The sequence below is a fragment of the Semicossyphus pulcher genome, unplaced genomic scaffold (assembly GCF_022749685.1).
Source record: "Semicossyphus pulcher isolate SPU_LCO1_2020_fin unplaced genomic scaffold, fSemPul1.0.p SCAF_21, whole genome shotgun sequence".
In the NCBI taxonomy this organism is placed as follows: domain Eukaryota; kingdom Metazoa; phylum Chordata; class Actinopteri; order Labriformes; family Labridae; genus Semicossyphus; species Semicossyphus pulcher.
The window spans coordinates 11,055,846-11,195,161 of NW_027211695.1; the positions used below are offsets into that span (position 1 = coordinate 11,055,846).

The 139,316-nt window shown below is 39.6% G+C and overlaps 14 protein-coding genes and 1 gene segment (V, D, J or C); 6 read left to right on the forward strand and 9 right to left on the reverse strand.

Annotated features, from left to right (window-relative positions):
* The window catches only part of LOC138600403 (dynactin subunit 1-like), an 18,716-nt gene extending 9,443 nt beyond the window's left edge, over positions 1-9,273 (forward strand). For 5 of the 6 annotated variants that reach the window (XM_069671818.1, XM_069671820.1, XM_069671822.1 and 2 more), the window contains 17 exons: positions 1,011-1,202; positions 1,327-1,443; positions 1,530-1,682; positions 2,033-2,193; positions 2,409-2,577; positions 4,409-4,477; positions 5,881-6,093; positions 6,303-6,464; positions 6,693-6,824; positions 6,959-7,084; positions 7,221-7,363; positions 7,510-7,676; positions 7,887-8,008; positions 8,098-8,293; positions 8,397-8,470; positions 8,560-8,649; positions 8,748-9,273. In XM_069671818.1, coding sequence (XP_069527919.1) covers positions 1,011-1,202; positions 1,327-1,443; positions 1,530-1,682; positions 2,033-2,193; positions 2,409-2,577; positions 4,409-4,477; positions 5,881-6,093; positions 6,303-6,464; positions 6,693-6,824; positions 6,959-7,084; positions 7,221-7,363; positions 7,510-7,676; positions 7,887-8,008; positions 8,098-8,293; positions 8,397-8,470; positions 8,560-8,649; positions 8,748-8,885 — 2,424 coding nt within the window. In that variant the 3' untranslated portion in view covers positions 8,886-9,273. The remainder of the gene's footprint in view (positions 1-1,010; positions 1,203-1,326; positions 1,444-1,529; positions 1,683-2,032; positions 2,194-2,408; positions 2,578-4,408; positions 4,478-5,880; positions 6,094-6,302; positions 6,465-6,692; positions 6,825-6,958; positions 7,085-7,220; positions 7,364-7,509; positions 7,677-7,886; positions 8,009-8,097; positions 8,294-8,396; positions 8,471-8,559; positions 8,650-8,747) is intronic. The other variant, XM_069671819.1, reaches the window with a different exon arrangement.
* Positions 9,274-16,087: 6,814 nt separating this feature from the next.
* rpgrip1 (RPGR interacting protein 1) lies at positions 16,088-33,269 on the reverse strand. The gene is made up of 30 exons (XM_069672681.1): positions 33,179-33,269; positions 31,792-31,845; positions 31,548-31,665; positions 31,197-31,402; positions 30,987-31,089; positions 25,738-25,878; positions 25,547-25,652; positions 25,426-25,449; positions 25,144-25,290; positions 24,973-25,046; positions 23,890-24,110; positions 23,555-23,661; positions 23,418-23,468; positions 23,131-23,310; positions 22,921-23,038; positions 22,629-22,783; positions 21,639-21,987; positions 21,317-21,474; positions 20,939-21,171; positions 20,614-20,729; positions 18,819-19,027; positions 18,506-18,562; positions 18,218-18,402; positions 17,904-17,967; positions 17,664-17,715; positions 17,463-17,557; positions 17,052-17,241; positions 16,877-16,961; positions 16,610-16,737; positions 16,088-16,326 (listed from the first exon to the last, which is right to left on the reverse strand). The coding sequence occupies exons 1-30, from the start codon at positions 33,267-33,269 to the stop codon at positions 16,088-16,090; spliced, it is 4,056 nt and encodes a 1,351-aa protein (XP_069528782.1).
* A 12,314-nt stretch (positions 33,270-45,583) lies between these two features.
* LOC138600937 (uncharacterized) lies at positions 45,584-54,939 on the forward strand. 2 transcript variants are annotated; one of them, XM_069672492.1, is made up of 13 exons: positions 45,584-45,657; positions 46,083-46,544; positions 47,793-47,904; positions 48,495-48,566; positions 50,793-50,923; positions 51,028-51,136; positions 51,383-51,483; positions 51,628-51,736; positions 52,654-52,728; positions 52,947-53,032; positions 53,829-53,943; positions 54,137-54,234; positions 54,695-54,939. In XM_069672492.1, exons 1-12 carry the CDS (start codon positions 45,594-45,596, stop codon positions 54,213-54,215), a joined length of 1,515 nt encoding a protein of 504 aa, XP_069528593.1. In that variant the 5' UTR covers positions 45,584-45,593; the 3' UTR covers positions 54,216-54,234; positions 54,695-54,939. The 2 variants fall into 2 exon arrangements, with proteins under 2 accessions (XP_069528593.1, XP_069528592.1); XM_069672491.1 differs by having other exon boundaries at positions 54,137-54,939.
* A 1,318-nt stretch (positions 54,940-56,257) lies between these two features.
* On the reverse strand, positions 56,258-59,412 carry cfap184 (cilia and flagella associated protein 184). The gene is made up of 3 exons (XM_069672724.1): positions 58,699-59,412; positions 56,722-57,051; positions 56,258-56,638 (listed from the first exon to the last, which is right to left on the reverse strand). Exons 1-3 carry the CDS (start codon positions 59,410-59,412, stop codon positions 56,333-56,335), a joined length of 1,350 nt encoding a protein of 449 aa, XP_069528825.1. The 3' UTR covers positions 56,258-56,332.
* A 228-nt stretch (positions 59,413-59,640) lies between these two features.
* tada2b (transcriptional adaptor 2B) lies at positions 59,641-65,340 on the forward strand. 2 transcript variants are annotated; one of them, XM_069672362.1, is made up of 4 exons: positions 59,656-59,925; positions 61,058-61,514; positions 61,635-61,910; positions 61,986-65,340. In XM_069672362.1, the coding sequence occupies exons 1-4, from the start codon at positions 59,656-59,658 to the stop codon at positions 62,264-62,266; spliced, it is 1,284 nt and encodes a 427-aa protein (XP_069528463.1). In that variant the 3' UTR covers positions 62,267-65,340. The 2 variants fall into 2 exon arrangements, with proteins under 2 accessions (XP_069528464.1, XP_069528463.1); XM_069672363.1 differs by having other exon boundaries at positions 59,641-59,925; positions 61,058-65,340.
* Positions 65,341-67,171: 1,831 nt separating this feature from the next.
* Positions 67,172-70,393, reverse strand: grpel1 (GrpE-like 1, mitochondrial). Its single transcript, XM_069672493.1, has 4 exons — positions 70,314-70,393; positions 68,816-68,963; positions 68,352-68,433; positions 67,172-67,984 (listed from the first exon to the last, which is right to left on the reverse strand). The coding sequence occupies exons 1-4, from the start codon at positions 70,379-70,381 to the stop codon at positions 67,638-67,640; spliced, it is 645 nt and encodes a 214-aa protein (XP_069528594.1). The 5' UTR covers positions 70,382-70,393; the 3' UTR covers positions 67,172-67,637.
* Positions 70,394-76,126: 5,733 nt separating this feature from the next.
* Positions 76,127-80,908, forward strand: LOC138601009 (RNA-binding protein 4.1-like). 4 transcript variants are annotated; one of them, XR_011308781.1, is made up of 6 exons: positions 76,127-76,153; positions 76,682-77,110; positions 77,235-77,859; positions 79,601-79,679; positions 80,122-80,192; positions 80,266-80,908. XR_011308781.1 is itself a non-coding variant. In XM_069672578.1 (4 exons), the coding sequence occupies exons 2-3, from the start codon at positions 76,702-76,704 to the stop codon at positions 77,837-77,839; spliced, it is 1,014 nt and encodes a 337-aa protein (XP_069528679.1). In that variant the 5' UTR covers positions 76,127-76,153; positions 76,682-76,701; the 3' UTR covers positions 77,840-77,859; positions 78,167-79,594. The 4 variants fall into 4 exon arrangements, 1 of the variants encoding a protein (XP_069528679.1); XR_011308780.1 differs by having other exon boundaries at positions 79,601-80,192; XR_011308782.1 differs by lacking the exon at positions 79,601-79,679.
* A 2,794-nt stretch (positions 80,909-83,702) lies between these two features.
* On the reverse strand, positions 83,703-84,844 carry tifa (TRAF interacting protein with forkhead associated domain). 2 transcript variants are annotated; one of them, XM_069672668.1, is made up of 2 exons: positions 84,700-84,844; positions 83,703-84,589 (listed from the first exon to the last, which is right to left on the reverse strand). In XM_069672668.1, the coding sequence occupies exon 2, from the start codon at positions 84,507-84,509 to the stop codon at positions 83,934-83,936; it is 576 nt and encodes a 191-aa protein (XP_069528769.1). In that variant the 5' UTR covers positions 84,510-84,589; positions 84,700-84,844; the 3' UTR covers positions 83,703-83,933. The 2 variants fall into 2 exon arrangements, with proteins under 2 accessions (XP_069528769.1, XP_069528768.1); XM_069672667.1 differs by having other exon boundaries at positions 83,703-84,592.
* A 1,778-nt stretch (positions 84,845-86,622) lies between these two features.
* On the forward strand, positions 86,623-89,368 carry LOC138601078 (RNA-binding protein 4.1-like). Its single transcript, XM_069672659.1, has 4 exons — positions 86,623-86,705; positions 87,247-87,665; positions 87,769-88,418; positions 88,790-89,368. The coding sequence occupies exons 2-3, from the start codon at positions 87,257-87,259 to the stop codon at positions 88,395-88,397; spliced, it is 1,038 nt and encodes a 345-aa protein (XP_069528760.1). The 5' UTR covers positions 86,623-86,705; positions 87,247-87,256; the 3' UTR covers positions 88,398-88,418; positions 88,790-89,368.
* A 15,536-nt stretch (positions 89,369-104,904) lies between these two features.
* Positions 104,905-105,950, reverse strand: LOC138601096 (uncharacterized). The gene is made up of 5 exons (XM_069672678.1): positions 105,908-105,950; positions 105,440-105,784; positions 105,246-105,356; positions 105,125-105,159; positions 104,905-105,027 (listed from the first exon to the last, which is right to left on the reverse strand). The coding sequence occupies exons 1-5, from the start codon at positions 105,948-105,950 to the stop codon at positions 104,905-104,907; spliced, it is 657 nt and encodes a 218-aa protein (XP_069528779.1).
* Positions 105,951-109,203: 3,253 nt separating this feature from the next.
* Positions 109,204-110,821, reverse strand: LOC138601143 (uncharacterized). The gene is made up of 6 exons (XM_069672725.1): positions 110,776-110,821; positions 110,301-110,642; positions 109,933-110,043; positions 109,732-109,766; positions 109,557-109,599; positions 109,204-109,322 (listed from the first exon to the last, which is right to left on the reverse strand). Exons 1-6 carry the CDS (start codon positions 110,819-110,821, stop codon positions 109,204-109,206), a joined length of 696 nt encoding a protein of 231 aa, XP_069528826.1.
* A 2,283-nt stretch (positions 110,822-113,104) lies between these two features.
* On the reverse strand, positions 113,105-114,414 carry LOC138601144 (immunoglobulin lambda variable 6-57-like). The segment is given in 5 exon segments: positions 113,105-113,149; positions 113,227-113,261; positions 113,436-113,546; positions 113,884-114,225; positions 114,372-114,414. Coding segments are annotated over 5 exon segments (576 nt in total).
* Positions 114,415-118,968: 4,554 nt separating this feature from the next.
* On the forward strand, positions 118,969-121,931 carry LOC138600913 (immunoglobulin kappa light chain-like). Its single transcript, XM_069672457.1, has 4 exons — positions 118,969-119,118; positions 119,739-119,846; positions 119,948-120,313; positions 121,304-121,931. Exons 2-4 carry the CDS (start codon positions 119,816-119,818, stop codon positions 121,765-121,767), a joined length of 861 nt encoding a protein of 286 aa, XP_069528558.1. The 5' UTR covers positions 118,969-119,118; positions 119,739-119,815; the 3' UTR covers positions 121,768-121,931.
* A 3,109-nt stretch (positions 121,932-125,040) lies between these two features.
* On the reverse strand, positions 125,041-131,533 carry LOC138601145 (signal-regulatory protein beta-2-like). The gene is made up of 7 exons (XM_069672726.1): positions 131,491-131,533; positions 131,064-131,408; positions 130,102-130,443; positions 129,703-129,816; positions 129,561-129,592; positions 129,311-129,454; positions 125,041-125,220 (listed from the first exon to the last, which is right to left on the reverse strand). The coding sequence occupies exons 1-7, from the start codon at positions 131,531-131,533 to the stop codon at positions 125,041-125,043; spliced, it is 1,200 nt and encodes a 399-aa protein (XP_069528827.1).
* Positions 131,534-135,776: 4,243 nt separating this feature from the next.
* Positions 135,777-137,774, reverse strand: LOC138600518 (uncharacterized). Its single transcript, XM_069671936.1, has 5 exons — positions 137,720-137,774; positions 136,873-137,574; positions 136,654-136,773; positions 136,539-136,570; positions 135,777-135,966 (listed from the first exon to the last, which is right to left on the reverse strand). Exons 1-5 carry the CDS (start codon positions 137,772-137,774, stop codon positions 135,847-135,849), a joined length of 1,029 nt encoding a protein of 342 aa, XP_069528037.1. The 3' UTR covers positions 135,777-135,846.
* Positions 137,775-139,316: the final 1,542 nt, after the last annotated feature.

Consider the following 139,316-nt stretch of genomic DNA (forward strand, 5'->3'; position numbering starts at 1 on the left):
TTGCAGCTGCTGTGTAGCAGTGAGTCCAACTGTCCAAATTGTCATGACCAAATGTTATCAATTATCTTTCAAGTAGAGGTCTTCATGGGTCCAAAATGTGGTGCCCGAACCCGAAGAGACCCGGAAATGTACAGCCCAGAACCAAACAGGATCCGTCTATTATTTGAAAGCTGGGACCCAGACCCATGCACTATGGAGAAATGTCGGACCCAACCCCAGCTGGGGAAAACAGAACCCATCAGCACTGACTTCACCGCTAATTGCTAGTTACTGTCAGTCAGTTGTCAAAACTTTTTTTCCTACCTAATGTGATGTAGCCTTCTCCCCTGTTTATGGCCGTGCATGTAATCCATTCTCCTTGCCAAGAAAGTTCGTAAAACGCATCCAGGTTTTCGTTTATCCATGTCATGTTGGTAAAAACAGCAATGCTAATCTAGTTATTTTAGATTAAATGTCAACTTGCTGACATGCAGACAGATGACAAATGCGCTGCTCGTTTAGAAGCAGCATTGCCGTTTTTTGCATCTAGGATAATAAAGATAACTTCGACAATTTGTCCTTTTGAACAATGATAAAGATTAGTCTTTGCCACGGCTGCTAACGTTAGCATTTGTAGTTTGCTATCATCCCTGTTGTCCGAGTCTAACCTGTGATCTGACCCTTCACCTCCTGAGCAAAAACCGCTGGAGCACTCGCTTGGCCAGGTCATTGGTGCCAATTTGTGGCCAAAGCTGCACTTTGCTTACACATTCTCTACACCACACCACACACAGCACTTTCATCACGACAAGCGCTTTGTAATCACGGCTGGGTCTTCCCGGATCCATTCTGGTATTACACTTAATAACATAACAGACCTAGAACCCGTAGTTATAGAATGAGTCCCGATCTGGAACTGGTCGCCAACATAAAACATGGACCGTCCGGGTCCCAGGTCCTCGGGCTCCGGTGGACCCGCAAAGACCTCTACTTTCAAGTCCTATGACTCTAATTCAAGCAAATGACAACAGGAGGCCATTAATGAGATGAACGATGAGCTCCAGGAGAATGCCCGGGAGACCGAAATGGAACTGAGGGAGCAGTTGGACCTGAGTTCAGCAAAGGTCAGAGAGGCTGACAAAAGGGTAGAGGCTGCCCAGGAGACTGTGGCTGATTACCAGCAGACCATTGGCAAATACAGAGAGCTCACTGCTGGGCTACAGGTGGGTGAAGAGGAGAGTAACATTCATTGTCAAGGAAATAATCCGTATCAAATACACTGGAGGCCTACATTCTATTGCAAGGGGATGTCCTTACAGTGTGTGTTTTTTTTCCCCTGTGCACCAGGAGGCCAACAGAGAGTTGATTAGCCAGCAGAATGCAAATGCTGAACAAGTTCAGCAACCTCCTGCTGATCTGTTTGACTTCAAGATTAAGTTTGCAGAGACCAAGGCCTATGCTAAGGTAGGTAACCATCATTACAAAAACAATTATGGAAGTGTACCAGCTTTAGATTTTTGAGAACATTTCCTTACAATCTGTGTTACCAGGCCATTGAGATGGAGCTGAGGAAAATGGAAGTCGCTCAGTCAAACAGACAGGTATCCCTCCTCACCTCTTTCATGCCAGACTCATTCCTCCGTCATGGGGGAGATCACGACTGTATTCTGGTCCTACTGCTCATCCCCAGGCTCATCTGTAAGGTATGGTGCTGTGTGTATGAGGGTAGTGGACTGATAAAGTACATGCATCCTTTTGTTAAATCCTGTTCACTTAAAAAATAGTATCAAATTTTTTATGATACACAATTTTTTAGGATACACTTGTTTACTTATTTTTTTAGATGCTCTTTATTGTTGCACTATCCACTTTGTTGCTGTAACACTGTAAATTTCTCCGTTGTGGGATGAATGAAGGATTATCATTACTTATCTTACTTCATACAATGCAAAAAGTCCAAAATAGTCCAAAATAGGATGGATTTGTTTCTGTAATAAATGTGTGTGTGTGTGTGTGTGTGTGTGTGTGTGTGTGTTTGTTCATTAACTGGTAGGCTGAGCTGATTAGTAAACAGGCACAGGAGAAGTTTGACTTGAATGGGAACATCGCCCATGGGTCTGGGCTCAGAGGGCCTCCTGGAGAACAGCGCAGTTTTGCTTCAGGACTAGTCTACTCCCTGAACCTGCTGCAGGCCACTCTACACAAATATGAACAGTAAGCACTACAGATCATCTATTGTATTTGAAAAATGAAATATGATGTATTGAGAAAACTATGAAGAAAGATATCTTGGCTGCTGGCAATGGAAGCAGAATAATTGCTTTTAACAAAACAAAATCATTAGATTATGTCTTGATATTTACTTTTGCTGTGATATTGATAAAACAGGTCTCGTCTTGTCTTTTGTCTTTTCCCTGCTCTGGCTCTAGGGCTCTAAATAATTGCAGCGTGGAGGTTTTTAAACGCATGGGTACACTCTATTCTGAAATGAGCTTCCATGAGCGCTCTCTGGATTATTTCATCGACCTGCTGCATAAAGATCAGCTTGATGAGACTGTTCAAGTGGAACCTCTGACTAAGGCCATCAAGTACTATCAGGTAGCAAAACAATATGTTTTTATGTTAAAGGGTTATGTTTGTCCTTGAAACGCAAGGGGTGATATATTGTTAATAATACATTACCCTATTTAAAGAAGGTTATACCGTATCTCACCATTAGAATTGTGCTTCATTCTCCATCATACCTCCGCTGTAACTGCACACAGCGGCCTGTGCCTACCCACCTCTTTCGTTTTCTCTTTCCATATTTGTGTCTTTGACATTCATCATGAGCTGTACATTTTACAAACTTGCCAAAATAACACAACTAGCATTTTGAAGGAGGCTTGTTGTAAAGACGTTGCATGTCAAAATGAACAAAACCGGAGAAGTTCTTAATGACACCTGAACTACACAATGGCACTTAAAATATTTTAAAAGAGTGGCGTAAGAAGGTCCATATTTCAGACTAGGGGTGGGAATCGCAGGGCCCATGATAACGATAATATCACGAAACAGCGATTCTGCATCTCTTAATTTTTTTTCACTGCTGTCCAATAGGGCTGCAACTAACAACTTTTGATAGTCGACTAGACATTGATTGTTGAAATGATTACTAGACTAATCGGATAATGAATTGACTTGGCTCTTATTTAATTATCAGCTTTTAAATTTAGTTGGAGGTTCTTTAAAGCATGTGCTAACTAACAATAAAGACAATAAATATGAGTTCTGTTTTCAAAAATATATTCTCTTTAATAAATTTTGCTGCTGATTTGGCTACTACTGACACATAAGATAAATAACAGGAGGAAGAAAAAGAGATAAGAAGGAGAGAAAAAGATGAAGGTTTTAAGGCGAGGGACTGAAAATGTAAATGAAAGAAAAATCGCAACTAATAACTTTGGACTATTTATTGAAGTGATGATTAAAAAAGAGATGCATCAGGTTCTTTCCATGGCACTACAGTGTAACATTAATATAAAAAGCTAATACAACTTATATGGCTAATGTTAACTAGCTAAGAAGCTAATTATCTTATCTGTGCAAGTCTGCATTATCCACAAGTCCAACATGCCTTCTCTTCAGATCCTTGTGCATTACAAACGTGCTCCCGTGATAAGCAAGGTCCGCTTTAGAAATCTTGTAGGCGATCCTTTTCTTTGCAGTGTTGAGGGTAAAGTGCTACCAGAATTTAGAAGTTTTAGGACGCGATAGTGTTGCATCGGCCACAGCTATTTTGCCATGTTTTGTTACCTGACCTCAGCAAACCCCGCTCCAGAAAACGATGTAATGTCTGTGCACAGCATGAAAAACACGAAAATGCGATGACGTAACCAAATATTATCGACAATTAAATTCAATGGCAACTACTTTTGTCATCGATTTTTGTCAACAATGTCGACTAATTGTTGCACAATTGTTTGTCCAGTCCCTTTATAAGACAGATGTACTAGAAGTCCCCTCTGTTTTTATGTTTGTGTGTGTTTCTCTACGAGCATATGTTGAGAAGCTGCTCAAGACAGATACGGAAGGGGCAGAGCACGATGGAATGATGTTTAGTAATTAATCGATGATTAATCTTAAAGATCTTGGACAGATAACATAAGAAACATGAATTAGTCGCAAAATCATGTCGTCTGTTTGTGGGAAACACTGCTTACTACTTTCACCAATGTTGCCTAATCCAACTTTAACATTGTTTTTTTTCAGATCTCTAATGTGCATTTAAGACTACCATTTGATGTTTTAAAGTGGGTCTCACAGTCAGTTGAATTTGTTGTACAACTACAGTCAAATACGGAGTGACCATCCCCACATGTGTAATCGTAATATTAATTGAATACAACCTTTTCTAAAGCATTAAGTTTCTCAATGTTTTGTCCTTCAGCAACTGTACAGTGTCCATCTGGCAGATCACACTGAAGACTGCACAGTGCAGCTGGCTGACCACATAAAGGTTTTTCATTTTTCTTGTTATTTTAATTTAGATTTTCTTTACATTTTCACTTCTAGTACAGAGTTAAGAAAATTCTTGATTCTCACTTTGTTTCTGCAAATAGTACCATACTTATTTTCATGTGGTAATAAAGGTACAAATCAAGGATAAATCCAAACAATGTAATTGTTAAAAATACTTTAAAACTGTTAATGGAAACACACAATTTTTAATTGGAAAAATAAATTCTTATACCTATGAGGAAATATGGGAGGCTGGTAAGCATACAGTTGAGGCCATATAATTAAATACACTTTGGCTAAAGATAGTCAAACTCAATTTTTCCAAACTTTACATTTTTCATGTCACTGCCTTTTTTAGTAGCAAGTCAAGTTAGTCAACAGGTTTCTACTTTATTTCCATAAAAACAAAACCATAACCCTGAACAGGTCCAGTTCATGCTTAGAATCCATGTCCATATGACTATAGGTCCCTCGAGCATCTGTCCAAAGCATTGTACAATGGTATAAAAAATCCTGTTCAGGAAGACAAAGAGAATTTTACCCCAGGGCTCAACTAACTTTGGCCTGGAAAGTTAAACTGAATCCCAAGGCAACAAAAAAGGAGCTGGTTGAGGAATTGGAGGCACCAAGGTACCTATGTATAAATATCAACTGTTAAAAGAGCCATACCCCACCAAGGCCTGCAAAGCTGTGGAGAAGAGAATATGCCCATACTCTAGGAGTAGCATAGATGCAGATGATCTCCAGGATAAAGTCAATACCTTTTAGACAAGGGGTTTCCAGTCAGATGACACTAAACAATAACTGTAATTACTGTTTGGCCACAGTTATCAATGAAACGGAGGCCAAAGGGCTTTCTATCGAAATCAGCAGCATCCCAACTGTAAAATCTTGAGCCATAGATTAAAAATGATCATATTCCAATAGGGCAAGGACCCTAAGCAAAACTCGATTTCGACCAAATGGCTCAAAGACAACAAAGAAAAAGCATTTGAGCGGCCATCAAAAGGCCCTGTCCTGAATCCATTACAAATTGTGTACTGAAATGAAAAGTTGTCAAAGTAAGGAGGCCCACAAACCTGACTGAGTAACACCAATTCTGTCAGGAAGAATGAGCCAAAATTTCGGCACAGTATTGTGAGAAACTTTTGGAAGGTTGCTAAAGAGGCTGATTCAAATGAAGCTGTTATTAGGTGATTTCAATAAATACTAACGGAATGTGTTTAAACTTTTGACCCACAGAAAATGTAAGTCAATAAAAGTGCCAATAAATATTTGTCTAATATTTTGAATCTGTTTCATGTTTTAGCCTAGGTGTATTTAAATATATGGCCTCAACTGTAAATCACAATGTCGCGGAGAGGTTTTCTAACTTTATACATGTCCCCTCTTTTTATCCAGTTTACTCTGAGTGCCCTGGATTGCATGGGAGTGGAGGTAGCTCGTCTGCGATCATTCCTGACAGCAGGTCAGGAGAGCACTGGCCTCAGTGTTCTTCTAAAGGACCTGGACACTTCCTGCTCTGATATTAAACAGTTCTGCAAGAAGATCCGCCGTCGCATGCCCGGAACAGATGTAGTTGGCGTACCTGTAGCTCTAAATTTTGGGCCACAGGTATGGATCCAGAAACGGAAATAAACTAGTCGACACACAAAAAGTTGCTGCACTAATGCTAAAAGTGGTTTGATCAGAGCAACTTAAAAATGTCCTTTTTGTCTAACAATAACATTTATTTTTATGCTTTGTACTATATACTGACATGAATGCATGCAAAAAATTCTGGTCTATGGTACAAATCTGACATATTGCGTCTTGTATGGAAGGTTTCAGAGGCACTCACGGAGTGTAGGCGCCAGCAGACCCGAGTGGTGGCTGTGCTGCAGGAGGTGTCTGCAGCTGGAGCTCAGATGGTTGCTCCGCTGGCAGAACAGGAGGGTCTTAATGCTCTCAAATTGGAGGACATAGCCTGCAAGGCTGTGGAGCAGGTAGTTAAAGTGTGAATTAACTAAATATCCCATTTTAATACTTTAAGTTTGACAGAAGTATATTAGATTGATTACAAGACACTTTCAAATGACTATTTTAAACATTGTCAGATTCAAACACTATTCCTGTTTCTGAGTATTTTTTAGTATTGTTATTTTAGGACAACTAGACAAAAAAATGTTGTTTAGCAGCTGTGTAAATTTAATTAACTAAATCTACAATCTAAGGTGTATGGCTCTCATGGTGTGAACGGTCCAGACTGTCTGCGTCAGTCATGTAGCTCTGTCATTGCTACTATGAACAAGATGGCCACGGCCATGCAGGAGGGAGAGTATGATGCTGACAGACCACAGGGCAAGGTATTTCTATGCCTTACCTATTTCACATTCCTGATTCACATAATTCAGGCATTGAAGTCCAAGCATATTTCTGCTGCTGGTCAATTCTTTTCTGCTCCATTTACTTTCTGATCATCTTCCCATCATGTCCTCAGACTCCTCCGGTGGAGATAAGAGCATCTACCGTCAGGGCAGAGATGACAGACGCTGAGGGTCTAGGAGTTAAACTAGAAGATAGAGAGACTGTAATCAAGGAGATCAAGAGGTCCCTCAAAATCAAGGTAAAACACTTAAGGAAACACCTTTGGTAATCACTCAACCTTTGTGAAGTTTTCTACACAAGTCTGCCATTTTGAAATGGCAAGCATCATAAACAGAACAGGCTTAACTTTTTTTGGCTATTACTCTCCACTCCAGGGTGAAGAACTGAGTGAGGCTAATGTGCGACTGAGCCTACTGGAGAAGAAACTGGACACATCCACTAAAGATGCAGATGAACGGGTGGAGAAAATTCAGACCAAACTGGATGATAACCTCGCTTTGCTGAAGAAGAAAGAAAAGTAAGACATAAAGAAAGGAACTCATTCAAACTTTGGAGCAAGATTTCAATGTTCTCCTTTTGTTTTTTTCCACGCTTGATCATTTCATGACCTGCCCTTTTTCTGCTTGCTTCCACTATCTGTATTTTCCTGCTCGGTAACCTAAGAGAGTTTGAGGAGACGATGGATGCTCTGCAGGCAGATATTGACCAGCTGGAGGCAGAGAAGGCAGAGTTGAAACAGCGCATTAATAACCAATCAAAGATGACCATCGAGGGCCTAAGAGGCCCACCGTCCTCTGGAATTGCCTCCGTTGTTCAGGGATCTGCAGGAGGTGAATTAGTCTGTCATTTTGTGTTTGATAAAAGGTGTCATGTCCTCCAATATAACTGCTTATAAAAGCAATGTCAACCAGCCAATATTAAATGTTAACCTATCATTTTTGAAATTGTAGTGCTACCACAGCAGTATATGCGTTACTCTTACCAGACACCAATCGGATGTCAATATGATGAAATGTCTCTCCCCATTCTCACCTTCTCAGCAGGTCTGCAACCATCCCTGGCAGGACCAGTACAGGTGGTGGACTCCCCTCTTCTTAGGCAGCAGGTTGAGGCCCAGAGACTTGGCATCAAACAGCTCAAGAATGAGAACAACAGACTCAAGGTACACAGGTGTCAGTTTTATTGTTGTGTGGTAATATGCTGGTTATCCATAACCTGGCAATATTGACTAAGATTGTATTTGACTTGCAGGCTGAGAAGATGAGAGCCCAGCTTGCCTCTCTGCCTCCACTTTGCCCTCCAAAAATACCACAAGTGTCCAAAGAAAGCTCCATGCCACCAGATGGACTAAACACAGGCATCTATCGCAGGACTGACCAACTGCTGGCAACACTGCTCAAGCTGAGTGCAGAGGTTAAAGTGGTAGATGTCACTGGGAAGACAGCAGGTATGTAATGTACCTCCGTTTTTAGACTTTCTTCATCTGTCTTTGTGTTTATTGCTGTTCTCGACTAAGAATCATTTTCTTTCTTGTCCTGTGTTTCTTCCAGTAAGTGCCAGTGCCCAGTTGCTGGAGCAGACTGCTCGTTTACAGAACCTCAGTGATGCCCTGGTCAAACTCAAGGTGACACCGTCAGAATCAAACTTGTCTTCTTACTATGTTAATAAGCTGACTGCAATACAAAACTAAACATTTGGACACTTCTGTTTCAGGGAGAGGTTGCTGAACATGTAATCTCATATCAGCCAGGAGCAAAAGCTTCCTCTGATTTCGCTACCTTTCCAATCTCCTCCTTTGTTAAGGTAAACCATACATACGTAAACCATGAGTTTAATCTCTTCTAGTAAGATGATGTCAATGCTTTTATATCTAATGTACATATTTCTGTTTTTATTGCTAGGCCAAGGAAGAAAAGCAGGGAGGAACAGTATTTGTAGGTCGTGTTGCTATTCCCTGCACTCGTGGACAGGAGCAAGTCCACCGCCTTGTCCTATCACAGCAGCAGCTGCAGAAAGTGCATCGCCTCCTCATGGCCTGAGAGTGGGCTCACAGCCATGATCAACAACAGTTGAAAAAAAGCTTTTGTTCATTATTCTCATTCCAGCTTTCACTTCAGCACCCTCCTTATTTATCCCTTTTGCTTTCCAATCTCTCAGGAAATTATATCCAATCTTACCACTATTGCATTAGGAAACCAGAAGCACAGTAGGATTTTTCTACTGACTTGAAACTGATTAGTGCTTTGTTTTTTAAATGAAGTTTATGGATTTTACCCCTGAATTAATTACTGAAACAGTTTGTATTAACTGGTTTTACCAACTATTGTGGAAGAGGAAAGCTAGCAACAAATCCTTTATACTCTACTTGCACCTCTGAATTCCATTTCTTTTGTATTTGTTCTAAGATAATAAAAGCAAGCATATCGATTGAAAGCTAATCTTTGAACACATTTTGCATATGAATGTAGACATTGTAAGTCTATCTGTGTCAGTTTACTGTTAAAATCAATGTAATTCTTTTTGGGGTTGATTGAGAAATTATGGGAGGTTTATATTACATAAATTCGATTGAGTAGAAAAAGCATCTCATTCTCTTTTTAAATGGACTGAAATGATTTCAAATATTCTGAAGTTGAAGAGATAAAACAGGTATAGCAGGTAAACAAATTTATTTATAGATAAGCTCCTCTACATTTTACTGTGTGATATAAAGCTGAAAAAGTTCACACATTTAGGTGTTTTTGTTGTTGCAAGAGACAGGTGTAAACATTATCCTATCTTGCGTAGAGTGAAGGGAACCAGTATTTGAAATTAAAAAATGTATTAAAATCTTTGGGTGCCAAAGAAAAAAGTCAATTAAAAATCAAAGCAGCTTATATAAATGTACAATATAAGAAAAAGACCAATGTGTATTGTTGTGGACCTTCCTTAATTACGAAGTTTGGGGATTATTGCCTGCTCCCGCTTACAGGCCATTAGTATCTTGATGAGGACTACAACAATGTGCTGCAGCTGAGACAGGAGACTGGAGTAGGTTTTACAGTAAATGAAATTTGAATAAGGCAATTACAACACACTGCTTCAGTAGTGGCCATGACGGGCATACTGACTGGCTCTGTGATGGGTGTGCGGAGCATAGTGGTGTCTGGTGCGTTGGGTCCTCATCACATACTGGTGGTGCATGCTGAAGGGTTGAATGTGATAGGGAGGCCTGTAGTTGGAACCTGCAGAACATAAAGGACATTAATATTCTAAAGGCAGACATGGGATCTCCAAAATCTAGAAAATGCCCATATATATGAATAGACATGTATATGAAAAATTATATATATTTCCCATTTTGCACGGTAAAATAAGATCTGGGTGTTACGTTCAACAAATTTATAGCATTCCCATATCATCACACTATCATCCATGGTTAGATCCAGAGTGGAAAGTGGAAAGGAATTGTGTGTGTATGTATGTGCATGTAGTATTTCTCCTCACTAACAGTAGTTAGGGCACAGGGCAAAATGACACCCCTGTGCTGTGTGCTCTAACAGCAGAGAGGTCATTCTGTGGTGGGCAAGTGCATTCTAGTGTACTCCTTCCTTGGTACGATGGTGCAGGGAGAAGCGGAACTGGAAGTCGAAGTCCAACACATCCAACCCATAGGTGTCAGCCAGTGTCCTGCTGAAGAAGTTGGCAATCACACATCATGACGCAGCTGAGATACCTTCTGCTCAACATAAGGGGGAGAAGACAAAGCTTTAAGGCATGAAGAGTCATAATTGTCTGCAGCAAATGCAGAGAAATAGGCCTCTTATCCGCCAAAGAAATTGCAAGAAAAAAAAATCAAAATATCCTGAAATCATAACCACACTACTTTTAGAAGCATATTTTTTTTTGTTGTAGTGAGGCATCCCACTTCAATCAGAAATGCCTCAAATTCCGTAAATGTATAATCTATATCTGTAATGATCTTGGCTCCTAAGTTTAACTGCTGGCCATACAGTTTTACAACTAGAATAAGTAAATAGTCACTACATTTGACCTATTAAGACCAAATAGTCTAGACTTGTTATAATGTAGATAATTTTCAATAACTTACCTCAGGCACCAGGAAACCACCTTTGATCCTCTCTCCTAAGGGCATTGCGAGGCTCTATACTACCAGGGTTTCCTCTAGCAGAATACCACTCAGCTCCTCAAAGAACTTATGTAGGTTCTCTTTGTAGTCATCAATCCAGTTAGAATCGTATCATACCCAACACAGATATAAACGTTTGTTACAATTTGGTTTGTGCATAGTAAATTATTCTTCAAAGTGGGGTATTGGGAAATTGACCCCGCTGATCCTGTCACAAACAAGATGCAACTAGCTATTTGGTTTTAGAGAACTGTACACCTCAATCTACACCTCACCCACCCTCGCTGTTAGATCAAGAGGCTGGAATGAGGAAGAAATTAAGACTTCAACCACACTTTGTGGGTTAGCTGGTGAAGTATCTGACCTGAGGTCAAAATGGTTACGTGGAGGATTCTGAAAGGTCCTGTGTAAGAGTAGTAAAAGATGTTCATGTGCTTTGTTTTGCAATGATGTAAGGAACACAATGTACACTGAGAAGAGTTTACTCCTTATTAGGTAATGTATCTCGCGACCCTCAGTCTGAGAGTCTGAGGGTCCTTGTCCTGTTATGGTAAAGAAGAAGAAACATATACACACCCCCAACATATATAAGTGCATGTAGAAATGTACTCCGGGGAGGCTCTATTTGGCTGAGATGATCTCCCAGGTATTCTAGAAGCCTGACTGATGCTGATTCTTTGTAATAAACCTATGCTTATACAAACAAGTCAGTGTCAACGGAAGTTCTTTTCATCATCTGCGCATCATCGATGTCTGAGAAACAACACTGGTTAACCCAAATTTCATTTGTTGAGGTAATGTATAGGTCACAAAGGTCAGGTCTTCAAAAATAATGTCTAACCCACCTTGAAATATCCCAAATACAGGAGTTGACAATGACAACATTTGGCTTCAAGCCGTGGTGGAAGTCTTCAAGGATGCTCCGCATATAGCAAGAGTAGATTCTTGTGGGCGCCGGTTTGGCTCAGTGGGGAGAACAGGAACAAACAGGGAGGGAGACATAAGAAATATACAGGGTAAATGGACTGTACTTATATAGCGCTTTTCTAGTCTTTGCGACCACTCAAAGCTGCTTTTACACTACATATCACATTCACCCATTCACACACTGATGGCAGAGGCTGCTACGTAAAGTGCCCAACTGTCAATCAGATAACACATTCATACCCGTTGGCTATGCCACCGGGAGCAATTTGGGGTTCATTGTCTTGCCCAAGGACACTTCGACATGTAGCCTGAGGGAGCTGGGGATCGAACCTCCGACCTTCCGATTGAAAGACGACCGACTCTACCACTGAGCCACAGCCGCCGGGTAAAGATAAACAAATTTGAATAGATTTTTTAATGACACCCACTGAAAATATGTCTAATAAAAATTGCTCCATTTATCTTTTTGAGCTCACACTTTATAATTTAATTTAAAAAATCAAACTTCTCTTTTTGCAACAGCGTGAACAAGGTCCTTGTACACAGACCGCTGAACTGGGAAAGACAAACATCAAGTTTTTTTATTATTATTATTATTATTTTTATTTTTAAATTGATTGTTTTGAAATTTTCAGAATATATGTTCCCTTCAGGGCTGCACGGTGGTGCAGTGGTTAGCACTGTTTCCTCACAGCTAGAGAAGAAGGTGGGCCTTTCTGTGCGGAGTTTGCATGTTCTCCTCGTGCATGCGTGGGTTCCCTCCGGGGTCCCCGGCTTCCTCCCACAGTCCAAAGACATGCTTGTAAGGTTAATTGGTGACTCTATATTGCCTATAGGTGCAGGTGTGAGTGCAAAAGGTTGTCTGTCTCTATGTGTCAGCCCTGTGATTGACTGGCGACCAGTCCAGGGTGTACCCCGCCCTTCGCCCAATGACAGCTGGGATAGGCTCCAGCCCCCCGCGACCCTGAATAGGATAAGCGGTATAGATAATGGATGGATGTTCCCTTCACCCAAAAAGATGATCGAAAAAGAAGGTGACTGCTTACTAGAGTCTCCTCACACCACAATGAACTTGTTATGGAGCAGCTGGCTTGCCTGTTGGTGGCTCACATACTTAAGAATCAGAATCAGGTTTATTGCCAACTAGGTTTACACATACAAGGAATTTGTTTTGGTCGTTCTGGTGCAGAACAATCAACACAGAACTAGAGTATAGATAAGTAAAAGACTTAAATAGAATAACATAAAAAATAGGAAATATAAAAAGAGAAATAGAAATATAAAAAGCAATACGTATAATGCAAAATATGTACAACAGGTTTGATTAAACACTGTACAGATGTGCAGGATATTAGTGAGTGCAAAAGCTTACAGTATAAAGTTAAAATAAAATAGTGCAGTGTCCAGACAATCTAAAAGTCCAGTGTGCGTTAATGTAACGCATAGAGTTTGAATTAGAGTCTATTAAACAACATTACCTCCTTGATTATAAAGCAAAACATTAATTTTGCATAATTATAACATGGTGAAAATGAGAGGCCCTTTTTACCCTTGACTTAAGATGCCATTAATTTTGTCTGATGTGACCTATTGGACAAAATAATGTCCAATTTAATTGCATAAGGTTGGCATTACAACCACAAGGCTAAGATATCGAATATCATTGTTGACTTGAAGGAGCCAACTGTGGATTGTTCTAAAAGGTAAAACAACAAACGCTATCAGTCAAAATTATCTTGCCGATGGCAAATCAAATTACCTTGAGTTTTTTTTATAATCTAGTCTAGTATAGTCTAGTGGGAAAATGAATGATCATTATCTAGTCAATTTTGGTTCCAGCACGCACCCCTGTCAGGCCTCACTAACTGGCCCTTGGCACTGCTTTTTAAGTTTGTCGACTATCGCGTCAATTATCAAGCCTAAATATATGTAATTTCTTTCATTCAGCTAGTAGCTTCAACATAAAAGCTTTGTCTTGTTACACCGACTCTTTGACTCTCCGACGCATGCACAGGGAGAAATTGCTAATTCCACACAGAAAGGCCCACTTAATCTGAAACTGGACTTGAACTGGGAACCTGTGAGGCAACTGCACTAACTACTGCACCATAATGCAGCCCAACAGGATAAATAGGATTTGAGCTTCCCACCCTAAAGTCAGAGGACAATGGTCGCATTCAGTTCTGTTAAGTCAGTGCAGTGTACTGATTCTCATGTAGTGATATGTTTTGCAGGGTTGTGCTGCCTGGAGGTTATGCTACTTTAAATTCTTAACAACTGAAAGTTTTTTACATTATTATGAAGACATTAAATTACCAAGTAATAGGAATAACTTTAACTTTCTTTACAAAATAACTATTACCCAGCAACATCTGTTTGTTGAAATGTTAGGCTGACATGCACCCTTGTTGTAGGCACAAACAACAAAAATGACTGGGTCATATCTTTGTCATTATCATATTACAGCTACGATTCTTACATAAACTCATATACAGCTCTGGAAAAAATAAGAGATCAGTGCAAAAATATGCTACTATTTATAGGTTTGTGTTTGTGTAAAATTAACTTTTGTTTTGTGGTGTACTATAAATCTCCCAACTTTCAAATAAAATATTCTCATTTAGGTCTTTCTAGAAAATGACAACTGGTTAAGATAAATGTAAATGATAAAAAAATAATAATAAATTTCAGACCTCGAATTATGCAAAGACTCATTTTTACAATGTTACAATTTCATTAAGCAAATGCTTTTGTCCAAAGCGACGTACATCTGAGAGTTAATACAACATCAAGACAGGAGGGCACGAAGTCAGTAAGTGCCAAAAAACAGATTCAAGTGCGATCTGACACTGGTGTTTTTTTTATTTTTATAATTATAATCATTATCAGCAACATCAACAAGATCAGTATAGTCATCATCATCTTGAAAATCCTAGTCAGCATAAACTACATTGGCGATGTCATCATCATCCAGAGCATCAATATCATTAAGTGCAGAGGTGTTCATGAAAGAGCTGAGTCTTTAGCTTCTTCTTAAAAGGTGGAAAGGGACTCTGCAGACCGAATGGAGTTTGGTAGCTCGTTCCACCACCTGGGGACTCATGAGGAGAACAGTCTAGTTAGCGACTAATTAGACTAGTTAGAGCCCTGTTGTGATGGGAGTACCAGGCGCCTTTCATTGGCAGAGTGTAGTTTATAAGTTAGGGAGAGTTCAGAGATCAGTACTGGTGGAGTAACCCTGGTTTTTAATTACCGTTTTCATGCATCATGGCATTATCTTCACAAGTCTTTCACATTGGTGTTGTGTGATGTTATGTCACTTTTAGAGCAAAAATTCAAGCAGCTTGGCTTTGTTTGATGGCTTGTGTCCATCGATCTTCACATTCCAGAGGTTTCCAATGGGGTTTAGATCTGGACTGGACTGGCAATGACATGTAGAGAGAGATGCTGATTTGAGGAACATTTGGAGTAATCTCTTAGTTTTCTCCAGAGTAAATATACATTACCTCGCTTTTAAACAATGTTTTAGAAAGAAAGATCATATAAAAAATATGTTGCTTTTACTCGCTTTTAAAACAAATGCATCAGCTAGCTAGATCGAGATCTTTACGGAATAAGGCTTAAAGGTTTTATCCACAGGGATTGCCAAAACCAAGCCAAAACTAAAATATCTTTTAATCACTTATATTTTGGATTTTATCTTCTTTCTATTATATAATTCTACATAGCCCTTTGTGCATTCTTTATGTTTGCTCTAGCATCCAAGTTCCCTTTGGAAATGATATGCCGAATCATATACAAATGCATAATGAAGTAACACTACCTGTCTGGTATAGGTTTTCCACATAATGGTTAAATTTTTTGTAATTTATAACACAAATTAAGATGCTTATTACAAGGACAGTTTTTTGGTAGCATCTACAAGTTTGAATGGACTTAAAGTTAGTCGCTTTGAATAAAAGAGAGACAATGCCTCTATCAGGTCAGCTCTAATACATAGAGACTAACAATAATCTATTCTAACAACTTTATACGTTAAATTGTTTACATTTTTGAAGACTTCACAGAGTCATTTGACACGATATTTTGAGAGTTGTACTGTATGTTTAAGTTTGAAGGACAAACAACTGACACCCGGGACAAATGTTGCATTGGTCCCCTTAGAAAGATTACTTGAAATTTATTTCAGTAGAAGTCACTATCAAAATCATAATCTATCACTTGGATTTGTTGCTTTTTCTTCTCTCCCTGTTGCTCCTCTTCTTTCTGCTGCTCCTCCTCTATTTGTTCTTCATCTGTCTCGTCTTCTTTTTTGATTTCGCTTTTTTTACAAAACTCCTGGTATATCCCAGTTAGAGCTTTTGCTGCTTCCAGCGATACTTTCAGATTTCCAATCACGTCCTTTTCTTCATCCACACTAACAACTGGAGGAAACAAAAACACAGGGGAAGACAAGACTGTAAGAACTCTGTATTTCCTCCATAAGCTGACAAATGGTATGAAATCATCCACTGACTGAATCTTAAGGAGGCCAGAAAGATATGTCAATAAATTTGCTATTCTGTCTGCACTTGCAGTGGTATTGTGCACACCTCTTTGTATTTAGCATTACACTCACAATCAATAAAAACCACCACCACCACAAAATGAAATCACTTTTTCTTTTAAGGGACAACACAAATTGCATCACACAAAGACAACACATACTGTCAATCTTTTGTTTGATGACATCATTTCCGGTGAGGAGCAGTTCCTGTAGATCCAGAAAAGCATGTCCGACATCCACACACTCCTCATCATTGTCCATTGGCTCACTGACAACTGTGAACTTTAACCTTGCCATACAGACACACAGACACACAGTCTTAAATGTAGTGGTTTGGGTCTAGAGACAACCAAAATGTGCAAAGACTAAAATACTTGTGTGTTTTACATTAATGTGTAAAATGACACAGAAAACATGAGCAACACTACCTGCCCTGGTTGGTATCAGTGCCCTCCAACATCGTATAGAGATACTGTCTGAGTGGAGCTGACTGTGAACCATCCACATAAATCACTGAGAGAGAGAGAAACAGAGATTTATAAAGGAGCTTAGAACAGTCTGGAGACAAACACACACAAAGCCACAAATCTCATCCACTCTCACCTCGTGTGAAGTTGTAATGAATTTCCTTCCCCTCTATGGGTTTGCGGAGAGACATGGGTGTCTCTGTTGTCTCCATTGGGATGCCAAGCAGCCGATATTCTACATAGACACGTTGCACTGACTCGTCCAGCACCACATATGAGGAAGGCTCAAATGTCAGAGACATAATCTCAACTTTCAAACTGTCACCCTGAAAAGCAATAAAATTCTGTTCAGCTCATTAACTTTTTGTAAAGTAGATAAAACCGGTGATGTCTTTTTGTATAATAATATCTGGACAGCTCATATTAAAAGGAAAAGTCAACCTTGGTCAACAGATGTAACAAAAGACAAAAATAGCACTAACTAATTTCCCCCTTTTTCTCTTTTCTTGTCTATACACTTTCTCTCACATCCACAGTTACTTTGTACCTTTCTCATTTTTTGCTTTGGTGGAATGATGATAATGTCGCTTTGTGAGGAACTTGACTCAGAAGTCTCTGGGGCTTCACTCTCTCCTGAAGCAGCTGTATAATCAAAACAAATTAAAATGAGAGCTGTTTAATTTGAAATTTGACTGGTTGAGCTGAGAAAGTAGTTGTTTAGATTATGTATACATATTACCACTGTGACTCTGCTCCTCTTCCTCCTCTTCCTCCTCTTCTTCATCCATTGACACCTGATCCTGAGAAGGAAAAAAAAAGATATAACGTCATTTACCAGACATTTCTTAGTTGTGTCTTTTTCTTTTCTATTATTTCAGCTCTCTTGTTTCCCCTTACACAACATTCTCTTATCTGATGTTTCCTGTGAACATGACGATGTCTAGAATTTGTTTTATGACCTGTCAGTAGAGAGACAATGAGCTCCTACCTGAGTCCTGGCATCGCTGGCAGAGCTTCTTCTCGACATTGTGGAAGAAGTTCCCTCTGAAGATCTTAAACAAGATTAAATAGTTTTTCCAACACACTTTAACCAACTTGATAACCATTAAAGGAGAGAAAAAAAACTGTACAAATGCTGAGACAGCATAGTTGGTTAGGACACATTTAGTCTTATGTATTGTGAAAGCTTAGCTTGATTGAAAAATTTCAGTTTCCAACAAGTGAAATCTGTTTCTACATTTGCAATATTTGGCTCTCCAAAGGCCCTGTTCCCTTTTTTCTTCACTCTACATAAATGCTTACTTCCTTGTGGCCAGTTCTGGCTCAGGCGTCAGATGGGTTGTTCCCTGGTAAATGTCTGATGAACTCTTGGTGTTTTTTTTCTTGTCTTTGAACTGGCTGCTGGCCATTTGAATCACAGAGATGGGTTGCTCTGTTAATATGTTTTCTGAGCTTTTCTGTTTAACCGATGGTGGCCGATGCTGTGGCTGTAAACAGATAAATATACAAGTTAAAAAATAGTTTTTAATACCTGAATTACTGTAACACATCGCAACTTTGCAGGTGTTTTGTAGGTGCTTAAAATCTAACCCAAGCGTTAGTCTCTTTCTGCGCTGCTTTGGTTTCACTTGGCTCAAGAAACTGAGGCTGTGGAAAAAGCACAGAAGAACAGGTATTAAGATACTGAACAGTTTAGCATATACACATTTATATTTGAGAACTTCTTTGTCTGTCTTATGACATAATCTTTGCGTACATAACTGCTCCTTAGAGGTAAGTTCCTTTTTTTGTCAGTGCTTTTAATCATTCCACTCTTGTTTGGAGACAAATGCACATAAAATGCATGTACAGTTCCACAGCTCACAAACCTTTTGACACCTTAGATAAGAGTAATCAATGTCACCTTCATTCTGGGCTTGGCTATCGGCCTTTGTGATGCCTCAGCCTCCCCTCTCTTCCTCTCCTTTCTCCCAATGGTTTCAATTGTACTGTCCTCTCTTCCTTGTATACCCAGCACAGTGTCCAAAGATGGTTGTAATGGGTACTTCCATTTTATCATGACCCTGACCATGCCCCGAGGTCCACCAGCTGGATCCCTCAGAACATAGTCACCTGGCAGGACAGATAGAAAAACTGCTGATTGGGGACAGATTATGGTTTTCAAATAATGGCACAATATTGATTATAAAATGCATATTCCCTTGTTTATTAACCTACCCACTCAGAAATTCAAAACTCACACTCATTTTCTTTGAATGATACTTAAGAGAGTCTTGGGAGTTTTAAGATCTATTAGCCTATTAAACCAATGATTGAACAAAAAAAAGATTATCCAGGAGTTACTTTTGGTAAACCATGAGAATAGTTGATACGGTTCACATAGCCTATAGTTTATGTATAGATTACTTGAAAATAGTGGCATTGGAATTGTTTTGTATTTAACTCAAGATATCAAACCCCAAAGGAAGTCACCGTATTAGAAGCATACATATACATACATATGAAAGAAGAGTTTACATAACACCCAAAACAACCTGTGTTAGCAAAGCGTATATAAAATGATGACTAACTCACATCTGGTAGCCTGGTCGCCCAAAAATAATTTAATTAACTTTTATTAAACAAAATTAATAAAAGACATATTTTATCTTTCTCAGACATCTCTTGTTAATTTTGTTATTTCCTCTTCAAAAATGCCACTGAAATCTAAGCTTCAAGAGCGCCACATTGTTAAATCTGAAATTTTTTTGTCTCTGTGCTATAGTTTTGCATCCACAACATCATATTTCTTAGATTATTTTCTTTTTCTTTAAGTTTTTCATTCAACTGTTGACCTAAGGCACTGCAACAATGCTACATGTAGGCAAGATAGATATATTGCCATTGATTAGAATTGATGTAGAATAAAACTAAATTAATTTAAGTTGATTGTCTTTGCCATTTCGTAACATATTTCACAAGCTAACCAAGTTACAGTTTGTTAATTATTTTAATCATTTATTTTTCAAATTAGTTTCCTCCTTTCTTTCTTACTTTCGTCCTTTAGTAATTTTCCTTTATTATGTATGATCCTTTTTAAATCATTATTTACACAATTATTAGTGAGCCATTGGCTATAAATAAATCTCCTTCTTTATCCTCAAGAAGCTTTCTTTCATCAATTCATTTTAAAGGTGAGTTCATTATTGTTTCCTGTCATTTATTTTGTTATTTTCCTTTATCATATATAATTCTCTTTAATCCTCATTTACACAATTACTAATTAGTTAGGCATAACACATCTCCTCATTTATCAGCAATAAGATGCAGAAGACAGATTTAGTGAATAGAGAATTAACTTCTTCTGATATGAAGCCGATTCATTTCAGTTCACTTCAGTTGAAACAGCTGTAATGGTCGCAAAATGGCAATTACATTACATTACATACACACAATTCAAAAACTAATTCAACTGATTAATTTGGTTCATTTCTTTAAATTAAGATAGTGACTCAGAATTTAGTGAAGTCAAAAACGTTATTTCTAGTGGTTTAACATGCAACAGCAAATATTAGCAGTTCTTCCATTTAAACAGAAAAAAAGGTAAATGCCAACAATTGGTAAAATAGGACTAATTTTGTTGAACATGTTACATGTGATGTAATAAAATGTAAATAGATATATATAATTTAATTGCAGTGCTTTTCTCTTTTCCTCACCTCTGATTTCACGACCTGAAGCAAGAACTTGCAGTGGGATGGGGGTCTTGGCCAGATAGACGGCTGGTATCTGGTCTTCGCTATCATCAAACACATAAACCCACAAACTGCTGGACCTGGGCAAAAAGTACAGTCAAATGTTTGCAAAGAAAGGTGCAAGAAATGCACTCACTTAGACCTAAGATTAAACTTATCTCTCTTAAAAAACAAAATAAAAGCCAAATAAACCTTGAAAATGCAACAAGGCTGTATAGAAACAAGTGGGTGCTCACTTGGATCTAATGTGAATTTCTGATATTTTTTAAGTGTGTCCAGGCTATCATACCTCAGGTACTGCAGCACATCACTTGTTACTGCTAGTGGGTAACTAGCTATGTCATTAAACACCGGGTCATCGGTGCACTTGATTGTTTGAGAGACGTGAGTTGGCAGGTCGTAGAACCTGTATGTCAGGTAGGCATCAGGAAGAAGTCCTGGCCAGCGAGCATTAAGGCCAACGCAACATTCCAGCATAACCTCCAACTCATTGGGGATTCCCCCACCGTAGTCATATAACTCCTGCAAACAAAACCAAAACCAATCTGTTTTGTTTTACTTACAGTATGTTCTATTAGTATACATATTCATCATGCATAGTATAATTTGAGAGACTGAGTCATGTTTATGAGCAGTTCTCAAAATATGATCAATAAAACATTTTTACCTCATAAGCAGCATTTTGCCAGCCAAGAGAGATCTGCACAGAACTCTGTGTGGCTGTGTTCCTGTCAGCTTCTCTCTCTCTCTCACTGTTGATGGGCACTGTAGGATTGATCAGGCGCACCCAAAAATCCACAACACCAACAATTTCACTCTGGGAGCCTTGACCGCAAACATGCAATGAAGGTGACATTTAACAATTACATAACAATATGTAACAGAAAGTAATTCTCTTTAAATTGGCATCACTACACTACAAGACTGTATGTAGGAAAAGCATCAGATTCAGCATATCACCTTTTTTTGTAGTTTTTGTTTTTACTCACCTGTGATTTTGACACATCTACTTATTCGCTCCCCTCTCCTTTCCATGACGCCCATGAGGGACATCTGCCCATTTCCATGTGTCACAAACCTGACACCCCCTAAAGCCTGGTGGAGTTCAACTCTGACCCTGGATTCTTGACTTTCCAGCCTGCCAAGATCTCGGGCTGTAAGTGTGTAGTGGGATGTGAAGCTGTAACTGGGTTGGCTGCCTGACACCAGAGGAGTAGAGTGCATCTCAAAGTCTAAGAGGCTGTAGGTGCAAAAGGTTACAATGTCTTCAACTCTGTCCACCACTCCTGGTTGGATACTACCCATAGCACGGAGCCCTGCTGGGGTGAAGGTTGCCTCCTGGATGCAAAATAAAAAACAAAACAAATTTAAGCTGTATTAGAAAAAAGCTTAAAATGATTTGGAAAAATAGTTAAGTACAACGTCTGTGCCACGCCCTCTGTTTCATGCTAGGCAGGACTATCTTTTTCTCTCTCCCTCTCTCTCTGTGTGTGCTTGATTACAGAAGTGGGATCTGGTCTGCATGAGTTGGGTGGCAGCTGCTCATCATCTACAATCCACACCGCTTCAAATACTGGGCTTCTCCTCCACCATGCTGCCAGATTGTAGACTCTCCTAAACACAGTCAGTCTCGTTTAGCTCTATTATCTCGCGTTTGTATCTCTGTTACTAATTTTTGCTCTGCCTACAGCCATCCTCACCTGACTCCTGCCCCAGCCCACTCCTGTGTCTTCTGGATTACACTCTGGATCTATAACCCCCTCTGGGTTCTGGATTCACTCTGCCAGGCTCCCTGCTCTGCTCTGCTCCTTCCTCTGGCTCACGGCTCAGTCCCTGCTTCCCCCCCAGACCAAGAGACTCTTTTAACTTTAAGTATTATTTCAATAAATCCTTTTGCACCAACTTCCAGCCTCAGTGTTCTGTGTTTTGAATTTGTGTTCAGACGGTATCGCCACGTAACAGTCTGAGTGTTTTTGGACCTTTAGGTGGATCTCCAACATTGACTCGCCAGCCGTCAGTTGAGAAAATAAAATGTCGTCCTCAATTGGCTGTGCCACATCTGGGTCTCCAGCCGGCCAGGTGTACTGTATTGGTATGGCTCGTTTGCGGCTGTAAGCAAACTCTCTCATCTGAGCTTAAGAGAACAAATGGGAAAAAAAGACTTTTGAGATTCTGGGGGTTGCACTACTTTTTCCTGTGCATGCTAACTACACAATATTCGGTATTCTTGCCTCTGTGGTTACTGCAAAAAACGAGTGTTGTCATTCATACTTTGCAAACTGTTGATCTGAAACAATCGATTTGCTAAAAGCTTGTCTTTCTCTGCCATCATCCTCCTGCTCCCCTCCTTCTCTCTCTCCATCTTCTGGTTAATGGTGTTCAACTCCTCCTTGGGAACAAACGTTTGAATTAGGGCAAGTTAAGTCAAAATGGCATGAGAGAAATTTCAAGAAATCTGACAAAGGCAATCTTTGCATGTACCTGCAAATCTTTACTGATACGGTTCTCCAGGAGTAAAATGTTTCTAGTTTTTTGTAGTTCCAGGACCGTCTCAGCATGAGATGCCTGGATGTTTGCCACCTCATGCAGAGAATCCTCCACCTTTCCATCAGCCCAGAGAAAACCAAGCCTAGCCCTGCTTTCCTGCTGCAACCTAAATGCCTGTTGTTGGAGGGTAAGCATGCAACACATTTTTTATTTAATTTTTCAAAGAAGTCCTAACAGTGGTAATAAATAAATAAATATAAACATGTATAAGTATGCAAAACCTTTATCTGCAAAAGTATTTCACTAAGGTCCTCCACACTCATGTCAAACTCCTGAAAGAGAGGAGAGGATGATGAACATAATATCTATTATTTTATGCATGAAACTGCAATAAATTATTTAATTCTTCCTCTCTGACCTCGGTGACAGAGTTCAGTCTGTCCTGCAGAGCAGAAACTTGCTCTTTGTAGTGGAGAACCTCCCTTTCCAGATGCTGTTGTTTGTCTCTCATCGTCTCAGAAAACTCTAAAAGAAGTAACGTAGAACACATACATGAAGGTGAATTTTAATCAACTTTCTGTCCCAATATTTTATTGGAGAATATGTTTGCTTTTTGCACTGCCCAAGTTTAGGCTTCAGGTGTGCCAGGGAACCCAGTTAGGTTAAAATGTAGCTTACTGGAAGTAGTTGTAACTCCAATTCCGTTATTTCTCTTTATTGACACATGCACTGCCAACTTGCAGAGACTCCTACCTTTTTCTCGGTCCTTTTGCTCCTCTAATACCTCCTTCTCTCGTCTCAGATTCTCCTTTTCCAGCTTAAGCCTGCCTCTTTCTTCCCTTTCTGCTTGCATGATCTCCTCCAGTCTTTGGATGTCCATCCTGCAGATGTTTTCTTCCTCCATCTCCCTCTTCTGGTCAAACTCTTTTTTTCCCCCCACCTGACCATCATGGTTTCTTTGAGCAGCTAAAGTTCTAGGGAAATAAAAAAGATATATATCAACATGTAAGGATAAAGAATCTTATCTTCAGTCATATTCTACTGATTTTGAAAGGCAGCTTGCATCTACTGTACTCTACTGTATGCAGCACCTTTAAAACCAGATGTTTACTAAGTGCTTTGTTTACAAAGTAAAGGCAGGAACTCAGGAAGATTACAGAATACAGAACAGATTGCAGAACATTCAACAGTAAGGCCAAACAGAGAGTAGTCTAGAAAATTCAACAAAAGAAGAGAACAATCAGTTACAGCAATAAAGAAAAACAAATACAAAGATAAAATAAGGAATAAAAGCAATAAAAGATGATAAAAAGACAACATTACATCGGAGGAAATAGAAATAACAGATACAAATATTTGGACCAGTAAAACGAGTAAAAGATTAATAAATAAGTACAGGACGGTAAGAATAGAACATCAGAAGAGGACTTAGAAATAAATGAATAGATTAAAAGCATTTTTCAACATAAAAGCAAATCTGTTAAAGTTAGTTTTAAGAAGTGATTTAAGAGCAGTCACTGATTCTGCACACCAGAGGGAGGCCATTCCAAGTCAAAGTCGGCAAAAGCATGGTCACCTTGAGCATCAACTTTGGAACAACCATAAATGCCTCATCCGAGGATCTAAAGGCGCATTAGGTGTCAGCATTTCTAAAATGTATATCAGGGCAAGTACCAAAGGAGCTTTAAAAGTGATTAGTAAAATCTTAAAATCAATTCTAAAACGGACAGGGAGCTATCGGAGGGAAGCAAGGATAGGAGTGATGTGATGTCAAAGTGTCATTCTTCATGTTACATGTCAAATGTCTGTTCAGGGCATAGAGGAATTAACTTTTACCTCTCCAGTAGAGTGTCATAGTTTTCTTTTATTAGATCCCTCTCTCCCTCGAGGTCTGATATTCTCTCCTGTAGCTGTAACAGGAAGAATTGAATGTGTTTAGAAACTTACATCCCATCTTTATATATGTCTCTTGTGTTTCATGGTTGGCTTCAGATACAGATGTCGTACCTTTTCCATGGTTTGTAAAGACAGGGTAGAGGTGTTAAGTTGTCCCTCAAATACCAGTGCTTTCTGTCTCTCCTGCTTCAACTGCTCAGTCAGCTCCTCAACTTTCTCCAGTAGAGCTTCCTGACTCTTCCTCAGTGACCTCTGACTCTATGATGAATATCCACACACACACTTATACACTTGAAGTATTCAAATAACTTCAAGAGAAATACATATATATATATGGGTATATATATGTGCGAGCATGCATTTGTGCATGCGTGTGTGCGTGTCGGCATTTACCTCCTCAAGCTGATTCTCATATGCCTGGAAGAAAGGATTATTATGTTGTAAAATATATCACAAAGTAAACTATTTATATGAAATAACAAAAGGAGAAGTTAATGAGATAAGTTCATCAGACCTCTTGCAGGTTGTTGAACTTTTCCTGGATAACTCTCAAGGCTGTACTCTTGTCTGAAAGCTGCTTTTGTAGACGGATCAGATCCACATCCTCTCTAATAGTTATTCTGACAGTGAAATATGATAAGCCATGGAATTATTGATTGTATTGACATGATTGTGGTACATAGGAAAAGTAGAAGTTCCAGCCACCTGTGTTTGTCAGCCTGTTGCTTCCTTATATCTTTCACAGTTTCCTCGATCTCTTTTTCTTTCTCTCTCAGCGTTTCTCTAAGCGCCTGGGCAGTCAGCTCTAGCTCTGCAACCCTCACTTGTTCTGCCACACCGGACCTGCTGGGAGGAAAAGATGTGGATAGAGGAGGAAGAAGACTCATGTTGGAGAAAGAAAGGGACAAAGTTGATATACAGAGAAACAAGGGGATTGTTTCAGTCCTATTTCATTCTTGCTGATCGCGAGAGGTGGTGCTTTGGCACTGGATATGATCCGTCTTGCACACACTCAGGTCGAGTTCATTATATCAACTGCAAATGCTACGTGTTCGTCCTCCAAGGGCTGCAATCAGACACTCATGAGACAGCTGTACTCATGAGACAGCTGTAAGTCCAGTGTTTTGCCGGTATCCTTAGCACCTCATTGCTGCGACTCTAAGTGTTTCCTCTTGCTGCGAACGGTGTGTCAATACCAATATAAGGCAAGTAAAGGGAGCCCAATTCCGGATGTCCATTTAAGGTTATTGCCGCAATGCTAAGCGTGTACACTTGTTGCAACCGCATTTAATTTCCTGACATTATGAGAAAAGGAGAAAGAAAAATGTGAGTGAAGGGAGCCTGTTTTCAGGTATGTCTTATGGTTTATTGACATACGTGTTTCTGCCTGTTGTGACTGGCATATTTGTTTCACAGTGGTGAATAGCTCCTCAGTCATTTTATTGCTCCCTGGCAAGTGGCTTTGTTAGTGTGATTTAATTTGAGTTTGGAAACTCTGCTTAGTCAACGTGGTGCATAGCGGTGAATGCTCACCAGTAAGTGTCTTCACTTGGTACTGAGGGAATTTATTTGATTTTAAGTTTTAGAAACCCCTTTATTTAGCATGCCAGTAAAGCCAGCCTCCAGTTGTCAGTGCGATAAGAGTGACCACAGTCAAGGATTCTGCAAAGACTCAGGCACTAAGACAGAAAATAACTAATCATTGAATCTGTTGCTATAGGTTGCAAGGAAGCTCCTTATGGGCTTTCCCTCACTTTTCCAGCCTCAGGACCATATTACCTGCCAGGGCCATTTTACGTGGTTGTAGATTTTCTCTGACATGCCAGAAACTACCCATGGGGGAGTGGAGACTCCATCGATAAGTGGTAGAAGAAATATGGCACAGATATGGCAAAAGTGGACCTGGACCCACCAGGGTCGGAAAGAAGCCTGTGCGTAGCGTTCCATGTACGTTCACAAGTAAGTACTTGGACCAGCTTCCGGTTTGACCCTGGCAGGGCCATGAAATTTGACAGTCCTTTTTTAACATGGAAAGGTTTCTTTACTCTGACAAGGCTTTCCTCTTTGATGCTTGGCACTCGTGCACATCTCCTCACATCTGAGTAGACTTTTTATGCATTTTGTTTGGAGATGACACAATTGCACAGCAGATTCTCTACCAGCGAAGTGTTTTTGCTTGCTGGGCCAGTGTTCACTTTTGTGTGCATTTTCCTGTTGAACATGAGTTCATATGGTGACACTCCTGTGGTACTGTGTGAAGTTTTGTATACTGCAGTTTTTTGCACTTCCGCATTGGCTTTAGTTTTCAACACCGGAGTTTGCCGCTTGCTACCCACTCTCGCAGGCATTCTCTCATCAACTTCACCAGAGACGCGTAGTTTGGCACAAACTTTGCATACCACACTGTGAGCCTCAGGAATAGTGCATAATAGGATAATGTGGTGGCGTTGCTAGATGCTGGAGCCGCTGTAATAGCCTTGAGGTGATCTCTGTCTGGTAGCAAACCCTGGGCTGAGATGGCATGCCACAGGAACTGTAGGCTGGACTTTTCTTTACCCGTTTTTACACCTGGGTTCTGCCTCAGCGCCGTAACAAAGCTCCGCCATAATATAGCCTTTGCCATTATATATATTATATTACCAGAACAAGCAACGCCAGCGTGAAGCTGCCCCATTGTGTGTTTTTACATAGTGTTCCAGCGTTGAAAAGCAAAATGTGCGCGAGGTGTAAACAAACAGCACGAGTTTCAAATACACACACTGTTCCGCCCTGCCAGCTCCGCTGTACACAGAATGCCTTTTCACCTCTTTAAAGCATCTGTTACTACCTCCGATGCTGGCTCAGAGGCAGATCAACTTCGCCCCACCATTCCGCCTCTGTGCATAGAAGACGGAACGTAACAGAGGCATAATAATCCCACCTTGAACTGGCAGTGTAAAGGGGGCTATTGTAGAGCTGGAAGCCAGCTTCCTTAAGCGCTACAAGCACTGTCTGCAAATTGTAGTCATGTTTCTCCTTGTCCTTGCCATCGACTATGACAACATCCAGAAAGTTCTTGACCCCTTTAAGGTCTATCAGCACCAGAGACTTCCGCTTGGAGAACACACTTAGGACTGAGCACAGTCTGTATGGAACCCAACAAGAACATGAAAAGCCCTTCATGCATTATGAATGCAGTCATGTCGTGGCTTTCTTCTGATGAATCAATCCTCTCCATCAAATCCATTGTCAGAAGTTTGTCCAATTCAGCATACAGCTTGTTTGACAGAGAGCAGAGCCTTTGCAGGCTGTACACCTTCTCTGACTTTTACATGGTGAACAAAACCTTTGCCAGTCACTGGCGCAGCTTTAACCTCATTGATTTATTCCACTGGAGATGAGAGGATAGTGTTGAGGAAGTATCAGTGCTCTGAATAAGTCCATTCCCAACAAAGTTGTGCCTGTCTTCACCACATATAATGGCAACATAGCACTGGGAACTCAGAATTGGTAGAAGTCACTTACTTTTTTAGTGGCTTGGAACTGTTGTCTGTAGAGGAGTCTTGAATGATGCACACAGCAGCACCTGCATCCACCACTAGATCCATAGAGCAGACTCTTGGCTCTGCATTTATGGTCACTTTGCATGTAATTTTGTCACGCTCTTGTCTATTTTGTATCATGAGCACTGTTCATTTCAAATACAACAACTTTTCCAACTTTGGCTGTGTTTTTCTTTGATTTACATACACAGGCAAAGTGTCCCATCCTGTTGCAGTTCCTGCTTGTCATTTTCCAATCAGGGCAGTATGGAGCATCGGCAAGGTGAGCTGCTGACCCACATCTAAAACAACTTCGATCCTGTTTCAGTGGCGCTGCAGCCTCGGCAGGGTAACTGCTTGCACTTCTTGCATGTTTCTTCATGTCAGGTCAGTCAGGGACAATTAGCAGATAATTGCTAAGTCATGTGCCAATAATACCGAGACACAGACAGTTTCTGCCCTTTGCCTACAATGGCACATAGTACGAATACCAGGTTCTACCATTTGGCTTATCCCTCACTCCTTGCGTTTTAAAAATGCCTTGAGGCAGCGCTGGCAACGGTCAGAGGCCAAAGGATTCAAACCCTCACCTACCTGGACAATTTACTGATTCTGTCAGATTTGGCGTGTCATGCCTACAACCACGTTCCAGCTTGTGACTCACCTACAGTCTCTGGGGTTTGAAATAAACTGAGAAAAGAGTTGTCTTTCTCTCAGTTGGAAATTTGATTTCTCGATTTGGACCTGGATTCTATAGACAACTGAGCCCAGTTATCATCCCCGAGAGCAGAACTGTCGCATGGGCTCTGCAAAGTGTTGGCCAGAGATTTTGGCCAGGTATCATAGTGTGGTCAGATCAAAAGCTTAGCGAAATTCATCCCTTCAAATATACTGTATGTCTGCAGAGAAATAGCTGTCAAATCGCATACGTTTTATGAAAAAAAATCCTGGGGAAGAATCCCCCAGACCCCTCTACTGGGGTCTAAGGCCCCACAATGTCCACGTATCCTAACACATTTTAGCAACCTTGATCACTATTGTTATGTCAAATCTTATAATTAGGATACTTCCGGACAACAAACAGAACTACTACAAACGGAAACCAAAACACTTCCCCTATTACGTGTGCCTACAGAATCTACAATTTTAGCTTGAATCTGAAAATAGAGATTATTGTGTAGATAACCAGACCATAGAGTTCCATACTCAGGTGACCTGGTTTCCTAAAGGAGCCCAGCAACATACGGCCGCAGATTGTTAAGGTTCCCTCATGGGACCTGCTGGTGCTGGAAGCTTTGTTTTAATAAACTTTGCTGCTGATTTTGCCAATACTGATACAACAGATAAATAAAAGATCCAATATCAAGTTTTTGTCTATTTAAAACCAAGGACCGACAAAGTGCTAAAATCAAGTACACAAGTCAAATGTGCCTTCTGATAAGCAAGGTCTGCTTTACAAGTCTTCTTTCCAGATTTGTATCAATCCTTTCCTTTGCAGAGTTGAGGATAAAATGCTCCCAGACTTTACAAGTTTTAGGACACGATGGTGTTGCATCTGCCGCCACCATTTTGCTATATTTACCTGTCACTTTCTGGTCGCTGTTTTGCATATGCAACTCGTAGCAGAGATGGTAAGACTTCAAGATGGCTCACCCCTCAGCAACTCAGCTCTGGAAAATTATGTTATGTCCATGCATACAGCATGAAACGCATGCACGATGAATTAGTTATCTAATTATCGACAATTTGTTGGCAACTAATTTTGGCATCAATTTTTGTCAACAATGTCGACTAATCGTTGCACCCCTAGCTGGCAGCGTATGACCCCTATGCCTGCAGGATGAGTCTAATTCTGCACAACTGCTTTGCCCAGTAAGGGCCCTGAGGCAGGATATGCAGGCGACGTCTGGTTGTTTGTCTGCTATGAGGGCCATAGGAGGGGACCTTTGCCCATTTCTACAGGGTTAATGTCACTGTGAAGATTCAGTAGCAACATATTTTGTGATGATGTGGGCTAATATATGTACGCCCTATATCATCGCAGGTCACATGTAACTTTGTTGATATACTTGAACCACACGTGTGCAAGACAGATCATATCCAGTAGTAAAGCGCCGCCTCTGGCGATCATCCTGAGTTCATAGAACAATAGTTACATCCATATCTCTTGTTTGCCAGTATGCTATATTTACGTGTTCAGAGAAAGTTGTTTGCAAACCGGTATTCTTAATGCCCTGCATAAAATGCCACATTTATACAATACATATTTTTAGGTACCTATCTTTTTTATCATTGGTTATTAGAAATGATTCCATGGTTTTTGTAAGAAACTGCAGACCTGTTCTATTCATCTGTAGGCAGGTATTTACTTACACACCTGAACAGACAGTGTTTGTTCTGTTTTTGACTCTATATTATGTATCACATACTTACAATCTCTCTATCTCCAACCTTGTGTCTTCCAACATGGGGCCATAGCAGGGCGGGGCAGTCTGGGGTGGTCTCCTGACTCCACCATCCACTTCCCTAATTTTACCTGAGAAGGAGAAGAATTGAAAGGGCAGAGTGTCAAACACAGAAAGGAAAGCAGCAGTCCACCCTGGCCACTCTTCATGCGCTTTATTCTATACACAACACACACACCTTTAATGAACTTGTATGGCGTGCGTCCCCCAAGGTCCATAATGTGCTGCTTGGCCAGGCTGAGTTTGTTCTGTAGCAAGCCTTTCTGGCTCTCCAGCATAGCAACACGGGCTTCCAGCTCCTCTATGGTGTCCTCCATGTCCCTCTCCTTCACACCACTGGACACAGGACGGGCTTGACGAACACGCATTAGTCTGGTGGACATCCTGTGGCAAAGAAAAGGAGGCAAAAAAGTTTTATTAGGGGAATTCCCACGTTAATGCCACATTGATATGCCCTATTCTGCCCAAATGTCTGGGGTTAGGTGTAGTCATGAGGTTATATTTCAATATTTCTGGGTTAAGATACTACCTGCGTAGCCTTTGCTCCTGTGTATGTGTGTGTTGTCTTAGCACACTGTTTTCATCTTGCAGTCTGACACAGAGGTCCTCCAGATGCGCTCTGGGAAACCGAAACATGCGCTGATGATCTGCCACAGAGAAAGACAGATAGTTATTGATAAGTCAGGTGGTTAAATGCTTTTGTTTACTTTTGATTCAAATAATAAAATATTTGAGTTGATATGCGAAAGATGAGTATAGTAAAGTGGTTTAACCTTTTGTCTTCAAGACATGAGGCTTTCTCCATGGCTTCACATCATGTTGAGTATCTTGGGATAACAGCAAGAAGATTTAGTCAAGACAATATATATGTATTAACAGACATAAGTGTGAACAAATGTATTTCTTTGGCAGAATTAAAAAAAAGACTTGAATAAAGTAATTTCCTCATTTGTTTTGTGTACAACCATGACGGAGCATTAGGGCCACACTGAAGGAAAAGTGGCAATATTACATGAATAAAATCTTAATTTTATGAGGATAAAGTCGCAAGAGAAGAAAGTCTTAACATTACAAGAACATAGTCGTGTATCTTCTTTCATGTCGGTATTGACCTTTGTTGCTTTCTCAGAATCAGCATAGACCTTCTGTTTAGCCTTTCCTGTAACCCTGAATATATTCTCAACTGCTGACTCTATAACACACATGTACCTCGCAAGAACATTCAAAATCTCCTACGTAGTAATTTCCAAGCTCATTACACAGCTTTATATGACAATACTTTAGTATGGGTTTCACAAATCTGCAATACTCAATCTTTTGGCACATCAGCACCACTTTGTCACAAGTATCAGGACTCTGAAAAGTAATTTTATTTGAAAATGACTCTTTATTTTAGTCATTTAAGCACAGGCGGCTGGCTGATCTTCTGATATCCCCCTTCAAAATAATATAGGCTAAGCATAGCCTAATATCAGTCCCTTTATCATAAAATTACGTCCTTATTCTCATTCATTCATAACATTACGACTTTATACTCGGAATCTCTGATTTTCTTTTTTCTTTGACATGACCCACTCCATCATATACAACCAAGGTGAAGTGAAGACTTTTACTATTAATGATATTAACGTTAATACTACAACAAATGATTTCTATTTTAAGGACTTCCATCATAAACCTGTCTTCAAAACTAGATTAAGTTGAATGGACGTGTCTGTGAAGGTTCTCAGTCATCCAGGTCATGGTAATTCTAAACTTAATCCAAAAGGCAACTGGACTGGTGGACGGAGTTAAAAATATAAGCCTCTGTAGGTCATTAGTACTACTGGTAGTAATGGTAGACTGGTACTGGCTTATATTTGTAGCTCTTTCCACCAGTTAGTTTAGAACTGAAGAAGCCTTTCGGATGAGAGTTGAAACGTCTTCAAGAACTTCAACCAAGTCCAGTTGCTTTTTGGATTAAGCTTGAAAGTTAAATGGAATGTACTTCTAGCGCTTTTCTAGTCTTTTTTTAAAAGATCTTGCGTTGACAAGTGGACTGTAGCAGGGATTGAACCCCCCAACCTTCCAATTGAGAGACGACTGACTCTACAACAGATTCTGCCATTGAGCCACAGCTGCCCCATTTGAATTTTAAAATGTACACAGTCACATTCGAACCTGGGACAGATGGCATCAGTCCCCTCCTCATCAGTCCAACATCCCTGACTGGGAGGTCCCCGGCTGTCTCATCCATCACTGGTGACATCATACCTCTGCGCTCAGTTACTCAGGAGTTTCCAGTGATTAAATGTCACAACAGCAAACTTGTCATATTGTTATCCACTTCTGGTTCACTGGTCTTCATCCCTGTGGGAGTAACAAAGAGGAATGTTGACTACATGAAAGATTCTTTGCAGCAACATTGAGAAACAAAATAATTACACTGAATCTTTGGCCATGGCTTGTAACATTCATATTTTATTCGATTCTACAGCTTTGAAATACCATCCTAGACCTTTACATTGGCAATGTTTTGGGGGCAATTTTTCTTAACCTAAAAAAGGCATTTGACGCTGTATAAACAGCAGTTGATTGGTTTTGTCTGGTTTTGAATCTGAAAAAAACCCCACAACGTTTCTTTGTGTTTATCCTTTAGAAAATAGTGCTCACCTGGAAACTTTAATATCAAGACAAAGAATGAATAAATAGAGGAGGTTGGAAAATTACAAAAATTTGTGAAGACCAAACTGAATTGTTTTCAATTGATTAGGCACCTTCACTCATTTTTCATATTGTATGAGCTTCACCCTCTACAATCAGAAATTGTTCATCATTATACAATCAGGCCCTGAAAATAATGGACAAAAAACCCATCCAGTGGCATTACTGTCATATACTAAAAAGATACAGCCTATTAAGTTTTGAGAGCTTCATGCATTTATGTTTTCTAAAATTAGTTTTCAGATGTGTTAACAATCAGCCCCTGAACCTCTTTCCAGATATATACAAAGACAGGACAGTAGGAGAGTAACTAGGAGCATAATGAATGGCAACTGTAAAATACAACATTGTAGCACTAAATTTGGACAATCAGCTTTCTCCAAAAAGGGCTATCAACACTGAAACACATTACCAAGTAAAATCAAATAAATCCTTGATATAAAATCTTTCACAAGAAACCAGAGCTGTACTCTAAATAACTCTTTTGCATTGGTGTTCAGCATTTGTATGGTATATGTGTTTAACTGTATCTTCATATCTGTAGTTTTATGTGGTTTTATGATACTAAATGCTTTATTATTACACTATATGTGTACAGGCTCAACCAGGGACCAGAGTTGAAAATTAACAAAAGCTATAAACTGTCTGTGCCACACATCTGTTTTGTGCTTTCTACTGAAATTATCTGAAATTGCACCATCCCTATCAAATAAAATAAATTCAAATTCAATTTTCACTATGGTGAAATACCTCTGTGCTAAGTACACACCGCATAATTTGCTGAGCCTGAAGAAGCTGTCATCACCAACAGTATAACATTCACTATACATTTTTGGTAAAGAGTGCTAAAGGAAAATTTATAAAAAATGATTTCCAGTTTAATGACTCGCCTATATTGTTTTAAAATCAGTGATTAACACCAGGAGCAATTCTGGTAAGACAGTGGTTTATATAGATATTTTCTCCTTCAGATACAGACATCAGCATTGAAAAATTTGAAAACAGAAATTCAACAAAAAATAATAGTAATAAATCATTTCACTTACCCTCTTAAGTCATCAAAAGAAGTTTTACCTAAAGAAATGTGCTGTGTTAATACTCAAGGCTGCTGTTCTGTGTAACTCTAAACGTGTGTTTCTCCACTGGTTGCTTGGATGGTATCAGTTTTAATCCCTCTTCATCCCTTCCCCCTCCTTCTTTTCCAACTTCTAAGTTCTCTATATATAGGTATGTTTTCCAAAATGAATTATTTTAGAATTATTTAACATTGTTAAAGAAGTACTAGCAATACCTGTGTGTTTGCATACATGCGTTTAGTTCGGTAACATACCTGTAAGTTTGTGCAGTATGTGTGTAAAATGTCCCCCCCCCCCCCCCCCCTAAATCTCACTCAGGAAATCTGTCTGAGTGCTCCATCTGCCTTGTGGCTAATCCCATCTCTTTGCTAATCTTATTAGCAAACATGTAGAGTCTCAGTATTCTTGTACGTTTTAATGACTGAGGACAGTTTAAGTTAATATTAATATCTTCTTACTGACTTCCACCTTTTTTGACAAATCTTGTGTGTGGAAAGCTTTCTTTTCCGTCATGTACACTATAGGCCTACTGTCAAACACATTCAAGAAGCATGAGAACTACATTCTTTCAGAAATCTCAGCATGGTCAAGGTGGGAAACGATTTTTCACCCATATGCATTCACAAACACCAGAAATGGTGGCTTTATTCAACTTTTTTTTAACATCGTAAAGCGAAAGTATGAAGGAATGTTCTTTTGACTATTGTACGTAGGTGAAGGTTTCCTATTTGCACATCCACTACAATGTTAGAAATGTTTTAAATAGATAAATTAGATGAATAAGTTGTTTAAAAATTCCCATTTCAGGGCGCTGGTTTGGCTCAGTTGGTAGAGCAGGCGCCCCATATACAGAGGCTACAGTCCTCGTTGCACTGATAGCAGGCTCGACTCCCGGTCTGCCGATCATTTGGTGCATGTCGTCCCCTGCTCTCCCCTCCCAGCATTTCCTGTCTATCTTCAGCTGTCCTGTCAATTAAAGGCAAAAAAGCCCAAAAAATAATCTTTAAAAAAAAAAAAAATCCCATTTCATCATCTAGAGAAAGCGTGTGGTAATTTCATTCCTTATTTTCAGGAGATACATTAGATTAAGTTGTCATATATTAGTCTAACAAAAACCTAGAAACATTAAAATAAGAAGAATTTGAACTTTGCCCCAACATATTATAGACAGCATTCTTTTATTGATCTATTCTCTGCAATGGCGCCTCCAGGATTTTTTTCCTGGGGGTGGCCGGACATGGCCCCAGAAAATCTTGGGGTGGCACACTTAAACCAAAAGTTATATACACATGATAGGCGTAAAAAGCAACACCTCGCCGCCTCTTGTCTTTTAGCACACTCTGTGCCCACCCAGTCTGTAAACAGCTGTTAGGTTTGGTACAAAATAATTCCTATTCAAATGGATCATGGTCAAATGTCCGCTGACTAGAGATCAGCTTTCAAAACCTCGGTCCTACCTTTACTAAATGAAAACTGGCCCTGAATCAGCGGATCAGCTTGACCTGTCATCGTTGGTTGATCAGAGGTTGTCCTGCCTTATTGTGATGATTAACTTGACCAACTACCTGTCAGATCTGGGGTGCCACCCCCTAAAACCGCCATTGGTGATTGGTCAATATTACTCAGACTACAAGGGTAGTTCAAACGAAAACCAGAACACTTGCCTTCCCGGAAATCTATGTCCCTGCCTACATATTCTACTATGTAGACTATTCTACTAGAATCTGTAAATAGAGATTACTCTACATGTAGCTTCTTAAGGTAGCTTCTGGCAGTAGCTTCTTAAGGTGCAAGCATAATAATAAATCACATAATCACAGTATGTTACTATTTCAGCGTAATTCACAGGTTAAACAGTAGGTGTCGCCCCTACACAGGAGAACCCAAGTTACATATACAAAACATTCAAATATCTGGAAGGCAACCCATTATTTTGCCACAGCTACAGCTACAGACTGATTGGTCAGTAGGAAAGTCTGAGTGTCAAAACCTTTATTTCCTGTATTTTTGGTTTATTTTATGCCCCAGTTTGTGATGGAAGTGTCTTTATTTGTTAATGAAAACAAATAATAAAATGTTTGGTACTACTGGTAGTATAATGTTGTCCATGCAGAAATCAAATGAAAGAGTGAGACAGCTTTACCTCTTCACTTAAGCCGCTATCTCTCTGCCTCCTGACAGAGTTATTATTATTATTATTTATTATTATTATTCTAATAATCTTATTATTATTGTAAGTTTGACCATAATAGGGGGATTCACTTTATATTTTATTTTATGCTTTGCCGAAATGCAGTTGCATTAGACTTTTTCTCATGGTGAGTCATGGTGAGTTTTAAAACAGGCAATGACTATGAAATAAATAATATTTAAACGCACTGTACACTGACGGACTGCTGGAGAGAGCGAGACCGAGGGGGAGAGAGAAAGGGCACATACCGGTACATATAAGAACAGAACTGCGGAAATAAGAGGAAAACTAGTCATGATGATGAAGCCTGATGTAGCTCTGTGTAAATATCAGGTTTATCAATAAAGTGTTTGAACTAAACTGCAGCCCGGAGTCTCAGTTAACAGAGACAAACGGAGTGACAGTGTCAGACAATGTCCGCGTTTAATAACCGCCACGGTCACGGAACATATACGAGTATGTCCAGTCTTAAAAGCTCGGTTTTCTCTACTGCTCTCATTTTAGAGCACGCCGTTTCTACTTTTCCCTAACTCACTTATTTTCTCCCATTGTGTCTCTTGTCGACTGGCTCTTCAGCCTGTATCTGTATTCTCACACACCCACTGGGTCAGTGGCGTTGTTAATCTGAGATTTGATCGGCTGAGTAGCGTCACGTGTGATGATTTACGACGAATGCATTGGTCTGCGAGTACTTGGACCCCCAAATCACTACCGCAAAGACAAAACAGCTGCGCAGGTTAAAATAGATGCGCTTGTCAAAACTGTAAATAGGTCCGGGTCCGGAGACGACGGCAGTTGGGTCCGGATCCGGAACGCGGTCCGCCGTTTGGGGACAATCAACACATTACGTCAGGAGCAAGGGAAGGAGGGGTGTAATATGATGGGCTGTGTAGCAAAAACCTCAAATGACATCACAGAATTTTAACTTTTGATATTATAATGACAGTTTTTTATTCTTTTCAATTGTGCTAAAAATGTGCTATTTCCCAAAATACAGAGAGCAGACATTGTTGGAGACAGGGCAGAAAGTGGGGATAGCAGGAATCGAACCAGATGAAGGTCTCAGACCTCTGATAATAAATTATCAACTGATCTAAACCAGCACACAACTATATCTTTAATTCCAGGGGTACCAGGATCACGATAGTCAGTAGGTGCTACTTTTATTCAGGTTGAGGCTTATCTTGAACAGCCTGCTCTGGAGTTTATAAGGGGGAATTGTTAGGCTTGTTAAGTTACCTTGGTGATGTACCCCGGTTAAAAAAAAGGGGGAGTAGGAAGAAAACACTCCCATGGTTATAGCTAAAACATAGTGTAGGGGTTAAGCTAACAGCCTAGGGGCTGAGGGAGCGGAGTTCAAGCCCTGATGTGGACGTTTCTTCTGTAACTGAATAAATGATGTACATAGCTGCTACCTAAGTATTTAATTAAGTAACATTGTAGTGTGCCACCGTGGAAGAATATTAATGAATCGAGAGCCGAGCTCCATCCCAGATTTAAGACCCGCCCATGTAACAGGTACAGGCCACGCCCTGTTACATTCATAGGCCACAACAAAAAACAGGCCACGCCCCCGTCACATGCATAAGCCACGCCCCCATTATGGGCATAGGCCCCGCCCCCGTCACAAGCACAAGCCACTCCCCTGTGACAGGCACAGTCCACGCCCCCGTCACAAGCATAAGCCACGCCCCCGTCACATGCATAAGCCACGCCCCCGTGACAGGTACAGGCCACGCCCCCGTCACATGCATAAGCCACGCCTCAAAAACAGGCCACGCCCCGTCACCTGCCTAAGCCACGCCCCCGTGACAGGTACAGGCCACGCCCCCGTCACATGCATAAGCCACGCCTCAAAAACAGGCCACGCCCCGTCACCTGCCTAAGCCACGCCCCCGTTACGGGCATATGCCACGCCCCCTTCACATACATAAGCCACGCCCCCAAACAGGCATAGGCCACGCCCCCGTCACATACATAGGCCTCGCCCAAAAACAGGCCACGCCCCCGTCACATGCATAAGCCACGCCCCAAAAACAGGCCACGCCCCCGTTACGGGCATATGCCACGCCCCCTTCACATACATAGGCCACGCCCAAAAACAGGCCACGCCCCCGTCACATGCATATGCCACGCCCCAAAAACAGGCCACGCCCCCGTCACCTGCCTAAGCCACGCCCCCGTGACAGGCCACGCCCCCGTTACGGGCATATGCCACGCCCCCGTCACATGCATAGGCCTCGCCCAAAAACAGGCCACGCCCCCGTCACATGCATAAGCCACGCCCCAAAAACAGGCCACGCCCCCATTACGGGCATATGCCACGCCCCCTTCACATACATAGGCCACGCCCAAAAACAGGCCACGCCCCCGTCACATGCATATGCCACGCCCCAAAAACAGGCCACGCCCCCGTCACCTGCCTAAGCCACGCCCCCGTGACAGGCCACGCCCCCGTTACGGGCATATGCCACGCCCCCGTCACATGCATAGGCCACGCCCCAAAAAACAGGCCACGCCCCCGTCACCTGCATAAGCCACGCCCCCGTGACAGGCCACGCCCCCTTCACATACATACATAAGCCACGCCCCCAAACAGGCATAGGCCTCGCCCAAAAACAGGCCACGCCCCCGTCACATGCATATGCCACGCCCCAAAAACAGGCCACGCCCCCGTTACGGGCATATGCCACGCCCCCGTCACATACATAGGCCTCGCCCAAAAACAGGCCACGCCCCCGTCACATGCATAAGCCACGCCCCCGTTACGGGCATATGCCACGCCCCCTTCACATACATAGGCCACGCCCAAAAACAGGCCACGCCCCCGTCACCTGCCTAAGCCACGCCCCCGTTACGGGCATATGCCACGCCCCCAAACAGGCATAGGCCACGCCCCCGTCACATGCATAGGCCACGCCCCAAAAACAGGCCACGCTCCCGTTACGGGCATATGCCACGCCCCCTTCACATGCATAAGCCACGCCCCCAAAACAGGCCACGCCTCCCTTACATGCATACGCCACGCCCCCAAAACAAGCCCCGCCCCGTGATGGGAACAGGCCACACCCCCATTACGGGCACAGGCCACGCCCCCAAAACCCGCTGGGGTGTTGTACTATCACTCTGATGTGAAATTAGTGTGTTATAACAGAAGGTTTCCTTTTAATCCTCATCTGAAATCAGGGGGAAATTAGTTCATGTAAGCCATTTACAGGGCTTTAATTTTGAAATTCCATATCAGAATGACCTGATATTTTCTGAGTGACTCCCTGGGGTGTTGTACTATCACTCTAAAGTGAATTTTACTGTGTAATAACAGAGGATTTCCTTTTAAAATTAGTTTATGTAAGTGTAACTGTACCCACAGATCTGACCATATCTCCACCCACTGCACAATTTTAAAAAATACTCAAAGTGGGCAAGGGGCTGAGAGGGGGGTCGAACGTGGTGGGTGTGTTCGGCAGCTCAGTGATGTCCCCTCCCCTAGCCAGAGAAAAACCAATACTATTGCTGTGTTCGAAATGCCATACTATACTAGCAGTACGTACTGATTTGGCCAAAATGTAGTATGTAGTATGCAGTATGCAATCAAAAGCAAACTGTGCAGTATGCCAAAAATACCCTGATTCGGAGAAAATCTCCAGTATGCATCGGACCATTGGTCTACCTCGCCTACGTTTATTTCGTTTTCTTCTGCCTGGCATAGCATAATGCAAAATTAATTTGAAAAGCTCCTACATACTACATACTACCGTTGAACGCAGTAAGCAGTATATGGCAATAACTGTATATATAGATGGACTAAGCGTCTCCATCTGCTCTCATTGTACGTAAGTGATGCCAAAATAGCCCAATACTATGCGTCTGCAGAGCCGGAGGCAGTTTAAAGGTTTATTACCCCCCAATACTAATTCTAAAAACAGTTTAAAGGTTTATTACACCCAAATACTAATTCGAATAATAGTTTAAAGTTTTTACACCCAAATATATATTTTTTGTATGCATGTAAATATAACATTCACAGATTCTTGAGATATTGAAATAGAATCTTTATTAAAGTACAAAAACAGAACAAACAATGAAAACTATTTTTCTCAACAGAAAAATAAAACATCATAAAATACACACTGACCATGATGGGGTGGTCACTGATGACATCAGGCGTTCTCCTCTGTCACCCCAACAAACAGGCAGAGAGACAAAGACGCAGAGACCGAAAGGAAGGAACAGAAAGAACATGTTATTGATGTCTGACTTTTCCAGAACCAGTTATATTCAAATTAAAAATTGTGAAGTAGGTAACAGCACTACCTGTTTAATGCTTTCCTTTCCTTCCTCCACTTCACTAGAAGAGTAAACAGACAACATAATCAATGCTGGGATAACAGAAATATCAGTAACACTTAATTGAACTTATATTGGTAGTATCTTATTAAGATTGTATTGTTAATTTGTGTCCACAAAATCACTTCTTTATAGGCTAAGCTGTACAGTAAATGACATAACAAGGTGTAGACCTGCAGAAAAGGCCGATATAAATCCTATTAAAAATGAAAAATGTGTCATCCAACATTCCAAAAGAAAATCAAAATGAACTGTCTGATAACACTAATTGTGGGGTAAACAGACAGTAAGCAGTTCAATTATGAGAATATTTAAACTTAACTGAAATGGCAAGACAATAATACAATAGAAACGCTTTAATGAAAACGTAAATATATTTTTCCCACATCATCCAGACTATTGCTTTCATCCTCTTTTTAAGTTTATTGAAATGCACAGGCTAAAATTATTTTTCATAGTCATTAAGTCAACACTTAGTTGGGCTTGCAAAAAAAACCCCTTCGGTTTCATTAAACAAACAAATACCTCTTTCCCACCAAACAGTTTGTTTCCAGCAAGCTATCATTAGCTATCAGATGAATGTAGTGCCTTTCAGACTAACATAGTAGTAAATATACAGCCCCGGCTCCAGAACCATATTGTAAGGGGGGCATGTGATAATCACAGGGGGGCAGCGTTGCATTTCCCACAGATCTGCACATACATACATACATACATACATACTTAATAGACAAATGGCAATGGTCTATAATTACCGGGACAAGCACAAATTTTACTTCATATGCACATGAAAACCAGTTGTACAACCAAAACCAATCACAATATCACACCCCACTTAGTAGAGCTGCAGTCGGCGTCTCCCAGAGTTGAACCTCTTCATTACTGCCCCCTTCCATTCAGTAGCAAATCTTTTAGTTAAGTCTCTTTCAAAGGCCAGCTGCACTAAATGTGCTTTTCGTTGGTGCAGCATGCTGAGTCTATTGTCTGTGAGAACACTTTTTAAGACATTGCCCCCCTAATTGACCCCCTGACTCCAGGGCTGTAAATATAGTTATATCATATTGAACGTATCACAGTAAAACATTAATTTCACTGTCAAATTCAAGACAATAGAATTGTTTTATGACATTAAACAAATATTTGATTAACATTCAATACTCACACTCTGGTCGTCAGCCATGTTGTTGTTGATAAAATGCAATCATTAGCTGTCCAATGCACTAGGTGGTGCTGTCACAGGGTCCTAGAAATGCGGTCCATGAATTGCGTTCCTGAATCTGCAGCCTCCGGTTCTGTAGACACATGCTACTCAAAATAGCTCCTGTGATAGGCCCTGCCATCTTGCGATGGTGACGTCATATGGAGCCAGAGTCTGTGCAGTAGAGATCGGTGAGTGGCGCCGCCATAGCCACTTCTGCTAACCAAAACGCACACTTAACTTACCGAAAAAACAGCATGTTTAACAGCTTCTTTGTGTTGGTCTGAGGTTAACGTTCACAGGTATGGAAACTTCACTGACTGTAGTGATTGTTTTAGTTACGTTTCCTCTTGCCATTCGTCCTCCACTCTGCTAATTCGGAACTGATTGGCTGCAGGAGCAGTATTTGTCAACAGAGCTGTCAATCAACATTTTGACAGCATCAAATAACTAATTAGAAATAAACTTGTCAGAAAAATGAACACTTGGACGTAAATCAGCATGATAATAACTAGCTATAATGGCGTGTATTTTGATTTTTAGCAATCTATCATCATGTTTTTTCACATTTTGGTGGCCTCAAATTAATTCTACTTTGCAACTATAGTATTCCTAAAATCCCACTCAAACTCTCCAACTTTCACCAACAGGCTCTTTTGGCATGGACACTGATTTACAAGCACAATTTCTCTCCACAGAGATGTCATATTTGGAACAACTGTAATATTTTGTATAAGAACAAGTCATTATTTTACGATAAATGGTTTAACAATGGTATTATACTAGTGAGTCAACTGTTTAATAATGAAGGACTGCTGTACAGCTACTCAGAATTTCTCGCTAGGTACAATATACCAATAACCCCAAAATAATTTTCAGTGTTTTTTGATGCTATCCCAACTGGTTTATACATGTTATTTAGGAATGTTGAACACTCTCTGCCCCTACCAGTGTCGCCCCCTGACCCAATTCAGTCTCAATTAGGCAAAGTTTGTTTTTCTTTTAATAAAAGTATGAACTCCAGAATAAGGGCTTCATTTCAGGACAACTTGGTTTCTGTGCCTGGAGCGACATTTTATTGGAGTAATTTTGTTTGTAATATTGACTGGAAGAAGGTTTGGTACCTACCACAAAAGTACTTTCTAACAAATAAGGTGAAAGAAGTTTCTTTTAAGCTGATCCATAAATTCTATCCTATGAAGCACTTTTTTTTTTTACAAAAGTTAAAGAGTGACATAGATATAAATTGCTCTTTCTGTGCTGTCTATGTCTATTAATTGTGTTCTGTACTGAGACGTCTGATAGATTCAATTAGGAACACATTTCATTCTAACAGAGTTGTGATTGAGCTCTTCTCCCTGGGGTGCTTTCATGGAAAAAAAGGGTACACAAGGTTGATGTCAGCTAGCTGTTAGTAAGCTAACGAGATGACTTCTACAGATGTTATGGTTAATGTATTTATAATAAAAACGTTCAGGACTGCTATAAATCTGTACATCCATGAAAAATAAAGGTTGTACAACCAGGTGTGGACAGTAAGTGAGTTATAAGGGATGGGTTTCGGGCTGGGGCTGAATTACTAGAGACCGTAGTAGCTCAGATGTGAGTAGGTCTTTTATCGGTATTTATAAAGTTTAGGTGTAAATTATTATCACTATGTAGCCTCTTCCTGCTCCCTGTTCGGTGTGATGGTAATTTTCCACTGTGTTACTATTTTCTACTGTGACCTTAAGCTTGTGTGCCTTACTAAATAACAAGAACAGCTTAGATAAGAGGAAGTGGTTAGATGTACGGGTAGATAACTAACCACAGAGCGTTCATTTGAGACTTTTGTACAACTAAGCATAGAGGCAACTCGACTGCACTCTGTGACTCCAATTTTGTCTGTACAAACGGGTATACGAGTCCCCTATCCCCCACCTTTGTGCTTTGCTAAATGTAAGCATGTAACTTTCAGTATTCTATGTTCTTCCTCCCTCAGACTGCATTGCCCTCTGTATGATGATTGAACCTTCTCTGTGCAGGGAATAAATACTCCAAAGACACCTTTATTTCTCATGATTCTTTATCTCAGTATCATAGAACTTATTCCGTATTTAGAGGATAAGGTTTTTCCACCACATCGGGAGCCCTTTCAAATATAAAGCCAATATGTACACAATGCACAATGTAAGCATGTAGAAAAAGGGATAGTTCTAATCCAACACTGTAAAGGTTTACACCAGCACAAGACGCTAGCTTGGCTAATACTGATCATTTACAAACAAGCTTATCAAAGGTTGTCCTATTGCTGTTTGATTTTACTTTCTACCTATCTAACACCAGAAATAAATACATAACAACAACTACACCGGGCTACTCTAACTTGTACATTTTTAGCTAGTATTCATCAGTGCTTACAACAGTTACACTGACAAGTTACACTAAGCTGTTAGTGACAGTTACTTTGTTACATAACATAATAATATAATATAATATAATAATAATAATATATAACATAATATTTGTCACTAACATCTGTGTTAGTGTAGATAAATACAGAGAAAAACAGCTAAAAGACGTTTCATATCAATTAAATTCAGATGTGTTTTTTATGCTCTAATTTAGTACTCACATCATTACTTACTGTCGTAACTAGTTAAGGATAGTTTCCAGTGACAATGGTTGGCAACCTTGACTTTTCAGCTCAAGCCCACCAAATTGCACAAGCATGTTTGGTGCTTCATTTGGTGGGAGGGGCTTAGCGGAGTGATCCAGAGAGGCAGAAGGTTTTTTCCAGTGGAATGTTCTTGTTGCTTCCTACCACTTTAATACAGAACTCAGGTTTTTACATTTTTACTCAGGTGTAGTGCATCAGTTCACATTACAGATCATTTAATGGACAACGAGCCAATCTGGTATTTCAACACAACATAAAGTCTTCAGCTTCTGGACTTCCTTCCTGCTCTGCTGCTGAATGATCAGATTATGAGCCCTCTGTGAGGTTAAGAAGATATCAGTGACTAAATGAGTTCATTCAGCCTGCCTGGAGGCTTCTGGTTGGATTGATCCAGATCCACGATGGATGCAGTCATCATCAGTCAGCTGCTGTTGACAACTTTTCTTCTCCAACTGACGGCAGAAAGTGAGTCCAGAGAATGCTTAAGTACACGTCGTTTTCTCCTAATAATGCTATTTTTACATGATTGTCATCATGACTGTGTAACTCCTAATGTTCAATAGATGGATGGATCACTAGGTGAAATATTTTTGTATTCCTTTGGCTGGAAATAGACGCAATAGTTTGCTGTGCAGAATACTTGTTTTGTCTGTCTCATAATGGTTAAATAAGACTTATGTGGAAGGCAAAAAGAAAATCTATTTTTGAACTATTAAATTAATGATGAGACCTGACTAATACAAACTGTTAATTTCAGTGTTTATGGGTTTTTTTGTGTATTAAACAATAAGGGAAATAGTTAACTACACAGTAATTTACATTGCAAAATGCTGCATTTGATGAAGGAAAGACCTTTACTGTGTGATTAAAAATGATCTTCTGCTCTCCAGATGCAGACTTGAACACACACACAACATTCAAGCCTGCCAATTCTGTGCATTACGACGAGTTCTGCCTGCGTATTTCTGACAAGTCTCACTGGACCAGCTCCAAACCAGTTACCCAAATACCCACAAAGTCTACCAATAAGGAGCCCAGACTTTCTGAACAGACAACACAACCAAACAGGGAATCAATCCAATTGCTTCATCAGCCAACTACAGATGCTACCCGTCCACACAGTCAGTCAGACCAAACACCCATGCAGCAAACACCTACATACCTGGAACAAACCCAACCGCTTGATCAGCCAACTACTGATGCTGCCCGTCCATACAGTCAGTCAGCCCAAACACCCATGCGGCAAACACCTACATACCTGGAATCTACACAACAGCCTGAACTAAGAATCCTTCAAACAATCAAGGAGGAGGTCATCAGTGACATAGTGATGCCCCCAGTTGGTGAACTTTGTGAGTCTCTTTCATTCATTCATTTGAACCTGCCATTGTGCAAAGTTGACTTATTGCAGATTCAATGCTTTTTGTTAAATTCTTGGTGGTGGTTAAGCTCATCCTGATCTTGACTGCAATGAGGGTGAAATCATAATATTGTATATCTTCTCCATAAGTTGGAAATGGCAACAGTGCTGTCCGAATGAAACTCCCACAATTAATCATACTTAAAATATCTTTTATATAAATCATTTTCTTTCTTTTTTGAGAGTACATGCTTCTTAGAGTTGTAATCTCGAAGATCATTCTCTTTGGCAGCACCTATGGCAACAAAACAGTAATTGAGGGAGCACACTTGCCAGATATCCACACTGAGTTGGATGTGCGACGTCCACAGTTGGCTCTGATTGTAACTCTTGATTTTCCTCACTGACGGTCACTTTCTTTTTAGAGTTTGCCCTCATCTGAGCGTCAAATTTGTTTCTTTTTCTTTGGATTTTCACTTATTTTTGAAGTTGTATCTCTAGTCATGGATCTTTTCTTTGTTCAGCCATAGTTGATTACTGTTCTCTGGCAGACCAGCCACTGCTGGGTGATGGAAAACGCGTCACTGACTCGGCGCCACAGACACCCAGTCTGTAATACTGCTAAAGGAAAAGGCTTTCATCAGTGGGCCATAGGCTTAATCACCATCGTGTTACCTCATTCTGCGATAGATAGTGACTTAACAGACATTTATTTAAATGAAAATCTTTGAGATTATATCTTTGAGAAACACATAAAAAAGAACAAAAAGGAATAGATCTAGGAAGCATTACATCAGCACATTGAAATGGCTGTTGTTAGACACTTAAAGAACAATCTGAGCCTGTCATTGGCAAGTACAACATTTTTTAGTTAACAAACTTGGATCCAGCACATTAGCAAAGAAAAATTCCAAATATGTTTGAACCTACTTGTCATTTACAAACCAAAACTTATCAGGGCCAAGGCTCAAAAATACCTGAATCTTCTCAATAAAAACACTTTTCTACTCGGAAGTAACTGTAAACAAACGTTGAGATTTATTCCATACATTGTAGGCTAATATTAATATTATTGTTAGAACTTTGATCACCTTTGAGGTATTAACAGATGTCCTCGCTTGACTTTCTGTCAATTATCTGTTGATTTTTTGTTTTTACATGAAACAACTTATTGTTGCAGCTCTTTAACAGTGTGTATGTACATCTACAGTGTGATAAGTTGTCTTTTATCTCCATTTAGTTGCGGCATGTCACTGCAAGGAGACTGAGAAAAATCTTGAAACTGAAGTCTCTAACTTTAAAAGCATGTTGATTTTGAACCCCACTGGAATATGTACCTCTCGCCAATTCATGTAAGTTCTATCATGAAATGAAATTTTAAGTTGTAAAATCATTTAAAAAGAAAAACATAGAAAATGTGACACATTGTGTTAAAGTTAAAATGTTACTTGGACCTATTTCTGTCAAAGTGATCATTTTTAGCCATGCTAGCAATATTGTTGTTTGTCCACTATATTCCTGTTAGCCTTAGCTGTATGTTAGCATGCTAACACACTAAGCTAAGATGAAGAACAGAAATAAAGATTACCTTATAAATGTTAGTTTGTCAAAATCATTAGCATATTTAGGTGCTAATATTAGCTTTAGCTAATGGTACAGTCCCACAGAGACAGACGTCGTTTGGACTATTAGTCTTTGTAAGTTGACTGTGAATTGTAGATAAAGTTGAAATGCAGATGAAGAAACTACATTAGCTTTTGCTCTCCTCACGGACTGTTTTTCTCTCATACACTGCAGCCTGCTGATATGTGATTGGTCAATATTACTCGGACTACAAGCGTAGTTCAAACAGAACAGTTGCCTTCCATGATTCTACATTTCTATGTAGAATCTGTAAATAGAGATTAAGTGAACACTAACCCTTGGGTTTTTTTTTTCCCAGTGTGACAATGATGGGTGGTGTGGAAGTTTGTGTGACTAAATTAACTGCCCGAGCATACATTGACTATGAATGGTGAGTTTTATTTGATAACATGTAATTGTTCTCATCCGTCAGCTCTGTACAGATTTATCAGTTTAGAACTTCCATCTATTATGGCTTTCTCCTTAAAGCTGCATATTGTATTAATTAGGAGACTGTTTTTTCAGGGCTGGCCCCTAAAAGTTGATGATTCAAATCATCAATCAAGAAGAGCCCAAGGCAGCTCACAATTTGTCTGTCGAAAAATATCTGAACGTCATAATACTCAAACCAAGGCAGGAGCAACAGTATGGCAGGCTCAAAGTAACCCTTCAGTGTTCAATGTTCATGTTTTTACCAGGAGACCAATTTTCCTTTATTATTATCATTTTCTTATTATTAGAAACAAGCAAGGTGCTAAATAATAAAAAATATGTGGGTTTCTCAGACTCTTTTTTGGCACTGTTTTTAGGTTAGCATTCAGCTAGTGTTCCTCATACACAAGGTTTTAACTGGAAACCGAATTATCAGTAGAAGTCTCCTACACTTCAAAACAAACAAACTGGTAATTCAAATCAGACATTGAAGACACAAAAACACTGAACAAAGGAGATTCCTTGTAAAAATCTGCGTATCGTTGATGCCCTTGGGCAGGGTTTGGTCCCTGTTAGCTGAATTGAGGCTAACCTTAGCTTGACTTGTTTCTCTGATTTCCCTGTTCTCTGGTTCAACAATATAGCCATAGGCTGCAAAAATAAACACATTCTTCACTCAAGTAGATGCATCATTGTTTTGTTAAAACGAAGACTCTGGTATAAGAAGCAGTGATTCAACTTCTTTCCTGAATTGTAAGAGAAAAAAAATGCTTGCTGCTCTTGTCTGCCATGTTGGTTGATTCTCTTTCATCCATGTTGCTACAAGTTCTCCCTGCTGACCATGGACATCACATTCAGTAGATGTTTTTTCTCTGCACTTGAGTTTCCCTTTTGTGAAAAGTCTTTTACGCTAGCCCCTTTTAGATTGCAATACCACAACAGCGCTGTAACGAAGCTCCGCCCACACACACACTATGCTGTTAAGTCCTGCAGGCTCTGCTGATTACACTGGCACCGTTTCCCCTCTGTTACTACCTTTGAGGCCGGCTCAGCGGCTGAACGACGATTTCACCTCTGTGACTTTTACATTAAAGACAAGGCCTAACAGCCTTGAACTAAAGAACTTGTTTTCCTCGTATTATGTCTGTTGTGCATAAAATGCACTAATGGATACGCAAAAGAATCATCTTTGTTTGTTCTTTATGTTTTATTGTCCCATCCTATTAGACTTTAAATCAGTCTTGATATTATTATTATTATCTATCATTTAAGAGAAGGCATGTGTTGTTTCTTCTTGACCGATGACTGTATATATAGATGGACGACGCATCTCTGCCATTGTACAAAAGTACAATCTCGCTCGCCGGTGTGTTTAACAGCAGAACAGCTTCTTTGTGTTGGTCTGAGGTTAACATTCATAGGTATGGAAACTTCACTGACTGTGGTGATTGTCTATATGTTTCCTCTCACCATTCGTCCTCCACTCTGCTAATCCGGAATTGATTGGCTGCAGGAGCCACATTTGTCAACAGAGCTGTCAATCATCATTTTGACAGCATCAAATAACTAATTAAAAATAAACTTGTCAGAAAAATGAACACTTGGACGTAAATCAGCATTATAATAATAAGCTATAATGACAGAAACCATGTTGGAGAAAAATGTATTTGGCGTGTATTTTGATTTTATAGTTTGACCCATGTCCCATGGTGTCATGTCGTCCATCTTTTTATACAGTCTAAGTTCTTGACAGGTACACAGTCTCACTTTAAATGTAAATTTGAGTTCAATGTGTTTTTCATTCAACTCATTTAGTTCTGAGAAATTGCAAAAGACTCAAAAGAACGTCCTCCTTATCCTAAACCTTCACATACTAAACACAAAAGGTAATTATAGAAATAATAACTTTAGCACTTTTCTTAACAAGGTAACAAAGTGCTTCACAAAAAAATACAGAAGGGTTCAAGAAAAGTAAGAATTCATAACTGCTTTTGCAAAAGGATTTAAAAGACGCAAAAGATGTGGCCTGTGTTATTGTAGTCGTGTTCAGTAATATATCTGCCAATGTTTATGTCAACTATTAAGAATCTGATTAAGACATTTCCTCACTGATAAGTGGGTACGTTAATGATCTTTTTCTGTAAGTTGATTTGTTGACAAGAACATATTACTTATCCAACCAAAGTCGCAGAGCTGAACAAACGGAGGCCAGAAGCAAAGAAGAGACTTTGGCCACATCTCTTACTGAATGGGACACAACCACACCGTTACCCACTGACGTAGATTTTGACGTAGCTGACTTTGAAGACGGTCCAAGTAAGATATACATGCCATTAAAGTTTTACAGATTTCCTGTTATATGAAGACAAATACCGTGCAGCAGATAGTATATTAATGGTTTGTCTTATGTGGCTTCCCAGTGGCATGTGTGTCCTGCCAAGTCCAGACAAACCTGGCCGATGTTGACCCAAAGTCTATTAAGTTGTTGTATGTGATGAGACAAACAGATCCCTGTCCTGTTTATATTAGGTAAGATTCCTTTCACTATTTTTCAAAATGTTTGTAGGTCTGCTGCTGACATGGGTGTGTTACCTGCAAAAAGATCCATCTTTAAATGCTAGTAAAAACCAATCATGAATACAAGCTTGCCTTATAAAAAGCTTCCAGTGTTGGATGATGATGAAGCAGATGAATGAAAACTTTTTTCTGTATAACTGTGGTATCAGCACTTTAATAAAACAAACAGTAACCTTTTTTCTCTCTGTTGGCTCACAGTGTCAGCCCGAAAGTTGGCCAAGAATTCTGTTTAGACTTTGACAAGCCGGCTTCGAAGAGATTTCTCAGAAAACTAGAAATTCCCCCTTCGCAAAAAAAAGGTTTGTAATGAGAACTAGAAGTATCAAAGTTATGGCACTTTAGTTTAAACAGGACTTAAAGCAATCATTTTAGAGGCATATTATAATTGCTAAAAGCATATTCTGTACATCTACATTGTGAAACTGTCTTATGTTTCCTTGAAGTTGTGGATGGATGTCGCTGCAAAGAGAAGGAGAAGAAACCTCCACATAAAACTTCCCACGAAACTAGGATTTGGCTCCCCAGTGAAACATGTGGCTCAACTGAATTCATGTAAGTTTTTGGTGTTTGTGTGTTTGTTTGCGTAACAAGTTATTTATGTAGTAATACTGGCCCCATCAAATTTTTATTTTAAATCAATTTTGGGCTTAATGACTAACAACTACATGAAGTTTTGATTCTGCTCCAGTAGACTACTTCAGCTTGCAGCTGCAAAATAGGCTGTAATGGCTGCAACATTTCCTTAAGGGGAAAATGCACCCAATTTAAGTATGTCTACTAAAAGTGCTTATATTTGCAACTGACAGGCTTAGATTGTTATTCTTAAAGTCTGACAACATTACAGTAAGATTCATTACCCTTATCTTTATCTAAGTTTTTTTTGTTTGTTTTTAACATTAAACAGCCATTACCTCAGTGTCTTTAAAGCCACCTGACCCCATTTTTAAAAAACAAAGATTTTACCTCCAAGGACACTGGAATTGCTTGCCAACTGCTGCCTTGTTGGTTTATTTTTTGTGTGTTACACAAACATTAACGGATCCACACTAACCTGTTAAAAAATACAACACAAAAAACAGATAGAGGTAGCAGTAGACCAACAACTCTTGCTTTACTAAGGTAAAGTTGCTGTTTTTTTTTAAAAATGGTGTCTGGTGGCTTTGAAGAGAGCTATTAAATGTCTGTTTCTGCTTTCAAATAAAGCATATCACTCCTTAATAAAGAAGGTCTATGTAGGGATATCTCTCTCAAGTTGTATGACACTTGTTAACACATTTTATATGTAAATGTCATTTAGACTAAAAAAATATATTAAAACTGGGCTCAGGTTTTAAAATGTCAGAATAATCCTTCCATGCAAAGCAGTCCTCAAGTTTTCTTTGGTTTGATTCATAGTTATACTGGTCCAATATACAGTATTTGTGACACCTATATTGCAAACTGAAACGACACCAACCCTTGTTTTCCAGTGAGACACTGAAGAATGACAGGAAGGTCTGTGTGATTGCATCCAGCCTCTTACCATACTTTGAATTTGTTTCTCTGTAAGTAACACATTACATACTTAAAATTGTCTTTAATTATTGCACATTATCTAATGTATGTTTCTAATTCAACATATTTTCAAAGAAATCAAGAAAGGCAAAAAAAAAAAAAGTTCTTTCGTAGCTTATCAGCTGTTTCCTTGCGTTTTAAATGACACATGATAATAATTTCCTGTAAGTTGACTTGTTGATAAGAATCAGTACTCACCAACCCCCAGCTCGAAGTCTGAACCTGTAGGTGATATTGAGCCGTCCTCGAGTTCAGGCCAAAAAGATGAGCTGCCTTCAACTGAGAAAAATGTTGGTGAGTTTTGGCTTGGACGCAGTAACAAAACATATTGATAAATGCATTAATTCTCCTACTATGCTACTGTATTTCTTCTTATATCAAATCACTACCTAGTTTGAGTGTGGTACAATAATAACAGTATGTTTATTCATAATTCTTTATGCAGTTTGTCCCCTTCTGTAAATTGATGGTCACATTTAACATAAAAAAACACCAAAAGTGACGAGGTATTTGGTTGCATTGTCAAGCTGGCAATGGAGTAGGACTATTGTACTTGATTTGTTGTCTTGTTTTTCCTTTTGCATATATTTAAAATGAGAATTCTATTTCATATTTCTTTGTCCAATTGCGATTTTTCTCAATAAAAATATTTTTGAAAAGGAAGGGGGAAATTTTGAGAATAAAGTTGCAATTTTATGAGAATGAAGTTCTAAGGGCACTATCTTACACGTTAGTTTCCAACTGACACCCAGCCACTGTTCTTGCACCCACCTGTACACTAACTGGCGTGTTGGTCTTAAAATGAGGAGTGGGCTAACAAAAAACATATCTAAAATCTATGGCCTACTATTTATAGCTACTGTAAGGAACTTTCATTTTGTGTCAATGTTGGTGACCCCTGAAAACAAAGCGGTACGTCTTACGTCTTCGCTGATTCTGTCCTGTACATGTGTGTGATGAAAAAAAGTTTCAGACTGGGGCTAGAATCAGTTGATCCCTGTAATGAAGTGACTTTTAATGTAATTTACCAATTTAAAAAAATGTATTTAGTGTTATGCTGTAAATGCTATGGTCTTGTATGGCTTCACAGAGACTGCCAATTGCCATAATTGCCAGTCAAGTAAAAACTGGGAAGACTTTGACCTGAAGGACGTAGAATCCATGACGATGATGGGTCAAGCAGACAGCTGTCCTGTCCTGCTTCAGTAAGTTCCCTGCTTTTGTGTCTTTTTGAAAACATTTCAAAAGACCAGATTGCCAAAATTAGAATGAATGCCACTCATTAGCTTCCTATAAGTACTGATGTGTCATGGCGGGCATTTGCAGAGGTACAACAGAAATAATACTTATTTTAAGCCTATTAGTAAATTATAATAATTATTGTCTTTTGGTTCACAGAGTCATCACAAGAGAACATTTTTGTATGGATTTGTCCCATACGGGGCTCCAGACACTGCTGGAGAAACTGCAACTTTAATTGAAATAACAACTCAAATGTAATTTTTTTTTTTTTTTTTTTTTTATATCATTGTGTCCTGCGGGGGAAGGATTACAGGGTTTGTTGTGAGGAAGCAAAGTATGCTGCAAATCTGGTGGGCAGGGCATAGACTTTTATGCATTCTATTCATAAGCCTTTTGTGTTTCTTAATATTTAGATACTTAAAAGTATTCTCTTACTCATCATTATATTATTTTTTGATATTTTGTATTTTCTAAACAATGTAAAAAGAAATATATCAAATATTTTAACTGTCCTTTTATCTACTTGATTGGTTTTTATTCATATTTAATACTCTTGCACTGACATTTAAACTACAGGTCACTTTTTTGCATTTATTTTGCAACTGTATGGAGGGAAAAGCATTAACAGCAGTCATCCAAATTCTTCTGCTTGCTCGTTAATCATTCAATATTAGATCTATTACTTTATTTAATTTTTGATTTATTTATGTTTAGGGGCCATTTTAAGTTTCATGGGTGCCAATCAGGATAACATATCTCAGACACAACTGGAAGGATTGCCATGAACTTTTTCAAAGACTGTCAAAGACAGATTAGATGAGAATGGTGCATGTATTTGAATAATTGCATTGAATTAATGTCATATGTCTGCATAATATACTGTTATACTGTTATACATTACTGCCATCTACTGACTGCAAGTGAAAACTGCATGTTATGCCCGAAATGGTGAAAATAAAGTCTGAACAATTTCACACAAAACACAGATTTGTCTTGATTTTGACTCATGTTGTCTGTAATCCCTTTAAATAAGGATTGTTTAGGTTTGTTTATGTAGTGCTTTTCTAGTCTTTGCGACCACTCAAAGCTGCTTTTACACTACATGTCACATACCCATTCACACACACATGGCACTGCTATGTAACTGTCAATCAGTTATGCCACCGGAGGTCAATGTCCTGCCCAAGGACACTTCAACATGTAGACTGAGGGAGCTGGGGATCGAACCTCCGACTTTACCACTGAGCCACAGCCGCCAATGACAGCTGCGACCCTGAACAGGATAAGCGGTATAGATGATGGATGGATGTCAGGTTTGCATGACATGAATTTCAAAAAGGTTAACTTGTCTTAGGGACATTTTTGGGGACTTAAGGAACCAAATGTTTTCTCACCCTGACTATGGCTTTAAAAGCACCACAAAACACCACATCTTGCCTTGTGAATTGCTCTTAATGCAGGATTGACCCTTTTAAGTCTCACCCACCCTTTTCTACTGTTGCTACGTCTGTTGAGCTAATTCTCATTCTCATTCTCTCAGGGCATATAATAATGTTTTACAATGATACTCGGCAGATTTACTATCTTATTTTTATAACTAATATTAGAAACAATACATCCTTGCTTTCAGACAGCAGTACACAGAATCAGGCTTCTCATGTCTAGCCAACAATTGTCAGCGTAGATGACAGCGGGTGGTGGATTTTATTCAGTGTAACATTAGCTAGAGTGCTAATGAAGCTAACGTAAGCTTCACGAATTCAATTTAAATGAAGACTGGTTAAATTTTAATTGTTCTAAGCTGACAGGTTTTAAAATAATATCCTGCATAGGGGTCTCAAATAACAGCTAACAGCTACATCCATGATTTGTATATGTAATCAAGAGATTGGGGATAAAGTAACGGGTCCCTTGTCACAAAAAAGACATGAGAAGAAAACAACATATCTGTTTTTGTATTATTGTTATTACTGTATTACTCTATTTAATGATTTTGGAAGCAGTGTTTGTATTCTGTTTGTAGTTAGCCAGACATGCTAACGATTGTTGCCAACATAAGAGCCGAAAAGGACACTATTTTATCATTTCTGCTCTTCCTTTTTGATTTCGAAAGGCTAAATTCACCACCCTCCAAAATCTTTTAATGCATAATATCTTTCTTAAAATCCCCATACACAAACTACACCACACTGTTTAGAAAACATTGGTTAAACACTGTTGGGGAAACAGTTTAGTTGAGTTTGAAATGGTTATCTACAATGACATATTTCACTGAATACTACAAACTGCTCATTCTCCCTCTTTCTGTTGAATAATTCTTTACTATTGTGCAGTCTAAAGACATTATGATATCTATTTAAGTTGTCTCTTGAAGACAATCTTAGCATGCCTGCCCTTTAGTTTCTCCAGTTTTTCCTCCAGGTGTTCGCAGGCGTCCACAGTGTCCTCGAGGTCCCGCAGCAGGACCTTGTTCCCCAGCAGCCCACGACACTCCTTCAGCCTCACGTTGTCTCTCTGCAGGTTGCTACATGTCTTCTTAATCCTGGTCAAGACTTCCCTTTTCCTGGCCAGTGTGGCTTCCACCTCAGCCAGCTGCTGTCGCTTGGCCTTGACATCCATCTGGCTCCAGAGCAGCTTCTCCCTTACATTTGAAAGGACCTGAGAGTGCAGAAGAACATACAAAACTGACCCTATTTTGTGAAGCAACTACAAAAATATTAAATCCTGTTAACTCAACCTACCTGCAAGCTGCTGATCTTTAATGATTCCTCCTTCTGCTTCTCTGTTTTTTTCTTCAGTACTAGTCTCTTGGCCTGAAGACGCTCAAACTCTAGCTGGAACGGGTCCCTGTGTTCATCTCTATCACGGAGCTCTGCCTCCAGCCTGTGAATCTTGAGCCTCAGCTTGAGATGCTTGAGGCGCAGCTTTATCAGCTCATCCTGGCGATTCTGCTCTGCTGCGAGAATTGTTTCCACTTTTGCCTGAGCGGCTTGTTTACGAAATCGTCGGCTGAGTACTGAAACAGCCACATCCTGCTTCAGTGCCACGAAAGCTCGCCATTCCTTTTCCACCTGAGGACGAAGATGAGACCATTTTTACCACTGATTAGTACACCATAACACAGTTCTACTCACACTTTTCCTATAACTTTCAAATCATTTTAAAAGCCGATATAAGGTGTCTGATTTACTTAACAAGAACCTTGCAACAGAAAAGCACTTCATGAGTAACACTGGTTTCATGCAAATCCTGGGGATGATTTAAAAGGAGCTTTAAAGTTATTCTTCCTGATGCTGCATTTGTATTTCTACAAAATAACCCGTTTTGTTTTGTTAGGAAACCATGTTTTCATGTGGGGCACATTTTTTGTCGATTTTAACAGCTGTCCCACCATTATTAGCTCTTTAGATTATTTTTGCAACTGCAAGTACCGCCTCAATTTCCTTTATATTGCATTCAGGCACAATCAACACTATATTTGTATAGATGGTGACTATTTTGACTTAACTGAATTTTGCTTCAAAGCAGTGTATTGATTTTAATCTTATAGTTTAAATGAAAACATTAATTCATTAATTTAGGTAAATTTTAATTCCCCAGCTAAGCTAAGAATGCATTTCAAGTAGTGCTATTAGGATGGATGTTTCAGGGACTGTTATTAATACAGCTGCAGATCCCACTGTTTAGCTCACATAAGAATAGTAATCTTGAAAGCATTCCTATGCAATATGGTCTTGCTAACAGTATTTTAAAGGGATAATCTTGAAGATTTTTATTTAAATAAAGTTTAGTCATTATCTATCGCCAAATGAGGTAACACAATGGTGATTGAGCGTATGGCCCACTGATGAAAGCCTTTGCATTTGCAGTATTACAGATTGGGTGTCTGATGCGACTTTCATGGAAAAAATCACAAGCGCCGCCCAGTTAGTGACGCGTTTTCCATCACGTAGCAGTGGTTGGTCTGCCAAAGAGGGTTGGCGGAGCTAAGCAAGCGTTGCAAGTGAACAGTAATCTACTATGGCTGAACAAACAAAGAAAAGATCGATGACTACAAATACAACTTCAAAAATAAGTGAAAATCCAAAGAAAATGAAACAAATTTGACGCTCAGATGAAGGCAAACAGTCTGAACAGGAACAGGAAAGTGACCGTCAGCATGGAAAATCAAGAGTTACAACTGTTACAACCAGAGCCAACCGTGGATGTCACACATGCGACACTGTCTATGAGCTCCTGCAATTACTGTTTATCGCCATTGGTGCCACCAAAGAGAATGAAACTGAGATCTTCGAGATTACAACTATAATATATTGCGATATATGATATTGTTACCCCTGTATCTCGATATGTATAATCATATTCTGGCCATTAAACAGACTTTTTCAGTTGGTTTATCATTTAAAATTGGGACAATTTTTACTATTAGCTATATGTTGGTACAATGTATCAATTGTTAAAAACCATTAAAAAATATATGTTAGCTCCTGTCCTACCATATTGCTTCTGATATTGCATCTATTTTAATTTGTTTTGTTTTGTGTTTTATAAAACACAACTGCACATTTATCCACTGCACTTTTCATCTATGCAGGAATATGAATAACCAGATTTCACCAGTTTCATGTACACATAATCAATGTAAGATAAAAAGCAGGATGAGGCTTAAAACCAGGACACTAGTGAGCATGTAACCACACTGAATTAGTAAAACCAACCTTGTTCAGCTTTTCTTGGGACTGTCCCTTCAGCGCCTCTTCCTGCTGCTGGGCTGACTCTAACTCCATGTTGATCTGCTGCTTCAGCTCACTCAGGATGTTCATGTACCTCTCATACTCCTGCAGCTGCTCTGACTCCTCCCTCTCCACCTGAGCCTCATCCTCACCCCTGCTGAGGTACTCCACCAGCTTCACCTGCAGCTGGCTGCTGTGTTGGCTGGCTTTATCTCTCTGCTCAGATAGTTCCTGTAAGAACTGCTTGTATTCTTCATAGCTGATGTCTTCCTTGTTTGCAGGAGTGGGCTCTTCTTCAGCCTCGTCTTCCTCTTCCTGTGGAGTGGTGGTCTCTCTCTCTGGGGTCTCTAGATGCAGTCTATGAGGTCCATCTTCGTCATTACAGTCGATCTCAAAAACAACACTCTCCTCATGGGATATTGGCTGTTCATTGACTGTGGATATCTTCACATCCAAGTTTTGATTTGTGTCAAGAAGTTCATTTCCTGTGTTCTCTTCTGGTTCAGAGGTAGCTGCTTCTTTAACAGGGGCCTCTTCAGTGGCTTTCATACTTTCTTCATCATGATTTGACGCCACTATTTCAGATGGGACAGTTTCATTTCCATTTTCAGTCATAGGAGAAATTTCCTCATTGAATAAATCTGCTGACACCGCCCTCTCTGTGCCATTCTTCGCTTCATTTTCTCGCTCACCGTCCATTTTTAGTAGAAAATAGACGTATTATTGGATTTTTCTTAGCTATAGTGCTCGTGCCCTGTTGTCAATCAAACTGTTCGTTTTGTTTCAGTTGTCCTGGAAACTGGGACTTAGAGCCAATCAGAGGCGCTCTGACCCTCACTCATAAATATTAACAAGCAGGATGTGAGTAGGTCGCGCGGCGAGGCTCGTGCTGCGCAGGCGCGGAGTTCTGCCTCCAACAACAAGAAGCAGGAGCCAGGCAACATGGCCGACCTGGGGAAGAAGTACTGCGTTAACTGCCTTGCAGATGTTACAAACCTGCGGCTTCGCTGCACCGACTGCCCGGATATCGAGCTGTGCCCGGAGTGCTTCTCTGCGGGAGCAGAACTCGGGAATCACCGCAGATGGCACGGCTACCAGCAGGTCGACGGCGGTCGGTTCTCCCTCTGGGGTCCCGAGGCAGAGGGAGGATGGACCAGCAGGGAAGAGCAGTCGCTGCTCGATGCCATCGAGCAGTATGGATTTGGAAACTGGGTACATCCATTTTTTACTTTCTTTACTTGATTTATCTGTATAATACACAATATAACCTTACAAAAAGTTCGTTTAGAAAGACTAGTAACTACCGTGCTAAAAAGTTGTCTTGTAGAGATAAAGTTACCTTTTATGACAACTGAATTCTTTCGTACTGTCGTGAAAGTTGAACGACTGAGTACGACCGGTATAACTCCTAACAGATAAAACGTTTCCCAATAACTTTTTGATATTATCAGACTGTTTTATATCATACTTAAGGCTAGAAGTCATGATTTTTATGGAACATATAATATAGAATATATAATAATAGAAGTAAGAGAGTACAGCAACAAAAATGAGAGCATAATGACTTTTACAGAAATATAGTTGTGACTGGACATAAGTGCACGCCATTAGGAGCATTAAAAGTAAAATAAGAAACATTTAGCTAAATTGTGACAAATTAAAGCCTTTAACCAGGATTTTAACGAAACATGGAACATACCCTTATGGATACTGTAAGTAATGTTAAACTGGTCAATTTTATCATGATAAGCAGTAGTATAACCAGGTTGTTACCTGTTGACCTTGTGGAGGATGATTCTGCCTAAAGATAAAAAACAATAAAAATTACTTGAATGAAATTAATTTTTACATACATTGTATTACTTAGAACTAAACTAATGCAGGCTATGAAATATTTGGTTAAGGGTTGCAACTTATACTAACAATATTTATTATGAAATTAATGATAAATCTTATGGTCATGTTCATTCTATTGACTCAAATAGTGTTAAAGTCCTTACAAAATGTTTGCAGGTAGTGTTTAGGTTGTTAATTTAAAAAAAATCTTTGTTGTAAGGATGTGCACCAGCAAAGAAATTTACAGAACACAGGCAAGAGGACCGCCCTCTCTCTGAAGCAACCTTTGTTTGGCTGTAGTCTTCTGTCACAGGCAAGATTTTTTAAAGCCTAAACGGAGTCTCATTTTCTCCCAGACAGCTTGAATTACAGTATTCCGAAAGCTAACTTGAATCATCCAATTTAATCAGCTAATCAATGATTTGTTTCAGTATACTCTGTTTTGTAGACCAGTGAATACATTTCCTCAAAAATGCTCATCAGTATCAACTTCCTGTTTGTATTTTAGGAGGACATGGCCGCTCATGTCGGAGCATCCAGAACTCCTCAGGAAGTCATGGAGCACTATGTCACCATGTACATCCATGGAAACCTGGGTAAGGCCTGCATCCCCGACAGCATTCCCAACCGAGTGACCGACCACACCTGCCCAAGCGGTGGGCCCCTGTCCCCCAGCCTCACCACCCCACTCCCTCCACTGGACATCAGCCTGGCTGAGCAGCAGCAGCTGGGCTACATGCCGTTACGTGATGACTACGAGATTGAATACGACCAGGATGCGGAGAAGCTCATCAGCGGGCTTTCTGTGAATTACGACGACGAAGATGTGGAGATTGAAATGAAACGTGCCCACGTGGACATGTATGTGCGCAAGCTCAGAGAACGGCAACGACGCAAGAACATCGCCCGAGACTACAACCTGGTGCCTGGGTTCCTTGGCCGAGATAAGAAAGACAAGGAGAAGGAGAAACCAGGGGCACTGGGGGTTGTAGGCACTGTTGGGGGTGTGGGCGGGGCAGGAGCTGTCAGCGGCACTGTGGGATCAGGATCCACCACAGCAGCAGGATCCGGTCCTGTTCCAAGTACACCCAAAAGGAAGATCACCAAGGAAGAGAAGGAGCAGCGGGTGAGGCTGCGGGGGCTCTGCCAGTTCATGGCCCATCGGGAGTTTGAAGATTTCTTTGAAAACATGCATAAGGAGCGCGTGCTGAGGGCAAAGGTACGGGAGCTGCAGCGATACCGCCGCAACGGCATCACCCGCTTGGAAGAGTCTTCTGAATATGAAGCAGCGCGCCATAAGCGGGAAAAACGCAAGGAGAACAAAAGCGTGGTAACCTCTAAACGGGGAAGCGGAGGAGGGGGTGGGCTCGGGTCCGGCATTGGACTCGGGGGAACCGGAGGCGGGGGAGGCATTACTGGAGGGCTGGGCATTGGAGGTGGGATCAAAGAAGAGGGCAAAGACGGTGAGTTTTCTGCCATTGAGAACCTGACCGGCTTTGAGCTGCTGTCTGACAGAGAGAAGGTGCTGTGTAACTCTCTGAACCTCAGCCCAGCACGCTACCTGACTGTCAAAACCATCATCATCAAAGATCACCTGCAGAAAAGGCAAGGCATCCCAGCCAAGAGCCGGCTGCCCAGCTACCTGGACAAGGTGCTGAAGAAGCGCATCCTCACCTTTCTTACAGAAAGTGGCTGGATATCCCGAGACGCCTCATAGCGAGACATCTCCTTTCAGGAAGGAATAAGTTCATGATCTGTTATATGCTCCGAAGGGAGGACAAAACTACTGGCTTTCACCCTTTTTTCAAAGGTGAACTTGTGAATATGTACATTGCTAAGAAAGAGGATGTCCCACTGGAAAGATTATATTTTCATACCATGGCTTGGAACAAAAATAAGCCTATATTTCTACATTTGGAATGGGTCAGGGGTAAAATACAACACTGTGGGTTTAAAGTACTTTGTGTTCATGTGATTACTACATGATGATAGCTGCAATGCTAACAAGTATTTTGTGGTTGTACAGATATTTTAGTGTTATTGCAACAGGTTCATTGAAGATGTCTTACAGGGAAGGAAACAGCAACAGGACAAAAGCCAAACATTACGTTTCCTTGAAATGTTAAAGGCCCATATTTTCACAGCATGGCACTACTGGGTGACAGAAACTATGTAGAATGTAGGTGCTTTTCAGGATCTCTCAAACTCTACCAATTCAAAAAACAACGTATTGAGGCAGCTTACCTAATGTTGTTAGACACTTAGAATAAAAACCTAAGTATAATAAGAGCCTTGAGTGGTACTTTGAGCCCAGGTTTAAAATACCAGTATATCCCTTAAACACAAGCCCAATAGTGGACTACTTCATGGTCTCACAAACCAGATGTTACCTGTCCCCCTTGATAGGTAATGTTTTTTAAGGGTAACCTCACATTTGTCTTGAAGGCAGAACTGAAGCATCAGTGGTGACTCATTCTCATTTTCCTGCTTTTTCTCCAAGCCGAACTGAGCGTTGGCCGCGAAAGCTATTTAAATGTAAATTAAGTTATTGAATCGGCTATTATTTCACAGCAGGAGCTCTAAAATCATAGAGAAGAAAGGGATGTGAATATGTGGATTTTACAGCAGCTGGAATATGTCCTAGATTCATATTCTTTGCCTCATTACTGTGTCCGTAAGGAAGGAAAGTGCAAAGGCAGGGTGTTGAAGTTCATTCATATCGTATCATTTTTCATCCTTGTGTGCTCTTAACCATGTTCCATTGTAGTCAAAAACTGCATCTGGTTTTAAGTGATAACTGGTAATTCTTTTTTTTTACTGTCTACGAATCCCATGAAAAGACAGACATACGATGGCAATGATCCTAACAAGTATAGTGTGTGTGTCGTCTGCCACTTTGGCCTAGATCTTGATTGTTGTCCAAAAAAGATTGAAACTGGTTGACTCGCTTATTCATCACACACATGCATTGCATTTTATTTTGACTCACTTCAACATACACCGACCTGCTGCCCCAAATACTTATTAGAGCACCAAATGAGTATTAATCTGCAGCTGAAAACTGTCCCTGGAAAATGTGCTTTTTACTGCTTTTTGAGTATAACTTTAAAAAAAGAAAATTTTAAATTTATATATTCATGACACTATCTTCCTTATGATTTGTGTCCTCCATAAGAGCCAGTGGATGTGAGTGCTACAAACAGAGAAGGGACATTGTATTGTAGTAAGATGTGGATTTTAATTGGATTTGTTGACAATAGAAAAAGCATGCAATATTGCCAGGCTTATCTTTAAATGATAGAAAACACTTAGTTTAAGTGTAAACGGGACTAGTATTAGCAGGGTTCCTCAGGTGATTAAGAAGGTAACCCGCCCATTCTTGTTTTTTGTGGCACATCTGGTAGCCTGTTGAAAAATGCTTCTGACCTCATGCTGCAATCTCATCATCTTCCAATACTTTTCTCTTTTGGTGTTTATTAGCGTGCTGTCTCCATTTTCCTTCTTTGCACAAAAATGTATTCAAAACTTTAATTTACAATGTCCAGCACAACCTCCATAATGCAGGACGGGGCAAGAGGCAGGAAAATAGCGCTTAGTAATACTGTTCCAAGATGTTATTACTGAGGTTATGTAAGGAATAAAATATGGTAGGGAATTTGGAGTGAAATTTTACTTCATAAATTGCAAACACAGCAGATTTGCACAGGTTTAAGATTACAAACAACCTCTGCTATAATTACAAACTAATAGAGGTCCCCAAATAATGCCATGTCTTGCGGTCTTGTTGGTCACCTCACCTGTGTTGGTCATAGACTTGTTCCTTGCACTATTGCTACTGCATATGAACCCATGGCTAACATGTTCTGATTGGAGTTGGATGTAGCCGGTTTATTGAAGATGAAGACTGAACAGGGGAGGCATTTTATTTTGAAGCTGAGGGGAAGTATGAGCAACTTTATAGTATTGTAAAATAAGTAATAGTTAGCAATTTCCAGGTCAGAGATCAGCTTAAAAAGCCAAAATGCCATCTGAACCAGAATGTTCCAGAAAGGCAACGCTAATTTCCAGCCTGTAAACCAAACAAGAAATGATCTGAAACTGTCAATTGAATTTGATGGCTCTCCTTCTTTTGAATGTAGATGGTAGATTTGGATTTCTGTAAGAGGTGTCGTTCTGCACGTACATCCAAATGTTCCACATAGTTCCAAAATGGTGTTTTGGTGTAAATGTCTGAAAGGATAATATGGCATTGATATTTTTTTTTCCCCAGTGTGGGACTATTTTTTGTATGGGGAGGGTTTGCTTACTTTTGTCACCAAATGTAAATAGTTTTGTAAGATAAATTGAAAAAAGAAACTATAATTACTGACTTGTGAAATGTACAGTATTTTGTGTCATGGAAATTTTTATAGCTTTTGTAATAAATAGATTTTGGATTACAAAGAGGCATTGTGAAACTTTGGGTGTAGTGACAGCATGCTGTTGAGTTTGATACTGTGGACCTGTTTTTTGTCCCGTTACTAAGGTATGTATGGAGTTGTATTAAAAGTGCAGATTCTTTATAAATCTAACTAGTCCTGTTTCCTTTATAATAATCTGCAGAACGTTTGAGTCTTAAGGGAAAAACTAACACTATCAAAACAGAAAATGTCACTTTAACTGTGACAGAGAGGGCTTGTTTCTCAAGTCTGAAGAGTTCAACGAGAGCAGCATGTTAATGAGGATACACCGGGTACAATGTTTTCATTCACTATTTTTATAAATCAAAAAAAACATGCTTTTCAAGTTTCAGTGGGGTATATTATATGATTATTTGTGACCATTTAACTGATTAAAAATCTATATTAAAAGTTCAATCAACGTTTATTTTGACAAAAGAAAATGTGCCATCTTCTTTTCCGAACAAAGATGGGAGACTAATGCACATGTAACAAGAAAATGGTCCAGTATTTAGAACTAGAACAGCCCATTGTGATATGATATTGTTTGAAGCAAGGAAGCATTTAAAACTGTAATGTACACTGTGTGGAGAAATATAAAATCATTAAGTGTCAAGAAAAACATAGGAAATATTCCTCATGGTTAGAGTCAATTTAAAGAATGGTTGTGCCTGAAAACAGTATTTGTCCAATCCATTATTTTATCACTTTATCCAGACATTAGACTAACTTTTAGTTATCAATTTAGTCCTTAACCAATAATCCATTACCTAGGCCAACCAGTCAGCCAATATTACAATACTTATAGCTTATTATTTCAACAGTTTATCCATTCCTTTTTTGCTTAATATTTTAATCATTTATCCAATAATTTAAGGTAGCTATTAATAATGTTAATCTGTTACTTTCCACTATGTCAACCATTATCCTCTACTTGTAGCCAATTCTATCAAACATGTATCTCATACTTTTAGTTTAAATTTCAAACCTTTTTGTCCATTACCTTTAACTTATGATAGCTATAATTTATCCATTACTTTAAACCGTTTATCCATATAATTAAGCTTGCTATTAGGACTGTTAATCTGTTACTTTTAGCTAACATGTCAACCATTTATCCATTACTCTTACCTTATTATTTCAACCATTTATCCATTACTTTTAGAGCTTATTATTTCACTAGTTGCATCATTACTTCTAGCTTACTATTTCAAGCATCTGTCAAACAAATTAAAGTGAAAAATCAAGTGTTTATCCTTGTAAACATCTCCATGTGGTGTTTTTCATGTGCTACAAGACATATCAGCACGTTTTCAGATTGGCAGGTTTGAGACATCACAAACCACAGGAGCCAATCCCGTTAATGGGCGGGGCAACGTTATGCATATCATTATGTGTAACGTATGGCAACCACTTTGGCGTTGCACAAGCCACTGTAACCACCATTGTAATTTTTGCAAACTCACTACTGACTACAAACGTTAATGTTACTATTATTTATTATTACATTTCAAGTTAGCTAAGTGTCAACAAGTTGCCACTGAATGATGGCATAGACGTGTTTTGTTTTTTCGGCTGTAATTTTGCAGAAAAAAACATATCAGAATCAATTTATATTTTCAAGCAGACCATTTTATGTCTTAAAACGGGACTTTTTCCTATTTACAGTGTTGCCATGGATATACAGAAAATTATCACTGGATTTATTTGATACTGAAGAAAACTTAAAAATGTGATGATTTTTGGCGCTACTTCTAGAGACATGAAGAGTGTCTTTTATTGTATGATTGACATCTACTTCTCTGACTTCTAAATGTGCGAGTTGTTTCTGTTTGTTCAGATTTGACTCCATGGTCGACTGCTGGTGTCTGCGTCAGATTTTCTGCTCCACAGGGTTTAGGGAAAGTGGGAATAACTTTCTTCTTATTCTATCCTAAGATGTGTAAAACAAGATGTGTATGGAAGACACTAAACTAAGGCGCTTTTCAAAATTGGTCACTTTATTCTGATGCTGTGACAGTTTGGACAATGGTCCATACACATTCTACTGTTTTAGTATTACAGCTCTGTCCAGCACTACTGAGTTGAACTCTGATAAGTTTGCCCCAGTCATTGTAACATCCAGAGCCCTAAAATATGAAGTCCACCTCAGTTCAGAGGAACATCTCAGACCTTTCTTCAGATACTTAAGTACAGTTTCTGGTTTTATTCACAGGATAAAATTAAAATCTCACAAACATGACAACAAAAGTCTGGAATGATACAATCAGCTCTACTCTATAGGTGGTGAAACTTATTGAAACAAATTGCATCTGCTTCTCTTCCAGTTATGATTTGTGGCTGTGGGAGGAAACATGACAGCTTCTGCTTCTGAATCTGGAGATATAAATCTGACTCTGAAGTGACTCACATGACTGATGAAGAACTGAAATGTTATTGTACAGACTGTGCCAGACAAAGTGTTGTCTATCTTAAAAACTGGTGTCCAGATACAAAGTCCAGTTCGGTTGGTTTTCCGTCTCTTTTTAGGAGGACAGAAATGTGGGGAAAAGGTTTGTCAGGGTGCCTTGACCAGTCTGCTGTACCTGAGCTCATCCATCGCCCAGGCTACAAAACAAATCCCACTTTGTCACAGTTACATCATCATATCTAGGGGGCTTTGGCCACACCCACCAGCGCTGGCCTGAGGGTGCGGCCATGAATCTTGTAGCCCACTTTGGTTACTACTGCGACTGTGCCAGGCTCTTTGCCTTCCACAGGGGCGTGGAAGAGTGCCTCGTGCTCGTAGGGGTCGAATTTCTGGCCATCGGGGTTGAGCTTGACCAGACCGTGTTTGGCAAACACCTTCTGGATCTGGACCTCGGTCATCACCAGGCCATCATACAGGTTCTTCAGGTGAGGGTTCTGGCTCGTCACCTCCTCCTTGGGCACGCTCTCTGTGGCCTTCTCCAAGATGTCTGCCACCTCCAGCAGGTCTTTACAGAAACCTTGGATCCCTGGTGATTTACAAGTGACAATAATACATGAATTTAATTAAGGTGAAAAGACAGCGGGTGCAATGTGATCAAAAATGGAAGAAAAATATGTCTTCGCTGATAACAAAACCACCAAAAAATGATAATTATGAGCCTTCCAGTATTTTAAATGAGAATAAAACAAATGTTCAAAGTAAGCAGCTCAATCACGTCATAAAAACACACATTTGTTCAAAGAGTGAAGTTGCCTGTTGGTGCCATCTAGTGGTTTGACCGTGCAACTGCAGAATATTTGATCAAGAACAGAATATTTTCCTGCAGGATATAATCATAGTGAAGTCCATGTTAGGTGTTATTCAAGTTGTGAAAAACAGACAAGAGTTTTTACCATATAACTTAGCGTCTTCTATCATCTTCTGACTCCTCGCCCTGAGGTTCTCTGTGTCTGCTAAGGCCCGCTTGTACTTTTCCTGGAGACATGGCAGAAACAGGACACATCAGCTTTAAAACAATCAAGGCCAAGAACTGTAAGTAGTTACTATGAATGTTTAGTACTTTTTGTAAAGAGTATACAATTCATATTTTAATTGTTTTTTTAGATTAAACTCAATGAAAGAAAGTTCACTTCACAAAGATGATTATGGTACGGTAAATTCTTAAGACTGTATAATGCAGTCAAAGTAGATGAAGCAAGTGTCTCTGCTTGCTTAACTCCAGCCTTACAATAGTGCCTAAAATGTGGCAATAGTTTGAGCGCTAGGGTTAAATGTAGCAAAAGCTAGGAGTTTTACAATAAACATTGTAGTTTAGACATAATGGGGGTGAAGTAGTCTGCAGCCAATTCTGACTTACTGTCATTTCCTTGAGCTGCACCTCCAGCTGGCTCTTCTCCTCCACCAGGACTTTCTCTGCTGAGCTCTGCTCTGTCTTCTCAGCCTCCTCCTCCGGCCTGTGGCCGTTCTTCTGCTGGGTGGCTGTGCATAACAACCTTGGGGTCGCCCTGGATTGGTAGGACACAATAATTACTTAATTATGTTGTGAAAACTTGTGTTATTGAACATTTTTCTTCTTCTACTTAAGTCAACTGATTCTTTCTTCTCTTAGACTGTTTACCTTCACAAAAGAAAATTCACTTTTTATAGCTTATTACTTGCAAAACTTCCTAGGCTCCAGTGTCACCAATGTGGATATTCTTTTTCCTTGTCTTGTATTCTAGTAAATAGAATCGTTAAAGTTTTAGACTAAACGTAAGGCAAAACAAAACATCTTATGGACTCTTTCCCCATTTCCTGGCAGTTCATTGATCCAACTAGAAACGACTTATACAGAAAATAATTGCAGACATATTTCCGTCCTATCATACATTACAAAGTTCAAATTCTGTCACATCTACTTCAGCTCCACTATGACACAACCTAATAAACTGTAAACTGCACTGACTTAAACGTTAGAGTTACAATAACAATGGTTGTATTGTAAATAACATGTAAAATACAACTAGTATTATAAATATTATTTCCTTTGGAAGTCAGGGTAGTTTTTTGTCCAGACCTGCTCACTGACAGCACCAGAAGGCTTAAATACCAATCCAATTGTACAACTGTCATTGGTACTTACATAGATGTGCCATGTTATGCAACTAACTTAAATGTCATTATATGATTATCGCCGATTTATATGGTAGTATACAGCCAAATAACAATTGCTAGATTCATTCTAATTAGTAGAATAACCTATGTCAACACATGCCATATTATGTCATCATCTATCTAGCCTATAAAGTAGAGTGGACACATGACGCCAAACTCCTTTCATTCAATGCCATATGTTGAAAGACTACACATTCACTAGTAGTAGCAGGAACGTAAAATTGGCGGAAGGAGTTTAGTTTGGCATTTTCTCCTTCCAAGATAAGACAGGTCACACTAACTGAAGCCAACAGAATATGATGTTAAAACACACTTCAGCTAATAAAAAGTAAATATCTGCGAAATCTCACACAAACATATCCAAATCGAATGTTAGCCTAGCATACTAAATATATCACTATCTTCAACATTAGGCTAAGCTCATTTGTGTCACGTAATGTTATCATCCTGTTCATGCGTCATGCTAACAACAACACTTAAACGCTTGTTAGGCTTAATTTTGAGACAGCTACCTCCAACACACATCTCAATAGTCGGTTTATGTCTGCATTTTTCACATAAAGGTCAAGCTAACGTTGCTAGCTAACTACTAACGTTACTATGCCGAACTCCATGATAACAGGAGCTAACCTACAAACAAAGTCTAGCATTGCTGTTACAGTTTAGTTTCAATTGAAAACGGCGAGTTTTAAGGCTTTTACCTTCTAAGCGCAGGCGAAGCTACAAGAGAATAGCTCTGTCTCACCGCTCGTACACACCAGCTCGCCATTTTTCACTTTAACTGTTCAGGTAAACCTCCTTACAACACACGCTTACGGAACGCTCAAACTTGATGTAATCGCTGTAACATTTGAGCCAATCAGGAGCCGGTAAGAAGACCACTTCTCAGGTTTGGCCAATCAAAATCAGAAAATAGTTTCACGACATTGTAGTTTGGTGGAGATAAAGTTAAAGGTGAAAGTTGCACATGTGACCAAGGACAGTTTTTTGAACAGGCGTATCAAACAGAAGGTTACTCATTCATTGGTTATTCAACTCAAATAGTTTGATATAATCCATTCAATACGTATGCACCAAGTGCAGTCTCAGTGCTGTAGTGAGGTTAAAATCCAGACTGAAAAAGGCTGTTTTGGAGAAGTGTAGATAATGTGTAGTACATCAAGTGCTAAGCTAGTGAAAACATCTGTAAAAAGGTTAGCTGGCAGAGTGTCAAGGCAGCAGGTAGTTTGCCTAAGGCGATAAACATTCTCTGTTAAAGAAGCATAATCTAGGAGGTGGAATTGTTCAAATTTGGCAGGAGTATAAATTCAGTGCTTTTTATTTCACTGAGGGTTAATGTGAAATTCAAAATAATACTTTCTTTACTCACTTGTACTGTTATAGTATTGAATCCCTTTGTAACACAGTTTTAAAGAAGAAGAAATGTAACTGATAAAACATTTCGGTTGATGTCTTACAAATTGAATAGCAACGTGTTATTTTGAGCAACCATGGATTCGAAGAAGGGGCAGACTCGTAAAAAACAACTTTAATGACCAGCAACTCCCGTCTAATGCAAGGTAAATATACTGTTTTCGTGAGTGGAGTCTTGTGGCTTTAAAGGGAGTGATGCAACAGATGTTTCTGATTAAAAATAAAGGATCTTGCCTTGCCTTAGATTTTGAAAACTATTTATGTAATAAAAATCTTGCAATTTTTACTCTGAGATCAGTCATATGTCATATGTGCATGATGTCCATTTAGTAAATGATGCTCCCATTTAGAGTCAAATAGAGGATAAAGTGGGGCTTGCTTCAGTGCATGGCTACCTGCGATTGACAGGTCACTCCAACAGGGATTTTCTATATGTTTATATTATTTGCAAACCTGGAACACAGCAGTGCGACATTATTGCATTATCTGAGCTTTTGTCAGAGGAAAATGGCCACCTAATGAATACCTGGAACAGAAATAGATTTGGGGTATTTATTTATTTTCTTGGTTATAAGTGTTGGACAATGACCTGCTTCTTGTTACTTTATTTGGCCTACATAAAAACTCCATCTTCTGTGTTAGGCCTGTATGTCTCGTCTAAAAACATCAGGGCTGAATAAAACAATGTTGTTTTTAAAATCTTGTAAGCCATTATTTATCTTGGCCGCAGTGATGAAATGAATGCCATGATGTATAACTTGGGGCTTAATTAATTTTCATATCCCAGGACATTTCAAAGATTCAATAGAATATTTGAATCTAAAAAAAAAACATATAAAAGAAGCTACATAGTTCTGAACATTATACATTCTGGGTTTCACCTTAAAATTGGGTCTGAGGCTGATTGTGAGAGCTGTAGTGATTTTGCTGTGTGTTCATCATTATGACAATACAGTTGCAGCAACACCACCGAATTAAAGTATACAAATGTAAAGAATAATAAAACGATTAATGTATGGAAAATATAAAAACATCATAGAATTTTAGATTAATTATTAATTATTAATTAGCAAACCTAATGTCATCACTTAGGTAGCTCCAAAGTTTAGAGGCCTGGGCTGCAGAAGCCACTGTCAGCAGTTCTCATGCTGGACTCCTCTGCATTGATGTGACTAAAATGGGTTGGACTTTCTCCCCTGTTGCCATCATGTCCAGCTCAGAGTCCTGGTAATGATCCTCCTCCAGGGGGAGACAGAAGTTAGTTAGATTTCTCTGAAACATCAAAGAAAGATTTCAGATTTCGTCTGACCCCTGTCCTGGGACAAATTTGCCTTTGCCTTTGGAGACCCTGCTAGGAGCTAACTACCAGCAACACACGTACAATAGTAAAAACGAAAAAAAAAAAAAAAGCTGCCTTTTAGAAAAGCCCAGTTCAGACTAAAGATTGAGGACTAGACAAAACCGTGGTAGAATGTTGCAGAGAAAAGTTGCAGCTCTTTAAATTGGTTCGTCTCCGCGAAACATTGTCAAACCCAGCTGGTTTCAGAATGCTGTAGACATCGGTTTCAACTCAACCCATCATTTATCTTTGGTCTACATATTTGGGTTTTGGGCTAATATTTGTGAAGGGCTTTTGTGTATGCATGTATGATTTTGTGCGTAAATCCTGCTCCATTTGTCTCCGGTTCACACTTGGTAGAGCGTCAGCAGGGCTGTCCGAAAATTCCTGAAGCTGGCATAGCGATGTAAACCCAGGCACCAGTAATCCTCGATACATTCTGTTGAACACAGAGGGAAACAGAGTAAAGATACTGGTTTCTAACAATAAAGTCCTTCAGCACCAAAAATGAAAGATATGAGATTTTGAGATATGAAAATGACAGTAGGTGCTGTTATATTATTTATCCCAGTTTAACTCTTTTACAGTCCACAATCATTTTAGGAAGGATGAGCTTAGTTAGAGCAAAGTTGGCTTATTTATGCTCTTGGTGAGCTGTGTTTTTAGCTACAGCTTCTCCTGTGGCAGGCTAGGTTTAGCAAAAAGCTTTTTTGGCTTTCCTTGTGGATACTGGGCAAATAAATGAGCAACTCTGGGACCTTGTCCCTTGCAGAAAGCAAAAGAATGCTTAAGACTGCCATCTAAAATCCCTCAGACTCTCTACACATTTATAAATAAAAGAGGTAAAAAAAAAAACCTAAATAAATACAACTGTGTCTGTTTTTACCTGTGACAGTGTCTTGATGATGGTGTTCAGCAGGACTCGTTTCTTTTTGGCCTTCAACACTGACTAATTTTGAATAACACGCACACATAAATATTCATGACCAGTCCCTCCCTAGCTTCCAGTAGCCGAGTGCACCAGCTGGGCGTACCCCTGGGTGTAAGGTTACGTCCATCTTAGAGCTGAAAGTTACAACAGACTTTAAATTACGCCCTGTGCACCAATTAGACTTTAGCCCTGTTTGTATTGCACCCGGGCTTATCTTTTAGTCATCTGTGATCAGACAGTAAGTTGATCGAAATTTTTCGTTTCAAACAGACAAGTCCTATTTGAATTAAGTGAAGCACTCTCCCCTCAGCTATGGCATGTGTTGGACAGAAACGTGGTGCTGACCCGCCCTGTCGATAGCTTTTGTTTTGTTTGTCTGTTGTTCAGTTTTCCTGTGAGAACATTTTTATGTTCTGCATACAACTCTGAGTTTCCTTATTTCACTATCTGTAAAATTTATTTTTCTTTACTTTTGTTTTGTGTAGTCCTGTTTTTCTGTAGATAATTGGTCAGAGAAATTGGAGAATGGAGAAGTGTGTTGCTTTGCAACAGTCACCACTGTTCATGTGGACACACATCATTAGACTGGTGTCCGGTGTCAGTTCGGCTTAGTGCACTCCGTGTGAATTCGAATCAAGAAGTCGGTTGTAGCTAAGTCGGATTTTACGCCCAGCTGGTGCACTGATGTGTAGTTGAAAGAAAATGTTTTAATATGCAAAATAGACTAGCATCCCGCTAGTTGTTTCACAGGAACATAACATTTCATCCAAAGACAGCTTTAGAACAAGGAAGAGTTCTCTTTGTAGGGACTCTTTCCAGTCTAAGAACACTGTGCCTGCTCACAGCAGCGTAGAGGTCAAGTACTCACGGTTTGGCAGGGGGAATCTTACCCGTCATAGGCAAACCAGCCTTCCATACTTGCCTTTTCATCTTCTGTCAGAGTTCTTGCACACTGTGCCTGCTCACAGTTGTGTTGGGGTCAAGTAATCGTGGCTGTCTTTGGTTGTCCCAAGGTTTGGCAGGGGGATCTTCCCGTCATCGGTAATCAGTCTTCCATACTTGACCCTTTCTTATGTTTGAATCTATTTCAGTTTTTTTTGTTACTATTAAGGACACTTGTGGATAAGAGAAGACAGGGGTTACTTTTTCCTTCTTCTCGCTCTGATATTTTACTTCAGCCTCCTTCTCCTGTCGTTCCATTTTTTCTTCATCCTCCTCTTAAAATTCTCGTCCTCCTCTTTCTCCTGCCTTTTTCTTTCTTTCATCCTCCTCTTATAATTTTCGTCCTCCTCCTTCTCCTGCCTTTTAATTAAAGGTGCTATATCAACACCCTCTTAAATTAATGGGCTAAGTGATTTTTTCACATTTTTCAGAAAACACAAAAAACTGAACCATTATATTGAATATATAATATTATTAATCATAATATCATCATAATAATTTCACTCAAAAAGTTTATGACAATAGATGACTATTGAAATACTAATAACAATGTCTGTCAATTATGTAACATAAGAGGAATAAATGACTTGGGCACATTTTTGAACATGCCTTTGTGACTTAAGCAATTTTAAACTCTGTCAACAATAAAGCATAACTAACAAACTAACTAAGCATAATGCTGAGTAGGCATGTGCTCTTCACTTCTCCCTCCAGCTCTTCTTTGCTGGGTTCTTGAGTGATGCCTATTAATGTGGCAAATTGTCAAAGAAGTGATGACGTGGGGTCATCCGGGGGGTTTGCCGAAGACACAAGAAACTGAGCATGCTCAGTCTCGCAACTCACTGGCTCTGTTTACTTTTCACTGACGAGACCATACAGTCATTGGAGGAGACGTGTTCATTGACCGGTATCATGTTGTCCAAAATCAACACTGTCATAATACCGAAGTTAGTATCATGTTAGGTGGCGAAGTTTTAGGGTGGAAGATGGGGCCCTCTGCTGGTGAATTTGAAGATGCTCTCTTCGGCTGGACTATGATAACTATACACAACCTAAATTCATATCACTTTATTTAAAAAACTCACAAGAGATCACAAAATCTTGATAAATTGATAAAAAAGGAAATAAGTAAACCAAAATCTGTGATGTAGAGATGTGAAATTTAGCCCAAATGTGTTTGAAAGAAATTAGATTTTTTTTTAAAACTGCCTAATCTTCCTTTAAAGGTTAATTTGGGGTTAAGATGAAACAAAATATGCAACAGAATGTTTTGCAGACTTGCAAAAAATGTTCTGGACTCTTTAGTATGAATTTTTTTTATATATATAAGAATGTAGATTTAAGTTAAACTGAATTTGAATCTACCCACCTACCTACCCATCTGCCAGCTAGCGCTGTTTAGGGGCTTTTATTTTGACATTTTAACTATTACTTCCGTGTCACGTGACAGCCCAAATGTATTCCTTTATTCATTGCGATAAAAATCTATATAATAAGTGGACAAAAATCTAATTGGACCGTTTCCTTTGAATTGGTTTTGTGTTTTTTTGTTTTGTTTTTTTTGATTACTGCTCCCTGCTTCCGATTTCTCGTTTTTGGTCGAAAAACAAAAGGTAAAACGAGCCGTTTAAGACACATTATACTTGGAGTGAGAATTTGTGTATCTGCAAACAGAAAAAAACAGAAAATTACCTATTTTACATTTCTACAAGTGAAGGCAAACTTTTTGCAACACACTCATACCTTGCCTTTTCCAATATAAACTTAATTTCTTGCCTCAACCAATCATAGTTTGTAATATTTGAGCGACACATTTCTCCACCAACCAGATTCATACTTGTGTGCTTATCGCCAGCCAGTATCCGGTCTATTATATCTTTGGAGTTTCGACTTCGTTGTGGCGCCGTTCACAAGTGGTGAGTATCGTCGTAAATATTTCTTGTCGTTTCTCCATTCTTTTCTATCGCCTTTGTAACATTTGAAGTATTAAACTTAATAAACGTATCAGCATACATTGGCAATGGCTGAACTGTTTTTTATTAGGTTTATTGGTGCGAGTAAAAATGGCTAGCACCTTGGAGCTAATGCTAGCTTGCTAACAAATACAATTCAAATGAACCAGACTGGCCAGCAGCTCTGTAACGAGGAAGTGCACACACGGAAACTTTTTCGATTTTTACTTTTAGTAAGTCAGCTGCATGTGCAGTAGTATCTATTGTAAGTTAGTAACAACATTTAGAGTTTAGTAAGCGTATGATTCATTTTGACATTTAAGATTTTTATTGTTGATTTTGCCCCGTTGGCCTTTAGCCGGCACTCGCCTCGATTACACGCTTTCTATTTTCTGGTAATGACGTTACAGTGTAACCATTTGCTCTCTCACTGTTTACTTCTATTGGTACATGACGGCCTGTGTTGTCTCATTATGTCTTTATCCATTTTAGAGAATTACACTGGAGCTACAATGGTGAAGATTTTCATTGGGAACCTGTCTCCCGAAGCTGGGAAGGAGGAAGTGGAAGCTCTGTTCACCCAGTATGGCACAGTGACAGAATGTGCAAAGTACAAAAACTATGCTTTCGTGCATATGGATGATCGCAAGGCAGCTAATAAAGCCATCTCTGAGCTAGACAAATATAAGCTGAATGGCAGGCCCATAAATGTTGAGCCCAGCAGAGGAAAGAACCAGGGCCCTGTGAAGCTTCACATCGCTAATGTAGAAAGGGGGTTCGATAAAGAGCTCCGTGAGCTGTTTAAAGAGTATGGCACAGTCACTGAGTGTGCCATCGTCAAGAACTTTGCCTTTGTGCACATGCTCAATTCTGATGAAGCCATGGATGCCATACAGGGTCTGGATAACACAGAGTTTCAAGGTAAGTAGATATTCCCGATATTCTTCTCTATGAATGAAAGGATTTTAGGTTAGTGGGTTTTCCATGCTATTCATATTCAGCCTTTAGATTTGAGGAATGTATTTTTGTTTTGTTTTTGTCTCAGGAAAGCGCATACATGTTCAGATATCAAAAAGCAGACCCAGAGGACATGAGGAGGAGGGGGACTATCCACCTCCGCCAGGCAGAGGGTATTATCCTCCTCGCTACCCAGGGGAGAGGCCTGAGCCTCCCTACAGAGGCCGCATGCCAGCTTATCCTCCTCCACCCCCATCACCCCCTCCACCGAGACGAGCACCATATCCTGACCGTGGCTATGGCGAGAGAGATGGTTACGAGGTGGTTGATTACTATGAGAAATATAGAGCCCGTCCTTACAGCACAGGTGGTTATGATGACAGGCGTTCTCGTGCCATCCCCCCTCCACCACCTCCTCCCTCAGCACTAGTTAGAGAACGTCTCGTAATGGAGAGCCCATACGAGCGGCGTCCACTCCCTCCTCCTCCTCCATCCTACATGATCAGGGATCGAAGTCCCATCAGACGAGCCCCCCTTCCACCTCCTCCATCAGCTGGTAATGGGTACCCATATGAGCGGTCTCGCCTCTCCCCGCTGTCCAGGCCTCAGATGTATGCACCTCCCCGCCCCAGGGACGCCTTCACAGACAGAGTGCCACTGCCGCCACCACCACCTCGATATGCAGGCTATTAGGAATACGAATGAAATACAAGGTGAGAACAGAGTTTGTGTCATGATATCACAAATCACTTGATATAGTAGGCATATTGAGAAAATGCTCAATGGATATCTACCAAAATTAATTTCAATCGTTAATTTAAGGTAGAATCACGCTAAAAACCATCTCCATCAGCCAAAGCTCTTAATTCCTGAAACTTGTCCAGCCAAGAGTTCAATATGCAGCAGTTAAACATTGCTGATAGAATCCTAAAATATTGCTGCTTTAACATCAAAGAAAATTCTTGCGCGTATCCTGAATAAAATGCGCTCCTTGACATGTGTGGTGTGCTCTCTTTCCAGGTTTAGAATATGACAAGATCGTCGTCGTCTGCTGATGCACGTGGCGCTATGCATCCCCTCGTCTTTGGCGGATTGCGTTGCGTTCGCCTGAGACTTACTGGAAGATACTGTATTGCGGACAGCCCCGTATTTTAAAACATACGATTCCATGTCTAAAGTTCACATACTCTTCTGAGCTATTTTATGCTTTTTCTGTTCCTCTGCTTATTTTACCTTTACAAGTCCTTAAAATGTTTGCAGAATAGGAAGCTGGCTTAGTAGCCCAGTCTATTTCAGTGTGACGCAGTTCTGTCAATAGCCAAAAACACTTTGCTTTTCAATCTTTCTTAATGGATATGGACTCTGGGTAACTGACATAATTTCTTAACAAGGGAAGTAATTAAAATGGAAAATGTTAGTCTTTCTAAAAAAAAAAAATTTGTGTTCAGACTAAGGTTGCAGGTTGAAAATGCTGATGAGTGTCAAAGTGCTTTAATATAATACTTGGTGTGTAGGGTTCTACAGCAATCGGTAAGATTTGCGACACATGTTAGCATGACAAATCAAAAGTTCCAGTGTGGTTTTGTTTCTTTTTACGCTTTGTTATATTTTCTTGCGAAAATCTATAGCACCGTTATGTATGATTTTATTTACTTTACAAAATGCTTTTCATTTGAAGGCCTTTTAATAAACAAATCAAACCAAAAACAACGTTTTAACTGTGAAATTCTTCTTCGTTGGTTAGGCCTTTAAGTCCAAGTTGGCAGTCAGACACTTTTCAACGGACCAGACCTTTTCAGTAAAACCCAGGCATTTAACTCGCCTTCATAGTTGTTAGCTCGACACATGGTAGATGATGTTTTCGCAGTCATACCCAGTGAAAATACTGCAAAACATGCAAGACTCTATAGTTTTCCTTTGCAAAGCATCACCCAGTCTGCTCCGAAGTCAACTCGTTTATGGAAGTTCAGCGAAGTGAAGGGGGGAAAATTGTAGCAGTTGAAGGTTAAATTATTACTTCTTCCGTACGTCATTTCCCCTGTAAAATATATGTATGCAAACTTGAACAATGGCAAAGTAGCTTCACATCACATTCCCTTGCAAAACCCCTCAAAGTTAACATAGTAAATGCAACTTGTAGCTGTCGACTAACCAGGAGTGATTTTTTTTTTTTTCTTTTTATAAAATGGCCAAAAATTTGAACTTGTTGGTATTCTTCTTTGGCTACATGTGACTTTTTTACATGTGTATCTGTTGCCTACTTTTGAGTTGAGACATTTGTGTTTTTCCAGAAGTAGAACATGGTTTTAAAAAAAAACAGACCTTTGCGATGACCCGATTTTTGTATCATTGTGTTCACGTTAGTCACACATTCCATTTTTGTGTTTACTATCAACATTGACACCTTTTTATTGCATGCAGTCTTGGATTTCTTAGTATTTCTGCTCTTTGTAGGTTGTTAGACTCTTTGAAAGGATGTGCCAGCTCATGGTAAGTCATCCTGGGAAGATGTGCAGCATCCTGTAGAGGAGAGGTAGGTCATGTTTAAACTATATTGCATAATACCACCTACTAATACTATAAACTGTCTCCTGCCTCCCTCTTGTGTTATTGCATCCATGCTGCAATGTTCCTATATGCTGGGAAAAGTTCAAACTTAAAATCTCGAGGGCTTTACATTCTTTAAAACAGTTTTATTATACCCTCAAATTGATCATCTTGCCAAATTGGAGTTTTAATTTAACTCAAAGTCTAGCTTCGATGATGATGTAGTTCATCATTCAATTAGTGTCATTATGAAGGTGTGATTTCTTTTCTTGGGTTTTGATATTGGAAGCCTTAATGTACTTGCTTATTTTTAATTGGGTCTTATAAAAATTCGGTAATACAACCTAGGCATGCAGTAGGGACGAAAAAACAACTTTTGACGCCATCAGTTATGATGATTGACCACTGACCCTGTCCGTTGTCTGCAGGCCTCTCCTATGAAAGCTGTGATGGCTCTCTGAACGTTACGAGCCGGGTTTTGATCGTCCTGGAGTTTAAGGTAAGCAAATTGAAGTCCGTCAGAAATGTTTCTTTATTGTGAGCTTTGTGTACAATGTGTTTTGTTTTTACAGGAAGTAGATGTGGACCTTGACGAACATTTTGATCTTCAAGGAGCTGGAGTGTCCAGTCCTCAGAAAGCCTTAATGGTCAAGTCGTTCTCTGCAGCTGATGACTAAAGATCAATAGCCTTGATGGAGGAAAGTGAACTTTGAGCAATCCTAAAGGTCACATTTTATGCTGATTCTTACCAACCAAAGTAGCATCTTAAAAAACAAAAACATTTCTCCCACCTACAACGGTCCTGGCACCAGCCCTCTCTACATAATTGATTAGAATGAGTGTGGAGCAAGTCGATTTTAAATTTTATTTAATTCGTTTTTAAGAGGGAAAATGCATCAGTCAACATGAAACAGATGTAAATGCTCCTAAGTTAGCTGAAAGGCAGTTTTCATTAGCATTTGAATTATGTTGTTTGATATTGTAATGTTGCAAATGCGACAGAATTTTGGTACAGTCAATATGACCTGAAATGTTATTTTAAAAACATTGAATAACCCTTTACACACAAATTTCGAGCCTGTTCTTTGTCTATTAGCTTATTTTCATGAACTTCTATATATGAACCTAAAACTGTTTCATGTATATACTGTAGATTACTCTATACAAAGCTGTTTGTTGCACTATTTTGTTAATAAAATGTATTCGATAAATTGCCTCGGCCTTTAAAATATGGGTATAGACTTTTTTTTCCCATTGTCTTTTCAGTACAAGAAATTCAAACACAGTAACCATTGCAAAAATGTTTATAGAAAAGGTTTCAACATATATCTCTGAAAGTATAAATCTATCTTATTCAAACAATCTAGATATTTCTTTATAAAGGGTGTAGAACAACAAGTTTGCACTCTGAATCTCTCGTAGGCCTTTTGATATTAAGGGTTTATAAATACATTTTCTTGGGTTGGAGTTTTTTCTGATAATCCTGTGAGATATGTGATTTTAGAAGCTCGAGCATTTCTGGATTACCATGGCCGAGTCACTTTTATCTGCAGTGGTTAAGCAGACTAAGGACATTTTTGTGGGAAACATAAGATGCACTCCAGTGTACAGCTTGTGCAGTAATAGGACTAGCAAACTTTGGTACTACAAATGCCCAGTTTTCACTAAATTCAGATCTTACTGAACTTTATAATCAATGCCACTTGAATCCTGCCGAGGAGTGAAAAGTGTCATGTTCTCTTTCCTTTTTTAAACGTTTTGTTTGCTCACTGAGGTTATTTTAGTTCCAATGATGGTACCTTAAGCACACTTCCTTCCGGCAGGACTTTCCGGTTACTTTACTTACAGGGGATGTTTTATTAGGTTTTGGTGGAGCCTCACATTACAAACTTATATGACTATCTTACTGTTCTCTTGAATTGTGCTGTTTATAACTGACTGTGAATTCAATTCAGTCTGTAAGGACACTGGCCTTGTTACTAGACTTAAAAAAAAACTGCATCCGACCTAAACAGGATCGCTGGTGTTAGCCAGAGGGCCAGCAATATATACTTTTATTACTGGTGAAGCTTTAGCTCATTTTTTGCCAGCTTATATTTCTAAATTAAGTGTTCATTTTACTCTGCTACACTACCTTAGCCAGTAAGAACATTTAAATACTACTTACAAATAAGATACTGGTAAACATCATACAATAATAAAAAGTACTAAGACGAGCTTAATCATGACCACTGCTTTTACTTATAGATACACTGAACAAAAATATAAACGCAACACTTTTGTTTTTGCTCCCATTTTTCATGAGCTGAACTCAAAGATCTAAAACTTTTTCTATGTACACAAAAGGCCTATTTCTCTCAAATATTGTTCACAAATTTGTCTAAATCTGTGTTAGTGAGCACTTCTCCTTTGCCGAGATAATCCATCCACCTCACAGGTGGATTGGTGGACATATCAGGATGCCGATTAGACAGCATGATTATTTCACAGATGTGCCTTAGGCTGGCCACAATAAAAGGCCACTCTAAAATGTGCAGTTTTATCACACAGCACAATGCCACAGATGTCGTAAGTTTTTAGGGAGCGTGCAATTGGCATGTTGACTGTAGGAATGTCCGCCAGAGCTGTTGCCCGTGAATTGAATGTTCATTTCTCTACCATAAGCCGTCTGCAAAGGCGTTTCAGAGAATTTGGCAGTACATCCAACCGGCCTCACAATTGCAGACCACGTGTAACCACACCAGCCCAGGACCTCCACAACCAGCATCTTCACCCCCAAGATCGTCTGAGACCAGCCACCCAGACAGCTGCTGCAATCGGTTTGCATAACCAAAGAATTTCAGCACAAACTGTCAGAAACCATCTCAGGGAAGCTCATCTGCATGCTCGTCATCCTCATCGGGGTCTCGACCTGACTGCAGTTCGTCGTCGTAACCGACTTGAGTGGGCAAATGCTCACATTCGACCATCACCTCATGTAGCAGCATGATAATGCATGGCCCCATGTTGCAAGGATCAGTACACAATTCCTGGAAGCTGAAAAGATCCCAGTTCTTGCATGGCCAGCATACTCACCGGTCATGTCACCCATTGAGCATGTTTGGGATGCTCTGCATCGGTGTATACGACAGCGTGTTCCAGTTCCTGCCAATATCCAGCAGCTTCGCACAGCCATTGAAGAGGAGTGGACCAACATTCGACAGGCCAATATCAACAACCTGATCAACTCTATGCGAAGGAGATGTGTTGCACTGCGTGAGGCAAATGGTGGTCACACCAGATACTGACTGGTTTTCGGACCCCCCCAATACAGTAAAACTGCACATTTTAGAGTTGCCTTTTATTGTGGCCAGCCTATGATATGCCACACCTGTGAGGTGGATTGATTATCTCATCAAAGGAGAAGTGCTCACTAACACAGATTTAGACAAATTTGTGAACAATATTTGAGAGAAATAGGCCTTTTGTGTACATAGAAAAAGTCTTAGATCTTTGAGTTCAGCTCGTGAAAAATGGGAGCAAAAACAAAAGTGTTGCGTTTATATTTTTGTTCAGTGTAAGATAAGAAGCCTTTATTGTCATTATATTCAGAATACAATGAACTTGCAAGAGCCCCTTCCAGCGGTGCGTAAAAAGACATACTCACAATCATTCCCATTCCACAACACACACCAATCATAAATCCATAAGACAATAAAACTTACTTTTGTTTTACGATGGAAAACAATAGACCTCCTCCCTGAGAGTGAAACTGATTCCTCCTTTGTTGTGGAATGTCTTACTCGACCTGTGACCGTAACCTGAGCTTAAGCTGATAACAGAGGGCTATCTTATATCAAGCAAAACTGATTTCAAAAATGTTCATAGCCCTTCTGCTTAGTGTTCAGGGAAAAGTGCAGTATAAGATTGCCATGAAACCTAAGTTTTGCTTACATATATGGCTGGCGAACAGTACAAAAAAACTATTTCCACAAAAAGATGCTGTCAAAAACAATTTAATGTGCTCAAATTAAAAACAAATAGCTCTAAAAGTCGCTTTTTACATTATAAAAGTAGGTATAAATACATTAAGATCACAGCTGTTATAAAATAAAGGAAGGTGAAATAGATAGGCTGCAATATAATACTATGATTTCACATTACAAAGAGGGATCCGATTCAACTACACTCATAACAACTACACAGTAATTTGTATTTCAGTACTAATTATGAAGCCACAACATCTGACAGCAGTTGTTTATCATGAATGAAGCATAAGAGTCTCATCAGTCTCAAAGGGGCCAAGTTCAGCTGTGAAACTGTCCATCCTATATGTCTCCATGACTGGTGTCATACTGGGCACACAAATGCATGTCTCTCTGGATGGAGGCACAGTCAGCACATCTAACTCCACCTCAAAGCTCGCCTTGGCCTCCCCTGAATCACAGGTGATCAGCATCTCATACTCTCCGAACCGGATCAGAGCCTTGTCTGGGAGGTCCATCCTTTCCAGGTAGCCCAGTGCTGAGCTGTTCACTGACAGCCTTCCTTTTTGGCTCAAGTTCTGGATGGTGAACAGCATGTCCGGGCTCTGGGGCGTGCGGTAGGCAAAGAGGACCAACTGTTTGCGGGACACCCTGATATCGTTTAGGGCGAGGGTGCAGGCCGTGGCATCACGTCCAAGCCTGAGAGGGTCATCTGCTGAGTGTCTGACCCGGTTCCCCAGAGGAAGCAGCCCGTAAAGGCCCTTACTACTCTGCTGAGGGTGGTAAAACTTGATGCGGAGACAAGTCAGCAGATCCTCCTCTGTCTCCATTGTCTGGGAATTATTCTCCATTGACGAGGACACAATTATCAGAAAAGTCAGTAGAAATCAGTAGAAGATTATTTGACCTGTTGAACTTGAGTGATGAAAGGCTGCTGGGACAGAAAAGAAACAGACCTATAAGGATTCTAGTGAGATACGCTGGTTTAACAGTCAAAAGTATAGAAAAAAAACAGCAAAATTAAGTAGTTTGAGGCCTTACCTGTTATTTGTAGTTTTCTCATTTGAAGATACAGATAGATGATTTAAGTCCGTCCTGAGAAAAGCTGGATCAAATGTAGAGGGAACTAATGATGTTGACTCTGAGAGTGAAAACAGGAAGATTCCTTCTGACTTCTCTTTGCAAGCTGTTGTCCTCACTTGAGTTTCGTCACTCTCACAAGACCCAGTAACAGGAATGCTGCATTCAAATGCAAACCCGGAAAAAACAGTATTATAGACTATATTGTTGCTCGAAAAGTGGACCAGCAGCTACATTAAGACGTTTTAAAAAATCAATTAATAATTCTGAACCTTTCAGTCAATGCCAGGTAATTGGCTCATATTTAGTGCTGAAACAATAAACCCGTCGGTGGATATTAGACAGAAAAATATTGGAAACATAATAAACAAATTATTCTGTTAAAACAATAATAATTGTTTCATGGCTATCCCAAATAATTGTGCTCATTACTACACTTGGGTATTCTTATTTTGTGTCTTTTCTAATGAATGGATTTCTGTTGTAATGTACAATTTTCAGACGTGTGCCTGAACGCAACATTACAGCACTGAAAAGTCCCCGGTGATGCAACATTGAAACAAAAAGGAAGTCATTGCGTGGTTTTATTTTTATTACTGCACCAGCTATACTTCTAACCATGGCAGAAAACCGGGCCATGCTGTAAAATAAAACAATTACACTAAGCCTAGTTGTAAAATAAACCTGTAACACATTAACACATTGGCAGTTATTTTCGAGAAGTCGTTACTATCTTGCTTTCCTATAGTGCTAGGAAATTATATGAATCAAACTTTGAAATGTGACAGTATAAGTTAATAAATACAAGACGGTTACCAAACTTGGACAAGGCTACTTAGAGATCGCAAAAGCCAGAACAAAACATTTTGTTTCTAGTGCATACAAAATTAAATTCGGAGAATATATTTTAAGTAGTCATGCAGTTTTCAATGGGTACTTAAAGTGTATGGTGTATAATTTGTGTATTGTGTATAATTTGTGTATTGTCTGAAATAATGCGTATATAGATCTTCAATACCCAACTTGGCAATAGGTGGCGTTTTGGTTGTTATGTTTGAAAATCGCAGAAGAAGAAGAGAAACGAGCAGGCTTTCACGAAAATACTAGGCGATGAGCAGTACACGGTCATACAGACAATGGACTAGATATTTTAATGTTACAAATAGAAATTCAACAATCATTGTACAGAATCCAAATGATGGAATTGATAGTAATGTAGATACCAGCGCATATTGGCATAAAAGTCAATAAAATAAATGCCTAAAAGAAGCTACAGAAAAAAACAAACGATATAATACAGTAAGATGAACAAGTTGAACAACAACAACAACAAGATAAAGGAAAGGTGTCAGAAACATTTGACAGAGGACCGAAAAAGAAGGTGGTTTTACAAAAGCAAAGGATGGTTGATAAGATGACAAGTAATAGAACAACAAGTAAGAAGAAGCTATAATATCAAGACTACGGTTTGGGCACACAGGATTAAATTGTTAATTATGTAAAAAAGGAAACCATCGAGCAGGACATTGTGATTTCTGTGAACAAGAGGAAACACTAGAGCATGTTATTATGTACTGTCAAAAGTATTAGAGAAGATGAAGGAGATGTGAAGGAAATTAAGATGAGATTGGATTTATGATATTTTACAAAGGAATTCTGGTGATAAATATTATAGACTTTTGTTACAGTATCTAAAAATGACTTGAAATGAGTTGAAAGAGAGAATATAATTTTTTTTTTTATTTATGTCATTTTTTGTCTGTAAAAACCATAGACTGTATAAATAAAAAAAAACAATCCACACTCCATTCCAGTAGGTGGTGGTAATGCACCTGTAAGCTGATTTGCCAACCGTCATTAAAACTCAAAGAAGAAGAAGAAGAACTACTAAGCGGAAGTCCACTCGGCACAAGGAACGCTCTCGAGAAGGGTTTGAAATCTCTGTAGAGGCCGCCCTGTAAAAAAAGGTAAGCTAAAATATACACGTCAGTGTTTTAATGTGTACATTTCACAGTATGTTATATTACTGAAACATCGACTGAACATTTGAGTATTTGTTCGCCTGCCCGCGCTTTGCGTTTTTGTGCTAATCTACAACTCGCTTTGTGTGATAGGGTGGCTAACAGCTAATGTTAGCATTAGCAAATTAGCAAAATGAAGGTCCCAAATTCGTTTTAGATGTATAATTATACATGTTGGCTCTTATACATACAGAAACATTATAATCTTATGTATAGAACTGCGTTGATTTATATACAAATAAGAAGTGTAGTTCAGCAATTGGTCGTTTTACTGCGGTAACGGTCGCTACACTGACGTCAGCCATTTTACAGTCAAAGGGCCCGTTTAAGTCGCAGTAGGGACTCTAGTATTACTTGAAAAATATCTCGCCATATTGATTTAAATGATTCGATTGAATAAACAAAGATCAAATTCGTATCTGTTGATTGAACGTTTTTTCTCCTCATTCCTAATTATTCCTATTTTCTTTTATTTGCTCTGAAACAGATCTGTAACAATGGTTAAGATTTTTGTGGGAAACCTGCCTCGTGACGCAGACCAGGATGAGATCAAGGCGCTCTTTACGCAGTATGGCACAGTCACAGAATGTGCCATCATCAAGAACTACGCTTTTGTCCACATGGATGACCGTAAGGCTGCCACAAAAGCCATTAAGAACCTGCACCTCTATAAGCTTCATGGCACACCAATCAATGTAGAGGCCAGTCACGGGAAGAACCAGGGTTCAGTCAAACTACATGTAGCTAATGTAGAAAAGGGAGCTGATGATGAGCTGCGAGCTCTCTTTGAAGAGTACGGCACAGTCTCTGAGTGTGCTGTTGTCAAGAATTTTGCTTTTGTACACATGTCTAACTCTGATGAGGCCATGGATGCAATTAAGGGACTGGACAACACTGAATTTCAGGGTAAGAAATGTTAATAAAGTATGGACAAATGCTTGTGAGATGTTGTATTATTTGCAAGCTAATAGTTGTATTTGTACTTGATGTGTTTTTTCCTTATTTTTAGGCAAACGCATCCATGTCCAGATTTCTAAGAGCCGACCCAGACACGACGAACGCGATGACTACCCTCCTCCTCCCCCAGACAGGGGTGGCTATTGGCCCCCTCGCTATCCAGGAGAGAGGCACGAGCCTCCCCCTCCCGGCTACCTGAGAGGGCGCCTTAGCCACATTCCTCCAGGTTACCCTGCACCTCCTCTGCCACCCCCTCCCCCTAGGCGAGCTGTTTATCCTGACCGTCCTTATGAGGAGAGGGACAGATATGGCGTGGTAGATTACTATGAGAAGTACAGAGCCCGTCCGTATGGCATCCCCGCCTACGAAGACCAGCGTCCTGGCGCCCCTCCTCCTCCCCCTCCCCCCTCAGCCGTCGTCCGAGACCGTCTTATGCCCTCGTCGCTTGACCCGTACGAGCGTCGACCCCTCCCACCACCTCCGTCCTCTTACTATGCCCGAGATCGCAGCCCCCTCAGGAGAGCGCCTAGCGCACCAATGCCCCCTGCCAGTAATGGCTACTCCTACGAGCGGTCACGACTCTCTCCGGTTTCCCGGGTCCCCGCATACGGAGTTCCACGTGCCAGGGACCCCTATGCAGAACGGCTGCCTCCGCCACCGCCTGCACGCTACGCTTATTAAGCAAGGCCCTGACATGTGAAGGTGAGACTAGGTCAAAGGTAGACTGGTGTTCATAACATTACTGAAGCTTCCATTCGTCCCTGTTAAGGCAGAGGCAACTTGTGTCTTGCACGCTCTAGAGAGAAAACAAGGTTTGACAAAGCATCCGTGCAAAGAGCTGTTCAACAAGTTTGAAGTTTGTTGTGAATGCACTTCTGTGCATTAATTAGGATGCCATTATCAGTGTAAATGAGTGGCACAGTCCAGCAAAGGCAGACTGAGTAGTCTGGGATCTCTGACTAAAGAACGGGGCTCAAGATACAGAAGCTGAAGAAAAGTGACCTTATACATGGGAAAACGTGCTTTATCAACAGTTGCAGACAGGTCATTTGTGTCATGTGCTCTTTTTTCAGGATCGTCGTCCGACTGCGTCGCCGCTCGCCGCCTCCTGATGCACGTGACAATATCCTCTTCCCGTCTGTGGCTGAGCGCGTTATGTTTCCCTGCGACGCTCACAGGACGAAATGAATTGCCGACGTCCTCGTCTGATTTTGTTTTTATTTCTGGACAGTTTTTACACTCGTATTTTTTTCCCCTGATTGTTTTAGTTTATCATTGTGCTGTAGAATTTTAAATGCTTGACGTCTAAGTTAGGCGTTTTCTTTTTTTTATTTGTACTTTTACGTTTGAAAAATTAGTGTTCTGATGTTGTGTGTGACCTTAGAAAGAAGTTACCAGGCGATACTTGTGACTGTAGATTAAACTGAACTGAATCTGAATATTTAATCTAATCTGCACGTTGGTTCCATAATGTTAAGCCTTTCCATCGAAAATCAGTCCTCCATGTGGCGTTGCTGTGAAACTTTTTAATGCTAAGACCTAGTGGTTTGATGAAGTCAGAAAGTAACTGTTGGTAGGACAGTTACCGTAAAACGTTCACTTGTACCTGTCCATTGTCGAACTTGTTTTTAATAAACGGATTTGTGCAGTAATGTTGTTCAGACTTGCCCATGATCATGCCCTGCGCTAAAACACTATCAGTGCAACAGCTTGAATTTGATTCGAAAACCCTGCTGGCATATTTCGTAAAATTAATCACCTGATTTTTAATGATCCGTTTATTAATGTTGAAATCACGCTAAACTACCTTGTTAAAATCGTCACGCTGATTAAAGGCATATCTCCTCTGTGGTCTTGTCTGAAATGCTCAAGCTTTTATCATTCAGCAGCGGTTCTTGTAGCTTCTCCCCCTCAGAGCCAGAATTGTACTTGTTCACATTTAGAGCTACGTTCGTAGGTGAAAAAAGCTTACCTTCTGGCCATGACATCAGAATCTGCCGGAGACCTTCAGAGTTTGCAGGTAAGTCAAGGGCTTTAAGGATTACTGAAGTAGACATGAATGCAGACAGGATATGCTCACATTTCATTTTAATAAATATATTGCTAGTAAGTGACTTGGGAGGTTTGTAACCATGGGAATGAACTCATTAACAGGTCCGCCAGTGTTGACAAGCTATATAATTTTTCACTCATTTCCTGTACACACATCCATTCAGCTGCAAGTCTTTTTTGTCAGCTACATAAATGGTTAATAGTCCTTGATTCAGCCACTATCATCAAATTTAGTTCTGACAATGGTGTTAAAATCCAGCAGGATTTAAAGATTTGGAAAATGTTTCTGGAAATAAAGAATTCAGGGCAGCTTGGTTTGTTTAAAAAAGAGGACTTAAGACTTTTGACTGAATGAACTTTGAATGGAATGGAAAAAAACTTTAGTTAATTCTACACCTCTCTTGGAGACAAATATTTCAAACTTGAGAAACATGAAGTGAAGGAATAAAACACTGAAATTGATTTTACAGATTTTTGATGGATGTGAGCTACTTATAGTACTTTGCATTGTGTTGCCATTTTGGAATCTGACTTGCATGAATAAAATGTTAAAACATGGACTCAGACAATTTTTTTTAAAACTAAAACTGCACAAGTCAAATGATTTGAATGAGAAATATTTTAACATAATTCAGTTTTTGTCTGTAAATCACAGGCCAGGCAGACATGGTAGTTAAGCTGCCACGTTTGAGGATAAATGTGTCGACTTCACTGGAAAAGGTTTCATTAAAAAGCTGCTAAAATGTGTTTGTACTATTTCTAAACCAGACTGCAACATAATAGGCTATTGCATACATGTAACATTTTCTTATTGTGAAACGAGCAAAAGGAAGTGACACTCAATATAAAGTTAGCTCTGTGGGTAGTTTACTCTATTTGACTGATACCTGAACTGAAACCAAAACAGCCTACATTTTACTAAACATTTGTTTCACTTTGCAAAAGAGTCACAAAAGCAGCTGTGCAAGAACTGGTCTGAGATAAATTGGCCTTTTTAAAAGGTTAAATAAATAAACTAGCTGGAGCCTCACTCCTAGAAGAGTTTTTTTTAAAGAATTGTTTGACACATTAGATTACAACTTTTAGGGCTCATTGTTTTTTCATACATTTTCTAATTATGAAATACAAAATTTCTCATTTAAAATTGGGGTAAAGAAATTAAGTTTGACAGCCGGTATGTTTTACAATATAACAGAATCTTATGAGTATACATCAAATATGAATTGCATGATTTCTTATCTGTGTGAAGACACATTTTTACTTATAAATATGTAACAATAAAGAAAATGCTATTTTACAGTAAGTGCCTTCAATCAGATTATAGTGCCCTGATTCAGTTACATTTTCTCTTGTTTAGAGTTTAGTTTCAATGTTCTTTATCTAAAGATAGCACCGGCAGGGAGAACATGCTCATAGTGCCAAACCTTCGTCTGGCCTGACAGGAACTCTCTAGTTTTAAATGGTGTGTGAAACAGTGCAACAAGATAGTAACAGTTTCACATATCTTTTAATATTGAGCTGTTTCCCATAAGGTTTATAGAGTGCTGAAGAAGAGTGTTGTCGTATGATAGTAGTACTGTATGTCAGTACATTTTTAAACTATCCAGCATGTACATTTTTGTTTTAACAATTCAGATGAATTAATATTTTGTAAATACTTAAAATGATTTTATTTCATTTTTATTAGAATTTTCACAGTCATCTGTTGAGCTCTGAAGTGAAGGTCACCTTAACGTGTGATGATGCATCCAACTTCTATCACATATGGTTAAACACAATCTAATACACTACCTGAAGATAAATGTTGAGGTGTGATCTCTAATACAAAATAAAAAAAAGAATAGTTTTGAAGTGATACTAAAAAAGCTAAAGGTTTTTGAAGCCTGAAAGTTGGCCTTGTTGTGGTTGTTCTGTCATATTTAGCTGTTAGCACTGTTTATCACCACAATGGAAAATAACAAACAGGGCAGCAAAACCTATGTGGCTGCTATTGTCTGCAAGTGCAGCTGTGCTGAGACCACACTAGGCTTCCTGTTAGAGAAGAATGAGTCCCTGTCCTCCACTGCTTCAGACCTCCATCAAGTCAGTGTCAAAGAATCCAGATATTCAACAATATTATTACTGCCAATTCATCATTAAACAGCACATGTATTGCTTTATTCTCAGACTGACAAGGCAGACAAATTAAGCAAAACAAGCAAAAAAAGCACAATAACAATTTCTCAGCATAACAAAAAGACACAAAAACTAGCATGAAAACAATATCCTTATTACAAAATATGATTTGTGGAAAAAGTGAGGTTTCATGTGATAGAGGACCACTCTGAGCTGCAGTTCCAGATGCTTCCTGAGTTTATCTGGTTGCAGCATACACAACACTTTGCTCCAGCTCTCTCAATGTGAAATGACAAAGGCGGCGTAACAGCAGAGCTTCGTCCAGAATCTGGGGACTAGTCCAGATTCCGCTTTTGTGCATTTTGAGCTACTTATATAAGACAGACAAATGTCTGGTCAGTCAAATAATTCAATAGCTTTGTCCTTACACTCTACCAAAAATTGCACAAGATAAGATATGCTTTACTTTTTTGTCCAGCAGGGAAACTTGGACTCAAAGCTAATTCATCACAAAATACACATGCTAAAAACATCTCAAAGCAAATGCACACATAATCACAGTTGAATTCACATGTTAAGTGTGAGACAGTATTTCTTAAAAATGTTAGTGCTATGTCAGTAAATTCAAACAAAACAAATTTGTAATACAAGTTGATTCATAGCAATATCTTTATCACAGTCAAATATCATAAATTAATGATATCACTCATTAAATGAATGCATTTAGTAACCATTTTTCTCTCATACTCATAGCACCACCTACTGGCACTTACCAGTAGGTGGTGCTATGAGTATGAGAGAAAAATGAATATGCAGACCTCTTCAGGCCGAGTCTCTCATCATGCATGTGAAATTTGAAGCTGACTGAACATTGTATATGAGAGTTACTACTGCCTCTTTCCACTAAGTGGCGCTAAGAGTATGAGTGACAATGTATCCACAGATCTGTGCAGGACAGCACGTTCATCAAACCTGTCAAATGTGAAGAAGATTGGACAATGTACATGAGAGTTGCATTAGCAAAAATAGGAGTGTGTAGATCTGTTCGGGACGGGACTCTTATCAAGCATATGAAATTTGGTGTAGATATGAAGTACAGCCGAGTTATCACAGCCTAAATGTCATGGCGAGGCATCATGACGAAGGTTATATTCGCCACACCCTCTGTTGAAACATCACCAAGTTTTTTCACAAACCTTGATCAAGGTCTTAAGGCTTTCCTGGCCCAAGTTTGATGTTGATATGTTTAACCACCTTGGAGGAGGGGCTTGTAGAATAAAATATCCCATTTCCTGTTTCCAGTAGAGGGCACTGTGCCTAATGGGAAATATTTTCATGTAATTGTGTTCAGGCTGGGACTCTGATCATACATAAAAAATACGAAGAGGATTGAACATTGTATATCAGAGTTACAGTGATTTTTTGTTTTTGGCATTGCCAAAAAAACATCAAACTTTGACCCCCCGCCAAGGCTACACCCTTCCACGAAAGCTCAAGCTTTTAATAACTTTTAATCTCCAGTGACTTGTCAATACACTGATCGAGTCCGAAGAGAATCTGTTCTGCAAATGTTTAATATAGATGTGTTCAGGTGGGGACTCTTATTAAACATGTCATTTTGAGAGTTGATGATGTACAGCCGAGTTGGGGAAGGATTTTGGCGACTGTTTTTTTGCCGCACCACCTCAACCACACCTCCTGAGGAAGGGTCACAGATTTTTCCCCAAACCTTAATCCACGTCTTAGGACCTTACTGGCCCAGATTTTTAGTAGGTGAATCCAATCGGCTTGCCCCCTGAGAATAACCCACAGAGTGATAGCAGGGAAAATGTAAGTTTCTCAAGTCTGTGAAGGTTCTCAGTCATCCAGGTCACGGTAATTCTAAACTTAATCCAAAGGGCAACTGGACTTGATTGAAGGTCTTGAAGACGTTTCACCTCTCACCTGAAAGGCTTCTTCAGTTCGATGATCCTCTACAGCTCTGTGTGAAATACAGTATACACAGCAGACTGGAGTCTCTGTCAACAACTCCTGCTCGTGTCATTCACAGCATGTGGAGAGACGTACTTTATACTTTATAGTAACTGTAACTCAACGATTGAAGCTTTAATGCAGGGGTCATCAACTAGATTTGTCCAAGGGCCAGATTTTTTTCTAAGCACATACCAGCAGGGTTTCTGTTAGAAATAAATCTGTGCCAGTCCACGTGTCCTGGGAGATTTCAATGTTCTGGACAAATGGGTGAAATTATGGTGAAATATTATCTGCATTTATTTAACTAAAAAACAATTGACAGGCTATATCAATGGCATAGAATTGGGTATGGTAATAAGTCAATTGTCCCTAATATAATTTTGTCCAAAAATTAATATATGATACGCCTAATGTTGCACTTTCAACCTTTCAACCTGCGGAGGAGTCGTGCATGAGATAGCCATCACTATGTCACTGTAAACAAGTACTTCCGTCTACAGTTCACAGGAGCCAGGTGCACCAGCTGGGTGTAAAAAATACTTACTGTCCGATCACGGATGACCTTCTGTCGTTTTAATGCCCTTTTATTTAAGTCTCATCTAAGTCTAACTGGTGCACAGGGCGTAATTTAAAGTCTGTAGTAGCCTTCTGCTCTAAGTCAGACGTAACGTTACACCCAGGAGTACGCCCAGCTGGTGCACTCTGCTTCAATAACTTCACTAAACTGAAAATTATAGGCTACAGCAGAACAACATGTCTCATACTCATTTGACCACTTTCTTCGCTGCGTCCACTCTGTCCGCATGCACTCTCTCTCTCTCTCTCTCTCTCGCTCTCTCTCTCTCTCTCTCTCTCTGAATATATATGAATCGATATATATGATAGCATATATTCCACTGAAATCCCTGATGAGGACTTCGCAAGTCATGGATAAATTCTTGCCTCTATAACAGCAGAACGCTGTCATCACAGCGCTGGCATCTTGTGGCATCAAAGCTCTCAAAACTGCGATTCATTTGGAGGAAGAAGAAGAAGAAGAAGCATAAAGAATAATTCCTTGCATTCCAAGAGTTCCTTGCACTGCGTGCAGTGCTTGGGCCCTAATTAACAAATTTCACAAACAGAGTATGACATAAAAACACATATAGTGCAAATATACCATTTTTTTCTCTCCATGTTGGAGGACGAATAAATAAAAAGGTTAAAATCTGTGATCACATAACTGGTTTGTCTTACGCCATGTTTTAAGTTTTGTTTTAAAAATACTTGGGATGGGATAACTCCACTATATTGGTGCAACTTTTAAAAGTATGATCAATCATCAATCAATCAATCAAATTTTATTTGATTTTATACAAATCATAACCAGACACTTTACAAAAAGAGCAGGTCTAGACCGTACTCTTTGTTATGTTATTTAAAGAGAGGCCCAACATGACTCACCATGAGTAGCACTTAGCAATATTCGTCACATTGGCAAGGAAAAACTTCCTTCAACCTCACCTCGTCCTGTGTTGGCTTCTGCTCCTTAACATGAGCTACATGACAGAAACAATATGTTACACAGTATGTTGCAACTGTATATAATAATGCAGTATGGCACAATATTGCTGTTGATGCATTTTGTTAAATAGGAAGCTGTCTGTCAAATAGGTTCAATTTGGGGAAAAAAACACTCTCTGCGACTTTATGATTATAACAGCCAGACAAATGACGATCATTAAGAGGAAAACAATCAGTCCAACCGAGATCACACTTGTCAGCTTTGTCATGCCATCCAGCACTTCTACAAAAAAGTTGATTGAATTAGAGTATGTACGATCTGCTGACCACATTATAAGGTTAAATAAAAATGTAGGCTAAACTTGACAGTCCGGCTTCTGTTGATCAGTCTGAAGCAGAATATCTGAGAAGGAACACTGGAAAAGCTGGAGCACAGCAGAGTGACATCTTCACCAGATTGGACCTCTAAAGTCTGAGACTCAGAACCCGAGACAGACATCCAACCTGAAACAGAAATTTTACTCCTTTAGCTGAGCTGAGCTGAGCTAAGCAACCAGACTTTAACTTTGAATGTTTTTATTGGTAAAAATCAATGCAGTCAGTACTGTGGAGTAAATAGATCAGTACTTACCGAGGCTGCAGAGAAGTGAAACTGTTATTAAGGTAGTGTTCCTCATTGTGCACATGACTGTGTCGCTGCAACGCCTCTTATAACACAGAGTTTCTGTCAGGAGGTGTGAAGAGGCAGGGCATTTTTTATGTACAGAATGCACTGTATATTGTTATTTACTCTGAATGCACAAGCCCTCATGAAAAAAAAAAAATCAAAGCTTTAAGGAGGACTCCCATGTTGGAAGGCGGGTGAGTAGAGGGGATTTTTAGGGGCTTCAATCATGATTTGAGCTCAGTCATATAATATAACTTTATGTTATTCCAGGGAGCTCTCAGAAACCTGATTGATAAAAATCAATGATCTTTCAAAATCAACATTTATTTTGAGGGGATTCTGTTGTTGTTATGCTACTGAACAAGCCATTAATAAGAAAAAAGTGTAAGAAGACGGTACACTTACTGTAGGACAATTGTGTGTTAGACAATCGTACAATGTTCATGTAATGAAATGAATGGCAAACGGTAAATAAATTCAATAAAAAACCCACTGGTGTCATCATTGTTTTATATAAATGTAATCCAAAACCAATGATAGTAACAGTAACACAACACTTTGGCTGTACCAAGTGTTTAAAACTGCAGTTCCTCAACTTGCCACGTGAGGCTGGCTCTAAAAGAGATGCAATCCCAATTTAACCCCATATTACAATGCCCAACTTCAGGACCAAAATGTTCTACTGGTTCATGTGTAATCCAATTATGTACTGAAGTTTAAAGTGGTAATCTCAAAGATCTCAGGCCCTTAACTGACCTGGTATCAACATGTGGTTTTTGTGATCGGATCACAAGTGGACAGCCTTAACTACAGGTCTGAACACACGCAGGACGGATTGAAGAAACATTCAGATCTCATCACTCAGGCCACATACTGTCATGAGTCATTCTAGTTTAGTTATGTTGTTGATTTTGTATTTTGATTTTATTTCCTTTTTTCCTCGGTCACTTTGTCTCTTGTTGTCATGAGTTCTTATTGTTTAGTTTGTATATTGTGTTCCTGTCTTGGTTTAGTCTGGTTTAGTTGTGCATTTAATTTAGAGAATTTCCTGTTTTACTTTGTAGTCCTGTCAGTCCTGAGTTTGGTTCTTAGTGTTTCCTGTTTTCTTTGTAGTTCGTGCCCCTTGTAGGTCTTGTCTTGTTTTACGTCCTTCCTTTGTTCTGTTTCCCGCCTTTTAGATTGTATGCCCTGCCCTCATTGTGTTCACCTGTGTTAATTAGTCTCACCTGTCCCTGATTACCCTGTGTGTATTTAGTCTCTGTGTTCCTACCCTTCTGTGCCAGTTCATTGTTGTCCTTCCTGTGGAGTTTAGTCTACGTCCGTAACCTGTACTTGGTTCCTTGTGTTTCTACCCTGGATATTCTTTGTGCTTCCCCTGACTCCTCGTGTTCCCTTGGATAACCTGTTCCCTGGTTTTGTTGTAATTTTTTTTGCTCTGCCTTTTGGTTTTCCTTTTTTGTCTTTTGTTGGATTTTAGATTTTGTTTTTGCATGTTTTGCCTTTTGTTTATTATATCATATCTAAGTATGCATCTGGGTTCTTAACTTCTTGTTTAAAATCCAAACCTTGACACATACGGAGGTGGTCTGGGACGCATTTATCCACATACATCTGGCAGTGTGTATGCACATGTGTCCTGGGTCACATTAAGCACCTCCCACTCTCCCCGTATCCACGGCAATGGTCACAATCCTCTCTTTCCTGTCTGATTGAACATTTCTCTGCTGTGTCTCTTAAAAATCTTATTTTTATTTCTTTCTCATGTCACTCCAGTATGTGTAAACGTAGAGTAATGCATGAGAGCGGAGTGTGCACGGAAATACAGACAGATTGTGTCTGTGTTTATTCAGTGAGAGACTGCATTTAAGTTTTTAATACGGGACGATTTCGAACCGACGAGGGAGAGACGACGGGGGTTTATCACAGTTTAATCATGCAGCGCAGTGAGGACACCTATCTGTGTTTCTCATGCTATGCCCTTGACTCAATAGGGTCGCGATCTGTCCGTATTTTCGCACACAGTTACTATAAAGTATAAAGTCTCCACATGCTGTCATGTCCATATGCTGTGTAGTTCATATATTTCACTGATAAACACTGAGGAGCACCAGTTGATTGATTACATCAGGGAGTCATTGTTAACATACTATTGCCTCTTTGTTTCTATATAAAGCTGCAGTTAAAAACACCATTCGTGAACATTTTACTGATACTTGCCAACATTTTGATGATTTGCCACCAGGTACATTTACATACCTTTCCTCATAATGTCAATGGAAACATACTTGCATTTATCATTACATTTCCCCTTACCGAGGCTGCAGAGAAGTGAAGCTGTTATTAAGGTAAAGTTCCTCATTGTGAGCATGATTGTGTTGCGTGTGTAATGGCTCCTATAACACAGAGATCATACCAGGAAGTGTAAAGAGGAGGGGCAATTTTTAGATACAGTAGTGTTGTGTTAACTCACCCCAGCTTTTGAGTCAAACCCATGTTGTTTGGATGTTTCACATAAATGGAATGGGGTTAATAGGGGCTTCCATCATGTTGAGAACTCAACTCAGTCATATTTTATTACTTTGTTATTCCAGCGATCTTGATTTGCATAATCTTCCCGGGACTTTTAGTCTAGTATTAAGATAGGGTCCCTATCTGTCGTTATCCCTGTCGTTATCCCTGTCGTTATCTAGGTCGTCATCCCTGTCATCATCACTGTCTTTTCTCTCATCATATATGTCGTCATTTCGGTCCGTTTGTGATGATCGCGTCATCTGATCACCGCTGGATCAGCTGTCAGTCTGCTTTAACAGCTGTTTGTGTGTGCACACATGTGCACTGTATTAATTCTAAGAAAACACACAGTAATAGTGTTTTCTCTCTGTATTCTGTTACCTGTTTAACAAACACCTGCACATGAAGAACAGGCTGCAGTCTGTGTTCCTGCTGCAGAGCCATACCGACATTTCTTACCAGCACTATGTGTTTATATTATTTGTTCATTATTTACATTTTTGATCACAGATAATCTGATCTGAATTAATTATTTAATAAGCCCAAATGCTGTCTGTTCGGGAACTATGAAAATTAAATTTAAAAGAAATTAATCTGTTTTTGCTGCTTTTGATTTTTAGTTGCACTAATGCAGTTAGTCCACTGCATTTTATATATTTTACGACAAGTTATGATCAATATTTCATTCTAAACGATCTCAGGTTGTCAAATACCAACTCATTATACCGACGTTGTTTATAGTAGGTTTCAAGGTCCGCTTCTTCCTCTCTGCGATATGAAACTCAGGTGATGTTTCACATAAGTCCGTTCTGCTGCAGCATCCAATCACTAACTGACTCGCTCCTCGCTCCTCCGAGCAGCGATAAGAGCTTTGAGACGGTCCTCAATATGGCGGCTCCTGAACTACTTCCGGTTCGGGCGAGGAGCGAGGAGCGAGGAGCTATCAAATAAGAGACTTGGGAAGCAGCCTCTGTCATCACTGTCTTCATCACTGTCATCATCTATGTCATCATCCCTGTCATCATCGCTGTCATCATCCCTAACATCATCAGTGTCATCATCTATGTCATCATTCCTGTCATTATCACTGTCTCTTCTCTCATCCTATAGTTCGTCATTTCGGTCATCATCCCTGTAATCATCCCTGTCATCATCCCTGTCATCATCTATGTCATCATCCCTATCATCATCCCTGTCATCATCCCTGTCTTTTCTCTCATCATATAGTTCGCCATTTCGGTCATCATCCCTGTCATCATCCCTGTCATCATCCCTGTCATCATCTATGTCGTCATCACTGTCTTCACCACTGTCATTATCTATGTCGTCATCTATGTCATCATCACTGTTGTCAAATCTGTTGTCATCCCTGTCATCCCTGTCTTCACCACTGTCATTATCTATGTCATCACCCCTGTCGTCGTCTCTGTCGTCGTCTCTGTCGTCATCACTGTCATCACTTTCATCATTTATGTCATCATCTATGTCATCTGTCGTCGTCTCTGTCGTCGTCTCTGTCGTCGTCACTTTCATCATCTATGTCAACATCTATGGAAATGCAGACAACAATGGGCCACAGGAATATTTTTATATTAAATATTTTTGGCTACAGGAGTTACATGTAGGCAGTTGATGATCTATGTTTGGCGGCAGGCTGTTGTTGTGTTAAAGTCACACACTGGACAAAATAGCATGCAGCTGAGGGCCAGTCTTCTTGTGGTTGAAGATGACGTTTTTTTTCTAATATCATCGTATGATCTAGACTTTAAAATGTGCATAAATAAAAATGACCCCCTTTCTTAACCAGCTACTAACCATACATCTAAGTGTTAGTACAACACAGGCACGGATCGAGACAGGAGGGAACAACATGAGTAAGTTCATACAAATGCATCAGTAATAATCAGCAAACACTTCAGTATACTACTTTATCACACTGATAGAGAATGTTCTGCAGGCCTATAAAGAAAACTGCAGAAAAGTGCACTGTCACACCAGAGTCCTGTGTTGCTTCCACATGCCGATCTTTGGTAAATTAAGGGAAAGATTGTGAAAAATCTGGGCATCAACTATAAGATTTTAAAGTTGTTGTGTATTTCAAACTCCTACTTTACGATTAAACTGTCTTGAAGTAAATTGAACCAAAACTTGCAATTTTTTTTTGCTGTACCTGACAACTGTCAATAAAGATTTGTTTGAAGCTCTGAGGCAGGTAGTAGTATGTTTGCGGGGCTTTTTTTTTCTCCCCCTGTCTCTCTCACACATGCACGCACACACATACTGACCACTGGTCCGCAGAAACTTACAGACTGCCAAACTAGTCAGCTTAATCAGAAATAAAAAAAAACAATGTCGGAGCTCCGTATCTCCAGACCACATGACGGGACGCTCAGTTTTCCACTTCCAACAGGCACAGTGGTGAAAACAGGCCCTGATGTTAGGGAATTGACACAAGGCCCTGCTTCAACTATGGCATATTCCGACAGGTGACTATAATTATTCCTGTTATGTTTTTGTTGGTTATGAAACAGTCAGATTCTGATGACTCTATATGAACTACAAAAGCAATCCTCACTGTTTGTTTTCTACTGTTAAGGCAACCACCGAATCATTAGTTGTCAATAATGTAACCGTTATATTGTAAACTGACAGAAGGCCCGCCTCTCCTTTCATCCGATTGGACAATCAGAAAAAACGCCAATGACGTCAGGCGCTTTTCTGCTTTGAGTTGAAGTTTTTTCAACTCGAGGCGCTCAGTGTTTCCTCAAAGTGGAGCGAAAAACATGAGGCGCTCTCCAACGCAAAAGCAGCGCGCAAAAAGCATCCCATTGAAAACAATGACAAAAAGCCTTTCTAGTGCTTTCTAGTCATTGTGACCACTCAAAGCTACGTTCACACTACATATCACATTCAACCATTCACACTGTTACATGCACTCCCCCTGCTGGTTGTTGGTTTGAATGTTTGTACTCAACCTGTTATCCCTTTCAGGTGTTGCTGATCCACCTGATATAGAGGAGAGACCATAACAGGGGGGCAGGAACAACACTAGAGTCTCTTCTGATGGCTTCACAGCAGCAGCCTTTGTTAATTTGAGTTTTGCTTTGTGCATTCTTTACTTTTTTTCTGATGGGACCGGTAGTCTAGTTTGCAGTTTTATTTCCTTGCTAGGGTTTAGTTTTGTTAGGTTTTTGGGAAGAAGATCCTACGACCCTTTGTGGGCTGGTCTGAGTACCTACCTGTTTTTGTCTGGTATGGCCTGCCCATCAGTATTTGGTTTAGGTGTGTTTGTTTTGAAGTGGATTGTTTTATGGGTCTTGTGATTTAATAAATAAATTGTTGTTTTTGGGTTCAGTGTCTTGCCCAAGGACACTTCGACATGTAGCCTGAGGGAGCTGGGGATCAAACCTCTGACCTTCTGATTGAAAGACGCCTCTACCACTGAGCCACAGCCACCCCACATCCTGCATTTGATTTGAAAGCAAGCTAAAGCTTTTGTGTCTCTTTGTTTTCTACATACAGGTGGGTTAATATTCCTCTAAACCACCTGCAAGTACCCCGGTATAAGGGTAAAGACTGTTGTGAATCCTTGTCAGTAGTGTGCAATTTTCACACCCTTATTACACCTATGCAGCTCTCTATGCATCTGCTTTTATGTAATGATATGGATTTGAACTATTAATTATGCATCAGATATGGTGATTGCAAGTTACAGACAAAAGGCCCTCATCAGGAGATCTCCGCTAGAGTTGTACTTTGCAGTTAAAGTGCTCATGGAGGAGATAAGTGCGGGGCCAATCAAGCTAATCAGAACACAAGGTTTGTACAAAATTAATTTTGTTGATCTGAGTTCATGAATATTTGGTTTTAAAGCGTGTATGGTTTTACCTATTTTTATGCAACAGATCTTTAGATTGCGAACTGTAGACAATAGGCTGCTTGCCAATACTACAATAACTACAATAACTTTGATCTGCCTGTAGGTGTCATAGTAGGTGTATTATTGTGGTCATTTATAAGTTTGTTAACATGGCTCCAACTCCACAGAAAGATTAAAATATCATGCTTTAAAAATGGTGTGTGACACCATGGTTGACAGCTCTGTTGACAAATACGGCTCCTGTAGCGGCTCTGTTCCAGATTAGCAGCAGAGTAGAGGAGAAACAGCAAGAGGAAATGTAACTAAAACAATCACTACAGTCCTTTTAAATTCCCTTATCTGTGAATGATCTGCTTCAGACCAACACAATCAGCTGTTCTGCTGCAGACTGAGCCCACCTGAGGGATCTTTGCCATCTTTCGGCAAGTTCACTGTGTGCTGCGCAGACTCTTGCTCCATATGCACAAGATAGAAGCACCTTTTGCGGGCTGAGCTTGCATTACCCACAAGAACCCTTCAGCACAACACACTCAGCAGCCATTTATATAACAACTCTAACAGAGCCAAGTCATTTTGCATACTCAACAATATTTTCACTCCCTTTGCTTTTTAGGGATATATACAGCAGGTTGATCTGAAAGCAACTCATGAGCAACTCACTTGTGAGTCTTAAATAATCCGGTGTTGGTGGCATCATTAAAAGCCTTTAAAAAATGTTACCCAGAAATCTGACATCTGTTCAATCTGTTTTTAAAAAAAAAATAGGCTATCAAGGTAGTTTAGTAATAAACTAATAGTTCGACTGGCCTTGCCTTGTTTAAACACATTTTGTACTAAATATATTCAGCTGAGATTCCTACGATGAACATACTTGGTAAAAACGTTCTTTACTTTATTGTTACTTACGTTAGCCATTAAATAGGCTATAGCCCATTATACACTGTCTGTTCAAGGCAGGATTATTAGGCCTCTGTTACATTCCGTCTTTTATGTAAAATGCATGGAGGCAGAATGGCCATTTTACACACACCAAGCAACCAGTGTGTGTTTTTACAGAGTGTGGAACCGCAGTGTAAAAAGGGCTTATGATAAGTCAGTTGTTCTTGTCTGGGGACATTATCACAGAAAAGACACAAAGAAAAGACACAAACACACACACACACACACACGCACACACCTACACACACACACACATACACACACACACACACACACACACACACACACACACATGCGCTCAAACACGTGCACTAATGGCAAAGGCCGCTATGCAGAGTGCTAATCACCGTTCATTTTCCGTCATACACTGATGGCTATGCCCTCAGGAGCAATTTGGGGTTCAATGTCTTGCCCAAGGACACTTCAACATGCAGATTGTAGCAGCCAGGGATCAAGCTTTTGAAGTGAAAGATGGGCAACTCTTGACAAGCCACAGTTGCCCCAACTTTGCACACACATTGTATGTATATCTATCCTTTGTGAAATAACCCTTGATGCATCTTAGATTCTATGTGGTTCACATTTGGGTATACTCTATGAAATATAGGACAGTGGAAATAGATGGTACCTTCACCCACTGTGGTTTAGGTGTGATCTGCCATCTCATGCAAATATGGAGCGTTCAGAAGTCAATGCTTTGATAAGAGACTTTGCAAGTGTCAGCTTGCAACAGGAGTTTTTTCACAATAAAGAAGTTATGTGAGTTTGTGTCAGTGTGTGACCTGTGACAAGACACAGTTACAGCAACACAGTTTTACCCCTGAGAAGATTCTCATCGCTCTCATGTCTTCAAACTTAACTTTACAAATATCTTCACATATAATATGTTTTTATTCTTTGGGAACACGAGGCCTTTAATGTGTGTTGTGATGATGCAGAGAGCTGAAGCCGAGCCTCCTCTGGTGTTGCAGGTTCAGATACCTCCCTGCAGACAGTGCTGTTGTCACCACATTCAAACATTGGGCAACAATAAGCAGATGAGGGTCAAAATGTGTTTTCTTTCTCTAGAGATTTCCCGTTATTATTATCAACACTTACTGTGACATCACTATATTTATTTACAGTCACTATTTTGATGCCCAGTGTTTGTGTGTGCTTCATAGACTTCACTCTCACAGAAGTTGGGGTTCACATGCTTCATGATTTTTTTCACCTCTGACCACACTGTGCTGTGTCTTCCTGCCAAACAAGTGCAATGTTCCCCACTCACTCCTCCACTGCTGCAGAAATGCACTAACTATTAAACTTTAAGATGCAAATTAAACTGCAACACTTACAAAACTCCATCACAAAAGTTGATCAACCATTGACAACAGACACAGATAGACACAGACAGTGCTGTTTGACGTCAGTGTCTACTATATGGCTACTGTAATCTTTTGATCTCTATGATTAAGATTTGAGAGATATTAAAGTACTAAAAGACACATTGGTAAATAGAGAGAATCTTTATTAAAGAAATAAATCTTTAAACTTGACAGACGAGTCTATCTGGTGGCAGCATATACAACATGTGTCTCCAGCTGGTTCTCTCCTGCAGGTCGTCTGCTGCTTTTTGCTTTTGGATGGAAACTCAGCGCTGCATAGTTCAAGTCATCAGAACCCAAATTCTGCAAGTCAAACACATCATAAAGTGATAACTGAACAAGACAATATATATAAAAAAAGATTTTAATCAATCTTAATCTCAGCTAAAACCTTGGTTACCTCACTGTGTCGTGGGCTCTGTTCTTCTTTAGGAGCTAAATGACAGAAACTATTTTTAGCACATAAAAAGGTTTGCATTTAATTCCTGCACTTGTGACTGAAATAAAAAACGCACAAATACCTGTTTGAAGTTTCCTGATTATGACAACCAGAGCAATGAAGACGATAGCAAGGCAAACTATTAGAGCACCAAGGATCACACTAGTCTGGCAGCTTCTTCCAACAAACACTTCTACGAGAAAGATCAGTTTTTTGTAAAGTATTCAACTTTATTTTGGCAAAAAAAAATCAAAGAAGACGACAAAACAAACTTACCTTGAACCTTTAAGTATGTCCCACTGACAATAACAGGGTCTTCATTTGTGTAAAATCCACAGAAATACAGTCCAGAGTCGTTTAAATCCACCTGATTGATCTTGAGAAAGAGGTGAATGCTGTTGGATGTCACATCAAATTTGCTGCTTTGAAATTCATCAAAGAATGAAACATTTCCTTCAGAGCTTATCATCATGGAGATCCGGCTGACATTTGATGTGCTGTTCAGTTTGAACCAGCCTATGTGAGTGGGAAATCTGGAGAAATTAGAGCAGAGCAGTGTGACTTCTTCACCAGGCTGAACCTCCACAGTGTGAAACTCAGAGACTGAGACCGACATCCAACCTGAGAAAAAGAACATGAAAATTATTCTACATTTGTTATTAAACAGGAGCAAACAATAAAGATCACTTTACAGAAACGAAGCTAGAAATCGTTGTATTGAGTACAAAATAGCAGGTGACTCACTGAAGGTAAAGAGTAAAGCTGTAATCAAGGTAAGGCTCATCATTGTGCGAACAGTGTGTCTGCACCACTGTATTGTTACTGTAACTGAAAGTGTTCTCAACATAAAGAGGCGGAGTGTTCTTTTCTTGATCCAGATGCTCAGACTGACAGTATGGCTGAAACACAGCAGGAGAACACTGATACAGAAGCAGAACTAAAGTTATTATCTTACTTAAATAATTAAAGTGATTCTAGCAGGTTTGAAAAAGATGACTCAGTTTATGATGTTTGATGATGTATCAGGAATCTTAAGAGTGTCTTTTCATGTTTTATATCATATTTAATACAGTTTTTGTGTGTTTTTTGTCTGTAGCAGCGATGGTTAGCCATATTTGATATCAAAGAGTCGCATAAATGGAGCTACTTCAGGCAGGCAACTCGAGCTGCACTGATTTCACACTTGACATGCGTCTTTCTCCGCAATCACCTGACAAACACTTCCTCCCAATGTGGAGGTCTGTTTAAGCTGCAAGATTTCCAGTCTCTCCCATTGCTGCTGTCATCGCTGCCCTGCACCAGTACTGCGCTCATACTTTCACCCCCACCACCACCCCAGCATCCACCTGCAGGCTCCAGCTAGGGGGGTTCAAGATATTATCTCATCATTTCTCAAATTTCTGCATGTACAATAAACCTGCGAGGAGTGATGAGGTTGGAGCCTAGACACCAAACACAAACTGTGTTCTGCTGCTGCAAGTTGTCTGACTGAAATGTTGGTCTCTGTAAAGCGATTTTGGGCAACAGACTACAAACCAGGGCATTTCTAAGTAGTGTTGTCATGCAGCTACGCTAAACCAGGCTCGTTGGCGGATCCTATAGTTTAGCTTACCAAGCCTGTAACCTTGTCATAAAATATCAACATGTTTGAGGGAAATCCCCTCTGTATAGAACAAATTGATTATCAATTATTTTCCTTGTTGCTTATCTCTAAAAACAAATATCTCTATGTGAGTGGAGATAACAGTCTGGTTGTAGAGGTCGTCAGTAAACAATGACCAATACACGGAATAGAAAGTCTTAGCTTGGATATTCTTCATTAGTTATTTAAAAATCATGTGACTACAACCCAAACCCCCCAATATTGGCTTTCACTTCCAGAGGCTAAATTGTCGTCAGCAAGGGCTTAAGTGCTCCAAAACTAAATAACTGCTAACGTAGCATGACGCAGACCATTGTAACTTGCAGTTTTATACCTCACCCGAGAGTTGTGACTCACTCAGAATGTTTGGTGGTATTCTTTTCTTCTGTTAAAAAAAGTAGTCCCTTAGAGTTCATAGTTGTCACTGCGTTCATAGCCTTCCAAAAATCTCAGTCTCCTTCTGGTTTTCTACTTCATAACTGTTAAAGCCTGTTGTCTTTCCATTTATCAGTCTTTAGTCTTTTGGTGTTAACTGTATCTTGTCTTCTTTAATTGTGTTAATCGTACAACTATTTGTGTCGTGGAATGTCTCTCACTTCTGCTGCGCTGTTATCCTCCTCTTTGCCACGGTACACAACAGTTACTGGATTAATGTTTGCAGAGCTTAGTGGGTTGAAATGAATATGAGAGTGGAAATAGATGAGAACTTTGCCTACTGTGGTTGAGCAGTGTCACCTCATGCAAATACGCAGCTTTTAAGTAAGAAGTGAGTTTGAGTGTTGAGTCTCAAGTGTGACCTGCGACGAAAGTGACCCAGTTTGATGTTGATTTACCCCTGACAAGATTCTCTTCTCATGACTTTAATTACAACTTTGAATATCATCACTTTATGAAGTCTTCTTATTCACGGGGAACACTAGGCATTTGTTGTGTGTAGTTATGCTGCAGGCAGCTGAAGGGCGAACCTCCTCTGGCTGAGACCTCTCTGATCACACAGGTACAGATACCTCCTAGCTGCAGATGGTGCTATTGTAACCACAGTGAATCATTTGGCAATAATAAGCAGATAGGGGTCAAATGGTGAACTAAATATGTGCCCTTTGCACGGTGGTGCAGTGATTAAAGCTGTCGCCTCACAGCTAGAAGGTTCCTGGTTTTCACCCTGGTTTGGACGAAGTCAGAAAAGCTGATCATTTTACCACCTGACAAAACCCAGGTAGCTCGTATTCATTGCTTCATCTCAGACTTCACTCTCACAGAGGTTAGGGTTAACAGGCCTCAGAGTTCTCTCACCTCTGACCACACTGTGCTGTTTCTTCCTGCCAAGCAAGTGCAGTGTTCCTCACTCACTCCTACACTGCTGCAGACAATGTTCTTTCTTTCTGCACTAATTTTAAACTATACACAAATCGGAGACATACTTGTTGATGAAGATATGGGGGAACAAAAAGCAGATGGAAATTATCTCAGGCAGTGCTGTTTTATGCCATAAAAATTGGTCATAATAGTGGTTGAAGGAGTTTGTCTCAACTTGGTTGGCCTACATTTATGTTAAATAGCTGACTGGAACATGAAACAAAAGCAACCCGAAGTTTTTGTATTAGTCTCAGCTTGAATAACAAACTATGCTCATATTAGACATATAAAGCAAACATTTCTTTCAACAGCTATGGAAACATCAGCATGTATAACCTGATAAGAAGAAAGTCAGCTGCTATCAGTGCTTTATTTCACACTTTATTCTATATATAACAGAGCTGTGATCTAACAGGCCTCATGATCAGTTGTGCTCAGACCACACTGTGCTTTCTCTTCCTGTCATACTACTGACTACTTGCTCCACTACTCTCTCTATAATAGTCACCCATTGGTTTAAACACTCCCATTTTGAAGCCTTTAGCCTTTAGCCTTTAGCCTAATTTTTACTGTAACTGTGACATTAGTTGGGATGCTAATTTGGTTAGAATAAACAGGCTTTAATCAAAAACAATGTGCCAAGGAAGGAACAGCAGCTTCCTCAGAGTTAACACTTCAAAGGGCCATTTTAGTTTGCTGTGTTAGTAACTAGTCAGTCACAGGCAGCCACACGCTAAGGAACACCCTGCTTTCTCCTCTATGTTTCTCTAAATGGAACCATAATTTACACTGTAAACACCATGGTGTATTGAAGAAGAACCAACAGTTCAGACCATGAAATGCTCAGGAAACTGTTTACTGAGGGAGTAAATAAAGTGAGAAGGAGGGTCATTTTCTGGTAGACTTACACACAGTCAGGCAGTGTTCAAAATGCCATTCTATACTAGCAGTACGTACTGATTTGGCCAAAATGTAATATGCAGTATGCAAACAAAAGCAAAATATGCCAAAGATATGATGTCGTACTGATTCAGAAAAATCTCTAGTATGCATCGGACCAGTCTACCTCGCCAACTGTATCCCACAATGTAAAGCGCTGGAACGTCACAGCGGCAGTAGAAAAGGCAGACGGCAGCAGAAGAGCAGAAGGGGGCGCTATAGCTAAAGAAAGACAGAGAATGAGAGCAAAAATAACAGGAAAAGATTGCATGATTGGTCAAATGACAATTTTTTCTTTTTAATAAAGAAATTACACACAAAAAAAACACGTAAAGGATTAACAAGATAAAACTCAGTTCCACCCTGGTCCTCTGAGCCCCTTTATGTAAATAACATGAGTCTCCACTTCTCTCTCTGAAGCAGGCCTCCCGTTCTTAACTGTTGGTGAATACACACTCAGACGCAGTGCTACAGCGTCCACGTCATTGTTGTCCAGATTCTGTAAATAGAACACACAGTTAAACATGTTCAATAGCTGAATTTGTGGGAAAAAACGAAATCCTTACTGAAATGATTCTACCGACCTTAAAGTATTAAAGCATATCATAGTAAACAACAAAACTTAATTCACCCCATGCTGTTGAGGATTCTGTTCGTCCTTGTCACCTGAATGAAAGACAATACACATCAATCACTTAACTGACAATCTTTTCCTTTACACTTTGATTAGATTTTGGGTTCAAGCCATTTTAAAGTGTTTCATCATACTGACAAATTAAAACAATCAACCAAAAATAATAATAATAATAATTTAGCAGAAGTTCTCCTGAACCTGTCTGAAGTTTTCTCACTGTAACAGTCAGACCAATGATGACATTTACAAGGAGAAAAGTCACACCTCCCAGGATCCCACTTATCAGATATGTTGATCTGGCGCACACTGCTAAAAGAAAGATCACAAACTAAAAACTGTTTGACATGGAAAAGATGGACACCTTGCACAAGGACAGAAATCAAAGGAGACTCTTACTTTCAGAGGTGCTGTGGACTTCATCATGTGGCTCCATGCTTCCTTTTGAATGAAATAAAGGTTTCAGTCTTTTGGTCAGATTATTATAACATTTGTCCATATTCATACATTCACTTTGTCTGGGTTGTTGGAACACAAACACGAAAATGCAGTATGAAAAACAGACTTACCTTTGACATTTAACTGTATTACATTGAAAACAGGACGCCCATTTGTGTAAAACCCACAGAAATACAGCCCAGAATCTATAACATCCACTGGTTGGATTTTAAGAAAGACAGTGGAGATGCTGGACTTCATTTCAAATTTTCCATTTTGATATCCATCACAGTATTCTGCATCCGCATTACTCCCGATGGCAACAGAGACACAGCTGATGTTGGTTCTGTTGACCAGTCTGAACCAGAATGTCAGTGATTGATATTTGGACATATTGGAGCACAGCAGTGTGACGTTCTCACCAGACTGGACCTCCACAGAGTGAGACACAGAACCGGAGACAGAGATCCAGCCTGAAACACACAGCAGACGATGACAAGATAATCTGAAGTAACATAAAGAGAGACAATGTCTGATAGTAAGAAAACAGTTGAATAACTAAGTTTGCAGAGAAATAAATACATGTCAATCCATGGCAGTACTTACTGAGGCTGAAGAAAGTTAAAGCTGTTAACAAGGCGAAGTTCATCATGGCACATGCTGAAGCTCTGCAGACTGAAGCTTTTACTCAACTGTTCCAAAAAAGGAAGCTCTTAATGTAAAGAGGCGGGGTGTTTGGTTTTTAGTTGTTCTTGCTCTATAAAGGTAGCCACAAATCGGTTCTAATGTTTTACAGAAAATTAAGCAAAAATGTAGGTCAAGTATGAGACAGTAGTTCATCTAAATAATAAAATAAAAGCAGTACAAGAATAAAGATAAATGAAAAAAGTTTCTCATGCTAACCACAAACTCCAGTATTTATATTACATTTTTCTAGTTTTCAAATAAGGGTAGGATAAGCAATTGGTTTCAGAAGTATTTTTGTTAAAGTTATCTTTACATCCCAATAACAATTAATAAAGTAAATGCTCTAACAGAAAAATAGAAAAAAAAGGTGGTTGTGGTTGACGCAGACCTGTAAGAGCCTTAAAACATCTGTCGCTCTGCATACCTTCCTGCCTAGCTGCACGCTCTGCCCTGTCACACATTGGGCCTTTCTCTTTTTGCCAACATCTTGTTGTTTTCACTCAAATTTTAAAAAGCTGCTTAGTTTTCAACCCTATAAATATAGAGCACTTACATAACACGTACAGAGAACTTAATTCACGTAGTGTCTTCCATGACGAAAACAACACAGCGTTGCTCGTGGCCAGTAAGTACCACTCACTTTGTCAGGCCCTGTGGTAGGTTTGAAAAAAGGCCTATTATTCCTTCAGCATGGTCCTCCAAAGCCTAAGGCTAGCACAGTAGGCTAACAATAATGGCAGAGAAATGATAATGTTAATGCTGACAACAATGCTTTGCAATCGTTTCCTGAACATTCTCTGATGGACTCCTCCTGTACCATAAGTGAGGCCGTGCATATTCATATGTTTGGGGGAATGGCTTTGTCATGTTTTTTTGTTGGGTACTTTCATTGAAAATCTAGAGTCAGCTGGTTCAGCTGAGACATTGCAGCATCTCTGCCGCTTCAGGCCTTTCATCCTGCTTATCTAGCAGCTTGCAACTGCCGTACAATTCATATATAAGACGCACCGTGAATACATTTCTTTTCATCTAAAATGTGTGCTGCGTCCTATATGCCGGAGCGACCAATATACCAGTCTAGAAGGCAGAGAGGTATTTTATTGTGTTACGGTACATACTGTATTCACAGCAGAGGATCATAAAGCCAAGAACGTTCTTTCAACCACAGATGGACTTTTCCTCTGGAAGGGCTGAAAAATGAAAACTTTATGGAAAAGTTCAGGACCCTCCCTGATGTCCAACAGTAATCTGTAATTGGGGCCTGCTTTGCCATTTTCAAGGACCGACCTTGCGTTAAGGTTCCCTTCTAAAGCGGGGTCTTTGAGATCATCATCATCATCCACCTGTCTCTGCTGTTTAAGTTGTTTTCCAGCCCAGAGCGAAAGCTTTTTTATTTTTTTTATGTCATGCAGACGCTGAAGGGTACATTGTACATACATAATACATAGAAGTAGTATTTGATGTCTCAGGAATAAGAACTGGCTTGGTTTCCTGCTCTGCCACTGACAATTATTTGGCTGAGATTTCATGCCCTTCTGATTTCTATTGTCCAGGGCACCTTTCTCTTAGGTTCTTCCATGCCTCAGTTGTTGCTACTCGGTTGCAACACTGTGACCACACTGTGCTGTTCTTCCTGTGAATTAAGACGTGTGAACTTCAATCACTCTTTGACTGCTGCAGACCTCCATCTAACTCTCTATTAATCACCAAACATACTTTTATTTCCCAAATAGCTTTTGACCGAGAGAAAGGACATTTTGTGAACCCAAGCTTCGCATTAGGGATCAGTCATGCAATCGAATAAGAATCAGATCTTTATTTTAAAATATTGAACGGTTCACTCTCACCAACAAGCAGTACAAAAACTCATTTCTAGTTGCCTCTTGAGTTTATCTTGGGTTAGCATATATTATATTTGGATCCAACTCTCTTCTTCCTTTAGGTCGAAATGTTATTGCTGCATAGTTCAGGTCAGCAGAGGCCACATTCTGTGAAGAGAGTATTTAATGTATATGAGGTGGCTTGACATGATTAATGGTTATTCAACATATTCTGGACTTTCAGGCTGGTACAGATATTTATATTGGTTCATTGTTCATTTATGAAAAGTATACATGTAGTTTCAAGACACCTGAAATTTTTGAATATTCATGTTTTTATGTATACACCAATCAGCATTAACCACATTACGACCACCTGCTTAATATTGTGTAAGTCCCCCTATTGCCACCAAAACAGCCCTGACCCGTCAAGGCATGGCCTCCACCAGACCTCTGAAGGTGTGCTGAGGTATCTGGCACCAAGACGTTAGCAGCAGATCCTTTAAGACCTTAGTTGACTTATGAAAGTAAATGTAAAAAGTGGATTCACCTCACTCTGCTCTGGATTCTGTCCTTCTTCATGAGCTGAGTAACAGAAACAAAACATGTACAAAGTTTATTGATCATTGTCATTGGTCAACCTGAAATATTTTTTACAGCATTTATTAACACAGCCTGAGTGAATTTTCAAAAGCACTATATATCTATCTATCTATATATATATAGATATATATATACACACACAACGTAATAACGTACCTTTCTGAAGTCTTCTGTTTTTAACAACCAGACCAATTATGACCATCACGAGAAAAACAGTCGCAACACCCAGGATCCAGCTCACCAGCTTTGCTATTCCATTACTGTCCTCTAAAGAAAGATTATTACATTACACATTACACTTTTTTAATAGACTGAACATAATATAGCTAAAATGTTTAACCTTTAAAGATATTAGATGTCTGTGCAATGAAGGAAGTCTTGAGGAAAACTTACTTTTACACCTGCTGTCCATGCCACTGCTGCCGTCTAAGATATGAAGATGTCTTGATTTTATTTTAGCAGATTTACATCAAAATTATAAAATCGTTTGATGCATGGAAGATGTTTTTTCAAGACAATTATGAAAATAGTTTCTCCAACATGAACAGAAAAATCCTGACAAAGAGACAATGGTAACCAAAAGACAGAAAACACATTATCCTACCTTCGATGTTTAAATATATCCCACTGAAAATCGGACGTCCATCAAAGTAAAATCCACAGAAATACAGTCCAGCGTCGGATGAATCCACTGACTTGATTGTGAGGGAGATATCAGAGATATTGGACTTCATTTCAAATCGTCCGTTTTGATATCCATCACAAAATTCCACTTTGCTGTTAGACCTGAACAAAACTGAGACACAGCCGATGTTGGTTCTGTTGACCAGTCTGAACCAGAACGAGACAGATTCATATTTGGACATGTTGGTGCATGTCAGTGTGACGTCTTCACCAGCCTGGACCTCCACAGTGTGAGACTCAGAAGCTGAGACAGAGATCCAGCCTGAAACAGATAACAGACCAAGAGATTTACTTGAACATGAAGGTAAACAGCATCTCTTATTAGGAGGAAGTTAGAAATATAGCAGGTTGAACACACAATAATAAACTTAATATTGATGTTGCAAATAATTAAATACCAATACTTACTGAGGCTGCAGAGAAGTAAAGCTGTTATCAAGGCAAAGTTCATAATTGTGCATGCGATTGAAGCTCTGAAGTGTCCGTAATTTCAAACAGTGCACCAGAAAGAGCCTCTCAAAGCTAAGAGGTGGGGGCGTTTTATGTTGCTTTTCCTGTTACTCAAACTGATGAGAGACCTGCTGCCAGGACAATGAGCATAGACACAAACCTTTAGCTTTACAAAGTATGAGTTTTTTGCTAATCTTCACACTAGTGTACCACTATTATTGGCATTGTAACCATAAGTATGTATTACCTGTTGTTGATGTAACAAGGACATATGTTGTTGTTGCTCTCTTTGCCTGTCTCAATCTCACTTTTCAGCCCATCCAGTCGAGGCAGATGGCAGTTCAACATGAGTCTGGTTCTGCTCGAGGTTTCTGCATGTTAAAAGGAATCTTTTCCTAGCCAATGTGGCGAATGTTGCTAAGTGCCACTCATGGTGATTCATGTTGGGCCTCTCTTTAAAGAACATAACAAAGTGTACGGTCTAGACCTGCTCTTTTTGTAAAGTGTCTCGAGATAACTTTGGTTAAGATTTGGCGCTATACAAATAAAATTTGATTGATTTGATTGATTGAAGGTGTAACCTGATGTCTTTGTGTTGATGCACTGCATGAACTGTGTCGATGCACTGCATGACCTACATTTATTTCAGTATTTATTTTTCTGTGGAGCGGTGAGTATTTGTAATTATACATATCTGTATCCAACAATCATCTATCAAGGCCGAGCTCCTTAACATGCTTTTGAAGAGTTCATGCACTGTGTACCTTGGACATTGTCAAAAGGCAACCTTTAAAAATTCACACATTTGACACCCAGAGTAACAGCTCTCTAAATTTCTGTTCAATGATGTTGTCTTGTTGTGATGTGCGTTTGTACATTTGCATGCAGACTGAACCACCTTGTCATTTGGTCAGCTTGTGAAAAGTGATGGGTGAAGGAGGTAAAAGATGTCAGAAAGGGTTGATATATAAAGTGTGTATTTACCGCTGTAAGTATTTAACTATAATAATTCTTGATCTTTGGAACCTGCTCGGTGTTTCATGTGTGTGGTTATGGCTGGAAACCAGTCTTCCTGTGGAGTATTTTTGTCACCTCACTAGTGGTCAGAAACCACTGCAAGGTAACAGGAAAATAAAGAAACAAAGAAGCAAAAAAGCCTGTTATTTATAAATGATGTAAATGTTGCATTAGTACAAGATGACATTTCTTCTGGTCGTCATATATCTACACTTTGGAGTCTAATACTGTCACGGTGAGTTTGCACTGAAGTTTGTTGAAGACCACGTCATGCAGATGCTGAAGGGTACCTTTAAACATCTGTTTCACCATGAGTTGCATGTAACGGAGCAGACTTTGTTTAAAAATTTGGAAGATTACAACCCCCAGGTCCCTCCCCCTCTCTCTCCATGGCGCTCAGTCCTGCCTCCAAAGCCCAGCCCCAGAGGAGGCTATCATATGCGTGCAGGCTAGTAAGCACAGCAACTGAAGGAGCCAGATATACAATATGTAAAACCGTGAAATGACAACAACCTCAGCTGTTGTATTACACCACCAACACTATCAAAGCAGATATAACGGTAATCTACAGCTAATTCTATTTAGCAAAACCACCAGCGCTTAGTTTGCTAACAGAGACTGTGGACTTTTCCCCATTTCTCTTCTTCGAAGAAATTGAGCTTGACAGTGTGAGCATGGGCGGAGTAGGGGTGGTGCGCAGTGTTTGATTGACAGCAGCCTAAGAGACTGCTCGGCTCTGATTAGTTGTGTGTTTCAGGAGCGGTGGATTCTTACAAATGCCATTAGGAGCAGTAGGAGGAGCCAGAGGAACATGATTTTCTTTTTTACAGATTATCTCTCTCATGTACTACTGCATGTTGCAAGTGACAGTTTGAGCAAATATGACAAAAAGTTAGTTTTAATAATGTTACCTACTACAGCTTTAAGGACAAACTTTTGGAAACATTGCTGACCTCATTTTAGTTTGAAACTTTGTGGTTGCATTTCAGTGTGTGCGGGCTGAAACAGAAACAGCACAAGCAACTATTAATACATGAGGCAAAACATTTTAACTTCCTTTTATTCTGTGTTCTTAACATCAAAGAGGCCTTAAATGTTATTCAATGTGCCATTGACTATAGATCTTGTTTTTGTTGCACATCGGTGCAATTTCTTTCTGCTGCCTCAAGAAAACTGTTCACCAACAATGTACCTGACCACACCTCATTAGAAGACCTGCATGACCATGAGCGCAGAAATGGGTCCATTAAATTTGCTAGTTACACAGTGAGGGTGCTGGGCTTGGAGGTGTCTGTTGCATTGAAAGTAATACTCACACATGTATGAAGCGGCACAAGGTATTCACAAATAATGAAATAAGTTGGTTATGAGTGTGTCAGTAAACAAGGTTACCTTTTGAAAAGAGTATGTACTGCTGATAAGCTTCCAACTAAAGGCATTTGAAATATACAACACAAATATTGTCACATTTTAAGAGAAACAAGTAAAAAATGTGTGTGAAAGTGGTACAGCTTGTGGTCTTGAGCAGAGAGCTATAGGCCAGTCTTCCTGTGGCTTTCATCTCGGCTGAGACACATTTTACCACAGTGGAAAATGACAGGGGGGAGGGGGTACAAGACAGCCCGGGGTGGGGGACGATGCCTTTAAATTTTTCTTACACACCTCCCCTTTTAGGACATTATGAGTGTCTTTGCTGGCTTCTCCATCAAAACTAACCTTATGTTAACCTAATGTTTTTTCCTCTTTAGATTATGTTAAAGAAATGTATACCTTATTATATACATATTACAACGTTTGATTTAAGATAAAGTCATTATTATTCCTCACATAACCATGGCTTATAGACTGGGTATTTGCTGGAAATAAAATGTACTGCAGTCCAGAATTAGACTCTAAGTGATGAACCCTAGCCAGGCTTCAATGAACTTTGCCACCATCTGCCAGTTGCAGTTGAGCTGAGATAAATAGTCTCATGTTAGCATACAATTGAGGGTTAAAATAAGCACTAGATGCAGCTCCATGACAAAAATATGTCAGATTAGTTAATATCAGTATCACTGACCAAAAAATCGACCTTTCTATCTGTTTACTGTTTTATGAATGATGTTTTCACAATATACTGGCACATACAGATGATGTTATGAACAAAGGTGTTTGGTTTTTGGATATATCTTGAAGGACAAATATTCTCCCAACGCTGAGACTTTGCACTGTTGGGAAAAAAAAGACACTTTGCATAAGGCCTTCATGTAAGGTAATGTATTGTCAGGAGTTAATCGACTTATTAAGGATAAGTATTGTTGATCTCTTAAAAAAAAATGTATTTTATGTTTGTGGTCATAGCTGAAGTCTTCCTGTGCCTGAGCCTTTTTTTCACAGATACAGACAATGTTTTATTCAGCAGTTATTTGTTTTCTTCACTATTTCTAAAAAAAAAAAAAATCGAAGTACACTAGTTTAGTTTTCACCTCTTCTGTTCCTCATAGATTTAACTTCAGCCTCATGATTTGACTTTTAACTCAGTTATGCTCAAACCACATTGTCTTGTCTCTTCCTGTCACACAAGTGACGTGACCACAGACCATTTCACACTCTCTATAAGTAAGCTCAAAGTCGCAAGTGACCTTCTGACTCCTCCTCCAGCGAGCTCTTTTTCCACTCAGACCAAAGGCAGACAAAATAAAACATTCAATTGAATTACATTCATGTAATAAAGCAGTTCCAAACTTAGCTGCAGTTCCAGATGCTTCCTGTCAGGTGGCAGCATACATATCTCCCTCTGATGTTACCTGGGGTTCCTCTTGGTTGTGGCCTTTTACTTTGAGCTACATAGTTTAGGTCATCTGAGCCGGGATTCCATTAATCAGTGTATTAATTAAACTCAAAATAACAATCACTTTAGGAAATAAGGTAAGTATGGCTACAGCTAGCGTTTGCTTACCATTAAGTAAGCCAAATAAGAGAAATATGATCATTTTTAATACTAAAACAATTGATTGAGAAATGCAGTTATACTTTGTAACTGTACTCCAGACAACTATACGAAACAGTAGGGAGAATGGCTAAATTTTTTCTCAATAAAGTATTTCATAGTTAAACCAATGACTGAAAAAATTATGTTTGGGAAGAAGGGAAAAAGTATGAATCCAACTACTATTTGCTCACAATCAATCTAGCAAAATCACAAATTAAGCTAAAAAATTTTGTAATTCTTCAAATAAATGTAAATAATTAAGTTAACAGTGGGATTTGCAGTGGGCCGAGCATGTAGCTCTGAGGAACACCATCGGTCAGCATGATGGCGCTGAGATGCAGTGCCCCAAACTCTGTCTCTTGTGTTTTAAATGTAAACCCAGTGAAAGAGGGAGGTGTTGATCACATGGGTAACAAACACTGTTACACAACAGCACTTAAAGTACCCACACCTTTTTTTTTTTATCAGACCCAGAGGAGCCACTGCGACTGTAAACATTTTCTCTCTTCTCTTTTGCCTTGCGTAATCAGATGATCCCTCAAGATCTCCATGTGTAATTAACTGAATCGCTGTGCTATAAAGTTACCATATTACAAAATGGGTTGGTAGAATCACATTTGACTCTAATTTGACATATTCCACCTTCTTAGGAGGTACTACAGATCTCTTTCTATCAAAATATCCTGTTCTGGAAATTGTTTCTGTCCCGATCTGGTAAGTACTCTGAACCCTACTTCTTAAACTAAGTAATACCCCTGTATACCCAGGCAGTAACTTAGTCGGAATTTAAAATAATTTCTTGACTAATACAACTAGTAGATTGATTATTTTATATATAAGACAAATACATTTAATGAAGTAGGGAAGTTAGCTTTCTTAACATGCCACACTAAAAACAAATTGAACCCTGGCCAAGCAGATAATCAAAAAGTTGTTAAAAAAATTTTTTTTTCAGTTGGATGTTTCAGTGTTACTATTCAGAATGGTATATTTTGGGGATTTTGAGACTAGAAAACCACTTTCACATTCATCCACTGAAAGAGGAAACATTTTCTGTGCTCACCAACATATTGGCATGTTTAATTTTGTTAGTATTTTTGTTTCCTGAAACTGAATGGGACCTTCAAGACAAGGGTCCAGATCAATTTTATAAAATATGAATAGAAATAAATCATATAGCTGAAATCGAAGTAAATTAATTTTTATAAAGGCTGCTGCCCACCCTATAAAGCCATAACCTACTAAAAAAAATGAGCAATAGAAAAAAAATCACATCATTTCCTTTCTGCTGAGTCCAGGGGATTTAAAATGTCACATGGTTTGACCTTCTTTAGAACCAACCAAATGTAACCTCATTTTCAAGCGACCGCTCCTTGTCTCAAAACTGCCACTTCCTGAATACACAGAGACGATGCATCTGTATATGATCCTCTTTGGAGTATGTAAGTCTCTTCACATAAGATTTATCCATGTATGAATTAAATCACCACTAAAAATGCAATGTGAGCTTATGTTTCTTTAACATTATATCTTTTTGACCTAGTTCACCTGTCAGCAGTCGTCCAGTTGGCAGCAGTCAAGCAGGACAGTGGATTTATAACAGCTTCTGTTGGGGACAATGTGACTTTGAAATGCTTCTACGACAGCCAAGTGGCGATGCACTTCTCCTGGTACCGACAAACCGTAGGAGGTGGACTTAAGCTCCTGTCTACTGTTTACAAGTATGATGAACCGTCCAAAGTCTTTCCCTGGTTGCAGAAGAACCCTCGTTTCTCTCTTCAGAGGATGGAAGGGATCAATCATTTACACATCTCTGACGTCCAATTCTCAGACTCAGCTTCGTACTTCTGTGGAAGCTCACACTCCAACATAGTGGAGTTTGGCGACGGAGTCTTTCTAAGTGTTAAAGGTATGGTGCTTTTCTATTTCTGTGTATTTGACCGTAGATAAAATGCAGAGGTTGCAAAAGATCAGCACTTTTTTTCTTTGGAAACATGTTTTTTTCTGTTTGATCATGGGTCTAATTGGAAGATTGCCGGTTCGATCCCTGGCCCATGTAATCCACATGTCAAAGTGTCCTTGAGAAAATATTGTACCTACAATTTCTCCCAAAGGCTGTATTAGCAGTGTTAGTGCATGTGTGCATGTGTGTGTGTGTGAATGGCACTCTATATAAATGAGCAAATTTACCATAACACTTAGTTTTCTGCATATTAACTCTCCAATAAACACTTTTCACACAAAAATTACACATTAAAGATATAATCTCAAAGATGTTCATTTAAATAAATGTCACTATATAATATCATATAAGTCACTATCTATCGCCAGACAAGGTAACACAATGGTGATTGAGCCTATGGCCCACTGATGAAAGCCTTTGCATTTGCAGGATATACTGTTATTATGAACTGGGTGTCTGTGGGGACATTCATTGGAAAAACAAGCAGCGACCACTTGTGATGCATTGTCCATCACCAAGCAGTGGTTGGTCTGCCAGAGAAGGTAGGCGGAGCTAAGCAGCTTTTTTCCCCGGTCTCTGCAAGTGTTAAACAGTAATCTACTATGGCTGAACAAACAAAGAAAAGATCAATGACTACGAATACAACTTCAGAAATAAGTGAAAATTATAGAAAAAGAAACAAATTTGACACTCAGATGAAGAAAAAAAAAAAGCGACCGTCAGCGAGGAAAAATCAAGAGTTACAACCATAACAAAGGGAGCGAACGGTAGATGTCTGGTTATTTAGGACGTATGCACCCACAACTGCCTTTTATCACCATAGAACGAAACGGAAAAATTTGAGTTTATATCTTTAAGGCTATAAATATAATTCAGAATGCCTTTTTTATGTTAAAATAGAACTGATTATCTGTTTGTTCCCCCTGTGAAATGTAGGACATGCCAACATCAAAGAAATAGACCAAAGACCAGTATCTGAGACCATCGAGCCAGGAGGCTCTGTGACTCTCCACTGTACAGTCCACACTGGCACGTGTGATGAGGAACCTAGTGTTTACTGGTTCACACAGGGATCTCACAAAGGAGTCCTTCACACACTCGGGGACGGGTGCAAACAAGTCTCTACAGAAGGATCCCCTTCACAGAGCTGTGTCTACCATTTGCAGAAGGTGAACCTGAGTTCTTCTGATGCTGGAATGTACTTCTGTGCTGTGGCCTCCTGCGGGGAGATACTCTTCGGCAATGGGAGCAAGCTGCTTTTCAGGGATGATGCTGAAGACCAAATGGCACAGATGAGAATCTTAGTCTGGCTCTCCATCACTAGAAGCGGGATTCTCTTGTTCTTTGTTGTTACTTGTTTCTTGGTTTACTTCAAAAAGAGCAGAACAAGTCCTTCATAGTCCTTAGTTTGTCATTTCTCTTTTACATTTCAATTAACTCAGAATCTGTTACTGTTACTGTAATTATTTTTATGTTATTCAGAAAAAGTTGATGGCACAATTTTAATGCATATGTAAGACATACATTTTGTTTTGCTTATTGGACTTTTCTGAATAAAACTCAATCCAAGGCTTTTATTTGACTCCTTTTAGAGTGTCTTTATATATACATACAACACAATAAATGTGTTAAAACCACAAAAAAATCATGGTTAATGCACTGAGAAAACATTTGATCTATTATTTGTCAACCCACAAACTTTCGGGTAACCACAGCCCAACTAAACATCTGTGATTTTCGCCCACAAGCTGCCTGCATATAATAGAGATGCTCTGTGTTGTGGAACATCAATGAACTTCTGCTTCTAAACATAAAATCTGATCACAAAAATAAGTTCCTGTGTTTACTGACAGTATCGGGGTTAAAGTTACAGAGGTTCCTTGCAACAGAATGAGGACATCCTGCATGAAACCACCTGCGTAGCAACACAAATAGAGCAAAAAGGTCTCAAATAGGCACATGACCAAAGTTTTTCAGCAAGGTCTCTTCCTTTACTTAAGACCACTTGACTCCAATAAACAGAATGTTGCACTTCTGTTCTGCTATGACGATAAAATATCAATGCAACATTTAGGTCATAATAAAGCAACTGTAGCCCCAAAAAATACCTGATTGTTGTTTAATACCAAACATATTTTTATTGGTAAAATAAGATTCTTTGTATTCTCCAGATGAGATTAAATGTTGCTGGTTAAGGGACTGAAAAAAATGACTTAAACTGATATCAAAGGTGTGTTGTTCTGTTTTTGGACATTATGTAAATCACATTTTCTGCAGCCTGCGCCATAAATGAAGCAGAGATGCACACAAACTACATATGCTGCAGCAGTCGAGGGGACACAAGTAGCAAGTATTTTGGTAGTAAGGATTATTTTTTAATTTTGGAGAAAGTATCATTTTTAGGGACAGCAGCAAGACGATAGGAAGGTAGGCCACAGTGTTATTGGATAGATATGAACAGCTGAATATAAAACATTTGATATCTTAGAATGTGAGAATGCACGAGGGGAGTGAATGCAGAATAGAAGCAAAAGATTTTGAAGTTGAAAGGCCTCTGCCCTGAGCATTAGCAAGAACATCCACCCTTCCAATAAGAACAACTTAAGCCCCTTCTAAAATTAACAAACATGAGCTGATACGTCGCCACGTTCCGTCTTCCATGTAAAATGCATGGAAGCAGAACGGTAGGATGAAGTCGGCAAAACGGCTTCTGTGTAAACAGCGGAGTCGGGAACAGCGCTGTGTGTGTGTATTTGAAGCATGCGCTGTTTGTTCACACCTCCACATGTTTTGCTTCTGCAATGCTGGAACGCTATGTAAAAACACACACTGAGGCGGCGTTGCTTGGTCCAATGTAAAATGGTAAAGACTGCATGATGGTGGAGCTTTGTTACGGTGCTGCAGCAGGACCGCAGTGTAAAAGTAGCTACTCATTCACAAGGCAAAGAAAATTTGAGGTATAGTGATTATATTCAACAGTGATAAATAACGTAATCCAATGACAATGTGAAAAAAAAACACACCTTCAATGACAAGATGGGTGCGGTTATGAACAGCTACATGTTTTTAGCTTAGTCAGCAATGACTAAAAGTCAGCAGTTCTGTGTTTACAATGTGAAGGCATTAACCAGCAATAGCAAATAGTCGGCTGTCACAACCAAGACACTCATCTCAAGACACTTTACAAAAAGAGCAAGTCTAGACCGTATTGTTATTATTATTATTATTATTATTATAATTATTATTATAACATCATTTGAGCTTAGCCAGAATGACAAGTGTACAAGAATGACATATTAAAAAAAAGTTAAGGTGAAGGCCATAATCTGTCCATTACCCACTTTTTTTCTTTGTTTGTTTTTACAGTGTAATAACAACTGACAGCGGCAGAGAGTGACACATAGACAGCGATGAGACAATCAAAATGTTACTGATTTAACTGAAAGTGTGAAAAGCCCACACTTTGCTGATGCGTTTCTTTGTAATGACCAGGATATTTAGTGAGAACAGTAATGAAAAGGGAATTGAATGATCTGTGTTCGTTACAACAGTAGCCCTGGCTAAAATTTATTTAGATATAAGCTCCGCTCAATGGGGGATCGATTTATCCTGTAACACTTTAAGATTTGCTTAAAATGTAAATAAAATGTATTATTATTATTAAAGATATAAATAATATTGAAAAACATGATAAATCAGTAAAAATGTTAAAATATTGTTAAAATATATATGATATGTGTGTTAAAAAGCTAAACATGTAAGTTATAATAAGAGTTTTTAATATTCTTACTGTATATTTAAATAACATGTTTAATATGTCTTAAAGAGTTTTAATATATGTTTAGTTTATTTCGATGTAGCCTACATGAGCCTGCACGTGTAGTCAGCTTTCCAGCCTACCTTGATTAGAAGTATAACCTGTCAATCTTTTGTTTTCTTTAATCTGAGTGGGTGGTTCTAAAGTAACAGCCAATCCAAGTCCATTGCCACGTAGAGGTGTGGGGCTTAGCCGTAAAATGCTAGGTATGGAGCATCAGAGACAAGCAGAGGTGATTTCGAGTAAACTTGGAACATTGAACAAGAGCAACAATGGTTCATAATTAAGTGGCTGACAACCAGTTGTCATGGGATTTGGACTATTGTTTTCTGTCAGAGGTATTTATGAGTTTGTGTATGGTTAACTGTGACTAAATGCTATGATGTAAAAACCGAGTTGAATTGCTAATCGCTATAGCTTTACATTTGGGACAATTGGTTAATACAAGCTAATGCTAGATAGTCATGACATGGTGCATGGACTTGGTTATTTAATGTATCTGCTTAGGGGACGGACATGTTTGAGAGAGCGGCTGTTTCCCTCCTGCTGAGGCGCAGACTGTCGCTGCTGTTTCTGCTGCGCTCTACTGGCTGTCCATTGCATCCAGCTTTCCCTTCTTCTATCCCCCTCAAACACCCCCTGAATATTCCCCGGACTCGTGACTACTTATTTCCTTGCACGGGCATTTTTATTTCTGTTTACATGAAGTGAAGCGGCCATCACAGTTTTTAGGCCTTAACGCTCCCAAGCTACAACTCAGGTCTGCAACTGTGGTTTTGTTTTACTTTGATTTGCGCTGCAGAGTAACCCCTCGATTCCACAGGATCCGTCTCTGGCACGTTCCATCTGCGATTTCTCAATTCTCATGCGATAATGTAGTTCTCCCGCGATCTTGTGATCTCGCGAGGTGGTATCTAGTTTCCAAGTCATTAGAAGTGATCTTGTGATCTCGTGAATCCAGGTGCTTGGGCCAGCGCTCCGCTGCGCTGCAGACCGGACACGCTTCCTGTGGGCGAGGGCTCATGCCGTTGACGGACTAGAAACGCGGTGCAGACAGAATGCGCCGGAGACAGATCTTGTGGGATCAAGGGGTAAGAGTGTGTGTGTGTGTGTCAGCAACTATATACAGGTAAAGGAACTGAAATTTGACACATTCCTCCAATAAATCGTGATAAAATACTTGAAATACGACTAGAAAAAGAAGGGACTCTGTCCTCTTAACCATGCAGCTTAATCATGGCATCCAATTTTGCAAAAGATGTAGCACTTACACTTAAAGTAGCAGATACTCTCTTTGATTACTCCTCTGCGTGAAAATATAAAGACATGAAGAGACAGACTCTTAACAACCATATGTATAGAGCTAAGGAAGGAAGACAGACCTGGTAATAAAATTAGTCAAAACACTGAGGAAAAGGAAACTTGCACATGAATAATGAGTTATTGGTATTGGACTCTCAAAGAATCAATCTGGAGAATATAAACTTCATGCGTATTTAGTGCTAGTCCTACACTCCCACAATAAAACCAAGAAGCACCTGTTCACGAGACTGGTATTGTCCTGGTATACACCTGCTTTTGGCTTGTGCTAAATCAACTATTTGGGCTGTGTTGCAACAGGCTGCTTATACTTTTCTTTGCATTTCAATATAAGCGTACATGCTATTTATTTGTGCGTATGTGTGTGGTTACATACTTCAAGCCACCCTGCATAAGTCAGTTAGTCACTCCAGTTAATGAAGTCTGCATCTGCCCCTGCTTCAGTGTCTTAAAAGACATTTTACAACTGTGGTCATAGGCTTGTAAACCCTCTAATCTCCTATAGTAAAATTGTCACTGTTTGCCTTTGAATAGAAATTGAATTGCAAGACTTTAACATTGTGCCTCATGTTTTCTCATGTCAAAGATCGAGGTAGATGTGGATATGATCAACAGCTCAAATTCAGAGAACTGTTGACATCCTGCCTTTAACCACAGAGAGAAGAAATGGCAGGGTCTTACATCTCCTCTCTGTACTGTTTACTGAAAAAGGGTTATAAGAAGCTTCCTACAAACCCCTCCTGGTTTGTGGCAGTGTGTACAACAAACAACCTACAAAGAATATTCTGTGACGACTTTTCACCTTGCGCTGTATACATATTGTTCATGTCATGTCAGGGATGCAGGTTTGGTCAGACTTGTGAAAACTCATTGTGTAGACATAGAAACGTTGTCAGTGTAGTTCTTTAACATTTGGCAACAGTTTGCAGCACTGTGCAATAACAGGGAACAACAACTCTGACACTTTTAAAATGTCTATCGTTGGCTCTTGGCTTCCGTCTGAGCAGCCGCAGGCTGTGACGTGGAAGCCACAGGTCAGTCTTCCTGTGTTCAAGCTGGGACTGAAGTTTCCACCCACAGAAACGTGTTCTCAATAGTTCACACTTTTATCACCACAAGATTCAAAACAAAAGTCAATCACTGAAAGCTGGCTAGTTGAAAGGCTGCACCCTCAGCTAGCATTTCTGGTTAGAAGAAAATGTTCATAGACTAGAGGGGATTTTTGAAGATGCTCTCTCTCTCTGTCTGCATCAAGAATAGTACATGTATGTCTTTTGGCACACACACTTGTTAATCCACCATGATTTTACTTTCTAACCAAAATTAGATTTTCTCTACAATTTTTCATACTGTATTAAAGGGTATTTTACTGGATTATGAATCTGTCATTTGTGTGTACACAGCAACTGAATACAGTGGAGGAAGGAGAATTTGTTTGTCCTGATAAAAGATTTAAGTCCTGTGACTCCTGAGTCACTCGCGAGCAGCGGTGGCAATACTTTTGCCATGGCGGGCCGATGCTGCAAAATCTATATGGCGGAAACACTGGGATAGACAGACCACATGTAAAGTTTAACCTTTTGCAAGATGAAGTCATTTATAATACTGGCTATTTTCCTCCACAACAATGTAGTCTTTCATTGACTTCTGACACTTACTTCTACTTCAATACCTTGACCCATCAGCCTCCTTAATGGAGCAGTCACTTGACTCTACCAAGCCACAAATGGCCAAAGTAAACTGACTGCTTTTGACAGTGGTAAAAATCTAGCCAAAGTACTGATGACTGGCCAAACTCAACAGTTGGCACTAACACTTGTACAGGCAACGAGAAAGGCCTGTACAAGTGCCTTAAATTTTTCTCTCTTAAAAGTGGGCTGCGTCCTATATAACGGTGCGACCAATATATCAGAATAAACTGCAGAGAGGTTTTTTATGGTGTTACAGTATGTTACCCAGACGATGGGGCTATAATCTAGCTAAAGCTTTGTCCCGGACATGCGCAGTCATGATCACCAGTGCAGCTGCCATCCTCACAACAATCAACATTACCGAAGCTCAACTATGGCACCTGTAGCTAGCAGGATTGCAATCTGGACATGGCAAAAACAGATGGTAGGCTGTAATTTGTGTGAATGTGTTTCAAATGAAAATATATTGAAATAGTGTTGAAATAACTTGTATACACATTTTTATTAATAAATAGCTATACCAAGACCACAACTGTGAGGATATCACTAAGTTGCCTGTGCATTGTTTGATTTATACCGTTATTTCTGTGCTTGTGTGCAAGGCGTCCTGTGCATTGCTTATAAAATGATGGTGGTGATGATGATGATAAGACAGGCCTCATAAATCTATGTGGCTTATATATATAAAGTAATAAAAAATAACTTTAGATAACAGTTTATGTAGACGCCTCTGCCATCAGTGTGTGAATGTGTGTGTGAATGTGACATGTAGTGTAAAAGCAGCTTTGAGTTGTTGCAAAGACTAGAAAAGCGCTATATAAGTACAGTCCATTTACATTAGATGTTCCTTTGCGAGGCCAAAAGCATCTGGCACGTTACTTTTTGAATGCACAGTTGCAGATTGAAAAATATATAAGCTTAGATACGGAAAAGAAAAATACACCCCGACCCCATTTCTGTGGAATTACCTCAAAGATTTTTATTTCAATGTTATGTTACAAAAATGAATTGGTTAAGGCAAAAATGGTTAATTGGATTTCAGCTTCGTAAATGTGACCATGACTACTTTTTTGGACTTAGCACTTAAGGTCCAAATGTCCCAAAAAGTCGTTATTAAGTTTATTTCTCAGGGGCAGTTCATATTATAAACATTATAAATATGCAGAAAGAAAGTTTAGAAAATACTACAGAGGTAAAAATCAATAAACATGATTCAAACTATAACTATAATCATGTAAAGCAGGTCTATTATAGTATTCAGAACACAGACATGGGCAACAATAAAGCAGATGATGATAACAGCATTTGACATTTGGATATGGAGTTAGGCCTTTATAAAATGTACAATTATCTGATTGAGACGTGTCAGTTTGGGGTTTTACTGTAGTTTGCCTGTTAACAGTCAGTCCGTATGTTGAAGACAAACTACCTGCATGTAAACTATGATAGAATGATGGAGTAATATTTATTTTCAACTTCCGTGTAATCAGTTTGGTATGAATGTTGTCTTTTCTAAAGAAGGACCGAACTGGATTTTTTTATGCATGTAAACTTATCAGTAAGTTTATGCAGTAAGTTACTGTTGGTGTATCTAGTCTCATGGCGAAGACTTAATGTGGACACTCCAGTGATTTCAGAGAAGAAGGAGGATTTTTAAGTTTTGTTGAACTTGTTTTGTTGTTCCTTGCATCGTTCCTAGACCTCACGACTAAAGTGAGGTCATGACATGGTCATATTTTCCAGCCATGTCGCGGTGGCAGCAGGCCTAGCAAGGTGACCCAGATGTTCCTCTCCCCAGGAGGTTTACCAGCTCCTCCTGGGGGATTCCAAGGCGTTCCCAGGTCAGACTGGATGTATAATCCCTCCAGCTAGCTCTGAGTCTGCCCTGGGGTCTCCTCCCAGTTGGACATGCATCCTGACCAGATGCATGAACCACCTTAATTGGTGGTCATATTTTACAAATAGCATATTCACTACCAGTCAAAAGTTCGGACACATTTTCTCATACAAGTGAATGGGAAAGTGTGTCCAAACTTTTGACTGGTAGTGTATATACATTTGATTTTAGCAAGTTTTGCTATTCTATCTGTCTTCATTTTCCCTGGTTTGTTTTACTGGAGACAAAACTTCCTGTGTCTGTTGACAGTGTCGGATATCAGAATAAACTATAGAATCTCCACTGTTTTTCACTTTAGCTTGTCTGGAGGGGAAGCTTCCAGGGGCTGAAGACACAGATGCATAGATTACTCCATCATTAGTCTGCGAGAAAAATATATTGAAAGAAAAATATATTGAAAGAAAATTATATTTGCGCCAAACCCACATACACAGACATAAAATCAAAACGAAATGCTCAGACTCTTACCGGACTGACTTCAGAACTTCTACTAGCTACCTCTGAAGAAACAATGACAGAAAATGATACTTAATGCTGCAGAATGTAAGAAAGTGGATCTGATTCTACTGCTGATGTACAGCTGATCAATACAACATTTATTTTTAAATACCTGCAGAATCTTTCCTCCGACTCTTGCAATGTAGCCATAGAAGAACGAGTGCCACAATCCCAAGTATGATGTTTGACAGCATCAGAGCAATAACAGTTGGACTTAGGTTGCTGTCTGTGTTAAACAGAAGAAATAAACAATTGGTGCTTAATACGGCAGTGCAAATACGCCGATGTATTCTATGATTTGACAAACTGACTGATCTTTTTAGTAGCCTTTGGACCTAATCTAGGAGTTAGCATGTACCATATCAACTTTGTAAAAGTGAAAATCAATGTGGAGCCCAACTCAACATATGTCAAAATTCAACATTTGTCATTCTAAGAGTTTATTTCAATGTTAAAATTTGTCTAATTTGTTAGAGAAAGGAACAATGTGCAGTAGGCAGTTTCCTCTTACAGTGAATATTAATCTGGGTCCCATTCCCAAACAGGACGTGTCCACATGAAGTCACAACACAGTGGTAGGTTCCAGCATCATCAGAGCTGAGGTTCTCTATGAGAAGGTTGTACACACAGGTAGAATTTCCACTCTCAGTACTCTCACACGTGTTGTTTTTAAATCCAGCCGAGTAAATCATTTGTGGAGCAGATTGATGAGAGTTTTTCATCCACATGACACTGGTGTGTTCTGCTGCACAGTGGCCAGTGTGAACGGAACAGCTGAGAGTCACAGAGTTTCCTGGTTGGACTGACGGAGACTCTGGCTGCTGGACAACAGAGTCACTGATCATGTTTGCACCTTAGGAAACAAACCACACAGCTGTTATCTATAGAATTATGTTCACTTTTGAGTAAAATTTCATGCATTTAACTCCAAACCGTCAAATACAACAGTTTGGTTATAACCACCAAAGCATGATGCTGTATGTACCCTGTAGGTCTATTTCTGGACCCTGTCCTTTAGCTTTTAATGTGGCATTGATTTGGTGATGTAGTATATAGAGCACAGAAGACTTCTTAGAGAACAGGGTTTGATTCATGTGTAATGCATGTAACATTGTGTATTAGCCACACAACAAAAGTAAGATATGTAACTAGGGTTACGTTAATACTATTCAGTAGTAGTTTCAGAGCCTAAACATGACCTATTCTTACTGTTAGAACATGTTAATGATTGTTGATCATCCAAAAGTCATATATTGAGTACTTTATTTTGAAATCTAATAAGACAGGACACATTTAATATTGCTAACATGCTGATCTCTGCATGTGCAGAACTGATGGTAGAGAGGTACCGAGTTAGTCACATTTTAAAGCTTAGGGCTACAGACCAAGCTGCCATTTATGATTACTTGATAATAAGAACGTGTTGCATTTCAAATGATCAAATAATACACTACAGAGAATGATGATGATTACCTTTCAGCATCAGAAAGGTTCCTGATCCAAATTTAACCTCGTTTAAGTACATCGCTCCACAGAAGTATGTTCCAGTGTCCTCCCATGTTGTTTCAGATATACTCAGATAACTGTTGACTTTGTCAAAGTTCAGTGAATAACGGTGAATAAATTTATCATCAAATATTCTCTGATTATATTTCAGATTGAACGTTGCCACAAGCTGTAGTCTCCTCCCTGTAGTCACTTTGTACCACACTCTTTTATTCATTTCACTCTGTATGTGACATCTAATAGTAGCTGAGTCTCCGAGCTTCACTGATTGGAAAGAAACAGGCTGAGAGATGTCACTCAACTGTGCAACACCTGAAACATACAGACAGGATGTGTTATCAGCTTTGTGTGAAGACCCTCTGAAATATTCTGTAAGTGGATTTTTGTTACTCACACAAACTCCAGAGCAGGAAACTATTCACCCAGTACAGCATCATCTTGTCTATTTCCTTTCCTCAGCGGTTCTCACTTACTGAAGCAGGAGCAGACTAAACCGGCTCACCACTTGTTCTCTATGCAGCCACAAATGATTGGTTCATCATCCTCACCTTGCAAAACATGATTGGCTGCTTTACAGTGAAGCAAAAAACCCCTTTATCTTGGCCTATTTTTTTACCTTAGTGTGAGCAGGGTCTCTTTGACATTAAATAGCAACACACAGTAAAACCACAATTAGGTTGGTGAAATTTTTTCTGCAATTTAGTTATGTACTTTTCAGAGGAAGCTAGATTTATGTTATGTAAGGGATACACAGATGTCATGAGTCACACAGTGTCCTCAAAATAAAAATGTCTCTCATCAATTGGATGGTATAATGTGGTTATGTATAGCCCTATTCACACTAGAGTTCTTCACGTGTCCAAAAATTTGTGCCCAAACCCTAAGAGACCTGTAATTGTGCAACCCAGAACCGAACTGGACCCGTCTATTATTTGAAAGCTGGGACCTGGACCCGTGCAGAACCGAGAAATGCCGGACCCGGACCCGTCTATTATTTGAAAGCCGGGGACCAAACTGAGTTATGTTGGACCCGACCCCGGCCTGGGCGAAACAGACCCGGTCAGCACCGACTTCACAGCTGATTATTATTAACAAGTTACCACTAGTCAGCTGTCAAAACAAACCTTTTTGTCCTACCTGTGTGACGCAGCCTTCTCCCTTGTGCCTGGCCGTGCATATAATCCATCCTCCGCCAAGAAAGTTCATAATACATAGACATATTTTATTTAACTCTAAGCCTTGTACTGATTGTTTTCTTTTTCTTTTTCATTGTATATGTTCTTAATGTATTTGCTATTGTTGCTTCTGTTCTTTCTTTTTTGTAAAGTGCCTTTGAGTACCTTTTTAAAGCGCTATATAAATAAAATGTATTATTATTATTGAAGCACATCCAGGTTTCCTGGTATCCATGTAGTGTTGATAAAAACAGAGGTGCTAATCCACAAGTTATTTCAGATTAAAAGTCCACTTGCTGTCATGAAGACGGATGCCAAACACGTGGCTCATTTAGAAGCCACACACACGTGTTACACATAACGCTTACTTTCTTCTTGTCTCTGGCCACAATTTGCATGAATGAGGTTTTACCTTTCATTCATTTTCTTTTAGCTTTTTTAAGGTATCCGTCATTACCGGCTTTGGCTTCAACTTTTCTCTGAACCTGCAGTCACGTGACACGTCACTCAACTCGTTGTTGCTCTTTCTTCTGTTTTTTTCCACTTTATTTACCGCACGTTCTCATGCGAATGACACATTGTCACATGCAAGTTAAAATACACACACAGACACACACAGCACTTTAATCCTGAACACTTTCTAATCAGGGCCGGGTCTTCCCGGATCCACTCAGGGGATTATACATCCGGTTTACATCCGAGGATTATAGAACGAGTCCTGACCTGGACCTGTTTGACCACGTAATACGTGGACCCAAACTCGTATGGGTCCCGGTAGACCCGTGAAGACCTCTAATTCACACATGTGCTCCTGACAATTTCTAGGGATTTTAAGGCAATCTGCCCCTGAAATCTGGGTGTCCCTCACAGCGGGAGATTTTCCCTGTTGGGGGTGAGGGCATGACATAAAAAGTATGCTTCAGTCCCTGCAACTGGTGAACATTTTCGGCGTTGGCCCTCACAGCCAGAAGCTCCTGAATCTTTGCATCTCTCCAATTTGGAGACATTTTCGCTGTTGTCTCGTAAATGATCCTCCTTTTTCATCCTGTTATGTGCTGCTCTTCACCACTGATCCCCAAACTGCTCCCATAGGCCGAGCCATCAGTGTGTTAACGTGTTTGTGAAAGGGTGAATGCTGACATGTAGTGTAAAGACCTTTGGGTTGATGTAAAACTAGAAAAGTGCTACATAAGTGCAGATCATTTACATCAGAGAACTGAACAGAAGCTAGCAGGAAACGTTACTCCTGTTCCTGCGCGCTTGTAGATGCATTTGCAGTGACTCATGTGGTAGCAAGGCTAAAAACAAACTCCAAGAATGTATTCTTATAACATCATTTGGTTCCCCATATGTAGACCTCACATCTACAAAACTTATCACAATAGGTAAATTGGCTTTTACTAGAGATATGATTAAGGCTCTATGGTGTTGGCTTTTTGTTGGCATCAACCATCACAGTGAAATATCTTCTAATAGATTTCACAATGATAATAATAGTGATCGGCTGTATGGTGGTGCAGTGGTTAGCGCTGTCGCCTCACAGCTAGAAGTTTCCTGCTTTGAATCCAGTTTCAGACATAGGGGGCCTTTCTGTGTGCAGTTTGCATGTTCTCCCCTTGCATCAGTGGGTTCCCTCCGGGTACTCCGGCTTCCTTCCACAGTCCAAAGACAAGTTAGTTAGGTTCATTGGTGACTCTAAAATTGCCTGTAGGTGTAAATGTGAGTGTTAAAGTTTGTCTGTCTCTATGTGTCAGCCCTGTGATTGTCAGGAAATCAGTCCAGAGTGTAACCCCACCTCTCGCCCAGTGACAGCTTGCATAACCTCCACCCCCCCCACGACCCTGAACATGAACACGATATGGATGGATGGAATAATAGTGATCTTTATTTATATAAATTATGCATGATAAATACTGACAATTATGTAAAACTCTAGCCAGCCTAGCATGCTCATACCACTCTGCTGTAGGGAGCACTGTTAGATAGTCTTTTGCGACTTAGAGGGGCTTGCTTTTATACTTGCAAAGTGTTATTCTTAAGCCAAATGGCAGTAATCTTAAAAAACACACTGAATAATTCTCTCCCTCAGGTCATTAATGATGCCATGTGGTGCACCCTCCACCTCCCCATCCGGCCCAGTCTTTGCATATTAACTAGCATAAATATTTCATCAGCCTCACCTGAATGTCCCTTTTAAATCTTGGTTCTGAAGACTTTCTGAGAAGGCTTAATATCATCTGTTATAATAAATTAAGTTCAATTGAACAAAATATTCGTGAATGAATCATCTTGGTAGATAGAGATGTTCACGCAACTCCAACACACAGATATAGACTGACATTTAAAAGCTCAAAATGTCTGAGCAGCACGTGACTCCTGCAAGCCCTCTCTTTCTACATGAGTTTTAACTAAAAAATGGCCATAAACAAATTGAATGGCTTTATAGATGTCACTTAGATTTTTTTCAGAGACCAGAAAACGATCATGATTACATTCTAAATAGGACCTTAATTTATATACAGGCACAACGACAACCGCACAAGCAGAGAGCCAGAGGGGAAGAGCTGGGGAGAGAGAGAGAAAGAGAGACAGATAACGCACCAGAAGAAATAACGCCTGTAACCTGGTATATATCTCTTATTAACATAATGTAGCTCAGGCCTACTTGAGACTAGATTAAGCAGGGACCCCACTGAGGAGCCTTGCAAGTGACTTGATCCACCAAACCACTCTCCTGACAACATATGAGAATAAAAGCATTGTGCACAAATGAGAGAAGTCTCTCACAGAAATACCAGATTGAGTTTTTACTATGAAAAGCATCCCGTAAGTGTTAATATACTCTCCCACATGTCATTTTCACTGTTTATTTTTGCAGACACTGCGTATGGCTTGCGGTAATAACCTATCCTAACCTGTAAACATGAACGGCTAAATGTAAATGAATGAAGCCGTCCTGACTGTATGAATTTGCTCTCAAGAAGAGAACACAGTTGTTTGTCAGACCTACTGCAATCAGCTGTTTCACTATGTGGACCCCCCCCTCCCACACACACACACCCTCACACACACACACACACACTCTCTCACTCTCTCTCTCTCTCTCTCTCTCTCTCTCTCTTTCTCTTTCTCTATGGTTAAACCAAAGACAGACTGTATCATCACACTGTCGACCATATGGAAGCTATAAACAGAGTTTGGGTTTGTGGCATAAGAGCAACATAATTACTATAATTACTGATACATATAGTTTCTGTCTGTGATTTTACTAGGACTTTAACATGAATAAAAACTATTTGTTTTAATAATTTAAACAGGCCGTGTCACAGTGCATTTTACAAAACCCCTCGAGACAGTATAACAGGGCCCAAAGATTGTTGGAACACATTTTCACAGAGACATTAAAAATCGTTATACTTAGTATATTGTAATTATTCAGAACTTTATTACAATGTTACTTTTTACGGCACATATTCAACGAAAAAAGTCTACTAAAACTACAAATTACACCTCAAAAGACACAGTGATGAGGTTATGTCTTGCTACAGGGAAACAAAGATGAACCAGGTCCAGATTTACTGCTTTACTCTGGAGTACACACATTCAGCCTCTGTGTCGTCTCTCTGTCTTCTTGACCAGCTGGTCTTGTTTACCTTTAAAGCAGCGTAATGCAGATTATCCTCATTGTTGTAACCCTAGACATAGAAAGAACAAAAAACAGCACATCACAACTGGTATACAAAATATTTTAAATTCCAAAAAGAACTGTTATGAGCCAAAGAACATCAGGGCAAAGAAGTAGGCAAAAACAATTAGGGTCTGAAGGAAAAATGTTGCATTGCAGGGTGTCGGTTTAGCGCTGTAGTTAAATTGCGCGCCCCATATACAGAGGCTACAGTCCTGGATGCATCCGCCCCGGGATCGGCTCCCAACCTTAGCCCTTTCCCGCGTGTCATCCCCCACTCTCTCTTCCCCTGTTTCCTACAATCCACTGTCCTCTCTCTCACATAAAGGCGACAAAGGCAAAAAAAAATAAAGTTTCTAAATAAATGTAAAATGTCTAAAATAAAGTCCCAGGTATATACAAAATTAGTTCTTTTATCTGGCACTAATAATAAAACTTCATATTTACTTCATATTCAAACTCACTACTTAATTCTGAAGTGCTAAATAACAAATAAAATGTCCCTTCGCTCATATTTGTATTAGTCCTTTACTGAGATATGTTTTAATGGTAATTAAAATCATTAATCTTGACAGAACGTACCTCTGCATCTGTTCTGGAGGAAGCTGAAGATTCTGGAAAGCAGTGGAGAGCATTTGATGCCATAAAAAGGTGTATAATGCTGAATTCAATCATCAAACAACGTAAGTATATTTACCTCTACATTGGCAGCTCTTTTGCTTCCTATAAATGAGCAGTGTAAAAGCGAGTACAATACTCAGGATGGTGGTGAACGTCAAAGCTCCAGTCAAGAGATGCACTAAGACTAGAGAGTCATCTGCATAGAGACGGACACCAGGAGGCTTTAAGTCTGTGTCCATCTGTGTTAAGTCAGGTAGTGATTAGAACTATTCTTAAGATGAGAAAGGTTTCTTACCTTTAAAGTCCAGCTTGGTCCCGTTTCCAAACAGAATGTGTCCACATGAGACAACAGCGCAGTAGTAGGTCCCAGCATGAGAGCGATTCAGGCTCCTCAATGGCAAGTTGTAGACACAAGTGTTTGTTTCTGTGTTGCGTTCCCTCTCACACTGATCATTCCTACCTCCATGGGTGTAAATGAGTCCTGGATGAGATTCTTCAGAGTTTTTGAACCAGTAAACAATGTGTTCTCCATCACAGGTCCCAGTGTGTGCAGTACAGTTCAGAGTCGCAGAGCCTCCGAGCTGGATGGTCTCAGATGCCGACTGATAGACCAAAGCTGGGACATTAAAACCCGAGCCCTTTACACTGACTAAAGTGCCCTCTGCAAATTCAAATGTTATTGAAATGCTACATGCGCAGTAGTAAGTAGCTGAATCTGAAATGTGTAAATCTGAGATAATCAAGTGGCTTCTACCATTTTCACTATCCAGTGTGAAGCGTGGGTTGTTCTTCCATTCATCGTAAAATACAAAGTTTTTCTGTGACATGTAGAAGGTAGACATGAGTCTTGGTTTCTGTCCGAGAGATTGCATGTACCAGAAAAACCTTGCCACAGCATCACCTTTAGAAAAACATTCCAAAGTAACACTGCTGCCAGCGTTAGCTGATATAAAACCTCTGTCTTGATGAACACATGAGAACAGATCGGTCATCTCAGCTAAAGAGAGAAAAAACAAGGCACAATTAAGTTAAAGTAATTGTAGGTATTTTGTTGTTGTGAACCTTGCAAACAATTAGAAGCTTTGACACTTAGAGTGACCACACAATAAGATACAAATTAGAACCATAAAAGCACGACTCACCATCTTTCTGCAGGAAGAAAACAGTCAGACAGAAAAGCAACTTTGGAGATGTCATTGTGTTCAAATTGTTGTGCTGAATGAAACGTATCTTGATCTTTTCTTAGCTCTTAACAGACATGATTGCATTTGATTGGCCAACCTGTAGTGACACTCTATGTCCTCATATGGAAACAAAATCACATGATCAATACAACCTATTGTAACACCATACTGATCTCACTATGAAGTATCTCAGTATGATATGAAATACATACACATCTCAGATATAGTGCTCAACCTTTTTTAAAATCTATTTTTAATAGTAATAATTCTGTTATCTTCTTTTAATATAGCAGATTCTATAGTAACCCTGCAAAGTCATTTTCAGAATTTTACCAGACATGCAGTCTTGAAACCTATGAACTATAGTCTGATGTCAATATAGCCTTTGGGAGCAACGCCTAACATTTTAGGCATTCCAGTTTAGCCAGCGTTTAGCGATAGGACATCCACCCAAGACTTTTCTGTGCACTGCATTGTTTACAGTCCAGTTAGCAACAGTGTGTCCAGAACAGCGTAATTTCTTGATTCATTACATCCCCGGAGGAGCGCTCATTCATCTGTTTCTGGTGAGTGTCAGTTTCACTGTAAATAGTAAGTTACACAGAGGCTTCACTGTGGCAAACTTTTATGGTGTGAACCTGAAAAAGAAACCATTTTTCTCTGATTAATTTAAATTAGTTTTTTATTTAGTTATGAAGTTTGCCGAAATAACAACATCATGATGCAGATTAGTAAAAAGTAAAAACGCAGTTTTTTCATTTTTGTCCTTAAGAAGAGAAGAAAATAACATTTGTTGAACGGAGGTCGGATCAATCAATTCTTATGCATTCGAGGAAGTCGGGAAATCTACATGCTGAATGGCTTTCAAGGCACAGCATCAAGCAGATCTGTCTAGTTTAAATTTTTGATCAAGAACGGATTGTTAGCTGTTAGCATAGCATGCAGATATCTGTTTATAGATAAATAACAAGCTGAATCGTTGTCGGATGAGCGCCGATGGGAGCCAGGATATCATTAAGGCGGATTGCGTTCCACCTGTTTTTAATATGTACATGGACTTTTTTTCCTGCATAGTTCCAAAGCCTGTTGATACATGATTGGTCAGTACTACTCAGAATACAAACATAGACTTACTACCATCAGAAACCAGAACACTTCCTGTACCAAAATCGGGTATTATACATTTTTATGTCCCCATCAGAAAAGTTACTGCTAATGCTAATCCAACATTTGCTACTGCTGCTAGCTAATATTATATTATAAAAGCATTCACCTTGCAAAACACAGGTGACTGTTATTGTTAGTAGAGTAGAATAAGTATATTGTTATGTACAGGTACGTATATGAAATTCTGTTGCACTGCAGGGGCGGAGCTCAATTTGAATAACAAAGATTTTAAGGTGAAATTAAAGCTCAAAAGATGCATACATAGTACCTACTTATACTTCGACATGAAGTAGGAGATATAGGAATATTGCACTTGTATAATAAATAATTGCACTTTTGTGTGATAATAAAATTCGTATTGTGCAGTAGTTTATGGTGCCTTTAGTGC

Excerpts from the sequence above, each read along its gene's own strand:
- rpgrip1 (XM_069672681.1), bottom strand. The coding sequence starts at position 33,269 with ATGATGTCACCAGTGATGGATGAGACAGCCGGGGACCTCCCAGTCAGG. Across the intron at positions 23,311-23,417 it reads AAATACTTTTGCAGATAAAG|GCATTTAGGTTGCAGCAGGA; the intron begins GTTTTGCATACT and ends CTCCAACAACAG. Across the intron at positions 18,563-18,818 it reads TAGCCAAGCCCAGAATGAAG|CCTCAGTTTCTTGAGCCAAG; the intron begins GTGACATTGATT and ends CTTTTTCCACAG.
- cfap184 (XM_069672724.1), bottom strand. The coding sequence starts at position 59,412 with ATGGACGGTGAGCGAGAAAATGAAGCGAAGAATGGCACAGAGAGGGCG. Across the intron at positions 57,052-58,698 it reads CCCAAGAAAAGCTGAACAAG|GTGGAAAAGGAATGGCGAGC; the intron begins GTTGGTTTTACT and ends CTTCGTCCTCAG. Across the intron at positions 56,639-56,721 it reads TAAAGATCAGCAGCTTGCAG|GTCCTTTCAAATGTAAGGGA; the intron begins GTAGGTTGAGTT and ends CTGCACTCTCAG.
- grpel1 (XM_069672493.1), bottom strand. The coding sequence starts at position 70,381 with ATGGCGAGCTGGTGTGTACGAGCGGTGAGACAGAGCTATTCTCTTGTA. Across the intron at positions 68,964-70,313 it reads GCTTCGCCTGCGCTTAGAAG|GGCGACCCCAAGGTTGTTAT; the intron begins GTAAAAGCCTTA and ends CTACCAATCCAG. Across the intron at positions 67,985-68,351 it reads AGAAGACGCTAAGTTATATG|GGATCCAAGGTTTCTGTAAA; the intron begins GTAAAAACTCTT and ends GTAAATCACCAG.
- LOC138600518 (XM_069671936.1), bottom strand. The coding sequence starts at position 137,774 with ATGACATCTCCAAAGTTGCTTTTCTGTCTGACTGTTTTCTTCCTGCAG. Across the intron at positions 137,575-137,719 it reads TTTCTTCCTGCAGAAAGATG|CTGAGATGACCGATCTGTTC; the intron begins GTGAGTCGTGCT and ends TTCTCTCTTTAG. Across the intron at positions 136,774-136,872 it reads GACCAAGCTGGACTTTAAAG|ATGACTCTCTAGTCTTAGTG; the intron begins GTAAGAAACCTT and ends GTCTCTATGCAG.
- LOC138601096 (XM_069672678.1), bottom strand. The coding sequence starts at position 105,950 with ATGATGAGCCTTACCTTGATTACAGCTTTACTCTTTACCTTCA. Across the intron at positions 105,785-105,907 it reads AGCTTTACTCTTTACCTTCA|GTTGGATGTCGGTCTCAGTC; the intron begins GTGAGTCACCTG and ends TCTTTTTCTCAG. Across the intron at positions 105,160-105,245 it reads AATCAGGAAACTTCAAACAG|CTCCTAAAGAAGAACAGAGC; the intron begins GTATTTGTGCGT and ends TCTGTCATTTAG.
- LOC138601143 (XM_069672725.1), bottom strand. The coding sequence starts at position 110,821 with ATGATGAACTTCGCCTTGTTAACAGCTTTAACTTTCTTCAGCCTCA. Across the intron at positions 109,600-109,731 it reads AGAATCCTCAACAGCATGGG|AATCTGGACAACAATGACGT; the intron begins GTGAATTAAGTT and ends TTCTATTTACAG. Across the intron at positions 109,323-109,556 it reads CGCTGTAGCACTGCGTCTGA|CTATAGCGCCCCCTTCTGCT; the intron begins GTGTGTATTCAC and ends GTCTTTCTTTAG.
- LOC138601145 (XM_069672726.1), bottom strand. The coding sequence starts at position 131,533 with ATGATGCTGTACTGGGTGAATAGTTTCCTGCTCTGGAGTTTGT. Across the intron at positions 131,409-131,490 it reads TTTCCTGCTCTGGAGTTTGT|GTGTTGCACAGTTGAGTGAC; the intron begins GTGAGTAACAAA and ends TGTATGTTTCAG. Across the intron at positions 129,817-130,101 it reads GACCCAGATTAATATTCACT|ACAGCAACCTAAGTCCAACT; the intron begins GTAAGAGGAAAC and ends TGTTTAACACAG.
- LOC138600937 (XM_069672491.1), top strand. The coding sequence starts at position 45,594 with ATGGATGCAGTCATCATCAGTCAGCTGCTGTTGACAACTTTTCTTCTC. Across the intron at positions 45,658-46,082 it reads TCTCCAACTGACGGCAGAAA|ATGCAGACTTGAACACACAC; the intron begins GTGAGTCCAGAG and ends TCTGCTCTCCAG. Across the intron at positions 53,033-53,828 it reads TTCAACTGAGAAAAATGTTG|AGACTGCCAATTGCCATAAT; the intron begins GTGAGTTTTGGC and ends ATGGCTTCACAG.
- tada2b (XM_069672363.1), top strand. The coding sequence starts at position 59,656 with ATGGCCGACCTGGGGAAGAAGTACTGCGTTAACTGCCTTGCAGATGTT. Across the intron at positions 59,926-61,057 it reads AGTATGGATTTGGAAACTGG|GAGGACATGGCCGCTCATGT; the intron begins GTACATCCATTT and ends TTTGTATTTTAG.
- LOC138601009 (XM_069672578.1), top strand. The coding sequence starts at position 76,702 with ATGGTGAAGATTTTCATTGGGAACCTGTCTCCCGAAGCTGGGAAGGAG. Across the intron at positions 77,111-77,234 it reads GGATAACACAGAGTTTCAAG|GAAAGCGCATACATGTTCAG; the intron begins GTAAGTAGATAT and ends TTTTTGTCTCAG.
- LOC138601078 (XM_069672659.1), top strand. The coding sequence starts at position 87,257 with ATGGTTAAGATTTTTGTGGGAAACCTGCCTCGTGACGCAGACCAGGAT. Across the intron at positions 87,666-87,768 it reads GGACAACACTGAATTTCAGG|GCAAACGCATCCATGTCCAG; the intron begins GTAAGAAATGTT and ends CCTTATTTTTAG.
- tifa (XM_069672668.1), bottom strand. The coding sequence starts at position 84,509 with ATGGAGAATAATTCCCAGACAATGGAGACAGAGGAGGATCTGCTGACT.
- LOC138600913 (XM_069672457.1), top strand. The coding sequence starts at position 119,816 with ATGCATCTGTATATGATCCTCTTTGGAGTAT. Across the intron at positions 119,847-119,947 it reads TATGATCCTCTTTGGAGTAT|TTCACCTGTCAGCAGTCGTC; the intron begins GTAAGTCTCTTC and ends TTTTTGACCTAG. Across the intron at positions 120,314-121,303 it reads AGTCTTTCTAAGTGTTAAAG|GACATGCCAACATCAAAGAA; the intron begins GTATGGTGCTTT and ends TGTGAAATGTAG.